Consider the following 144,179-nt stretch of genomic DNA (forward strand, 5'->3'; position numbering starts at 1 on the left):
AACACAGTCCTAATTTAAATATACTTAGCCTTTAGCAGTGATTTAAAATCACAGATGGCTAACTCACACTGAAACAGAGTAATCCAAAAGCACATGTCCTCTAGAATAAATGGACCTACTGACAACACAAAACACTACGTTCGAGACAAACATGAAAAAAGTGAGACAAAAATATGTAAATAGACTTGGTGCACATAAGTGTTCCATTTGCACAGCCAGAAATAAACCTTGGAGAGAGGGGAAACATGTTTTAGGGCAATTTAGAAAAAAACATGAAATGCACAAAACCAATTCTTTCAACATTTCTGAAAGAACAGGAATTCTTTGTGTGTATTAAATTGGAAATGAGATTCACACAAACAAATAAGCACTAGTCACGCCATTTTTGGGATTGCTGACTCAATTATAATCTCTATCTGCATGTTTTTGGTTTGACTGTCTACATGTGGGGTGGATGGGTTGACGTGAACTGTCCCACAGTCCCTCCCACTGGGTCTGGCATTCAGGTACAGCTCCCTCCCTCCCTCTATAAAGCCTCTCATGTTAGGAGTGTAAAACTTCAGACTTCAACTCATGGTAAACTCTTTACAGCATTCGAAACAACACTGCGACTCTTGGTAAATAGTATACAACATATTTGGATGTGCATCATAAATTCTCTACATCACAGTACAAGCTAGAGCCTGAGGTAAGTGACTTTTTGCACAATTTTACATTACGATTATGTTTTACAAGTTGGCTTTAGGATTCTACAGGCATTCAAGAATGTCAATTTATGTCCTGTCAAATTTGGGATTGGAATTTGGAGGACTACAAGTTGGCTAATAATTTAAATTTGTATGTGTGTGTACTGATGACTGGATGTTTCTTTAAAATCCCACCCTACAAACCCATTAACAATGATTTTAAATTGACAACTGTTCTCAACCATCCTGCTATAAAAGCAACTGAATTACCTATTAGATGTTGTTGTGGCAGCAGTTCAGAGCCAATTTCCTCAATGTAATTGTTTTATCTTTACCACTGACAGCTGCCAGCCAAAATGAGATTAGCCCTGCAAACTGTCATCTGCTGCTGTGTTTTCACCACTGTCCTGCCACTGGTGAAAGGTGCCACAGAGGATCTCAACACCGGCCTGAAAAAAAGGTGAGCTGCCTGATCAACAAGCACTGTGAGAACATTGTGTTCATTCTAAAGAAAAAGCTTCATTTTTCTGTCCCTCAGCACTAAAGCTCTCAATAACATAGGAGATATTTATATCAAGTAATGTCTGTTAGTAAAAGAGAAGAAATTAAGAAAATAATACAGTAAAGTCAGAAGATGACAGTTTTGCCATAGCTTGACAGATACCGGGTTTCTGTGACAGATGCTGGTAGATATTTGAAAATATAAAAAATCTGATCACGATATCAGCCAATGCCTAAAATCTTGGAAACCATGTTTGATAAGGAGCCCCAACTTCATCACTACAGAATAGTGACAAACACTGAAAACAAACTTGATGTCAGTGTTCTCTCCAGGACAAACTATTCTAAATGCTCTCAAACATGTCTTTGGCATTTTAGTGCTGCAATTTGTAACCAACATACACCTACATAATTATACCAACACAGCTTTAATAACCTGATATCGGGCTTTGAGTTGGCCTGGCCGATATCAATAAGGTCATTTTTGCAAGTCAAGAATCCAATAAAACTATACAATAAAACAAAACAAGTAAAGATCAGCCTTCCTTCATGATAATGCTACACGATCCAAGACAATTATTGAAACTTCTTGAGCTATGAATTCATTGCATATTTAGAAAGTGTGATTCTGCGTCATACTTTATGTGTGTACCCCACAATTTGTCTGAGTAAATTAGTTTCTGTTTCTGCTATTAAGACCTCTTTACTGTCCTTTGTGGCAGGTTTAGAGTATGGATGCAGAGCCGTATGAAGAAAGACCTGAGCAACAGCTTAGTGACAGCCAATGAGCAGCACCCTGACATCCCTGTCGGACAACACCAGGATGGGAATGAAAAAATTGTCGCACCTCTGTCAAGGTAACAAGCTGCACTCAAAAGCATTTTTCCTTCTTTTGATGGCTGACAGTGTGGAGATAGATGGGGAACATAGGGATTGAGATAAGGGTTGGAAAGGCAACAAAAGTCCGAACATGTCGCACCTCTTAAACATTGGGCAACCATGACACCCCACCAGCACTGCAGTTTATTGAGTGTTTAAAGGAGCCACAGATGCCATCTGAAACTCCCAACTGAAATGTCCACCATAAGAGAAGAGACAGATATTTTTGAGAGGATGGCTAAATGAGGGCTGTGAATGATCTATTCTCTAGTTAACTGAAACATTAACAAGAATTCAGTTAAATCTTGATGACACTTTGGATCTATTTGTTGCCAGGTCAAATTTGACAACCCTAGAAAAAACAAAAATAGAGCATAAAATATTTCTTCTCCTTTCCCAGCTTTGGACTAAATATCAGAGCCAAAAGGTCAACATCATCCAAATCATCTGGCTGTGCCCTGGTCACATGTGCATACCAGGACCTGCTGCACCGACTGAGCAAGTATAACAATAGGAACACAGAGACCAATGCCCCTGAGATCAAAATTAGTTCAAAAGGCTACGGACGCCGACGCCGCTCACTCCAGGATGTCATTCAACTTGTGCTCCGGACAGGAAGACAAAGACGGAGCACTGAAGCTGGTCAGCAACTCTGCAGTCACAAATGCCCAGGCACAGTGGCTTAAGGCAGGAATGGAAAGGCAAAGGAGGATCCTTGTTGGGTTATTTGCTCACCGCAGAAGAAGATAAGTCCCCTCAGAGGTTTGATTCCACAGATTTACAACTAGATATGCAGCAAGAACGACTGCTACATCTGTACCGTCCTTCAGAGGAAGACTTGCTCAGGTCACTCTGGATGAAAGCAAGATTCTAATAACAGATACTGTTTGTGCATGCTTAGGCGCAGGTTTCAGTTTGTCTGAACAAGTGTATGATTTATAGATGAATTCACGTCAGGCCTGAGCGACTTGTCAAGAATGTGTGTTTCTTCTTCAGCTTCCAAAGACAGTTTGGCAGCTGATATAGAAGACAATCCCTGAAGATCTTCTCTGACATACCCGTGAACTGACAAGGAACTGAGGCTGCGATGGAGGAGGATTTTTTTTCCTCCAAGAAATTGACATTACTGGAACCCCAAAACTGGGACAAGCCTGATCCTTTCACAAGTGAACCGAATGTAATGAACTGCTTGTGAAGTGCAATTTATACAATATTAAGATAGTTCAAAATATGTAACTATCAGCTTGTATATACGGATATATAAAGCTACCTTATATTTAAGCATATAACACAAGTATATTTTTATACAACAAAAATACATATAAAACATGTCTTTTCAACTTCAATGAAGTATATGTATCTTAACAGTGCAAGTAATTATCTTGTTGTGTATTATTGATGTTAATTAAGTCTCCTATGTCAGAGTAATGTGTTCTATCAATTGCTAAGACTTTATTGTGGTGATTATGCCTGATCAGAAAAAAATATCACATTATTAGATTTGGTGCAGACATTTATTGGACGGTGAAAATCACACATGGCAACTTAACTGCAAAGCAGTCATACAGTTTTTTGCAGGAGTTACGGAAAGTGATGGAGAGCATATTTTTGGTATGAAGTAGCAGGACGGATGTGCTCATAAAAGTGTTGTGCTGCCATCTAGCTTTACGTGAGGAGACATGTAACAAGTACAGGCCAAGTTGTTTCAAAAATGAAATGTAGCTTCAAGAAAGCACTTCCTGTTATGCCAAATGTTTAATCTTAAAAGCCTTTATCTGCTTCTTCATTTGAATGTAATAAATCTTATTCATAATTCAGCTGAAATTACTTGACATTGTTTTTGAATTAAATGAATTAATGCAAGAATAAAAAGAACTTGAAGCAACTTTGACGTTATTTGGTGTCCTAATAACAAATCTGCTTGTGCATGCGTGTGCGAATGTATGGAGGCTCATAAGACAAACAGTACACTGTATGTGCCTCATCAGGTTATAATGGTATGTGTTTGTTTCATTAAGTTCATAATGTGTGAACCAATAGTGCACATTCCATTCTAAAAATAGTATGAGATTTGTCAACCGCACGTATTCTGAAATAATTTTTTCCAGGGTCGACATGTTCCTAAATATTTCAACATTTCACTAAAATGAATGAGGCCTATCTTTTGGCAAAGACACACCAAGTTTTGATGAATGAAGGGAAAGAGGCAGTATGCACATTTTTAAACCAGGAACACTCAAATGAGGATTAAATAGAGATATTAATCACAATGGAATTTGACCTCCACCAAACATTGTGCAGAGTGGTCACACTGGTACAAACAATTTCACCATAAATCTGGTTGTTTTCATTAAAACATCAACATCTCCCCCATTATGATAAGTAGATAAGATGAAGTAGATTATAAAATCAATGGTTTAAGACTGGCAAATGTTTGTTATATTAAAAAAAAACTAAAGAAAGACTTCCTTACTTAAATCAGTTACTCTTTTTCATGTTTTTTTTTCAAATAAGGAGCAACAATAAATGTAAGCAGTTGTTTGTGTTTGAAATAAAATGTAGTTTTCTGTGATACTTTTCTCTCAGAAGACCCCTCCAAAATGCAATTTCAATGTCACTTTTTTAATTAAGTCCTGCACTGTGACTCAAACAAATTGAATGAAGCTCTCTTCAGAAGTATTTGGGCCCACTGAGCAATTCAACATATACATATATACATATACAAGGTACAATTTAATGCAGCAATATCTCATCAGTCATCAACAATTAGTTCTTTCTGTCAAGTGAGAAAATAGGAGCCCTCAGAAATTCCTGGCATCTTCCATTTATAATTAGATGCAGCCTAATAAACCGACCACATAAACCCATCCTACCTTGTTGCTAATCTGTTGGCTTAAGTGTACCAGTAATAAGAAACTAGTACAGAAATGCTAAGGTTACAGGTAATTCAGAATCTCTCTCCATTTTATAGTTTGTCCAACAGAGAGCACTGGCACATAAACTGTTCAGTTGGAAGGTTTGTATAATATTTTGCTTGTTTAAAGATGCTATTTGGAAGAGAAGTTGATTTTTGAGTCTCGTTCCAAACTCGGGGTGGGAGACTCAAAAATGATTTTATGTTGTTTGTTTTAAGTGAGCTGCTTGTTCTTTTGTGTGAACTTTTTCTGTTGCTTGTAAAAAAGATCATGAATCTCAATGGGAGTATTTCTGGCAAATTAAATGTTTGATAAACAAATTAGAATAAACACCTATATTAATACAATTAGCCAATATATCAAAATGTTTTTGTTTTTAAACTATCAAATATCTGTATGGCATTGGCCTCAAAAAGCCTATATCAGGATTACAGTCACACATTACACTCATAAATACAACTAAAAGTGAGACATACATATTTTCCTGCCTGCATGACTTGCACTCAACTCTCAGAGAAATTCCTGGTGATAAGAGTCTCTCCCTGTGTTGCTTCGCTTGCTGTTGTGAGTACGTTATATACACATTCACCTGCTGGCTTCTACCCTCATGAGCTGATCGCCTGCTCTCCACTGCCTGTTCCTATCGCCCTTGATCTTCTGAGCTGCAAGTGAGTGTGGACTAGTCTACTGCTCATCCAGCTATTATCCTGCCCAGTTCCGCCTGCCATATCAGCAGATCCACCAGAGACTTTGCAAAGGGATATTTTTGTGATTTTGCACATCGTTATCTCTTTTAATATTAAACACCCAAAGTCACAATTCCTGGTTTCCTTTTTGAAACATTTGGGTCCATACAGCATCTGTTACAGTAATATAACTTTTTTCTTATCATAAAGCAACACAAATCTTTACAAATGCAGTAACTTCAGAGTCACATCATTGTGATTTGATTTCACCAGTGTTTTTATTGAAATTTCATAAAATACTTTAATCTTGATCGCTATCTTTCCAGAATTACTGTTCCAATGAAAAGGTCTAGCCAAACAGAGGGAGGAATTTCCTTGACTGTCCAGATGGTGGTGGTCTAAGCCTTTCTCCACCACTCTAAAACCAACTCTAATCCCAGTATGCATAGTACCACTTATGTTCATTCACATTCATTACCTTGTCACAGCAACTTGGGCAAAATTAATTCTAGTTTAAAAGTTTTTTCTACGGATTCCATATCACCCCTGACATCTCTCTAATCTAATGCACTTCACTAGTTTACATTCTCTTGAGTTGTCAAGACTTCCATCTCTATTTAGACAGGTAGAGGACACTATAACCTGTTAAAGGAAAAAGGTTCCTCCTAGTATTTAAACAACCATCTTTCTGTAAGCGCAAGTATTTATGCAGTTGTTTGTGCAATCGTATACTCTAAAAGGTTAGACTATGCTTGCACAAGGAACTGCACATACATCCTGGACAATGAGGGGTGTGGCCAAAAAAAGACATGCTCTTTAACAGGGGCAAGTACTGATACAATACAACCCTTCTTCCAGCACTTCCTCTACGGCACTGTGCAACACTGATGCAGATCACTTCCTCAAACTTACTGAGCAGTAAACATCTTCAAGTTGCACAGACTGGCACTGAAAGGGTAAAACCGGTTGTACCTTTGCATGCCGGAAGAAGCTGCTCTGAAAAGAGTCCTGTCCTGTGACACCTAATAAGGGTCTCTACAGTCCCAAGAGGTGTTTACATTGTCCACCACCCAGCATACAGTAAGTACACTGCTGTTGCGATTCTTTGCACGTGAGTTTTTCCTCTTTGCTCTTCTTAGCTTCATAGCTCTTCTATATTTAGTCACGGCTTATCATTTTCATCACTCTTGCATTCTTTCTTGCACTTAACCTACTGTGTATGGCAGTATCTGCTAAGAGAATTACCACAGCTGTATTTTGCCCTGGAGGTTGTAAAGTAAAGATGCACATTCAGTTTTACAGATAAGAAAGTATCTACGCATATAAGAATAGAATCTGAATATTTTGTATCCGTTTCACTGCAGGGACTGTAATTTTCAAGAGATAGAGTTGTACTGTGGTAAACAAGGTTCAACTGTTCACACCTAAATTGTGGCCGTTTTTTTCCCCTCAGTTTTGTTTGTTCAGTAAAATCTACTCATGTTTGTGCAAGTGTATTCTTCTTGTGTTTACACACGCAAAAGATAAGCAACATCAGGTACATTAGAGACCAGGAATTTCCCACAGGTATGAATGTGATGTGATGAATATCGCATGTCCATGTATGGTGTGAAAAACAAGTCAGAGGTGCAGACAGTGTGTTGCAAAGATCTGGTGAAAATTACCATCCAAAAAGTAGAATTAAATGAAATTCACATCATTCATACATTCATTTCATTACGCTATAGGCCAACACTTAGGTATACCTAAATGCAATAACAGATAACTAAATGCATTTGATTAAGTAATGGTAAATGAGTGATTCATTACAAATATTTGTAACTTTTGTCTCAGACACTGGCTGGTGAATTCAAGCCAGAACTCGCTGTACAGTTGTTCCTGAAAAACAAGCCTAAGCATGTTCCCTGAGAAGCCCACTTGTTAGTATACATGAGAAAAGTGCCCTGCAAGTGGATGTATGCTCTTCTATAGATATTTGACTGCTGCTGTATTGACTGAAATTATCATAGAAACACATCATTAAGACTGCTTGCATCACCTGTATCTTTAAGTATCTACACTGTTGACCAAATGTATATGTGACATCTGATAAGCTACACTCAAGGCATGATGCAGATCTTGTAACTTATAAGCCAAAGTTGTATCCTTTGGTAAACTCACCAACCCCTCAAACAACAGCAGCTGCCACTGTTGCTTTGATGGTTTTACATCCAAACTTTGAATATCTAAATATAATCCTGTTCAACTGACGTTGTCAGTAAGCCAACAGATGCTTCAGACATGACACGCAAAAGAGCTGCATAACTCATTATATGTGTGGCTTTGTGTACATTCTTCAGACAGGGATCAAAAACAGGAAATTCCAAAACCAACACAATGTTACATGTGGAACTTTCTCAACCACCTGCCAGTCAGCCTGGGTTTCCTTTTCTACTTTTTCTTCTCTCAAAATTGTGTACTTAATCGGACAACTAACATCACACAATCCTTAGTCACACTAGAAGACCAGGGGTAAGAGTTCTTCAACCCAGACTTGATATCAACTTATAGACTGAAGATCTGAACCCGCATTGACTTTCATTCTCACTGGTGATCATCACAAGTGTCCGAGTGAGGCTGTTGTTACTCAACCTAAAAAAACCAACAAGGACAACCAGTGCTCTCTGCTACGTGCCAAATCTGATAAACTTGTTCTGTCCAGGCCAGCTCTTTCATCCTGATATTGCAGCTTTTTAAATGTTACAACGAAGGAAATTGTGAACAATCCCCTAAAGCAAACGATAATCTGCATCTTATTGTGCAGAAGAATAAAGAAAGCCCAACTTTTGGGGCCCTATTTGGAATGGGCTTTAGCCAAATATATCCACCTTTAAAATATATCCACCTTGTGTCTTAAAATAAAATTCTTCTTCTGGCTCAAAATATTTTATTGTTTTTGTATTATGTAGAAAGATCTGGCCTATGTTGACATAACTTGTTGTATCCAAAAATACATATAATTTTTTTTGTTTTTTTTGTTTTACATTTTCTAAGCATAAGGATATTAGCATGAAACAAACCTGTTCCTCACATTGTATAGGAATAATTATGAATACAAAAGGTTCCAACATGAATCACGAATTTAAACTGAATATAAGGATAAACAACTAAGATGGACAGATTTGAGTACTCAATACTGTGCAGAAAAAGTGCTTCTGCGGTTTACAGTATCGTGACTGAGAGAGGTGTACGTCTGTTTCGTGGAAGGACCTGAACTGCACTTTCATCCCCTAAACTCCGCTGACCCTTCAGCAGGTCTATCATTACAAACACATGTTGCGTGGGCAAGCCTCGGAATCAAGGCACTTATCTGAGCATTTTGGCAACTTAACACCACTGCAACACCAAACATTTCTCACTTGCACTTCCCACCTGCTCGGAATAAATCTGTTCTTTTAAAACACTTGGCTGCATTCAGCTCCTGCTTCGTATTCAATATTTATCTAAATTCTTTTGCAATTGGACTCTTCTCACAACTTTAGCACCAGCCAAACATTGCCTAAAAAATAAGGAGCTGAGAATTCACCTAATTTTTGATAGTGTCTTGTTCCATTGATGGTTTTTCTTTTCTTGTCTGAGAAGCTTAAATATGATACTAGGGTTTTCTGCCAGTATCCTATGTTTCTTGTTTAATCGACTGCACAAGTAGAGACTGTACCTCCGCCAAGCAACCTTAATAGCTTGATTTTCTATATCAGGATCCATGCTGTATTACCTGAAAAACAGTGAGGAAAATTCATGAACCTGTGCCTTTATCTGAATCAGCACCAATAAATGGGGTCTATTCTGGTCTGAGACCCATACTCCATCCAAGTTTTGGGGAAATTTGTTCGGTAGCGATTGTTTACTCCTACTGACAAAAAAAAACCAACTAACCCTAACCCTAACAACACAAAATAAAACGACTGCACATAACGTCTTTGGTGGATGGAAAAGGACAGAACAATTTTAGAACCACTTATTTACTACCTTACTTGTGTTCTGTTGATTTATAACTCTATCAGTTGCCTCAGAATTAATCTCTGGGTTACGTCTCCACCACTCATCAAACAGTGGATTATATATTTCATTGTTAATCAGTACTTTTTGTCTCTTGTGTCAGCGCAGATCAAAATGAAGAAACGGGACACACCCCTTAGTAAGCAGCAGTCCACACCCTGCCTTGGGAAAGGTGAGTAAATGATCCAGTGTATGAACACAGTTCACATATTATACACGGTACTAAAGAATTACATTTCAGGAAACAGCTGTAGGGAGTTTTAACTGATGAGAACAATGTAACAGTAAACCAAGAGGGAAATCTCTCCACAAACCCACATTATCCATCAAGGTCGAAAGTTGGACACAACTGTAACAAAAGCCTGGACAACCAGCTTTGTGGAAACATGGTTTTATGCCACCCACACATACAAGTTCAACTAGTTTTCACCTGAAATGTATTTTCTAATGAAAGGACAGGCACCACAAATGTGAGAGCATGCATTTTACAAACAAATACCTGACCGCTTTCAATAGAATTTTACTTTAAACTTCACATCACAAGTTACTCTGGATGGTGATACTCTTGCTATGGAGATTCTTTGCCATGTACAATCATTAATTAACCACATTAGAAAGATGGTTGAGCATTTCCTGCACCTGGCATCAACTGGGTTTCTCTTAATCCATACTTGACTCACACAAATAAACACCTACAGTTTCTTTCTCCACATTGATGGCTCCACACACACATTAACACATCACCAAAACATACTTCAGAACAGCTGCAGAAACTCTCATCCACACATTCATCACATCCAGACTGGATTACTACCCTCTATGGTACATCATCCAGAATACTCAAAAAACTTGACTATATCCAGAACTCTGCTGCTCGCCTGCTCATTCACTCATCGCTCCCTGTCCTCCAGAACATCCACTAGCTCCCTGTCCCTCAGCAAATCCACTTCAAACTTTTCCTCATGATCTACCCCCTCCACCGGTATACTCCGAGCTGCACCCTCTGGTCAGCTGACACTGATTCCCCCCCCCCCCCCCCCCCTTATTATACCTAACATGCTAGCTAAACCACAAAGCCTTGTTGGGGTTGTTTGCTTTGGGAAATAATAAATTGTTTACATTCAGTAAATGACCCCTCTGTCTTCAAATACATGGCCAGCTGCCAAAGCTAACATTGTCATTTGGGAATAATTATTCCCACGGCCTAAATATTAACTTAGAACCAGGTATTTCTTTCCCTCCTCATTGCTGCATCTCACGGATAGCGGCTCACATGTTAGCAGACAGTTGTGACATGCCAGCTTGGATTAGCAGCCCCCTTGTTGCTGTGACACTCTCAAAACCCTAAAATAGAGATAGAGAGGGACACTCTAGACAGCAACAACTAGCAGCTGCATCATACTTAAAGGCACCAGGCCACATAAACAGCAGAGCACATCCTGACTCAGGCAGTCGGGAGTGAAAAGCCAAGAAGAGACGCACCATAGATACTAGAAAGACAGAACCCAGACCAGACCACCTTGATAGTGTCAAGAGGATTTAGGGACACTTTAACATGTTCTGAGACACGACCAAAGTTGCCGACATAAGAAAATAGTGGAGCCACAAGCTCCTAAGTACTGGGGAGTCTTGAAGAGAAAGCAGACGCTTGAAAGCTGAAAGCCTTGACTCAACAGGCAGAGACTGAGCGAGTTAAACATGGCTAAAACCACAGGAGAAGGTAAGAGACAGATAGAGCTTCCTCTACAGAGTTGTGTATTGACACTGAGATACAATTTGAAGAGGTTCATTCAATGTCTACGGTCTAAGGTACTGAGACTCACTTCCTGATTTAAAGATGCCAGCATCCAGCTCTGACAACTAAACATTTTTCATTTTAAAATTCCATACTTTATCCAGACTCAAGTTTCCAGACTTATCAGAGGATCTTTCAAACCATATATGACATCTGGGGTACAAATAGCTTGATGTTTATTATGTTAATGTCATAAGTTGACATGTTACCATGCTACCTTATGACCATGCGATTATGTTGCCAAATAACTGCTCGAAGATTGTTGCTAGGTAATGCAGCTCATAAAAACTGATTAACACCAAACCATGGACACAGTCATTAACAGAGCCGTAAAGGTATGGTTTCCTTATATGCAAAAGATGTATTACTTTTTAACCACATCATTGCATAACTTAAATGTTCAGACAATATTAACATCTGGGTGTTACAGCACCAATCGCTATGAAAAATACACTGCTTGTATTACAGTTTAATTTGAGAAACTCTGAATTGTATATTTTAGAAAACAAACAGAGGCAATAGTCGATAAACTGGAATATTCTTCTCTACTCTTTTCTTTATTCCATACTTATCCAAACTTCGGTAAAATCAGCTTCCTAATTTCTCAATACTATGTGCCCTGTGAAACAAATAAACTATTAAAAGCAGGCATTGTGCATTACCAAAGTATTTTATTGATGCAAGAAGTTAGATAAAGACATATTCATCAAAATTGTATTACATTATGTTAAAAGACCCTACTGACATACCTAGAGAGTGACATGTATTTGTCAGGTTTCTATAATAGAGGGATGTAGGTCAAGGTCAACCTAGAAGCTTCTCAGCTGTTTCAGTAGGCAGATTGTACACACACTGAGAGTCTCGTCAGGAATGACAGCCTCGGCAACGTGCTAGCCGGGTAACAGGCAAAAAATTGTGCCGATGTGAGAGCAAATGTTAATGGTCTCATCTTTGAGGCACTCAGAGTTTTCAGACAGATAGAGTTGCATGATGGTGAGTCTGCAGCAGAGACGTTTGCTACCTGATCCAACAGTACTGCATATCCAGTCTTGTACTTGTTGATTCAAATACCTCCACAGGGATTGATGCTGGAACTGGCCTAGTGACCGACACCAGCTGCAACATAAATATTATTAGTAACAGTGATGACATGGTGATCTGAATAGCCAAACATCTCCACCACTGACGGTATGTTGGAAGCAACTCTATTTTTCACACCAGGGGATTAAGCAAGCTTGCAGAGCTAAAAACCTGATCAAAATATAAATTCACACAGTCTCAAGTTTAAAAATAGGACCCCAGTTCAACTCATGGGTATGCAAGAGAGGCGGGTCAATACAAATAAACATGACTGTTTTTCCAACCAAAAGGTCAAGGAAACCAAAATGATGGTATGCTAATAACTGCAGATATGACCACAAATGGGTCTGGGTCTTTCATTTTCCTTTTAAAGGAAAAGCCAGAGAAATCATAGTCATGTGAATTTAGCTGACTGTTCCCAAGTTTATCTGGTTTACAGTTTCTGCAAATACACTCACTTATAGACTGACTAACTTGAAAGGTTAAATATAGGACATTTACTGCCACTTGATATTACACTGGAGCACTGGCCTCTCAAACCAAAACAAATGTACGTGTGGTTTTCTAGCAAGGCTAGAATGGCTGAGAGAGTGTGACATCGTTCTCTGCTCATGCTGCTATATTCATGTTCAAAATTTCATATTTAACCTTTGAAAGAACTGCAGGGAAAAAGGCAGCAACAATGAAAAGCATCGATTTAAAACCTATAAACCATATCTGCCCGTAAAGCCATCATTAATGGAGATGGAGAATTACAAACTCATACTTTATATAGCACCTATAATCTGCATGAGCATGTCATGCTTTTGGATTTAAAGCAACTAGATTGACTTAAAAATCACTGCACTATTTTCCACATCAATAACCTAAGCATAGTGAGGCAAAACAGCCGACAGTGGACGCAATATGTTTTCTGTTTTCCCTGTGTTGCATTCCATTCCCAGTGCTGGTTTCCTAAAAAGGGTGACCCTTAGTCCCCCAGGGGATGAGAGGTCACACTGCCAGTCTTGGACACCTGGGACAGTGATTAACTGTGTTTACTGTAACTTGCCTGACACGCTGGCAGAACACGTAGCCAGCACTGAAACACAAGTCAGCCGCTCAAGACATGTTTACTGGTGTGAGTTAGGATGAGGCGTTGCAAAACATGCCAAGTTTATCCATTGACCCCATCATCCCAAACCTCAAAGTCATATTTGTAGGTCTCATGTTTGTCTTGCTGGTATTCATATTTACTGCCACCACTAATGTTATTTCTCTTAAGTGCTGCCACATTTCATCGCATCTATGTGATGAAATACAGCATGTTGACAAGTTGCTCATATTCTAAAGCTATGCCTCAAATCTGTAATCTCAGTTCCAAATCCACAAACCACATCAAATTTCAGTAACTGATTAATACATCCCTGTTATAAAATTTATTCCACACTTTCACAGTGGATAAAGCATGGATTTTCTGTTATTTTAATACAATAATGTGCATATAAATGCAGAACTATTAAATGTGCGTGCTTCAAAGAAAATGCAATGGACGCCCATTGCCAATAAACTTGTTTGCCTTTCTGTTAATAATTACTTGGTGTCACGTCCAGTGTCACAAATGTGCCACAAAACAGGTAACATAAGAAAGCATCATAGAGACCAGAGACAATGTTAGAGTATTTATTGTTTCATATCTTTTACTTGAGTCTCTCTTTCAAACTGCCATCTGAACCATATTCAGGCGTTGCTTGAATGGAGACGGATAGAAAAAGGATTTACACACCAAGGTCCTCAACCTGAGTACAGCACTGTGTCCTCTGAAAAGCCGCAACAATTAGTGTGTCCACCTGGGTGTCATATTTCCATCACAGCTGATCAGAACTGGAGCTGACAAATACGTGTGACTACTGCAGAGTCATTTGATCTGGCAATGAATACCGATCTTTACCCTTTCCTGTTGAAGACAAAAGCCAGACGCAAGTTGGTGTTTTTTGTCCAACGTGAAAGGGGTATGATTTAATCTTCGCCCAGTCCCAATGAAAGAGTTTGTCTATTTTGTTTCCATTGATTTCCCCACCAAACATTAAACTGTGTAAGGTGAACCAGAAGAAGAACTGACATTTTAAAAGAAAACTGGAAAAGACTGATAATCATAATTGTAATTGGCACGGCCAAGTATTCCCTGAAGGCCAACACAAAATGAAGCTCTCCTGAGAACCAGTCAATATCTTTGATCATTTCAATTAAAACTTCCACTTTCTTTCAAGACACATATTTAGGTTAAAACTTTCCTGGTTAGACAAGAAAACATTCACTAAACCATAAATCTTTCTCAACTCCCTCAGAAATGCCCCGGCTTTTCCAAAGAATGTCAATGAGTGAGGTGGATGAGAAGGTACGCCTGCTGGCAGAGAAGGTGTTTGCCTCTGCTATGAAAGAGGAAGACACCAAGGATGCTATTGCACTGTTCACTGTGCCAGAGGACTGTCCTATCGGTCTACATGAGGACAGGGAGAGGGCGCTGCAGAAGGAGATGGCTGAGCAGCTGTCCCAGGAGGGTGCGAAAAGGTAGGAAATTAAATCATGTTTGATAAAATATGTCTCATAAAAAGAAAATACTTGTGTGAGCGTTTACTCAGTCAGGAGGGTAATATTTGTCCTCTCTCATGTGTCACAAGGAAGAAGAATTTCATGTTGAAGCGTTCGCAGTCGGTATCTTTGCAGATACCCATCGGCAGTGACTGGGCCCAGGCTATGGGACCCTCAATGCCGCCCACACCTGAACCTTTCCTCCCAGAGGGTTTTCTAGACTTCCAGAGAGTAACCATCAGTGGAGATTACTGTGCAGGGGTAAACAGGATTAACAATCTAGCATGAACATGCAACACTGGCTTCACACATCATTCTGTTCTCAAAAATTGGTACCATTATTAAAACAAAACCAAGTGGCTATGCACAAATAACAAATACACAAGTAACAACCAGAGTAAACACAACTTAAAGTCTAAAGCCATGGAAAAGATGCAATGGTCATTTCACACCAGGAAACCAAATGGATGAGGTATTGTTAAATTTTTAGCTATACTGTAGGAAAAAACAGTATAGACAAAGAATGTCAAAGGAAAGGCCATGTTTTCACTTGCTTTAAAGGGTTTGTCATCCAGGTGAGAACCTCCAAGAGGGCTTCTAGTTGTTGCCTTAAAGGCTGAGGTAATGCTGCACCAGAAAGAGAAGACATAATTATTATAATTCTGAAAAGGGCATATAAGGACAGACTTTGTTTTGAAAGTAATTTCTTGGTTAGAAAAAAACCCTGAACATTTTCCCTGACTTTTTCAGATCACAGTTGAAGATTATGAGCAGGCAGCCAAAAGTCTCCTCGGGGCGCTGTTCATCAGAGAGAAATACTCTAGGTTGGCCTACCACCACTTCCCCAGGACCACTGCCAAGTTCCTCTGCAATGCCAAAGATGAGAAATGGAGGGAGGAGAATGAGATTCTTCCAGGTAGGAGAATTAAAAAAAAAATACTCCTGCTATTTCTGGTCAGGTATTTATTCTTACGTGCCCTGCAGAATGTGATAAGCCATTTTGGTAACCCCTGGTTTCTGAAGTAATATTTACATTTTTTTTCCCATACATAAATGTCAGTGGTACAACTTTAAGACATCTATTAAAGCTTGAGTAGACATCAGAGTTAAATCAGCTGAACAAGAGACTAGAAAAACTGCATTTGAAAATATCTGTTTTGATAAAAAGGTCAGGGATACAAGCCTTTTTACATAAAAAACTACAAGGTAGACATTAACTTTGACTCCCATGTGCAAGTACCTCAAAAGTGTACATACTGTACACTACTTGAGAAAATGAACTTAGTTGCTGTCCACCACTGGCTACTGATTAGCACTTCTGACTGGCCTCTTCTCAATGGCAGCAGCAGCCGCGGTGTATAGGTGTTGTAGTATTTGTGGCCCAATCCCACCAACATTGCACTGCTATTTGTGCAAGGACCAAAGACAGGGAGGATAGGTGGTTCCTGTTTGAAATGAGGAAAAACTGTCTGGGTCTTTAGATAAAAAGGACGAAATGTTGGTTTGCCAGTCAGCAAATCACAATTAGCTGACCGAATAAGGACAACATTCTGTGAGTGGATGGCACTCTCACATCAAAGACTAGCAAAATCATTTAGACTGAGAGCAGGAACGAGCAGATAGAACATGAGAGACTGAGAAAATATCTGTTTGTCACCACTTCACATTCACTACAACAGGTGTCCATAACAGAATAGTTGCATTTTTTAACTCAAATAAATTACTGCAACTGCATCTGATGTCCAGATGTCAATCTGCTGTTTCAGTGTTGTTAAAGCTATTTGACTATTGTACCAGCCTATTTTGAATGGCTGCATGTATGTGTATCAGAGTTAGTGCGAAGAGTGAGTGAGTCAAGGTCAGTCAAACTATTCCTGGCTGCAGATAAGGGACGAGCTTCCAGAGGCTTCTCCTGAGTGCAATCCAGCAAGCAAGAGAGGGAGAAACAGAATGTGTTGTTGATGAAATATGATTCATGGATATTATCAGAATGAACTCATATGTCCATCAAATGTGTGTGTTTATTAGTCAGAACTAGTTGTTGTTTTGTGCAATTATCAACCATATAATGTAATTGAGATTTTGGGTCAAATTTTAACAAACCTAGGAAAGTTTGTTTTAGATTAGGGTAAAGTTCAATCCTGTAGGAGCTAAAAAAAAAAAAGGGTGAGGTGAAATAGTTTATAAAGAACAATGCTTTTTGTCAGTGTGCAGCAAAAAACAACTACATTCTGAACAGAGAATGAAGAGGAACTTCTTCATTGCTCAACTCTCATCCTGTCTAGTAAAAACTGAAGCCACCGTAAGCGAAAGTTGTTTAAAGCAAACAGATGAAAGGATAGCTCAAATGTCAGCAACAGAAATAAAAAGAAATAAATAAAATCAATCTTCCCTCAGAGGCAAAGATGTCATCAAAATTTACAAAATAATGTCTCACAGATAAGGGACCCTAATAAACAATATAATTGTTTCTTTACACCCAAAGATAGTTTTAAATGCTGCTTGAGGAGTTTAAAGTGGCAAAATTTGTTTCATATAATATCACAATCCTGACTGAAATAGTGAATTCTGCTTACAGAGCATGTTGCCATCCATACTGCTCATTCCACAGTTTTTACCTTCACATCAAACTTCTAAGTCATGAAGTATGCAATGTCCTTGTGTAATACATAATGACTCGGTGCAAAACAGAATGACTTGTGCGCGTTAATCATCATTTTCAAGTGTTTATAAAGGCAAAACAGTATAATATACATTTACAATTATGATATTTCACATGATGTTACAATTGTTCTTGTTCATCTTACTAAACAGTAAGGCATTCTCTATATATTAAACGACTATGACTTTTTCTCATTTGCTGTTTTGTTTTTACTTCCATCATCTGTAGACACCTTGCCTCCCCCTCATGAAGGGGAGGATCCGTACTCCATGGAGGGTATTCCTGAGGACCTGAACTACGAGCTGCAGATGAAAGATGGTATAGTTCATGTTTACGACAATGCTGAGGCCTTGAAACAACAGCAGCCTCACAGTCTCCCTTACCCTGACATTGAGACCTTTGCCATAGACCTGAGTCATGTCCTTGCAATGATAGCCGATGGCCCAACGTGAGTATATTATTAACAATAAATCAAATATACATTTTACACAGTTTTGAACTAATATTTCACACACTTAGAATAAGTTTCCGTCCCTGAATTGTTGGGACAGTATGGCTGGTGGTGCTGAAAACTAGTTTCTAAAAATGGAATCTCTTATTTTCTTGCATCAAATGTTGTGCTAATCTTTCATTAATGCCTCACAGGAAAACCTACTGCCACAGACGGCTGAACTTCTTGGCCTCTAAATTCTACCTCCATGAAATGCTGAATGAAATGGCGGAGCTCAAAGAGCTAAAAAGTGTTTCACATAGAGACTTCTACAACGTTAGAAAGGTTGGTTGGTATTTCACTTCCATCTAGTTCACTATGCAGTTACTTATTGTAGAAATTCTGCATTAAAGGGACAGTTCATCCCAAAATCAAAAAATACTGGAGATTTCTTACCTGAAGTGCTATTAATCCATTTGGATGGTTTGGGTGTGTGCTGCTGAGTTCTGAAGACATAGGCCATAAAGAAAAGCAGGCAAAGCAAGCTGACTAAGATAACTACCCTAGCAAATGTAAGAGCTCAGCTGAGGAAGACGCCATTAACATTTACATCCTGTGCTGCCACGAGCCTCTTATCCATGATTAGACACACATTTCCTTCTGCACAGTGTAACGGACGGCGGGTTAAGTGTGGCAGAAAGTGAATAGTTCCTACGTGAAACTGCTTACAACAAGGTCTGTGGATTATCTTGAGTAACTTTGTCATGATTTCTGGGAAGAGATATTACTGTTGAAACCCCCCCCACATTTTTTTTTTTACGCTTTTAGCACCAGAAGACAATCCTATGTAGTTCCATTGTATTCAAAAGAAGGTAGACATCTCTACAGCTGATATGATAAACATATGCGTCAGTGCTTGGGCTGAAGTGCTGTCTCACTACAACAGAGGTTATTTTTAACTTAAGTGCTTTCAATCTAAATAAACTTTATGGATCTACTGGAACTTGCCCAATGAATTCTACTGGAACTTGCCCAATGAATTCATGCACATTGTCACTGTTTGCTTTCTGTCAAACACAGGTGGACACACATATACATGCTGCTGCTTGCATGAATCAAAAGCATCTGCTGAAATTTATAAAGGCCACGTACCAGACAGAGGCAGATCGCGTGGTCTTGGAGAAGGGCGGTAAGAAGATCACACTCAAGGAAGTCTTCAACAACCTCAGCATGGACCCCTATGACCTCACCGTAGACTCTTTGGACGTGCACGCTGTAAGAACAAATTCATAATTCATAATGACATACAGAGTAATTCCATGTGCCCTCTGAGTATCAATTTGTCATTTACAGAAAGTCACAGCTCATTTCGTTAACCTGTGCTTACTGACACAAGGATGCAATTATGGGTGTTTATACTTTTCATATGGTGTTATGCAATCATTTTCTATGCTCCATGCAAGTTCCTCTTAATGTGTAATCTGAAAATAATCAATACAGTCACTACGCTGGAATGAGAATGTGATCATCAGTACATACGATTCACTCTCTCACACGATTTACTCTCCTAGGGAAGACAAACATTTCATCGTTTTGACAAGTTCAACTCCAAGTACAACCCAGTGGGAGCCAGCGAACTGCGAGAGATTTTCTTAAAAACAGACAACTACATCAAAGGGGAATATTTTGCACGTCTCATCAAGGTGTGGTATGACTAAGCACTAATGTCACTTACACCGGACACCAGTTTTTTCAGTTCATCCGGTCTAATGAGATGAGTAGGATAAGTTGTCAAATCATGTTTGTTCTGTTGATCATAAAGTACACTTGCTTTGTTGGTACCTAGAAATTAAAAGGAAGTGAATTCGATCTGTTATCTGTCAAGACAGTTGCTTCTGCTTTATCAAGAAAAACTTCCTGTTTCAGGAAGTTGCCAAAGAGCTGGAGGAGAGCAAGTATCAGCATGCTGAGCCCCGTCTGTCGATTTACGGCCGCTCTGCCAGTGAGTGGGAGAACCTAGCAAACTGGTTCATCCAGCATAAGGTCCACTCACCCAACATGAGATGGATGATCCAGATTCCAAGGATCTAGTAAGTGCTCAGTGAAAGCAGAGGAAAACTATGACAGGCAGGCACATTACTTACAACAATACCAACACAGTTTCCTTGGCACTAAAGGTGCCTATAAAGAGTCTATTGAATTATACTTGGAAGAGAGACACATGGAAAAAAGAAATGTCACTGTTGTACAGTTATTGATAGTGAGCCCTAATAAAAGTTAATAATTCATCTTCAAAATTGTTATATAGTTTCCTCTTTCAATTAATGAGTAATGTAATACAGGTAGTTCATATAGAGTTACATTTTTGAATTAGAAATCCTGAATAAATAAATTATACTGCCAATGTTGCCAAAGCTTTGGCTCTGAACTTGTAAACTGCCAGCTCGCACTTGTGTTAGGAATAATTAAGTGACTCATAAGGTTGTTCTTCTGAACTGAATAAGCAAATAAATGCAAAAATGTTTGTGCCTTGTATGGGATGACATGCTGACTTGATTCCTTTCTGTCTTGCAGTGACATCTTCAGGTCAAAGAAATTAGTACCACACTATGCCAAGATGCTGGAGAATGTTTTCCTCCCCCTCTTTGAGGCTACAGTCAATCCACAAAAGCACAAAGCAATACACGTATTCTTGAAATACGTAAGTACTCTTTGGAAAAAAACTGAGCAGACACACAAACATCTTTTTGCACTGATGAATAAACATGCATTGTTCGTTGTGTAAAATGTATTTTGCAAATGTCCTGGAATTATCTCAACTGTCCTGTAGGTAACAGGATTTGACAGCGTGGATGACGAGTCCAAACACAGTGACCACATGTTCTCTTACAAAAGCCCAAAGCCTGAGGCGTGGACAACAGATGACAACCCTCCCTACACCTACTACCTGTTCTACATGTACGCCAACATCATGGTGCTCAACAACCTGCGCAAGTAAGTCCTGCGTCTTTATGCATGCAACGAGATTCCTGCGTGGATTTATGCCATTGAATGCTAATCCAGTTAACACCTTGGAGTCATATTACTTGCCAAGAAAGTATTAGCAATAATGTGCATGACTTTTGGGAGAAGAAACCAATCCATCATCTGTTGATTTCACAGGGAAAACTTATATTATATACACCAGTCTGATCTGTAAGAAAGCCTGAATGTAAACACCAGCCACTTTTTAAAAAAATGTGTTGTATTGATAAATGTAAAGGCAGATGGAAGGTGTCTGCCTAGGCTGCATTATTCCAGCAGTGCAGACACAACATTAGGGTATTACTGTTGCCCACCGCTAAATGTGAAGTAATTTAACTGTGGGCAACAGAGAGCCTTAAAGATTAAAACTGTTGCACACAAAATATTACTCAAAAGCTCTCCTAGAGATGGAAGTACCAATGACGATGCATCATGTACCCAGCACTACATTAGTTAGGCCTCCTGAGGCTATCCAGTTGATGGAAACAGACAGTAGTGCCCATTTACTCAAATTTGAGCAGCTTTAACCTTTTGAAATGCTACATGTTGTACTACTGGTATCACAGCATCCTTATTTGTCCTTCCACAGGGAGCGAGGACTGAACACCTTCCAGTTTCGTCCCCACTGTGGTGAGGCCGGCTCCATCACCCACTTGGTTACTGCCTTCCTCACGGCCGACAACATCTCCCATGGACTCAACCTTAAGAAGGTGCAGTCCTGAATTCATATTTGGGTTTGATACTCATCATCTTTTGAATGCTGATCCCGTAGATGATATTTTATTGCCAAAAACAAAGATACCAAGTGATAAATTGCTAAGCAACAAGGGATTGCTTTTTTAATCTTTACACTTCAACTAAGAAGCAACCACAGATTTGGAAGATGCTAGCTGATAACAAACAAACACAGAAAAAGAAGATCACTGTTTTCTAAATTCTGAGTTTAGAGAAAGTGGTTTTAATTCACAAACTTGCTTAAATGTGACATTCATTTCTGTAGGTGGCACTCTTTTCTGTTTTCATCCCCAGTGAAAAACACTGTTTGTGGTTCGGCTGTTCAATCAAAACAATCTGTGATTACTGCTGGTCGAAACCCTAAAATCTATCACCTGCAGTTGTCCATCAATCGTAAGAGCTGTCGTGAACTGGATATAGGTGAAACCATTGTGCTACTGATCACTTAGCAGTACCCCATGAGACATTTATATGTATGGAAAATATAAATTATTCCTTCAACCTAAGATAATTCATCTTCTCCAGTCACCACTCAAACTAATCCATAGCATTACTCATATTACTTTGGTGTCTACACCTCCTCCCCCTCCCCAGAGTCCAGTGTTGCAGTACTTGTACTACCTGGCCCAGGTCCCGATCGCCATGTCCCCACTGAGCAACAACAGCTTATTCCTGGAGTACTCCAAGAATCCTCTACGAGAGTTTCTGCAGAAAGGCCTGTGTGTGTCGCTGTCCACAGACGACCCCATGCAGTTCCACTACACCAAGGTCAAAAGAACAGGAATGGATCAGATATGATAATTAATGTTATCCCCAAGAAGTTCTTGATAATTCAACAGTCTCTGAACCCTTTCAGGAGGCCCTGATGGAGGAGTATGCCATTGCAGCACAGCTGTGGAAGCTGAGCACTTGTGATTTGTGTGAGATCGCCAGAAACAGTGTGTTGCAGAGTGGACTCTCGCATCAGGTAAGTCTTACCTTTCTCCTCCATTAGTAACATAACTGGCTTTTAGGAATAGAAAGAAGAAACTCTTAAGTGTTTTATGATAGGCAGCTGGAATTTAAGTACAATGCTGTACTGAGTTCCCTCCCCAGACAGCTCACTTAGCCCTCGCAACCCAGGCGAATGTCGGTTGGGTCAATGACCCACAAGTGGACCTAACAACTCTGAAGCTCAGAACTCACATGTGTCCTTGACGACTCTGTGAGGACACTCCCACACAGTTAGTTAGAACTGAAGAAGTCTCTTGGATGAAAGGTGAAACGTCTTTAAGAAACTGAAACAAGTCCAGTTGCCTACGATTACAGCACTTAGAATTACCTTTATGACTGAGAACCTTCATCAACAAAGATGACACTACGCCTACTGATTACATTACAGTCAGCTGACCTGACTAGCTTTTTAAAACTTTGCCGGCAGCCATCAAGCCACTTGGCCTTTAGATTCAACTACACTGAATACATTATAATGAGAAGCATTTCTTAAGTATATTTGCAGCCTCAATACTTACAAAAGTAAAAGAAATTACTGAAAATTATTCAGTCACACTGTAAGCTAACGAAGTGGTTGCACATCTTGTCCGCAAACAGAAAGATAAAAAAATTTAAATACACAATTGTTACCAACCGTGTCCCATGTTGGCTTACAAAGAGCTAGCGACACACTGCAAGGATTTACACATCTGTGCAATATGTGCTCTTCATCTTTCACCTTTTCACCCATAGGAAAAGAAACACTTCATTGGTTCCAACTACCTTCAGGACGGACCAGAAGGCAACGATATTCGGAGGACAAATGTGGCACAGATCCGCATGTCCTACCGCCACGAGACACTGTGCAATGAGCTCAGTTTTCTTGTGGATGCAGTGAAGGCAGACGTTGGCATTAGCCCATGTGAGTGATTGACCATGGCAGCACAAACTGGGCCTGAGCATGTTCTCAGTGATGAAGGGGCAAAGGTCAGATGCCACATGCAATTTTTATGCCAGATATTTGAAAAAGGGGCTCTTACTTGGTGCGTAAATCTGGCATGGTCAACCATGCAGCATGAGAAAAACTTGATTTTTTAACTGTATTTTAAGCTGTATCTATACATTTTCTATCACTGTGTGCCACATTTTATCGCGATAAAGGTTTATTTTCTTTTGAAGGGTGTGAAGTGTATTGGATATTTGAGTGGGCATCAGCCATAAAGCCTGATTTAGATTTGACACATTCACAAGTTCTTTGTAAAGGAACTGACTTTCCTGTCACTTGCACACATGCATGTTACAAAAGGACTATAGAACAGAAATGTACTGTAGAAAAAAGAAAAAGAAAGACCAATTTAATGCTAAGGTAAGATACTCCTATTCACACTATCAGACAAATACTCACCGACAGGTGTGACCAAGAATTAAAACTAGTTTTGTGAGAGTGTTATCAGTAGACACAAACTCACAACTGTGAAAAGACTGATTAGAATTATCTTCTTTTTTATGTTTTTCATTTTTCATATGTAAATAAAGGCTGCAGAACAGTCAATGCTTCTTGTTTTTCTTGCATATGTCCACGACGATACAGTTCACATAAATTTAGTCTGAAAGTGGGCAGAACTTTTGAAAATCTGGAAAAGGCTAGTAACGGACCCTCATACTTGGAAAATACCCACCTCAGCTTTAGTGAGTGGTTATCTGCTGGCAACATGCAAGAGGAAACATTTTTAACTTCACCCGCAAATTCAGATGTTAATTACAGTGCTAGGGCAGCAGCTAATGAACGTTTACCACTGATTATCTTGTTGACCATTTTCTAAATAAATCAATTAGTTGTTTGACAAAATGTCAGAAATGTTGTGTTTTCCAAAGCCCACCATGGTGCCTTCACATGTCCTGTGCTGTTCACAACCCAAATATATTCAGTTTTCTGTAATACAGGAAAGCAGAAACAAGAAAATATTCACATTTTAGAAGCTGAAATCAGATATTTACTGATAGCTTTTTAACAACTCCTTGATGAATCAATCATTGCAGCTGTACATGGTGCTAACAATTTTTTTTTACAAGCACCTTTTTTAAGCATCTCGAAAAGGCAATATATTATACTGTCTTTTATTAACTGCATTTTATATGGTATCCTATTCAGTGTTTTAAGGAACCTAGCAAGGGTTAAATGTTCATATATGTTCAATTGGTCCATTCGTGAAAGCATGAGAGATACAAAAGCTATTATAGCCAAGTTACATGAAGTGTGTACTTTGGTTTAAAAAGAACAAACAATGGTTAAATATTAATCATTTATACCTGATGTAAATGTTACTTGTATTCGATCTTTAACCACTCTAAAGTCAGGTTTATTTGAAATTGTAAACATGACACCTGTTCAGAAGGGTTTACTGTTCATTTCCAATGTTGAGGCTAGCTTTGAGCAGTTCTGAAAAGTTTCTGATAAGCCATGAACATATAAAACATATATAGTGAATAAAAAATAAAAAGTTGAACTTGAACTTGAAAAGTAAATTGTCAACCACAAGAGTTTCCCCTCACACATTTTAAAGCTAGCTAGCTTATTTGCTACTGCTGCCTGGCTATGAATATTTAAGCTAGCTAGTAACTGCCCCAGTCCAGGGAAAGCTACTCTGTAATGAAGATGAGGGCTTTTACTGCCAGGAAAATGTGAATTTGCAACATTTGCCAGTGGTTTGTAAGCAGTAAGCGATGGTTTAGCACTAATCCCAGACCGTTCAAGTAACCAATGAAGCATTCTCTTTTTGGGCTTTAAGTTTACCCTGGTGATTGACTACTGCTCTGTTAAGAATCACACTGTCAGTACTCATTAGTGTTGTTTTTTGTGAGTCTACAGATAGGCCAAGGTGTGAAAAATCCTCATGCTTTGAGCCTTTCAGTAACATTCACGAAATAAAAGTAACTGCAATGTTAGTTTGAATAGAGTTTATTCATTTTAGAGGTAATTTTAATAATTCATTTTTAAAATTGGTACAAGTGGATTTTAGTGTGTGTCTGGTTACTAGTTGAATGAGACACACCTGTTTTTATCGGATTTTGGTGGAATTTCTTTTTTTCACGAAAATCTTAGCGCTTACCCTCAATCATTGACTGAAGTCTGTTAAATGCCTCTAAGCTCAAGTCCAACTATGTGAAAAAGTGTCACGGAAAGTGGGTACCAATGGACTCCAAGCGACCCGAAACATGCTAAACACCTCCTCTGGGAACTTTTTAGGAAACTGAACATTTGACACAGTCAAATTTCACCTTTGATCCATCCCAGATAACCAAGACTGCACCTTCAAAATATCAACAACAAAATAAGCCAAGATTGTTCTATTTCTGACCAATACAACTAAATTACAATGACGAGTGCCTCATGCTGAGATACTTCTGATATCCTGAGAAATAAACAATATTCCTCACATCACGGTAGACAGAGTTAACAGGTAATCATTGCTCGATGCAATGCCATGCTGCCTTTGTGAGTCATAAGTAACGTTGTTTCTCTAAACCAATGCAGAGCGTACTGAAAACAAACTAATGTTATTACTGGCTGGTCACTTGAGAGACACTTTTGCAAACCAGTGGCCATAAAGTCAGAGCTAAACACCAGAATTAGCGTACAAGCTAACAGGCTAGATTTAGCAACAAGCTATGTAGTTCGACTGCAACATTGTAAGGCCATATGTGCTATTGTGAGTATACTTAACCACCGCCACCTCAGCCTTGTGGTTGAAACATAGAATGAAATATATATCAGGCAGGAGTCCTTACTTGTCCAGCAGAAAAGCAGCTCCCTCCACCTCTGAAATGACGCTGCGATATTTATCCTAGTTTTCCTTCTGGCTCAGTCCAATTCATTCTTTTTACACTACTTTTCTTCGTCAGTCTTATTTCTTTTCTTTGAGGTGGGAAATGGCGGGGCATTTTTCGGCTCTGTTGATTCCCCCTCATTGTTTACAGTTTAGGCTTGAATGTATCTGACCAGGTAAGAGCAGGCACTGCGCCTGTGCAGGGGAAGGGGCACTGCCCAGTATTCCCAGTTTGAGGGAGGGGGGCTGCCAGCAGTACATACACTGGAATGATTGACACTTCTCAGACACTCCCCTTGGCTCTGATTGGTTGTGTTGAGCAGGGAGCAGTGGATTCTTACAAATCAAATTAGAGCAGCTGGGTGGAGCCACAGACAGTGGATTTTTACACAGCTGACCTGTAACTTATTCTACTGTCAGAGCATAATGACAATTTTAGCAAATATAACAAACATTTTTTACAGATTACAACTTTAACTATATATATATATAGATATATATATATATCTATATATATATATACACATTTAGGATTTAAAAACAGAGTTTACAAAGTGCATATATATTACATATACTATACATATATAATTTATAATATATGTATATATTATATAGAATATACATATATATAATTTAAAAACAGAGTTTTGATAATAAAGCAAAAGCAGGAAGCTCAGGAAGACAATATCACAGGATAAACACTTAACAGTCAAGCCAAACTCAAACAAAAATTTAAAAGCACAAAGTCAACATTAGTCATTATAGGTAAAAGGAAAAAAAGTGATAAAACCGGCATTATCACGGAAAAAGAAAGAGAAAGAAAAAAAGTAATGCAAAAGTAAAAATAAATAGAATTATTAAAAGGCAATAGGAAGACGACATCACATCACAGGAATTAAGAACAAATTAAAACAAAATTATGGGCAGTAAAAAGAACACAGGACAATAAATAGATTGAAGATAAATAAAATCAGTAAAGGACGGTAGAAAAAGGACATTACAAGGGAGGATTTAAAAACACATAAATAGACTACGAGCAGTATGAAAGATGAAAAGATGAAAATTCAGTTTAAAAACATAAAGGCAAGTCTAAGTTCAATATGAAATGCTGTCTTCTTCATCCAGTGTAAACAAATAATTTGTTCTGTTGCCTAGCACCCGCTGGGTCAGAAATGGAAGCCAATAAAAAAACATTTGAAAACATTAAATGGAGTTACACATTAGGAATCAAACTACGTGTGCTATATTTATTTAATTGTTATTTCTTAGTGAGATATTTTAATCATAACATTCAGAAAGGGGTCAAGTCAGTATGAATGTATTGAAATGCAGAAATAAGGTACTGGGCTCAAATGATGTATGAAAATAAAATGTGAGAGACATTTGGAAATCAATCCAACATAAGACAAAGACATAAAGTGCAAAAAGTGAGTATCTCTTTATTAAGGATAATACATTAAGGGTCAATTATCTTTTATTACACCTCCTTCCATTCAGTACATTAACTTACAATGTGCATATGTAGGATCAGATGCTTTTATAGTAATATACCATGAGAAGTGGCCTTGAAACCAAATTGAACATTTTCCTCATTTTCTTTACATATTAAATATAATATATACATTTTGAATTCAGAATTTAATCTTTAGTTCAAAGTTAGTGATGACAGTTTCCTACTGCTGCAGCCAGAGGACTGCAGCCTCAAATAATATGTTCTACCACGGAAGTGGTTGTGGACAAACACCAAGAAAGCTACAGTGAAGTTTCAAAGTGCAATTCTTCAGCATCAAAAACCAAAAATTACCTTTGGTCAAATTAAAAATTCACATGTTTATGCTATAAAAATTGAACCTAAATCAAATGTCTATTCAGGAAATAAGGCTTACATAACTGTGGAGTCACTGTTGCAAATTTGGAAAAAACTATTCTGTGATCCAACACAAAACTGATTAACTTGCTCAAAGCCACAACACCCCATCCCCCAACCACCCCCACCCCCCCCGCTATATTAGCATTCCATATCGTTGAAACTTCAAATAATGCAATAGATTTCAGTAAATTAGAAATTTAACAGGCTAAAATCAATGCATTTTCACATTTTCTGAAATACTTCAGTAAGGATCTGGACCTCATAAATCACAACCACATCATCTTTAACTTAAAAGTGCTGCCTGTGATTCATGTGATCTGGAAACCTGACTAGAAATACTAAAAACAAACTAAATAAACTAAATCGTACAATCTACAAGAGTTAATTTGTATTCGAAAAGCTGCCTATCTAAATAACTCAGTTATTTGTAGTAATAGGCATGACAAAACAAAACAAAGCAAAGACATGACCGGCTGTTTTTGGAGTGTAAACTACAGTACTTACACAGCTATCAGATTAAAATAACCTCGTAAAATTATGGTGAACTAAAAAAATATCTATAAGTAAAAAGATGAGAACAGCATAGATTACAAATAGTGGTTACTTCCAACAGTGAAGAAGACACCGCATGAAGCCATGTCAATAAAATTATATAAAACTATTTAGTCCTGCCTCTACACCCAAAAGACGATCAGCCTCTATGTCAGGTTCTGAGCTGCATCAACATCAGTACTTAAAAAGGTTCACATAACACAGCTTATAAGGCATGTCATGTGGGATATTAACATGCAGGGTTACATTGCACAGTCTACAGAACAGCTTTACATATGGAAAATAAATTTGCTTTTAAAGTTTGACCAGAAACTCTGCGCACTTAAAGCAGAAGTCGACATTTTGGGACCCAAGCTTACAGTAGAAGCAGAGGGAATCGGCTAGCCTGTCTAAAAGTACCTTTAGAGCTCACGGATTGACATGTTACATCTCATTTGTCTGGACCATAGCAGATCCAATACATACAAATAAACATATAACATTAATTAGTGAACTTCAAAAGGGCGCTGGCAGGTTGATTTTTTGGAACACTAGGACAGAGCACCACAAGCCGTTTCCCCCCTGTTCCGGATCTTTGTGCTAAATTAAGCTAACCAGATGGTGGTTGTTGTCTTAGAGTTCACGAACAGATGTAGAAGCAGTATTGATGTTTTTATCCAACTCTCCCCCAGAAAGCAAATAATCTAAAATCCCAAAATGTCAAACTTAATTTTAATGTGTATGATTATGAATATATGAGATATATTCAACAACCTTCTCTGGATATGATTGTTGACCTCAGCTCGCCTCGTCTGTCTCTGCTCAGTCCCGGTCATATTAATATAAAAGGCAACTTTAACTTGGATCCTCTTCTCCCATGTTGATAAACTGGCCTGAAAATCACTGTACTTCTGGTTATTCTGTGTGTTAAATCAATATATTATAATTAGTTAGAACATAATACATATACTGAAGGTATAATCACACACAGTTCCCATAAAGCACCACATTTACAACACTTGGGTTACAAAGAGCATCCTGGGAATTTTTTGGGACTTGACAGAAACAAGGCTTCTTTTTTCAACCCTATCACTAAGACCCTAAGGAGCAGGACACCCTGCTGGTTTCTGCTGCAGTGTGAGCTTTGTAGGAATAAAGAAAAAATCTCCTCCTCAGTGAAAGTGACATTTTGTGTTGCAACATGTAAAGTCGACTTGGTACGGGTCGAATTCCCTTGCCGTCTAATTGGCTCAGTGTGCAGTGTGTTAAGGCCTGTGTGGGTGGCCCGCCTCGTCAGCCAAGTTGAGGATGTAGCCAGCTATGTCGTCCTCTGTGGGGATATCAGACAGTACCCACGATTCATTGGCAGCAGTCACCTGCAGGCGGCATATCGGACAGTTTCGGCTCTGCCCACTCCTGCGGAAACAGAAGGGAGCGTGTGATGATCATCAATCACTTTTTCGGTGACAAAAGAATTACTGGATTATTCAAGCTTGTGAGCCATCATCTCACCATTTATCAATGCATTTCTGACAGAAGCTGTGTGCACAGGGCAGAATGAGGTCAGACTTTCCGTCCATGCAGATACAACACTCCTCCTCGTCAGTCAGCTGCTTCACTCTGCACCGACACACAAACAGAGAACGGATAAGGTTTTACTTCTTTTCCTAAGGAAAAAAAGCACAGATTTAAAAGAAGGGGGAAAAAAAAGAAAAATCGTGTTTTGATTGAAATGCCTGATTTCGGAAGAGTCTTGATCGCTTGTAATAAAAAGATCTGCATGAGAAAAATATCATTCCGTCATATAGATGCATGAAAATCTTAAAATAATCCCCTCAGCTTCTCTTATGGATGAACATTCATGCAGGGGGATAAAAAGTCATTCCACTGCAAAATAAGATGCAAAATCCATCACTTACACAGCCTGTGAGATATTCAACAACTTATTCTCTAGTACAGACACAGGTGGTGAGCAGGAATGAAAACTAGCAGTGAGAGTGACATACATATTATCATCCATATTTGTAATGGAAAATGTGTTTCACTGTCAAGACTGCAGAAGACAACCAGCAACATTATCATAATTTATATGGAGAATGATTATGAGTCCTATATTCAATCAAGTCAGCAGTTTGATTCCCAGCTCCATCCGTCCACATCTCAAAGAGTAGATGCTTAATACTCCACTAAGTTCTCCCGCCAGACGTAAACTTTATCTGCTGTTTTGTGCTGAGCAGTTCGTCAGTTGCTGCTGTAAACAACCTGGATAAAATTAGTTAAAGCTAAGAGGCTAAGAGATATATTTTCACCACTATGAGCAACCTATTTCAAACTACAAAGGGTAATCTAATGAATAACAATCCTCAAAAAATACTTGTCCAGCTCCATTTGTTCACGCTGCTGCTGTCTGGCAAGCGATATATAGTGTCCACTGCTTACCATCAGACTACAGAGCAGCTTCTCTTCTCAGGCTGTAAGACTGCTTAACTCATCCTTCACACTCAATCACAAATAGTATTTATTTTTATGTCTTGTTATTTATTCAATCTTGTATGCAACTGTTTAAAAACTTACATTTTAACTAATAAATTCATTTTGTATCCTATATGGATGCTCATGACATTTCTCCTTTTTTACCTTTCAGGAGACAGCAGTAGTGTTTAAGTACAGTCGTGTGAAAGACAAGGGCTGAAGTATAATATATACACGAAGGGTCTTTTATGCGATACATTATATGTAATGTTCACCTACCTGCCCATCCACATGCTGGCCTGGCAGGAGTCAGTGGAGGGGAGCGGGGCAGACGGGCCCTCGGTGGCGCCCTCTGCAGCGAGAACCCCGGCAGCCTGGCTGGTGATGTCACGGTACAGCTGGATGAACTGGTACAGGTTCATGATGCGTGATGCTTCCACCATGCCGTTCTCTTTGTTGATCTGCGAGGAAGCAAAGGCAACCACATGACTTAAACTGGTATGGCAATCTGTGTCACGTTCAGTCACAATCCTACACAGTTTGAAAATAGTTGGGTTTAAGAAGTGAGTGTTTTTTAGCACAGGTGTCTGAATCTTTAAATTGGATGATTTTCATGTTGCAATGGAGATGGAGTGTACTGGAGAAAACAGTACACACAAACAGCAGAAGGAAAGGGGGAATAGGTGCCCAATGACATACTTTATACCAACAGTCTACATCCAGTGAGATCTCCAAAGGGATAAACTAGTGTAACCATAATAAAGAGAACCAAATGTACCCCATAATAACCCTTTCCACATTTTCCCTTTGCACATAAACACGAGATACAGGCTCATTTTCTCCATCTGCATTTATCTTTCTGTCACTCTCACACTCTAACACTAAATTAAAGCTGTGGGCAGATGCTCTTCTTGGCATGTGATGAGTGTGCAAAAGTTAGTCTCACCTTGGTACAGAGGATTCTGACAGCCACCTTCCACAAAGCTGAGGCGTCGGATCCTGGCTGCACCTCAAACAGCAGGTGCTTCTGCTGCCCAGCAGCTAGCTTGGCCGTACTGTGAGGGATCCAGCAGAAGAGAAAGAGACTCTGTTAAGCATTCTGCATCGTTTTTACTGCCGTGTACTAAAGCAGTATACAGTATAGCATATGAACAAGGCTACACATGCAAACACACACAAAGTATCTATGTCGAATGATGACCAAAACTGCCGTTTGTTGTTTTTAGTGCGCACTCTGCATTTTAGGTGCTGTTTATTAATCAGGATACTTTACTGTGATGTACAATCAAATAGCTGCATTGATTTGACATTGGATAATAGGAAATGTAAACATACAGTGCATAACCACTTACATTAAGCTGCATAAATTATTGCTCAACTTATTCAAATGACAGCTGCATTTGTACATAGATAAGGCTTCTACACTCATACTGTTTCACTTTATGATGTTATTCCAAATGTCTTTTGTCACAACTAGGAATACTTTAACCATGTCATCCTGCTTCTCAGTTACAGTCTCTGACAGCTAATGAGCTAGAATTAAATTGGCAGAGGCTAGGCCTAATGCCTGGGGAGTGAAATGGGCCAAATCTTACATGGTGGAAATAGTACTGAATACTGCGAGCTGTGCAGAGGTCTCAATTAGAAGTCTACACTGGAAGCCAAATCAGTTAAAAATACATAGAATTCAGTAGGGATGCAGAGATTGTGAAATCCTGGGCCGCTACCAACGCTATAAATAACAATTTGGCTGATAGCTAGAGATGCACTGATTGCAATTTTCTTGGCCGACTCAGATTTCAGATATATTAAAAGCCTGACCTGTTGATTCCAATTTTCTTTCTGTATAAGAACAAAAACTAACAGCATACACAAACATATTTGTGACCTTTTTTAATGGAAACCCCTAGTGTATGTTTGTAATAAAACATTAACTATGTAAAAATTAATCAAAATGAATACTGTAAGCTATTTTACTAACCTGTTGCTGAAATATCTTTTGAGTTTTAGCTCCCTCTTACAAGCATTTACAGTGTATACTGGTATATCAACAGCTCTTACAGTGAAAGGTGAGCAGAATAAAAAGTTTGCTGCTTTGGTACGGACAGTGGATCCTTATCATGTGGCATGTGTGTATATATGGCTGGCATAGAATTGGATATCTAATACTGACCAGCTGATCATGGCCAGTTGTGCTGAAAACTGGACGATTCTAGTCCCAGTCAACCAGTAGCTCACGAATGGGGCAGCAAAAATAGGATGTGACACAACAGATAAGCATCAACCACTGACTGTCATCTTGCCAATTTGCTGGTAGCAGTCAAAAAGTCGAATGTTGGCTAATGAATCGGTATGTCCATCGCATTCAAGAATTCTTTGGTAAGTAACATAAGTGAACATTCCTCAGAGCCAGTTGGTTCAATCTGTTTTGTTCCAGGGCAAACTGGTTAATTCTATTGCCCCTACACTACATTAAAGCAACTGGAAAAACAGCGGCATGTTTGCACAAATGAAAATCTATTGATGGAGAGTAATTTGTTCTTGAACAGCTACAGTATCTGTCATGAACAGACTTTGACTTACACATCGTTAAGTTCAGCCACTCTTGCCAGGAACTCTTCGTAGGTAAGGTAGCCGCTGTCGCGCACCAGTCCGGCGTGTTTCACCAGCTTCTCAGGCAGATGGTTCACCACCGCCTGACCTGAGAGCTGCTGGCCCATCCTGACAGCAGCAGCACTTACAAAACAGCAGTGGCAGAAGGCTCATTCAGTTCTGCAGAGCCTGGTGGGAAATAAACAGTTACAAGTCTCTCTTTAAAAATGTTTTTGTTTAAATGTGACAGCTGAAAGGTACGGATCAAAGCCAGAAGATAGTATCATAAACCTGACTGCTCCCTCAGCTGTGGTTTAGCCTAGACGCTGTCTCGGCCAGGCCAATAATCAGTCTATCTTTAGACACACTGAAAATCTTCAGGGCATCAGTAAGAATGTGGTGAAGGAGGCATGTTGTTTTTCTAGAGGCTACTGTGTTTGAGTAGCTGGTGTTCTGTTTTATTGTGATTTTTGGATATCATGTTTTATATGTTGTATTTAATTATGTTCGGATTTTGTGCAGCTGCCACCACACTTTGAAGCCACTTTGAACCACTGGGCTAAAATGCCACTGTGAAACCCAAAGTCAAGTCCCAGATGGAGCCCTAGGGTTCTTGCAAAACCTCTTACAGCCAGCATCAGACTAAGATACGTATATCATCTCAACTGAGATAACCCAGCGAAAGTGAAAGTTATCTAGCGTCTAAAAACACACATCCGGTCACATTTGCTAACGTTGACTAAACTAATACTTCCTGTTGCAGCGGACCATTGAGGCATCATATTTTAGAAAGAAAAAACGCAGCTATGCACCAAAATCTTCACGCACACACAGGATTGCTCCTCAACAGAATGAGCTAAATTAGCGTTATGTAATAACTGAAGCTAACAGTGCGGATGCTAGATGTTTTATCTGTCAGCGTCACAAATGGCAGCACCGTTCTAGTTTTGAAAACACTTCGGTGCTTCGTTTAAGACACCACCAGGTTAGGTCTAAGTCACCAATGAACCTAAATTCAAACACGATTCGCTAACGTTAATCTTAGCAACAGCGTCACTTCTTGACAGCAGTTTGCTAACGAGGAGCAGCATGAATTCACATTCCCATTCAACTAGCCACGGTTGAGAAAGACAAAACCGTTCGAAACATACCACAGGTAAATTTGATCCTTTATTGTGGCGTGAGAGAAGGAAGCTTATTTTCTTACCAGTCACTCAAATTGGGAGGCAGGAGTTGGGGTCCAAACTTCACCACAAGCTTCGCTGGACAGTTGTTTGTATTGACACATCACGGTCGCCGGTTGATGACGTCAAAGCGAGTCGCATATTTTCACTTTACAGTTTCTGGTGTGTCATGTGCTCATTTACAGTAAATAGGTTTTATTTTTCTATGAGACAAACGATCCTTTTTTCCATGTTGTTTGTTATTACTTATTGTATTCCTCCTGTTGCAGACTGTGTATTTTTTATGAATCAGTAATAAAGGAAGTTTAAGATTAAAAAATGGCACTCTACCTAGTGTGGAGGAATTTGCTGAAATTTTGTAAGGATTTAAAGAGGCCTAAATATTTAGGTGATTTTGGTTACAGCATACAAGATTTGGTTGCTTAGATCTTCCAACTAATAAGTACGATTGGGAGCGTTACTTTAAAAACACATTCTGAAACAGTTACTAATTGCCTGTTAAAAGGCAGTTAGTTATGTAATCCAAGTATGACACCTATCTCGATCACTTTCCTTTTATTTTGATTACCTCAATACCAAACATAAACAAAAAAGACCAGAAAAAAGAATATCAATAAGATGACTTTTATCTAATCTCAGTAACACATTTGTGTATTTGGTTTCACTCAAGACCAAGGTGAAGTGTGAGACTTGGGAAGGGTTGTCATGTGTGCACATGTAATATAACATTCTTTGTTTTGAAATTGTAATCCTGTTAGTTAATCCACTTTTTTTTACTTAATGTATCTGTCTTCTAATTATATGTTATTTTCTGGAATACAGTTACAGTTATTTACATAATCCTGTCACATCAGTTACTCCCCAAGTCTATGAGTAATAGAGGATATTTGATTATTACTGTATTAGGTTTATTTCTTTCACGTAAGTGAAATTTATGGACATGTTTTGTACAAAGTATACCATTAAAATAGGTCAAGATTGTCTGAAGAACCAGAATTTTACCATCTAACTGAGTACCAAGTCTCTGCAGTACTTTTTTTTTTAACTAAGTCCCTTTTTTATTTATCATACATTTAAACTTCAAATATTTTTCAACTTATTGTATTTTGTCACTTCCTGGAGCTGTATTTTGTATTCTCATAGGTACTCTTTTGTTTAAGTTCCTAAATGTTGTAGGTTACATTATTTTTGCTATCAAAGATCTTAATCCTAAATTCTGAAACAACAGTCATACCAGAGAGGCCAAATGAATTAAGGTTGTTTGAAATGAGAACATTATAGGATGGACATAACTTATATTTTCATTTATAATTAGATGACATTTGCCAAATAAAGTATAATTTCTCTTTATATGAGCACCAAAAGTCGAGTACAGTCTGTTTCATTGTTATGACAATCAACCAGTCAACACTGCAAGTTTATCTCAAGTCATTACAATGTTTTGGTACTCAGTCACTATGACCTTAGTCTTTGAAATAAAAACTGATAGAATTTTTCTTTTCAAGTGCGTTCAATTATCCAGCCATCTACTCTATGAACCAATAACAGAATCATATTAGTAGTTACTATTTAGGTCACTGCCTTTACCATAAAACAATAAGAGCAAAAATGATTGTCTCTCAAATATGATGGTTTTGTGATGGTTGGTTGGCATTGAGTTTAATATCTTTTGCCGGGGGAAGATAATAGGAGACCGATTCAGATTACATATGGCTGCTGGGGATTGAGGGGGCTTCAGGTGGTTAAAAATAAGCAAAAACAGGAGAAGGTAAAGAATATAATGAGGAGAGAAATAGCAGGTGAGAAATTGGATATGACTGGAGGGTAGGAGAGCAGAACAGGCCACATGGGGACACAAATAAGGAGGATAAAATATACAGTAAGACTGAGAAGGAGGGAAAGAGAAAGAAGCTCTGAAATGTGAAGAAAAATCCAAGAAAATGGCCCCCAAAAATAAGGCTCAGGGTGTTGATATGAGGATAAAAAACAAATTAACGTCTGATGCATCCAAATGAAATGTCACTGTAACAGAGTTAGAGAAGTTGAGTGAACTTGGTTGTCTGGCAGGAAGTCTATTTTTCACCCAAAAACTCATTTTGGGCTGGCTGGATCTGCAGCCAGACCATCTGTCTGAAACTGGCAACCAAAATACCTGAAGGGGACTCACGCAGAGAAGAGACTGCAGCACAAACGACACCTGTAACTCTCTGAGACCAGAGGAGTAGGACACAATCTTTCACAGATTCATTTTAATTAGTGACAAAATATTGTCGATTTGTTTCTCGTTATTTCTGTTTACTCTGCATACACATCTGTGGTGTGTCTGCTCATCAGAGAAGAAGACTCTATCCTCTGGTGCTCTTTCCCAGGTTTCTTCCCTTTTTATTTTTGTCATAGGTTTCATCTGAGGTTGGTCTCCTGATCAAGGGGTCTAAGAGGCTGTTCATTAAACCCTTCGATGCAGATTTGTGATTATAAACTATATCAATTAAACTGACTTTGCTCAAAAGCCAGATGGCTACTGAAGTACAGTAAATGTCACTGTGTGTTGTCATCCCAAAATGTAAATTCAAACATTATCTACTTAATTTCATGTCAATGGGAAGTTTGGTGAACTTTTGTAGTCAGCAAAACATTTCTGGAGCTTTACAGCAAAACAGTGTTGCAGCTTCTCCTAAACAGCTGAGTGAATGGTTTCATTCGTTTTTCTGATCGAGGGTTTGTCAAACTGTAAAACCGAGATCTTGAGCATTAAATCACATTCTCACAGTTCTTTTGGCTCAAAAGCTGATAAGCAGTCTCTTTTTGTTATTTCTTTGTGACATACCAGGAGATGGCAGCAGAGGACACCAAACAGATTCAGCAAGAAGCTGAAGTCAGAGACATGGATGGTTTGTGATAATTCTGCATATAAACAACTTAACACTTAATTGCATACATATATTCTGCTGCTTGATGACGGGCCAAGCTGCGAACTCCATGTGTTCCCTTCACATTTTATTGCAAAACTCATGGAATGAGGAATCAAGATATAAAATCAGTAGATTATTGCGTTTGACGGATAAACAAGTTACTTTACAAATTGGTTGATTTTCTTTCATTTGATTTAAGAAATTCATGATTATTTAAGTGCATTAAATGATTTCTTTTTGCACATTTTCACACTTTTATATAATCATCAGGTCCTCAGGCTTGCTCTTCTCCTAGCTGTACCTCAGCGACTCACAACTCCTGACAGAATATCACATCAAGACATCTAATGAAGCATTAAAACTTTTTTCCTTTCATTATTCTTTTCAGATCTTATTCGACTTGAAATGCAGGAAACAGCTCTTTGGTGCAGCACTGAACCCATCGTCATTCACTTTCACACTTAGAAATACTTCACGAAAGGCAACTGTTAATGGATTGATTCTGGTTGAATGACTTCCTGTAATTGTCACCCTGATAGTGAGACTGAATTACTGTTTCTTCTCTGTTTGTTATTCTATTTTACAACATTTTGGGGGCAGTAGGGCTGCAACTAGCAATTATTTTATTTCTTCAAATTTGGGACAAACTTCCACTTCAACTGAAGGATGATCTGATTAGATATTGGTGTTCAAAGGTCAAAGGTCAAGGTCACTGTGCCCTCACAAAACACATTTTTGGCCATTATGCAACAATTCATATAATAATTGCAATGAATTTTAACACAAATGTCTAATAGGATAAAATGATGAAGTGATGACATTTTATATCCAACAGGGTCAAAGGTCAACCTCACTGTGACATCATAATGTTCTGCTTTTATGGTCATTATTCATAGCCTGATTGGTTCACAAGGCAGTAATTATAGTTTTCATTATAGATTAATCTGACAATTACTCTTACGATTAATCAATTAATAGCACGGTGTATGAAACATAAAAAATCCTCGCATTTAAGAAGCCCGGACCAGCAAATGGTTTACATTGTTGCTTGAAAAATGACTGAAAGGATGGATCGATAATCAGGAGTTTGCTACTAATTTTGATTGATTAGTCAATCTTTGATTGACTAATCAATCTTTGATTGACTTTGATTGACTTTGATTGACTTTGATTGACTAATCACTAGCCCAGTATATAATGTTAGCAGTTAATGTTTCTTCAAACTACAGATACGTATAGGGTGACATTTGTAGTATTTGTGGCAAATCACGTTCACATAAAGCACTTTAGCTGACTTATACATCAGGAGGTGAAGATGATCAAACAAGAACCGACGAGGCTGTCAAACAGCCCACTGCAGTTTGAGTCACACCGCTGGATATTTCAAAGGACACCTGCAGTTATTTCCAGCCATTTCTGTGTGATCAAAACCGGTTATTTTTCACGTGAAGTCGGATCAACTCCATCCGTGATCGTGACAACCAAGACAGATATTTAAAGGCAAACTATGATGTTTTTCTAACCCTAACCAGGTGGTTTTTGTGCCTTAAACTAACCAGATCATAAGCACAGCGCTGTGACTAGAGAGAAACAGAAATTTCAACCAAAATAAATGTAGTATCACAACATAAAGAGATGTTTGGTTTGAACTCATTTTAACTTATTTTGCAGAAAAGCACTAACTAAAGCTAACATTCATTCTGGTGATTGGGTCACAAATCAATTATTATTTCAGCTTTAGTTGGCAGCTGTTTTAGACGTCTGTGACCAGGCATTAAAAATATTGTCTGAACTAAAGAAACTGAAGAACATTTTGAAGCGTGGATTCTGTAAAAATTGGCCCTTACGTGCTCTGACAAAAGAAAACAGGATAATAGTGGAGTTTCAACAGTTTTATATACAGATTTTCACTTTAGGAAAACAAGAATAAGTATAAAGGCTTCATACCGTACAGATAAGTCATTTTAATACATCACACTGAAAACAAACAGCAGATCTCTGAACAACCCAAGAAAATATGGATTGCTTTGAATCCCAGAAACACACATTTCTCAGGAGTAGTCCAAAATGAACTCATAGAAACTGCATCCAAATGTAATATTACACGCACAGATGATGACTTAAAAACTCTGACTGACAGGCTGCGTGGTCCATAAACTGATAGTCCTTATAATGACCCACTCTTTCTGATTGGCAGTGACGACTATTCTTACGCACTCGATGTCGAAGCCGATCTTGTGGTCCACGTTGGTAACTTCAATGCTGCCACCTTTAAACTCTCCTAACGTGATGTAGGATGAACACTGCCTCCCCTGCTTAGTGTCCACAGACTTCTGGCCTACTTCCAGTGCTCCATGATGAAGAATGTCATTTTGTCTGTCCTCTGTGCCCGTCACTATTTTAATTCTGCTGATTTTAGCTGATTTATTAAAGATAATGACAAAGAAATCTCCGGTGCACGGAGGCTTCCCCCAGAAATATTCATCAACGATACTGCTGTAAGCCTTTGTGGCGTCGTAGTTCTCAAAGACGTTAATGTTGGTGTAAAGGCTGGCAGGAGGGTTGTCAGGAATGTCTATGGAGTCTTCCTCAAAGTCGTCGTCCTTCAGCTTGTTCTCCGCTCCTTTGTAAGAAGAGTAGTAGCCCATGTGCTGGAACAGCGAGGGCTTGAAGCGGATCACGTCTTTCTGGGCCAGCAGGCCCCTGAAATGGATGAGGAGCCAGTCGCAGGGCATTTCCTGGTAGAACATGAGGAGGAAATGAGCCAGACGCGGCAGGTCTTTGGAGTGGTAAAGCTTCCCAATGTAGCCCAGCTTGGAGAACTCCAACATCACCCAGTAGGAACCTTCTCTGGAGGTGATCACCTTCTTCAGCGCCGTCAGGAAGTTCCTGGAGCAGCGCACATCGTCCTCTAACATCATGTAGAAGTGAGAGAGGTTTGTGCAGAAGTTTAGGAGGAAAGCGTAGTCCACATTCTGCTTAGAGCGGAAACGGACCCGATCCTCCGGGTCGTTATAGTTCCGTTTCAACCCATCCAGAGATGGATAGTACTCCTCTGGAGTGTGGATCACAAGGAGACGTCCGGCTATGATGTGGTGAGCAAACTTCCTGGTGATCTCCTGCACCAGGTTCTCACACCAGACCAGATCAAAGTCTGCAAGGTGGACCACAACCACAATCTCTTTGAGTTCCTCGTAACTGGACTGATCAAAGATGGATTTGATCGTCTCCAGGAGGTAATTCCCCTTTTTCCTCTTGACAGATGACAAACCAATGGTGAGATACTCTGTGAACAGAAATCACTTCAGTCACTTCGTGATGAAACAATATCTTAAAATGAGACCTACAGTATCGATTGTTTTGTATGCATCTTGAAAGTTAAAAAATTCCATACCAACAGAATCTCCTCTCTCCCAAAGAAAACACTACTTTCGTGAACACTTGCATTTAATTATGTAACTTTGTGACATCACGCTACGTGACCATGTCACACATTTGCATAGTTCATGCCTAGTGGCTGCTTACAGCTTATAAAGCTATTCTAGTAGGAACCCAAAATAAAATTATGAACCTGAAAATGAGCACATTATGTGTCCTTTAAAATATTTCTTGCTGTTGTGTGATTGAATAAGTTTCGCAAAAGTTCTATCACCTTGGTATACATACTTACTTTTACGTGGCAAAGGAATTCCTGCAAGGTAGCGGTACGTCACGTTAATAGTCCCGGAGAAATTAGACAGATCTCTGAATGTGTGGACGTATCTTTCAGAGTTTGCAGGATGCATCAGAGTCTCTCCCAGCTGTCTTTTTTCAGCCTCCTAAAAAAATCACAAAAAAAAGAACACTGAGTAAAAGCAAAATGCTACGATCAGTAATTGTTGTTTTGCCTCTTGCAGGTGAGCAAACGTACCAGCACATATCCATCATCCATATAGAGGTTGAAAAAGAGCAGGAAGGTGATGAGGAAGCCGAGGAAGGGGAACATGGATCGTTTCCTGAAACACCTCATCTTGTCCACGGACTTCCACATTAGCCTCAGGATCATGTCTCTCGCTGCAGGACGTCAAAGATAAAACAGAAACTTGGTCATTAAAATGTGAATAAATAAATCAGTCAATTTATTCTTTGTAGACATTTGGGTAATGACATGAATATCAAGGATGAGGTGAAGGCTTGGAATGACAAAGAGCTCATCACCTGATTTAATCCTAAATCATGACTCAGGATTGACTCATTAATCAGAGAAGAACTGATATTTTACTGAAACAGAGAGTGGTAAAAGAAGCGATGAAAGTACCATAGTACTGCTAATGAATCATTTAGTTAATTAGGAGAACAAATAACAACAAATTTGATAACAAACTTATTATTTATGTAATTTTATAACGTCGAACCGCTATAAAAATTCAGTACTTTCTAGTATCTCGGAGAAGAATTTGCAACTTGTTTTTTATATTGATGCAGCTGAATACTCTGGGTTTTGGCTGGTTTGGGGTGAGAAAGCAGGTTCAACATGCAACAAAAGGTTCAAAGCTGGAATTGAACTGAGGACTTTGTGGTGCAGTGTACGCCTTAACCAGTTTTCCACCAGAACATCCAAAATGTCATCCTGGCTCAGGGGCTCTGGGAAATTTTCTCTATTTTCTGGCATTTTAGAGGCAAATGTTTAACTGAATAAATAATAAATAATTTTCTGTAAGACTTCAGGACACGATATTGAGATACACTGAGACCCTTCGAGGACCATGCATTGAAATCGTTTACAGTTGAATGGTAAAAAAACAAATAGTGAGGCCTCTACCAGCCGTCGGCTATCTTTGCCTGTCTGTTGTGTGACGTACGGACAGGCTGCATTCAGTGGGTGTATCAGAGCTTTTTTTTTTGTGCTGGAAACAGGGCTGATCGAGCGGACCGACACAAAGCTGTGGTCCGTAAAACAAAAACAATGAGCTAAAAGATGCCAAAACGCCCCGCAGGGCTGAGAGAAGCTGCGGTGTCAAAAGATACTTCAACGATGGTTTGTCACTATGAGTCATTCCTTTCACATTACGCACTCGCATTATCCATTGTTGATATCGAAATACTGATACTAGTGTGGCTTTTATTATAGTACTCACCACTCACAGCCCTGAAGTATCAATCACAAAGCAAGACTGACGGATATTCATCTTTAATTGGGTTATGATGAGGTGCTCAGAAGGACAGATGTGACCAACAGCACTGACACAGAGATACAGAAGGCTGATTTCAAGGTTTATTATCGGATTATGCAAAATGGATCTAATAATGGATCATCTCGGCCGTTAATCTAACTGCTCCCGAGGGGAAACGTCAGTCATCTGTTCAGTTTGTGTGCAGCAGTCAAACGAGCCGGATGATGTTTCAAAACTCGGTAAACACCAGCGACATCTCTGGATAGAAAACAAATGCCTCCAGCCCCCTGGATGTTTACTCATAGTGCAGACAGTCTTTAAAGTAAAAAGAATAACCCTGGTCACTATCCGTCCTATTTGGCACCACATCTTAAAAAGCATCGATCCCGTGACGCCCTCCCTAATTCTGATGTTGCGTAACATGAAAACACAGCCTTCGGTTTGAGACGCCGTGAACTCCCTGGCGACGGTCACAATTTCGTCAGAGGCCCGTGCGTCTGCCGCTGGACCCGACCGCTCAATAAGCAACTCATTAGTCATTGTGTTATTCATTGCTCGAGTTCCATTTAGCAGAAAAAAGAATCTCCCGTCTGCCTGAGAAGTGAGACATTTTGCTTTTCTGTTACAAAAGAGCTGCACAGTGGCACCTGAGAGATGCAGCGGCAAGAGTAAGTGGGAACACAATGACAGCTGTGAGTCAATATTATGAAAGTCCTCACAAAAAGCCTCTCCTCCACACACACGCACACACACACGCGGCCCATTATGCGAGATAGCAGCCTGCAAAATCAGATATTGAGAAGATGCAAGAATACCTAACAAGGCGAAATAATGGCCACATGCTTTCTCTGCGAGTGCAAATACTGCTAAGAAATTAGATTTTTGTTTGCCTCTCTGACTAAATCTACACAACAAACAAGTCTCCCATAGGTCACATACATTTATATGGAAATGAAGGTACGTCTATGAATAAATAAGCACAGTTTGTTGGTTCTGTTTGCTTTTGTTTACAAAGCTGCCCTGCCAAATTCTGGGTTTTGTTTTTTTCTTTTACCTCTGCAAATTATCAGCACGGTTGCCCAGCGAGCTCATTTCTATGACTGAAGTCATTTTAGATTAGAGCCAGTAAAATAATAACAGGTAGAGGGGAATACCAATGGGTTTCAGCATAAAAAAAATGTTATGCGTCCCACTGGAGTGTTTTATCTTCACTAGTGCACATTAACGACTCTCTCCAGAACAGAAAATGAGAGGAGATTTGTCCCGTTCACTAATCTTTTGTTTTAAAAATGTAAATTCCACAGAAAAATGGGAAATTACAGCAGTACTTAGTATTGGTAAGAGCCCAGCTCTCCTGGATTACAGGTAAATCTTCTTGAAGAAAACTCAAGTATCTAAAGTCGAGATGAATTGTGATTCATACAAGCTTCAACAATAGCCCGAGGAAAAATTATGTTTATAGGTACAGGTTAAACTGTCCTACGATACTAGAGTACTGCAGTCATTCATTGACTAAATTAGGGGCTATTACTTACTTAAATTGCACATTAAGGCTACAGCTGAAAAGGTTTCGGATTTTTTTCTCCTTCCACGTCACAGAAACCTGATGTTTCTTGCAACTCTCGCCCAGTCCCTCACCAACCATACCTGACCCGTAGTTTATGGTTTTAAAAGTTTGCTTATGTTGGTCACGTAGAAGCATCAGCTAGTTCAAAGTTCCCTTCACTATGTTTAACTTCAGTATTGGAAAGCTTAAAATGTTCACCTGATCATGGTGCTAGATGGAAAGTTAGAGAAATGAATAGCAATGCAACCAAAAGTTGTTCAGTTTGGACCAGAGTGTTGGACACGGCGAGGGACGCCGATGTCCCTAGAGATGTCCTGCTAACGCTTATTTACCTACACACCACAGCCAAAAGAATCAAAAGTCACCCAGCAGTGGATTTAGGGAAATCTGAGAAATATTCCACTTCACGCAAATGTCTCTGGATGGATAACGCCCACAGCCTGACAACTTGTCTTACCAATCATGTTTGGTTAGATACCCTCATGATGAAACAGCACAGTAGTCGTTTTCTGCTTTACTCACCTCTATAAAAGCACTTAAAACTAAACACAGGAAAATCTAATCACTGCTATCAACAACTTGTGTTCTGCTGTTCTCTGTGATAAAATGTACAGTTAGCGTATCTAGGTCTGGACACTGGGAGTCTTCAGTAACTCCTTCAGAGCCACAAAGGAGATTTATAACTCTTCTCACAAGATGAGTAGTACTTCTCGTGATGAGTAAACTGATCTCCATGTGTTATATTCATGGAGTGCCTCTTTAAAGGCCTTAGACGTAATCCAGGGTATTACAGGGTAATCCAATATCGACATTTTCAATCCATTAAGATATAAACCTCACATCGAGGAAAGTTGTCTTGATGTGAGAGCAACAAGATGCAGAAGAGACTGAAACAACATCAGACGTGTTAGAAATGTCTTTTGCTGCTGTGATTCATGGATTTATTCCAACATCCCTGTCAGTGCGTATTAAAGACATTCTTAAATGAAGACTGACAGCTAAAAAATTCAGATTTTAACAGTAATTTTGAAAATTGACGTGCTGAAACCTCACTGAAAGTGAAAAGAGACAAGCTTGTGGCTGAAGGCTTTCAGAGTCAATAACTAGACACTGTGAAAGTCTGATTGTGGAAATTGAATGAGTAATGCATAAATACAAGAACTTCCATCAAGGTGTCCTTCGGCACAGCGCCTTAATCCCCATTTGCGTAAGTAATAGAAGAATTCTCCACCAGTAGGGAGACTACGGTGGTTGTACTGGGAGGCTCCCAGGTGGGAATGTGTGTAACTGTACAGAATGCTGGAAGATGATCTGCTCTCTCAGCAAAAACCTTCCCTGGATAAATTAAGACATAAAAAAGATGGATGGGAGACTTGTTGCTGCCGAGACAAAGTGTCATGAGACTCCACAGTGATGTATCTATCTGACAGCTGGCTCACATCTTTGACTCAATAAACTCAGAAGAATTCAGCGAGTCAATGAATTTACTTCTGGTTGACCATGTGTTGATTTTGCTCTGTGAAGAAGGAAGAGGTCAATCTGAGTACAAGAGAATGGCTTTAAATACTTGAGTATGGTGAGTATGCACCAAAACTTTTTTTTTTTTCTTTTTATCAGCGCCAACTCGATCTAAACTGATGTACAGTACCCACAATCTAGTTTGTATTCTAGTGGAAAACCAAATTCAAATAAAAAAGTGGTCTGTAGTTTGCTTATTGCACAAAATGTTTTCTGTAACTGTGTTACAGTGGCTTCTCTCACAATGTAAGCTGTGTGTCATGTGATGATGTTATTACTCGTCATATCCCTATAAGATCACTACACTGCCCCCATTGTTCATGTACGTACTGAATCTTGCATAGCATCAATTTCTGAGGATGTGCGCACTTCAAAACGGACACAGGATGTGCTTATGCAAATGTTTTGTTGAAAGCAGGTACATCTCCAGCCTAGGACCCCATCTTAAAATACAAAGCAGAAATAAACATGTTCGCCAAAAAAATAGTCTTGGTCTCAATAGTTGTAATTTGTTATCCTGCTCATGACAGCTATATTGGGGTTTTTTCATATTTATTTAAAGGAATAAGCTGAGAACCATACAGTTCTTAAAACTAACATATACGTATAAAGCATGTGCAGCAGTTACAGTCGGCAATTTGCAGGTAGGCTGGAAGTGTAAATATACAAGGCAGGTGTAAGAACGAGTGATGCTAATAAATCTATGAAAGGTACAGTGTCAACAGAAGTGTAAATGTAAATATAATCTCAGGACAGATATATAGATGGTGTACTGGTATGTAGGACGCATAAATAGTGCAGGTGAGAGTATCAATCAATCAATCATGGGATCAATTCACTGATTTTGTGTTTTTTCATGGGATTAATGACAATGAGAAAAATACAGAATATTACCAGATGTTTCGTTTATCATTTAAGACAAATGTGTCTCTTTATTTGTGCTTTTATGAGCTCATATGAATTGAATTTGTATTCCTTTTTTTCACACTTTAATCACATTTCTAAACGCTTCGCAGCTGTTTTTTCTTTTAATTCTGTATAGACACTGTTGAACTGAAAGCTCCTGTCTCAGTGTATCACCCTGTATGAATAAAAGCAGAAGTTTGAAGGGGAACTGAACTCATCCATTTTGAGTGATGTTCCTTTAGATTTCTTGAGAGTTCAAAGTCCACTGCAACTTGAACAAAAATATGATAATGCCTCCGCGGTAAGATGCTTTCAGTTCTTTTTCAGAGTCGTGAGATGTGCTGGGGAATCTCTGCCAAGGGCTTTTAATGGCTTTTTTTTAAAAAATCCCCTCTAGTTTATGAAGTTCACACAGTCTTGTGGAACTCGATGAATATAATTTAATATACAATGCGCGTCTTAGACACTATATCCAGCTATTATTCTCCATCTCCATCCTGCCTCAGCGGGCCTCGGGCAGAGAGCTAATGTGGGTCAAAGCACTGACTGCTGAGGAGAGCCCATCCTCATTACAGTCGCCACCACTGGGACTGTGAAAGCCTTTCATGTTCCGTCTTTGACCTGAAAGGTAAATACACTCCAGATGCAATTTACATGTACTGCAGGCCTGCTCCTCACGCGGTGCCACACTTCACAGGGAGAGAATTATGTCTGCTTCGGGCTAAAGCCTCCTTTAATCACAAGTAATGTGTTGCTGCAATTTGTAGGCAACTGGGATTATTGATTACAGTGGTCTGATTATTTTATAACACTGATGATGATAATATGAAAATATTTTCTGGGACTAAAGCAGCAGTAGATAAATGTATTTTAGTACATGGAAAACAAAGAGCCTGACTGATACACCTGGCTGACAGTATTGTTTTTTTACCGATTACATATTCATACTATCATTATATAAATATTCTATTCTATCAAGGACGTGTCTGCTGTGTGACCTCCCACACAACATTGTAAAAGCGAGATGGCAGTGAGCAGCATTCAACTGATGGCTTTCACATTCAATTGAAAGCATCAAACTGTCATTTTAGTTTGATGTTTTACTTGATGTTTTAGGTACATAGCGTTGTACCAGGGTTGCTGGCAAGCTAATGATTAAAGGTGATTTTTGAGTCTTATTCCCAACTTGTCAAGCGCTGGGTCTCCCAACTCGTCAAAAACTGATGCTTTGGGATGGTGGGACAAGTCAGCCACCATCCCAAAGTGTGCGTTTTTGATTAATTGTGAAACCCAGAGCATCGTTATCTGATGAGTTAGGAATTAGACTTTTCCTTCAAGCAGTCAGCAGGTCAAAGAAATAGCTCCTTACCAAGCTGAATGCATTACCAATGTACAGCGGGGATAAACAGCGTGTGGAGTCATAATATTCAAGTATAACTTAATTATTTCAACCAAAGTGGAGTTGGTCCTTGTTGGAACAGTGGAAAGATAAACCAGGATGGTTTTGGTGAGTTTTATTCTAGTGTTTCAAGATGATCTGCAAGGTAAAATTACTGCTTTTGTCAATGGAGTCTGGTGGCTTTGATGAGACCAATGGGTTGTCCCAAGACATCTATCTGCTAAATAATATTAAATATTACAGCACACTCATTTACATGTCAAATAATGTCCTTGAATAAGATCTACGGCTTCTATCCTTTTAAGATAATAATATCTTTGACGAGCGTGATCTCTGTTCTTTACCAGGTTTCTTCTCTTTTTTTCCCATCATGCTCGAAGATGGTGAACAAAACACAAAAACACAACAAAAAATCTCTCTTTTTTTCTTGTCTGCTGTGAAGCTGACTGTCACAGCCAGCAGATAAACATGATCCACAGGCTATTAGAGCATATACTGTGTACACTGTCGCACAGCTGCGGGGAAACAGTGAAAAGTGACAGTGAAGAGGAAACGCTTCAAACTTGCTCAGGGCAAATGAAGTTGGGCTTTACTGAATAAGAGCCTTGCAGTTCAGTTGACTTTTGACTTTTTATTGAAATTCGTATCTGGGTCATTTTTTTCAGTTCAGTTGGTTTGCAGTCAGATGTTTTGCTGAGTTCTTCATGGCTCATTTTTTATGCATTTCAGTGTTTTATCCGTGTGGCTGACTGAAGTACAAAGTCCAAAAATGAAAAGGAAAAACATAATAAGTAAAATAATAATTTTTCTAAGCTGTCCAGATTTTTTTATATGGTGAATAATTTAATACAAATGTGGTAAAGTAATGCTGTTCAAGTGGTCTCTAGTTAGTTTTAATTAGTTTTGAAGAGCGACATTTTTAAAAGCACTTTAGACATTCTTAATGACTATGGCTCTAGGGAGGGCAGATGGTCTTGCACTGTGTTTCATACTAGTTATCTGAAAAACTACAGAGTGAAAACATCGCTGGTGCCCAAAAGATGAATCTATACTGACTTACTAAACTTACTCACCTTAAAAAGGTTTTAACTTATTTGGTGGAACATCTTTTGGATATATTGCCATGAAATTTGGGACAGACGCTGCTCTCAGGATGAATGACACCTCCATCAGCCTCACCTGTGTGTTTTGTTTAGCTCAAACTACATATTACAACTAAACTGAGCTGGTGAACAGGGCAAACAAAATCATCACTACTCTATGTGATGAGTGCATGCACAGGCCAAAGAAGTTAGATCTGGACATAGTGTTGGAGGCCCATTCATACCTATGAAAGCTGCTCAGTGGCTCTTGGGTAAGAAAATACTCAAATCTCCCGTGTTGTGTGGCCCATATAGCATTCACACCAGAGACTTAACCTGACCTGAGCTTGCTGATTTCCGGTTTAACAATCAGCTATCTTCTATCGAAGCAAATTGCTCCAGTTATGACAGTAAAATGAGTCAAGCCTTTTTGAACCATGGAGCGTCACCTAACGATGTAATTGTCCGCCATCTTGGACAGCTACTGCAACACCACTTGGACAAACTACGTGCAGATCTGTGATGAAAACCGAATTTGGTAAGTTAGCTTATGAATCGAATTACATTTGCTAAAGAGTATATCAGACACCAGTGTGTGGGGGCCTGTCGTAGCATAGCTGTTTATTCTTTTTAGCATGTTTGGCGAAATTGTTCTCATACTTTCCATGTCAATTAAGCCCCTTTGAATTGAACTGAAAAGGCTCAGCATGCTCATGTTGGCATTTACGGTTAAGGGTTGTATTTTATACAGTATTGAATTGAATCTTATTAAGAGATGTGCAAAACAGCACTTGATTGGTGTAACACTTTTCACATAAATGTTCATACAAAGTTCATATGATGATTTGATGCTTTCTGAAGAAATGTTTCAAGAAAAAACTTTGTACCTCAACGTCTGCATAGTCAGAGTTTATACAAAAGGCAAATCAGGCCAGCAGTGTGAATGGGCAGTGGGAGATATACTGTTGGACGTTTCATTAATTTAGTAGAAAACACACTGAGCCTCTTTTTACATACAGAGCAGAAAAGCTTGTGTTTGAAATTCAGGAACGGTCTGCCCACAAACACAGCTCCGCCTTTGGCTCGTTTCCCAACCGTTTCTAAGCTTCCTGTAATATGAATATGTAGGGCTGTTATGGTCACAGCAAATCCATATGCAACGCAGAATAATAATGAAGAGAAAATGCTTTCAAAAATGCAATTAATCTCTTAGAAAATGGCTACTCAGGGCCTCTAATGAGATGCCATTTTAATAAGCCTGTGTGTGTTCAACAACAAAGCCATTTGGTAAACACCATTGTTCATTTGCCTGTTGACATCCAAGCAGTGTACAAACCCACATGGACTCTGCTGAGCAGGGGTGTCTTTGTGTGTGTGTGTGTGTGTGTGCGTGTGCGTGTGTGTGTTGCACATTACAACGTTTGTATGGCATTTCAATGCTTTTCAGCCATTTCATCTGAATGATGCTTTTAAGATATATCTAATTTTGCAGAAATGACCATGAAAAATATTAACACCTTTCAAGGATACATCCCCTCTGTAACCTTGCGTCTTTATTTTCAGTGGAGTCAGTTCTACACTGTTGTCACACATAGAGAGAGGTGGTAGTCATTGTGATCAAGTATTCAAGAGTGCCAGGCATTCAGGCCAATTCAACACAGTTACAGAAGGATGAACACGGCTCTGCCTCTGACGCTGTATACAGATCTGCCTTATACATTCATGGTTTTGATTTCCTTTCCTATATATGAGTGCATGTCATTACTCAAGGAGGACCCAAGATAAAACTGAATAAACCAACCCAATCGCTTGAACACTTGTTAGCCAGGTAGATTTCTGCTAAACCATAGATAAACTAAAACTGAACATTTTCTTTATGTTGAAACTTTGGTAGGTTTTTTATTTTTCTCTCGTCACAACAATGTGCTTATGCTGGTTTCTGCACAAATAAATTAATAAATTAACACTTGGTTAAGGTCAGTAAACCATCATGGTTTACTTAAAATACTTGTTCATATATAGTTTGTTTATTCAGTCACGGAAACAAAGAGTTTGTTTATTTAGTTTGTTTAGGCATAAAAAAATAGGTCAATGAAGATCTTTCTTTTCTGATTAAGATTTCTTCCTCAAAACTACAGAGTGCACCTTTAAGTAACCTGATATCACTGTTATGATGTTGTTGTTCCTGGAACATCACAGTTAATGTTGCCTGGGGACCATCACTGAAACTGGACTATCACGTTTTTGTAATCTCATAGCCTAGCGAATCGGGGAACAAGACTGGAAAAACACATGTATTGGACAAGTTATTATTCAAAACACCCGTTAAACATTATACAAGGGACCATTAAACCCGAAACATGAACCAAATAATAACTTTTTGTTACCCTTAAACTAAATACTGACATTAAGCTGAAAGGAAAATGGACAGTGTAATTACAAAGTGCTCCACATGAGATACCAAACCCAGTTTCCTGAATGAGAGTCCTGTACTGAACCCACTCAGCAACAATGACTGCACCAACACAGCGATATCAGATACACCACTGTGGCCTGTCTGTTAAGTGGATAAAACATGCACAGCCATGAGTTAATTTTTAAAACTTTGGTTTTGGAACAACCTTTGCAACAAGGGTGGGATGCCGCATCGACTTCACTCCCGTCTCTGCTGAGAGAGTCGCATCAGCTCTGCATGCCGACAACCAAACACGCAACGTGGGTGCATGAGTATTTGGCACAAGTGTTGCAGTCGAGCCTGTTCTCATTCATTTTTAATCAGGTTTGCCCCCCTTGTCCAACAGCAGGAAGAGGGTAACTGCTGGAGCCTGGAGTCTGAGAAACTAGCTGGCCCCCTCCACCTTGATGAATAAGTAAACACATCGAACGAGGCAGAGATGCAGTCGGTAAAACTCCCAGCTGGAAGCAAAAAGATTTGCTTTCTTCTGGAAGAAATGCTATTTACTCGCTGATGATTCCACAGCTCGCTCCCTCTGAACTCTATCAACCTTTTTCCACTGAGTCTGGATCCATGCATCATCTTTAATTCTGGTCGGGAGATTGCATTCCAGTGCCTCAATCAAACTCACAGCAACCCTTATTAAAATATTTAAAAAAATCTTGCCTCAGCCTTGATATGTGGCTGTTAACACTGTGGTTTTAAGATTTTACTTGACTGTCTTTTTTTCCTTCTACATGAAAATGTTTTGTTAAAAGACAGAGGAGCAGTGTATCACAGTGGTACTGCCAAAGCAGGAACAAAACTGGAGATTTTACGTGAGATTTCTGTGTTAGAGTTTAGTCTGTGCTTTTGGTGAGGCGCATCAACGATGAAAGTATCAGAATCTGATGGCGGTGGATTGTTATGTGGTCAAGGGTACAACAGGATGACGAGTTTATTCCCACCAATATAATATAGGCTATAACAGTAGCAGATTATGTTTTTCTGCAAACAACAGACGCGTTTAACAGGTATAATGTCCACCATCTTAGTTTGTCATAAGTAAACACAAAATACAGTTGAGGCTGATGAACTAGACGAAACTAATGCAAATTATGATGTGGTAAGATTTAGGCACAAAAACCACGTGGTTTTGGCTTTAAATACCTGTTTTTGGTCGGCGCAGCTGGAAATGTCACACTGCCTCATCAAAGGCACACGTTATTGTTATCACAAACACTGCCGCAGATGTCCTGACTCCCTTTCAAAAATATCAGTCGCCACAAACACGGCTATACTCTGTCCTGAAGTCTCCTTAAGCTTGTCTGGTGGAATCCTGCTTACAGATGTTGAAACACAGTCTTGGACTCCAGTCAAACTCCACCACCATCCCCTCCAGCACCAGATATGAATGTCATGTACTGAAGATGCAGTGTGAACGTGATATGACAATGTTTGGTAGAAAATGTCTGTTTGACCTGATGAAGATCAGTTAGCAGGTTTTTGGAAATTGTAATTCTAATTACAGCTAATGTCAAATCTGCATGGAACAAGTTACTTTCTTGCTATGAGTTCAGTGCAGCGCAGACTTTCTTGCAAATTCACCTTCTCCTGATCACTGAACACTGACAACAAGAAATGCAGACTTGACGTTGGTGAAATCAGTGAATGGAAATCAGTGAAAAGAGTAAAAAAAACTGTATCATGTGCAAATAAAAGAGGAATAGAAAAGTGATCTGTAGTTAACGAGTTCCAAAGACATCGGTCCGTTAACAGATGAAAGGAGCATTTTCCGTCTCATTAATGCTGTTAATATAAAACGGGAGAAAGCGGCAGTAAAGAGGAGAAAAAACAGAGTTAATTGAAGTTGTGAGTCTCTCAGTGACAGCAGTGATTTCTTTTGTTGCTGTGGGAAGACAAGGAATCGCAGCGGGGAGGCAGTGATGCAAGTTTCACTTCAAAAGTTTGATATCAGGAAAAGACGGCAATCAAAACAAGACTCGACAGCCCACACGACAAAAAAACCTTCAGCTGTAGGGGTCTCATTTGTATAAGTAAGTGGAAAATGGCATCATATTGACAGGAAACAGCGTGAAGTTTAGAAAGCACGATTTTTCAGCACAATTTACAGCCACAATCGTCGACAGCCATGTTGGCTCCTCCATCAAAACTGCGGTAAAGAGCCTTCAAAGGGTCAAGGTTGATCCAATGGGATGTGGCTGTGAATGGGAAGGAGAGCAGAATGTATTTACAGCTTGTTTGTTTTGCTTCCAGGTTTATGAGTGCCTAAAGTAATAATCTGCACCATTTTCCAGCTTCCAGTTGTTCGAGCTCCCGTGAAGTGATTTATGTAACCAAGCATCGATTCAATCTGCAGCTCGTGGAGATTTTCCATTTGCTGTTCTAAACATCAGAATATCTGTTCTGGGAAAATGGCGCAAAGAGGTGGGTACCTTTCATGGAGCATAATAACCACCACCGATAAAGAGCACCACCAAACCTGATCAACAGATAACCTGATTAAAAAGATGATCCACAGTCTTTCAAGTGTCTGAATGCAGACCATAAAATTACACTCTCATAGCTTTGTTTTACTATTTACTGTTCATCAAACCAGCAGATAACAGTGTGTGTGTGTGTGTGGCTCTGCAGAAGGTCTGCCCTGTAACTTCTTTATGTATGACTGCTGGATTGACTCACATCCTGTTCTTGAAATGTGTCTCGGCTAAGATTGAGGTTAACATTCAGTTTTCAGGCTGAGATGACCCTGGCTATTCTCCTCCAGTTAATTTGGTTCTTTGAAAGCAGTTTGATAGTTACTGCACAATACATCACCAGTTAATGTGGTGGGACTGCATGCTTTTTTAGGCAAAACATGACACTGACATCATACTGTAGGTGTAGTGCTGCTAGAGCGCATTACAGCATTACATTCTCAACATTATGAAGTAAGTCGTCAGAGTGGGTTATCCAGTGATCGGAAGGTTGCTAGCTTGATTCCCCAGCTCCTCCGGCTGCATGTTGAAGTGTCCTCGAGCAAGATAGTGAACCCCGAATTGCTCCTGATGAGCAGGTTGGCACCTCAGCATGGCAGCCTCTGTCATCAGTGTATAAATATGTTTGTGAATGAGTGATTATGACAAGTGTTGTAAATCGCTCAGAGCAGTCAGCAGACTGGAAGAAGCACAGTAAAACGTGCCACAGTAGGAACAGTGGTTGCTTCATCTTTGAAACGAGCCATAACGTCACATGTGCCTGTGCATGCACGGACGCATGTCTTCAGCGTGCCCCAGTTTTTAAACAATTAGCACGACACCCCTGATTGACTCGGTGGGTAAGAGCTTTGGTGTGATACCAGGTTGCAGGATTTGATGAAGCCTGTCTTTGGTGTCCAAATCTTTAAGACATGTGGACATTTCTCACAGAGCAGCTTAGGACCTCTTTTTTTTGGATCAATGATCAAAGATTTCACAAGGCTTCTTGCATGACTGTTCACTTTTGAATCTCAGAATACAGAGAGGAAGGATTGTGGTATTCCCCTCAGAACAACCAGTAAGCTCTCAACTTTCCTGTTGGTGAGTGAAGTACTGTCTGTTGAGCGGTGCTTAGTTTTGGCTCGTCTGGTTTCAAGCAGTTGCAGGCTGTTCACAAACACACTCGCATTATAATCTCTCTCTTGATCCGACTTCTATAACGCATGTTGAATCTGCTGTTTGAACAACAGCCCCAGACACAGCAAAAGTTTGGCGGTTCGGTAACGCTTGGTTGGCTTTTGCCAGCTAATCAGTGGGAAGCTCTGGGTGCAGGCAACATGGAAGGAAGTTTAACAAGTTTCCCTTTAAGAAGTGCTCCAAAACTTTGGTCGGGAGCACTTGTCAGTAGCTGATACATGCTCAACAGCATTGATCATCATTAGGATTAAATATTCATAGTTTATCTGGAAAGTGTTTACACCAGTGGTGTGAAGTTACTGGAAGCAGAGGTTGTCAGCGTCTGTTTCACACCACCGCGGGCTACAACACGTTTCACACTCATTATTTTTACATCATTATATTATAAATCAAAGAAATCATTTACAGAAACTTTGATTTGTTTCATCTGTTGCGAACAACCCCGCAAAACAACAGTGCTGCTCCTAAACCTGAAGCAAAACAAGGAGAATTTAGACAGTAGGAGAAAAGTTTTAAGATAAGCAATCAACACAACAGATATATCTGCTTTGATCGCTCATCAGCCGGCACAACATGGCTGACAATATTTAAAATTTAAGTGATGCAGAGAGGGCTTTCAGCAGAGAAGTGGAGAAAAAGAAATCTGTGCCGCTTCGAAGTTAGAGCAGAAATATATCTTTTTTTACATTATAGGTACTCACAAGCTTAAAATGTTCCTTTTTGAATGATGCAGGAAGTGGCTCGACTGTCGCAGGATTTGGCTCCGTGTGTCACTGTGGCTATTCAAGGCCGGGTTTAAACCTTTAGTCTCATCATTATATAGCGTTCAGGAACAGCGATGGGGCACGATGACTAACTCTGTCGGCTTTTTCTGTCCAGATGTGTGACGTCAAATCCGAGCCGAAGGGTGGAAAGTAGCTGATTTGGGCGAGGAGCGGTGGACAGGAGGTGGGCGGTGTTGTGTCGGTGAGGGGGACATTTTGTGAAAATGGTCACCTTGGAAACGTTAATAGCCTCAGATAATGATGACAACAGTTTTTTCTTGTGTTGATTAATGCATCTTTAGCCTTTGGACATTTAGCCTTGCTCAGAGGCACATCAGAACATTTCAATGCTGACAAAAGTGTCAGACAGGGAGAGGACGAGTTGTTTCTCTCTGGTGTTTCGGCTCTATTAAGTTTTACCGGTGCTGGTCTCACTTGGCGAGCTCTGACAGACACTAAAAGGTGGTTTATATGTCAGAGATCACTGAATGTGAGTGTAAGCTAGCAGTGGAGGAGGTAAATGGTCTGCATTTTTATAGTGCTTTGCCAGTCTAACGACAGCTCAAAGCACTGTACAATACATGCCACATTCACCCATTCACACACACATTCATACACTGATGACGGAGGCTGCCATGCAAGGCGCCAACTGCTCATCAGGAGCAATTTGGGGTTCAGTATCTTGCTCAAGGACACTTCGACATGCAACTAGGGGGAGCAAGGATTCGAACTGGTGACCTTCCGATCACTAGGCGACCCGCTCCTCTTTTTAGGAAGGATGTCCTGCACCAGTTTTGTTAGAGTGTCAAAAACAAATACACGTTTTATGTAGTTTTTTTAATAACATTAGAAAAGTTTAAACAGAGAAGACAAGAAAAAATAAATAGAATGAAATGACGAAGGAGACAAGCAGAACTGAAAAAGGGGAGGGTTATAGAAAACATGATGTTTTGTTTATCTCATATCAAATCAGGCAGTGTGAATGTAAATGTAAACTTAACAAATTAAACGTGGAAGTCTCCCTAAATACTCACCATTACTTTAAACTGCACTCAGAGGCAGCATTTGAGTATTAAAATCTGAGCAGGTAAACAATATCTCGTGGCTCAACATTACGCTCATATCTTCTCCTGATGGCTGCTGACCTATTCAGTTCAGCAGGTGTGGGCTCTCTGTGTTAGGTTCATGGACTGGAGCATTTATCAGTATATCACATTTCCACTGCTGCAGAGGGAGTCCTTATTACAGTAACAGTAAATCTGATCTTTTGGGTCCAACTCATACCCAGACCTGTGGCCATGTGAGACTGTCAGATTGGAGAGTTTTTGTTTTGTTTTATTTTTTTTTTTACATCTCTCTATATGAGATATATCACTGTGTAACTAAGTGCATTTACTCAAATACTGCACTTAAGTACAATTTTGAAGTATAGTATCTGTACTCTACTCCACTTCATGTTTGAGGCAAATATTGCACTTTTTACTCCACTACATTTATTTGATAGCTTTAGTCACTGGTTACTCTGCAGATTTCATGCTGCATCAGAGCAAAAGTAGCACATTTTTAATTTAGCAGTAATCAGATAGAGATAGCGATAGAGATAGAGATATACATTTGATTGTACTTTTGATACTTAAATCTATTGCCAGAAAATGACTTTTGGCACTGAAGTCCATTTAATCTGAGATACTTTAAAATTGATTGAATATAACTCCAATCTAATTCTGATTACCAAGCTACAAGTAGTTTATTTTTTTACCCCAAAATGCTGATTGTGAAATATTAATTAGTTAAGCCAATGAGGTTAATTTAAGAACACTAGTAGTTTGGAGAAACATCCTGTAAACCCAGAATTTCGGACATGGTCGACAAAACAGATGTTGGCACCACTTATGGCTTTGAATACCTCATACTTTGGCTTAAAATACCTGTTGTTTGGGTCACCCGGTCTTTTTAAAAATATTTAGTAGTTTTACACCTTGTCGTCTAGCTTTTCCATTGGCACTACATATCGCTTATGTGTAGGAATACGCACGTCGTACAGTTGAGGGAATGTAGTGCCAAAGGAAAAAGGCTGCAATGGCAAAGCACCAAAAAATGTAAAAACATAGCGTACAGTTAGGCAGATATATATATTTTAGGTGGGACTCATTTCAGGTGGCTAAAAATACGTCTTGTTGCTGGTACAGTCTCAGCAGTACAAAGCCCTGCTTCCTGCCGGCTCTGCACACTGCTTCTCCACACTGGCAGAGAGCAGACAGCCATCTACTGCAGGTAACACACTGACTAAGGACCTCATACAACCCCACATCAAAAGACCCAAACTATCCCTTTAACTCCACCACCTCCACCTCTTGATAAAAGGCAGGTCTTTACCATGTCATGAGAATCTACGGCAAGCACATATTTTACAGGAACACTGACTGCAAACATTTCATTCTGACTCGACTCTGCTGCTACTTTCAGACCGGCAGTAATTCAGTGAACATACATGTGCACGAAGGACTGACACGCTGCAGATCTACCTGGGTGGAAATTTGTTTGGGAGACCAGTTATGGAGGCACTCTGACTCATTAATCATTCATCGGGCAGAGGAGCGTCTGCTGAGAGCTGATTCTTGGCATTTAGACGAGAGGGAGACTACAGTAAACACATTTTCTGAGTGCTGCTCTGTGGTCCACATATAATCAATTCTCCTGTTATTGCGTTTCACTTGCTGTGGGGCAATAGGGCGAAGGGATATGATATCACCCAGCACTTGCCAATAATAAAATTCTATCAGCAAGAAAGCACCAGGGGGTTACTGGGAAGTGTCAAGCTAGTCTGAACCACATTTTCAATAACAAACAGCCCTCCTGTGAGAAGTCAACAATGCCCCAAGGTGAGATGCATGCTATTTGTCACTCTGGGCACATGACACTGTGCACGGCATAAATGCAAAATACGTGCTATCCGCCCGTGGGGGGTTGGGGGGGGGGGGGGGGGGGGGGGGGACTGAGATTTCACATCTAAAATGAAAACTGCCTGAGAGGGAAATACAGAAGTCATTAAGTATTCTCAAAGCCCATCACTTTCTCTCAGCTCTGCAGAAACTGGGGAAATCCGTGTTGTAGCAGATAGCAGCAAAAACCGGGTGCAGTCTAATCGCCACTAGTTTGGGAGTTTCATATATGGGAAACAGAGGGATTTTACTGTCGAGATGCAATGGGAAACGGGGGAGAAGATGTTGGTCTCCATGGCGACGAGTGTAGTGGAAACATCAGCGGTTGCTCTGTGGCAGAGCAGCATTGAGACATCCAGAATCTTTGTGGCTCTGAAACGATACTGCTCGCTGTAAAATCATCCCACAGCTCAGCTCCGCAGAGAGGAGGAGGAGGAGGAGGAGGAGGAGGAGGAGATGGAGAGGTGTCAGAGCGCACACAGCTCTGATCTGAGGCTCAATCAGCTGCTTTAAAATGTTCCCAATTTTTTTTCTAACACAACTTGATGATGATTCAGAGAGATGATAATAAGCCGCAGATTCACACTGCCGCTAAACGTGTCCCCGTTCCCCCTTATAAGTGTTGGAGAAAGACATGATTTAAGATGGCGTGACTATGTTAAGAGAAGAAGCATGTCGGCTACAGGTGACATGTAGATGATGATGAGAATTTCAATGCTTCAAAAGGAGGTTTAAAGGGTGAGTTAAGCCAACAACGAAAATGTAGTCGTTATCTACTCAAATCTTCACTGTAGCTGCTAAGCTAAAAGCATGAGCAAACGCCACGTCTGAAGTGGGTGCAGAAGCTAGATTGCGCGTTAGTAGATAATCTCTTATCAAATCAATTCAGGATTTTAGGCTGTCAGAGACCTGGATTGCGCCAGACGAGCTGTATTGAGGCAGCTGGAAGTGACTGCTATAACTTTCGTCCAGGTTTTAGGTTGAGAGCAGTGTAATGCGGAATAAACACGCTCCTCGGACGGTCCCCATTTCCTGAGATTGGAAGTCATTCATCCGACTTTGGTGTCCTCATGTCAGAATGTGGGAGAAACATAGACGTCTAATTTGTTTTGCATTGTATCACTCAGAGCGTTTAAACAACACGTTGACTGCTGTACAGTATTCGAGTGACATGGAAGCACAAAGGAAAATATACAATGACTATGCAATAAATAACCTTGGCAAAAGTTCCTTACCATCAACCCATTGTTTATTTTTGTTTGCCATGTTTCAGCGTCATGCGATGTCAACTCGGGAACTCGTCTACCAAAATTTTCTCTGAGGTGCTTCTCAGAATTTTCTTTCTAAGTTGCTCTTCCAGCTTGAAAGGGCTTTCACATGAATTTTCCCAGGAGGGAAAACTGTTTTTGCGATAATTCTGACAGCACAACAATGCACAGTTATTCTACTGTCGCTGCTTTCAAACCAGCTCAGGGAATGTGACAGGTAAGGAGATTTACTTCAGACATGAATAACTTATTAAGCTGCGGTGAACACAAATCAAAGACAGACTGAAAAACATGAATGCAAGGTGGATGGCAGCTGTAGTGAAACACATGGGCCAGCTTTTATAACCTGGGGGCCAAGATGAGGTTCCATGCAGCTAAGAGAATGTTACTCTACTGTTTTGCCAATATCTGATAAATGATTACAGCTGTGATAACTTCCTCAAGTTCCAAAATCCCGTCCACCATGCAGTACTTTGGTGTTTGATAAAACTAAACCAACACCGCGTCCGATTCACAGTGGTATCTCATATTTTGCCCACTACATGCAGTCTGTACTGTAGAGTTAATTCTCATTTCACTGTGTTACTCATCCGTCTTTCACTTGACATACGCTCATTTTGGTTATCGCCAGCTCTGGGAAAATTTGGCTGCAAGTGAAAGCGTGAAGGCATTTCTTACTCTCTGGACACTTCCTGACATTGCTGTCAGCTCATATTGATAGAAGATTATTTTGTTACACCCAAGCAGAGACGTGAATAGTGATCCAGAAAAACCGCACAGGAGCAGAGATTTGGAGGTGAGCCCGAAAAACCCATGTTGTGAATGTAGCGTAGAGAGCGCAGAGAAATAAAACCTTCATTACTCAGGTGCCTGCCAAGAGTGTACCAGGGAAGCTGCTACTATAAGATGAACATAATAGAATGCTAATAAATCCTCTGGAGATCACCCCGAGTTCAAAATGATGTTTCCCAGAATACTCATCAATCAGACAAGCGAGAGGCTGGCTCGCTCTTGGAAGACGTCCTGGTTCAGCAAAGCTTCGCTTCGTCTTCAACCCACACATGTTTTTCTCTAATATCTCAGTTTGATGTAAATAGTCGCGTTTGATGGCTGCTGTAACAATTCTTTAACCACTTCACTGTTGCTCAGCCTAGCAGAACTTCTGTCCCATTCTGCTTTGTCTGGTTGCGTCTGAGAAGTTTTGGTTTGTATATTCATTACTAGTCCCCAACATCGATAATGAGTCACATACTTGCAGTTTAAGAACAACATCATGTAGAACAGTTTCTGAAAATCCCAGGTCTGTAACAATTTGTCAGATGTAATCTAAGTACTTAATACTAGCAAAAATCATTTCATCATAACAATGACAGTGTTATGTGTTGACAGCTTGTATCTTGAAGTAAAAACATATCTATTGCTGTGATCCTACCCGGGAATTTTGCGCCAATGTTCCGCTTCGCCTCGCTGTCTGTGCGGAGGTTACAGAGGCGGAATGGGGGGACATTTTCATTCCACCTCTGATCTGCCACTGGAGGTAGTAACAGAGCAGCTACAGGGACGAGATTGACATCTGTGTGAAACAGCAAGCCGGCAGCATGGGAAAGGAGTGTGTTGGTCTGATGGTGACCGGAGTGCATCAACTAAACAGATCGTTCACTGATAAATGAAAAAAAAATGGCCCACACTTCACCCCACAAAGCAACGTCACAAGACAAACAACAGTAATGTGGTTGTAGGTGTCTTCAGCAATAATAGTGAAGGCGTTATTGAAGGTAAACAAGTTACATAATGTTGCTTTAGTGCAGTGGTTCTCAAATGGTGGGTGAGGTGTCAGGGGGGGTGTGAGAGGCAGGGCACGTCTCCGTCACGCTAGCGGAGCTGATAGGTTTCACTTTAGTCTATGTGTTAACTTCCACCAGGTCCGCTGCGCTGCGTGTATGCTCTGTCCAGCTCTGGTAGTCCGGCGGATGCCGGAGCTTGACGCAGCTGAATTTTGCACCGAGCAGACAGGAAGTAAAGCGCCTAAATAACAATATAACATCCGGTTACTTTTCAAAATAAAACACTCCATGTTGACACCAGCACACAAATCTCAAAAGAGACAAACACGAGCTCTTCTGCTAATCCTTCGGTCGGGAACTATGGAGCAGGAAATATGACGATGCCTACATAGACCTTGGGTTTACTGTGAACATGGTTGGAAATGAGGAAAGACCTGTTTGTGTTTTATGCCTAAAAACTCTGGCAGCGAACAGCATGAAACCATCTTGATAATCAGGTGATTGTATGCAGAATGCTGCAACTCATACAGTGGTTTATACAGATAGATAAATAAATAAATATCATCAGGTTCTCAATAGTGTTTCAATTTGGGGGGCGTGAAAACATTTCTGTCCTCTAGGGGGGGCATGACAAAAAATAATTGAGAACCACTGCTTTAGTGTAAGTTTTAGCCATTCTAGCACCATGGATATAAAAAGAGAAGGAAGTGATAATATAATAATAACAGTAACATTTCTAAACAACTATTGGATGGATTGCCATGACATTTGGTTATTGTATCAAATCATCTTTTGCTTGGCTTCACCTGTTATCATTTATCTTATCCTCAATAGCTGCCTGTTCTGTCCTCTTTTAGACCCCTTGTTTTTGGTTTGAGATTGTTTTGAGTTTAAAGCTGCAGTATATTGTTTTTAGTTTTGTTTTATTAAAACAAGTGTTAAATAGCTCTATATTCCAACAATATATACTGTTACAGAGTGTTTGGTCAGTACTCCAGGTCTCTTACTCTTTAAGACATTTTCTGGCACCCCTGCCCACTTCAATCCAATCAGGACAGTCTGTCTGGTTGTGAACACATGGAGATCCTCCCGTTTGCTGGGATAAATGATTTGTGTTCATGTGGTGACATCGAGCGGAGGGAGGGGATTGCTGACTGTAAAACAGACAGGAAGTTAGCTTGTATGATGACAACCTTTATGGCAGTTTAAAGAATGACCTTTCATGCTGATTTAATTTTTTTTACATTTGACTTGATAAAACCGTTATGTCTCATTGCATATTATATTTTTCTGTCTCTGTGTAGAAATAATGTCAGAGTCCATGTACCAGAGAGTTTGAGACTGTCACCATGAGGACTTTCTCATCATAATTACATGAAAATCATCAGTAAACACTCATCTGTTTATCTAAAATAGGTTTAAAATTAGACTACATAATGTGATTACTACTCAAAATATGCCTTTACATATTAAAAAATGTCACATGAAGTCTTTGAGCTATTTATAGACCGAATTGAATTGGATTAAATTATATTGGACAGAATTCAATTTAAACTGGATTAGATTGGACTAGAATAAACTAGGTTAAAATAGATTAGAAAAAAGAAAGAATATGACTTCAACCTAAAAGGAAAATCCGATTTAAGCAAAAAGGATAAAATGAAAAAACAAACAAACAAATAATAATAATCTGTTGTTTCCACTTTGGTCCTCAAAGACAAAAAAATATCCTGTATGGTTACACCAACACAATGAAAACAACCTAAACATATAAATGCAAGGCACTAGCTTTTGAATCAATAGCTGGATAATACTAAACACCATCAATCAATATATAACATATCAGGATGGAGATTGTATTTGATATCTGTAATGTACTGTATTAAAACTGTTTAGAGAAAAATTCTTATTCGTACAGTTTATCATATTACCTGTCTAATCTGGACAAGTGCCAATGATACCATTCAATACTTTCATCTACATCAAAATTTCATTTTTCTGGATGTGATTTTGTTTTTGTGCTCTTAAAAGGACCAACTGAAGACAGTGCTCAGTCCCACAGTTTATCTTTAAGCCTTTTAAGCGTAGATACGGATGTGCTGGAAAGGAACATTTTTACTTCTGTTTGTTGAATTTCTCTCTTGGCTGAGAGCGGCAGCAGATCTCTCCGTGACTGTTTTTCTTACAGAGAAGCTGTTTTGATGAGAGGAGACTTTGAGACTGGAGAAGGACCTCCACAGCAACCTCAGCTACATCAATTAAAATTTTTTAACTATCTGAAGTCACTTTCATTCCCAATCTGAGGACTGCACGGCTGCCTGGGAGAATAATGAGTGGCTGACTCTGCCATGGGTTTACTTCGACTACCAGCATAACAATCCACTGCAGGAAGTGTAAACAATCTTCCCTCTGCTCACCAGATCAATTGTAATTTTGTTCCTGAAGTCGATATGCTTCTCATATCCCCCTTTTTCTTCAGCTACTGTATTTATCGAACCCCTGCCTGCATGTAGAAGGTTAAATCAAATCTCATTTTCTGACTGAGATCATAATGTATGATGTACATTGTTTCATAAAAAACTTTTTTTTCCTTCCCTTGTGGGAGCCGACACGTTTCTCGTTCAAAGACTCTGTTGAGTTGACTCCTGATGCAGTTGATGATGGTCTGGTGCGCCACTGCGATACTATTTCTCTCAGAAGGAGAAAGCCTGAAGTCTCGTATAACATTCAAAAATCCCAGTAAACCACATTCTGAGTAGAAATGTCAAAAATAAACAACTAGAAAGGCACTCAGTAGAGCGCATACCTCCGCTAAGGCCCAACGGTCCCGTTATGCACTCAAATGTAGATACCAGCCACCCAAATAAACCAGATTTTTTTGTTTGCAGCGCTTAAAATATTTTAAATTTTAAGTATTTTAAACCAAAACAAGATCTGTTCCTAACCCTAACCAAATAGTTTTGTTGCCTTAACTTAGCAAGACTATAAGCACAGCACCATCACAAGTTGAATTAGAAAACTTAACAGAAGGAACTGTAAAAGATGCAACAAAAACAACATTATCTGTGGTAAGTGTACTTAGTAATTTGCCACATTTATTCTGTTGATTGAATTGGAAAGTATCATAATGTATTATGCAATATCTTCAGGTTAAATTAGTTGCTAAACAGGACCAACAATGAAGGACTCAGAAATATCTGCTGTTTCGTTCAGTGTCTGGTCTTGTTTTTGACTGGGATGGTAGAAAACAACACTCAGATGTTTTTTTTCGCATGTTGCTGCCTTCCAGGATGATCAAAAGGTTCTGTCAGGAAACTATGAAAATGGGTCCCCCAAAGGTGGGGACACCTGGCAAGCCTGCTGCCTTCAGAGGAGACAAGCTCAGCTTATTAAGACTTGAGGAGCTGTGTACTGAATATAGCTGCCTGCTGGGACATTTTAAGCACCATCATCTTAAACATAACTCAAAAGAGATTTCGAACAAAGCTCACAAAAAGTCGCTGAGAAATTGCCAAACCTACGGTCCCCGTCAATTTGAGTACAATCCACTTTATGTAATGCGTTCCTGCTAAAGCTGACAGATGGAAAATATCTGCTGCTGTAATATGTCTATTTGACAATGCACCACATAGTTGCTTTTTTGTTATACCTTCTTTTTGTACAGTTTTGTTGAGTTTTAGTTATTCAATGGAGAGGTCGCAAATCTAAAGTGTATTTAGTCAATTTTTAAGGCCGCTGGGAGGAATGTCCTCGCTGCACTGAAAGTGTACAGGGCAAAGTCAGTTTCCTTTTGAGACTCTAGCTGTGCACTAATTCCACAGAAGTACGTGGCCTTTGAAAGCTGTTTTATTCATGGAGCTTGAAGGCCAAATGAAACTTCCTCAGAGACAACAAACTAAAGTTACATTCAATCAATCGTTATAGACTTTAAAGACTTGTGATGCCTGAAGAGGCTGTTCTGGTTCAGGAACAACTGTTAAACAGTGTACAGGATAGAGACAGATATATAGTATATTGTACATAGATTACATATATCGATGTAACATCTACTGAATGACTGCATGAGTTGTTTCAGCCAAGTGTCACTAAACTACATATGTTACGGCTTATCACAGTGCACTAGGATTAGGGCTGAAAGCATTATTCGAAAATGCCTTAGCCCCAAGCTAAGAGAGCTTTCGAATGAGCCCTATCCCGTCCCAATTCTAAGTGAGATAACCCAAATTTAGCCTTGGGTTTGCTGGCCCTGCCCTGGAGCACTGTTGCCTCGAGTCTCTGGGGTTATCCCTTTAACATAGACAAAAAGCAGGGCCAAAAGGTCCCAGTGCGAAACAGAGATAATATAAATAATGGACTTTGAGTCATGCTCCTGTTGTCCAATCACATGACTTCTTCCACACGTCATTACAGTACACATTTGCTTTATGTTTACATTGTTGACCTTTTGCTATGATATACACAAAAAAGGACTCAAATGCATTCTTCTTCTTTTCGTGTCTTTGAAGCTGGTTGGTTATATGACAGTTTCCCATTTCTTTACACAGTCCTTTGCGTTTTTATTGAAGACTGCGAGATCCTTTAAGCTGCACTGGTTCGGTAGTAGGGGGCAGACAAGGCAGTGTTGCATTGTATGGTCCTCTTCTCCACATTCACAGGTTGTTTGGCCAGTTTCATAGCCCCATCTGGCCATGGCAGCTTTTGATCGCCCTGTTCCTTTTCTCAGGCGGTTGAGCGTCTTCCACTGGACCCATGGTGCTTCCTAGCCCGGAGAGAGGGCTTCAGAGGGAGGGATACCCATATCAGTAGGAGGGGGGTCGTCCTCAAGCCGTTTTGTCCATAGTTGGAGCCTGGTTTCTTCCCGTGATGTTGTTAGGGGCTGGACATGGCTGAGAAAGCTTCTCCTGGAGTTCAGCCATTGGGCCGGTGGTACATGTCCATAGAGGAGGTGGCGCTCATCACTGGTGACCTTGGTCATCTCTACTCGGCTGGCGACTCCCCGTCTCACATCAGCAGGGGCAATGCCAGCGAGGAGGTGCAAGTTGTTGATGTTGGTGGGCTTCAAGCAGCCAGTGATTGAGTGGCAGGTGTTACTCAGTGCTGGGTCTAGTTTCTTGGCATGAGATGATCTCTCCCAGACAGGACACGCATACTCCGCAGAGGAGTAGCACAGGGCCAGGGCAGTAGACCTTAATGTGTGTGCTGTGACTCCCCATTTGGAGTTGGTCAGCTTCCGGAGGATGTTATTTCGGGAGTTAACCTTCAATTTGGTGTTTTTGACGTGTTCTTTATAGGAGACTCAAATGCATGACTAACAGGCAGGTTTAAAAACCAAAAGCCAGCTTTATGAACTGACAAAGAGACAGGGAAAGACATAGACTTAAATAAACAAGGGAGGAAAGACTAATAAAACTTAGATAAAACTAATAGGGCAATCATAAAAGGTGGGAAGAAACAGTAAATGGAAAGTAACACATGTGACTAAAAATACCCAAATAAAACAGGAAACAACTGACCAAGAAACCCATGACACTTATTAAACAGATGCCGGCAACATTCAAATGACTTAGAACAATAATATTTCAGGAAATTACTTTAAAAAATCTAACTGATTGCAGGTGGAAACAGCATTGTTCCTATGTTTGTGGTCAGAAACTCCCATTCAAGACAAACTATATGGAACATTCAATAGAGGAAAGGTTTTCCACCAGTTGTAAGTGAAGCTTTTCGAGGCAGGTTTCAATAGGACACTTGACTCACAGAAAAGAAACTCAAAGAAAAGTTTAAAAAATGAAAGGAATGCAAAGAGGTCTAGGACAAGGATGCATCATATAGGGCGACAAGGATCACATGTCTGTTCTCCTGTATTATGGTCTCTATCATGGGGGGCAGGCCAAGTGTCAAGTCCTCAGACTCAACGAGCAAAGACTCCCTGACCATAGATAATGAAGAGCTGGGGAGAGAGCAGGAGGAAGCTGGAGATGAGTCAATTGCAGAGAAGGAAAGAATGGATGGTGTTACTAAAGGGGCCTCATCATCACAAGCTAAAAACAGTCAGGTAGATCAGATCACATACCGTACACGCACCACATCCATTCTGACTTCACAACACGTGCACAGGGAACTACACACACACAACTTTTGATCGATAGTTTAGCCTTGATGTTGAACTGAGACAGTCCATGTTGCCTCATCTTTTATTGATTAATATCTTTTTAATTTTCTATACTAAATAAATTATAGCTTATCTCTTGACGTAACTATAAAATGAGGGAGTATGAGTCACTTTTATTCAGAATTTGAATAACCATAAATGATTTTACATTCATATTTAAATGAAAAATCCTTGTCCAGACACTACACAAACAGGTCATTGACATTGTAGTGTAGGCGTAGAAAATGTATTTAAAAAAAACCCCACTAGTTTAGATCTAACCAGCCAAAAAGGAGCCACATTAAAAAGGGCACATTTCTGGTATTCATGTGTATATTTTTAATAATAGTAATTTAATTATTTTTTGTGTTTGGAAAGTAAAAATAGCAGCCATATCTGACAGTAAACTTCAAGGGTTAAACTGACATCAACCTAGTCTCTTTACTATCAAAACATGAAGTAGGTGGGAGTGCTTCCTTGACTCAAAATGAGATTTTATTTAGAGGTGCTCTTCGGATAGTGATTCATTTAGACATACAGTTCACAAGAAAGCTATGAGGCAGTCTATTTGAAACTTATCACAATGCATATATTGTCACAGCATGGTAATGTCAGATGGTCAGGGACTCCCCGACGAAGGCTTGATGCTGAAATGCATCAAACTTAGGTGAGTGCCTTTGGAGTATGCTTGCGCTTTTTATGTATCTTTACTGCTGAATGTGTTAAAAATGTCTTTCAAGAAGCATGTCAAAAAAGTTGACAAAGGCCTCTTAATAAAAAAAAAAAATGGCTTCATTTCAGGAAAATCTGAACATAATGCACATTTTTTTTAACTTTTAAATTAACTGTGTGAGGTTTATTGTTCTCATAGTTAACGTGCTGACAGAGTAGCACCATCTGACCTCAAAGAGCTTTATTTCCCTCTTAAATTAATTTTATTCGAAGAAATTGTGTGCAAAGGTGAACAAAATGCCATGGAGAAGTAAACAAAATCTAGCAATGTAGCATCTGCTACAAAAGAACAACTGACAATCACAATGGAGAACAAATATGGAAATCACACTTGTGTTCTTCTCAGTATTCCAGTGGAAAACAAAAGCATGATGACACTGAACCATAACCACAGCAGGAACAACACTGCTACAGCACAGCACGACTGCAGGGTAGAAATGGAAAAGAAGAAAATTTAATTTGAGAGCTCAAGAGCAGGCAGGCAGGAGTCTGTGATGAAATCTTCTTTGGGATTTGTAAAAAAAACAAGGTAGAAGCGAGCTCTGAATGTCAAATGCTTATCTGATCCAATCACTGACGGGCTTCAGTTTGTGTCAAAGACGAGGAGCGTATCCTCACTAATTAGTGAAATAATCCCTGATCTGAGTCACCGTCACATGCGCAGCACAGAGCATGTGTTGGGAATTGACTCGTGTGCTCTTCACGGTTCAGCAGGTTGCTGATATAAACGGAGGATTGATAAGCTCCCGTCTGATTGTCCTTCTGGCTCCAAATTGATGACACACTTAGTGATTACTGAACTGTTAAACAGCTGATTTGTTTATTGTTCATTATATACCATAATATTACTGCTTCTCGTGTATTTATACGACTTTGTGTTGGTATATTTTGACTGTTACATTGTTTTGTTGGGATTCTCTTCTGGCTGCTATGTTTGTCCTTTTTAATAATATGATGAGGATTACTATTATTACAGTACTGAATTGAGGTAAAGCATATAGTTTATTACACGGCTCTTCTTAATGCTGTAGAATGCTCTATTCACTTGGATGGGCCTTCCCAACATTCGGCGGTCAATTATTTTCGTATAGTTTGACCGTCATCAAGGAAAGTGGCCTTTTGCCTCTGATTCACGTATTTCGTAGCACTCCGCGCTCTTGAATCTTTGCTCCGGTCACTTATCACCCCAGCGTATTTGGTTACTATGCAATGTCAGCTAATCTGTAGTCTACTTCATATTGGAATAAACTATTCCTAGGCCGCTAGCATAGATGAGTTTCACATTAACTTTAATATTTTTGGAAGATACGGGGATTTCAAGTCTTGGCAAAAGGATGAGTTGTCGTCACCGGTCAAGAAAAGAAAAAGAGAGGAAAGCAGCGAAGAGGAAGAAGCGAAACGGCTTCGGTTTGGCGAACTATATTTCTATATTTCTGACACACTGTGTGAAGTTTTTTTTTGTGTTGGCAAGTAGCCGTGTAATAAGCGGGATAATGTATAGAACGGCGGTCATTAAATAAGTCCCTTGTCCGGACTTATTTTCCCGATAATGACCACAGTTCTATTCATTATCCCTTACATAGTACATTACAGTAAAGCATAGCATAGTATAGTGCAGTACGGTATACTACAGTACAGTATAGTACTGTACAGTCCTTCACGATAAGTACTCTTACTTACTTTTGGTACCATTTGCTTTTGCTGTCAATACTTATGTACTTTTACTTTAGCAATATTGTAATACAAGAGTTTTATTACAATATGATTGCAATTTATACTCTATAATTGCTCTAACTATTGCCAGTTGTCTTTCTGCCATTTCCAGCTCACAATAAACTCACAATTTAGACGATATGGAGAAGAAAATGACAACAGTGATAAATATGTTTTTATGCCTATACAAGGAGCTCAGTAGTTGCTTTTGTTCTTTGTTGCTGGGATTTCATACAAATAGATCATTAACAAATTATTGCAGAATATTGAAAAAATCCTCCATTAATCCTCCCTGTGCTTTTCACCACATCCTGTTTCAACGGCACCACAGTCAGGAGTCAGGATGCTCTAAACACTATCACACTGACATATACTGTCACTAATCTGAACAAAACAGTCACTTTTTGATCTGCTGCCCGTATCTCCACCTCAGTCAAATGGACGGTGTGTTTTCTCCTCGTCCACTCGTCTTCTTCCAGCCCCACATGACTTTGTAATAATTACTTTTGCCAACAGAGGTGAAAGTGGGTATTTGAATCATTGGACACGGACACTCAGCTCACCTCTTCTCATATCTGATATCATCATACATCATCATTTGATATCGTCTGGAAAAGTTAACCTTCAGTCTGAAGGTGGATCACACCGTGGAAATGACTGTTTTCTTCTGCTGTGAACTCATTCAACAGCACGACGAACAACAGGAAATATCAACTATGACAATATAATGACTGAAGATTATTATCATTACTTGATTATATCACAAAATTCTAAGTAGATTTCTCTTTGGGATGAGATTAGTGTCTAGTGCAAACACAAATGGCTGTTTTTTCTGTCTGCTAAGCAGCTTAGCTTTATGACATCTCTGTTAAAGGATAAAGTCGCTGTTTATCAAGCCAGACTTGTAGAAGTGATGTTTCCCCTGATTTATAATTCTGCAGAAAACGAGATTTTAAACCACTAAGCTGTAGCTCCTCACTGGGTTTGAACAATCAAATGTTGACTGTTGTTTATAAGGCTTTAAAAAACAGAAAAGACGTTGTTTTGCATGAAGCTGTAAGCACACGAATATCTATATGTTCTTGCCATTACAAGCAGGTTGCAAACCACATTTTCTATCAGGTTTTATTGACTTGACTATTCTTGGCTACACGTAATTCAGCGGCAGAAAAAACACACACAATAACTTGGCCTGATAGGGAGCATAGATCACTGTTCTTTTTCACTAGCAGACATAAAGACGTGTGATTGCACAGTGAGCTTCGCATTATTGAAAAGAGGCTTTTTTATCTGTTTTGCAGGCCTTATAATTGGCCCCGCTGGACTGCTATAACGGAGAAGTTGCAGCAGAGTTATTTTTTTTTGCTTTTAAAAAGGTATATGTGTCCTCAGCATTGACCATGTGTGATCATCTCTGCAAATGTGACAACTTCAGCAATATATCTCTTTTTAATTAAACTTTTTGGTATTGTGCTTTTTTTTAGTGTGCTTTTGTATTTCCTTCATTGTGTTATATAGGTTCATGTCTACAAGAGCTCCACTCCCCCACAGAAAAAAACAGCCGCTGAACTGCCTCATCAGTCGCCCCTCCCTTAATTCTGTGACTTTGTGACATCACGCGATGTCGCCATGTCACACATTTGCATAATCTATGCCTATTGCCTTGGTAGAAGTGAATACTGACTGGAAGATGAAAACAGAACAGAGCTGACCAGAGACACTCTGAGCAGTGTTGGATGAGGCACATGTGAGCTGACCAATCAGAGCGCACTGGGTTTTTGGGAGGGGGGGCCTTAAAGAGACAGGAGCTAATACAGAGTGGGAATACAGTTATGCAGCACTGGATAGTATGAGGAAAAAAAACTGATGCTATTTTTGAGCATTAAAGGGGCCCTATGTAGTTTGGAGATAAAATTCCTACTCAGAAATGTTTATTTCTTCCGTAACTGAATAAACAAGCTGTTCTCAGAAGTAAATAAGGTCTCCAGAACACTGTTGGGGCTAGAAAGTTGGCAGGGTCAACCACATATAAACAAAATAAAACAGTATGGAATTGTGTTGTCCTTTAAGGTCACTTTGTTTGTTCAGTTTATTCAGTCACTAAAATGTGAGTTTGTTTATATAATTTGCTTAGGCTGGAAAAAAATGAAGAACCTGAAAATGAGCAGAATATGTCTCCTTCAAGATTGAATAGAAAAGAAAAGGAGAAGAAACTGTGATGTTTCACTAGTGCAATAAACAAGGATGTTGGAATTGACTCAGTTATGACAAAAATATATCACACGCATAGTAATACTTAATTTCTGTCATGGTTTTGTCTTTTGAGCACTACCCTCTCATCTTGTACAACGCAAAGAGTTAAAATGTCCTTGAGCAAATATCCTAATAATAATTCGGACAACTTTCAGCAGTACTTCAAAAGACAGAGAGATAAAGTATATAAAAAGCGTATTTTCCAGAATGACTGTCTCTATGGACTATCCATGGAGAATATGACTATAGCTAAGTCAAACTGAAGAATAAACTTGGTTAATAAAAATGCAAGACGAAAATAGCAGCCTCAGAATTGTGGCGTTGAGACCCCGACTTATTTGATGAAAGATTTAATGTGATTCCCGCCTTCAGATATTTATTTACAGTAGTATGAGCCCTCCCATTGGGGACCAGGTCGGTCAGTGATGTCTTGCTCTTTCCATTGAGCTACACAGCACCGGCAGTTTTTTGGCTTGGAAAGGAGAAATCGAGAGGATTATGTGCTCCGCCTGCCAACACAGTCTTTTGATCAGAGGCCAGGTAATATCAGGCAATCTCCATTAATCCTACCATCTCTATCTCCTCTTAGTTCCCGTTCTCTTCTCAGCCTCCCATCTTACCAGGTTGTTATCAGTCTGAGGGATAATTAAGCCTTGTGGGATGGCTGAAGGCTCTCCTCCTCTAAGTTGTGAAAAGTTAGAGGGAGGCAGATCAAACGCCTTTGAAACACAAGAGATAATAAAAAAAACTAATCTACCAGAGACAACAAACATATTGCTGCAGATGCATTGCTCTCCTCTGACTCTCATCTTGTACTTCTAGATCAAAGTTCAGTCAAACTCTGGGCAGAGTTTGAGACCATGACAAACAAATTCACAACTAACAGGAAAACAAGTGAGAGTTTGATGTTAAAATTCGAAAATTTGTGCGAGTCATAGGCTGTGATAAAAATTCCACAATACATGTCACAGCACGGTCACATCACATTTAATGAACTGACTTTCATTTCAGGAGGCAGAGGGGATGGCGGTGAAGTTAAAGGTAATAAGGCTGTGAAACCTCAAGGAGAGTTGAGAGTCCAAGGGGCCGTCCAGATGGGCGAAAACAATCTTTTTTTTCTCCGTCTTCCTCAGCATCGTTTCAAGAATATTTGCGTCCACACGGATCCACTGAAAATGACCGAAAACGCTGTAGTTCATATTCCAAGCCTATAGGTGGCGCTTGACATTCACCAAAAACGGAGAAGAAGACACGGAGCATGCGCATTAAGCTTGGGCGCTGTAAACAGACAGTAGATGGAGAAACCAAATACAAAAAGAAGAAGATGAAAATGGCTAGTGCAAGGAAACCAGAATCGTTTGTGTGGACCGGTAATGAGGTCGAACTGCTGCTGCGACACACACTCAACTACAAGGCGACTAAGTTGCAAGAAAGGCTCAATATCTTCTGCGGCATGAACACGAGCATGTAGTCCACCATTGTTGTTGTTGTTGTTATGAGATGTCGCGGGGTGGGGCGATGGGGTCATCGTTTTGGAAAGTATGCGGATTCGCTGTCCACATGAGAACGGGAGGAGGGCTGCGTTTTCAGATTTCTCCACCCTGAGACCCGTTTTCAAAAAAGTGCGTTTTCAGGATCCGTGTGGACAGTCGGCCAAAACGATGCAATACATGTGCGTTTTCACAAAAGAGCGTTGTCGTCTGGACGGGGCCTAAGTTGTGGCATTTCCAGCAGTGTTTGTGGAGACCAAAACAAGTATTTAAAAGGCAAAACATAACCAAGTCAAAGGGTTTTTGTGCCTAAGCCCGAGCAGACCATTAGCACAGCATTGTGACAGAAGAGAAATGGAAAATTCAACTTATAAAAAAAATGTTGCAACAAAAAGAAAAATCCAGTTTGACCTAATGCAAACATTTATTCTGGCGATTGGGTCGATTTTTTCTACTCTATTCTCAAGTTATTAAGTCAAGTAAAGGTAGTTGCAATCCTTCATTCAGTACCCGTAAAATAAGGCTGACCCCATGAGTCAGCGTTTGGATTCACAGTATCAGACAAAACTTACATAATCAAGCAACACAGTATTTTTCCCCTCCGGTCTATTCAAGTTTACTTATGTGAAAAAACCTTTTCCCTCTATCATTGTGAAAATAGCCAGGGATGTTCATGAGAGAAGTAGATGTGATTTTTCCTGCTCAGTTTGGAACGTGAACACATGCTGCACTGAGCCAGGAGCAGCTGTCTAGATGAATCTTTAATGCGTATGTATGTTAGGGTCTCCACAGCCGATCAGAGCACCAAACCACGGAAAACTTTTTGACTGTTAAAGTTGCTGTCATCTAGAAAAAGCACATCCTTCTGAATAATTAATGTTGCGAACTCAACATAAGGGATTTGTCGAAAGAAAACAAACTCTTCGACTTCTGTTCTCTGTTACCTTCCTTTTAGAAAGTGATATGATGTTTTTAATGCAGGATCTCTGCTGCTTTTTCTTCAGTTATTCCGATGCCATCTGAATCACCATTTCACAAGGATGTTTTTAGATTTTGCATACAGTTAAAGCCGAGAACCGACACATTTAGATGAAATGATGATGCTACTGCTGTTCTGGTGATAGGAGTCACGCGTGTTCTAACATTCAAAAAGTGCGATCACCGAAAATTTGAAAACAATGTGAGAAAACGCCTTCCAATCTGAACACTGAAGCACTGTTGAAATAGGCCTGGAAAACAAACTATGATCTTTGACAATCCTTAATTCTTACCTGCCTGCCAGTGTGGTCAGGTTGTATGCTGTTTGTAGGAGGGTTCTGTGGACTGGCATGGATCCTTACTGATGAAATGAGACAGCCTGGAAAAGAAAAAGGCGTACAAAGAAAAGGAGAAAGGAATATGTGGTGAGGCATTTAGTTTTACAGCTCAAAAGACTGTAATGCATTTTCACCCACACACCCTCAAATGAACTGTCTGGCCATTTGATACAGAGGAGTGCGTTTTCAGTAAGACTTAAGTATTAGAGTCTGAGTGATGAAAGTGCTCTTTTCTGAAGACACTTTATCTGACTTTAGACACAAAAACAGCAGGCTCATTAGTGACCAACTCTATCACATGCTGTCAACTCCAAATTTGAGCTACTTTCTATCACCAGAAACATACATTCAGAATTTGACTGCCTTACAACTATTACAAGTTGTACACATTTCCTCCCAAAGTTCCCACAACTACCTCTCAAGGAACCGCATTAAGCATTACTCTGGCTCGTTACTGTGTACATTTTAAGTGTTGCGAAGATTGGGCAATTTAGTCCGCCGACATATGAAAAATGACCCGGACTTAATCATCAGTCCATCTGTTAAATACTACTATCTGTAAGTGTTGAGCCACAGTGAAAAAAGAAAAAAAAACGTACTGGTTTGTGGCTGCAGATAAATTATTATTTTTTTTTAAATGGGCGCTGAAAGAAAATGCTGGGAGTACACGAGTGATCAGAAAAGGTTCAGTGCTGCATGAGTCATCCCAAAAGTTGGTGTACTTTTGTAGAGTATAACACCCTGAGGAGGTACTTTTTGGACAATAAAATATGTCTCCTGAACGTTAGACCCTGGTCCATGTGAGGGAAAGCTCCACGGTGGAAAACTGTAAACACATACATTTCGTTTTTACATATGTCAAAATTGCATTGACGATCTAAACACCAGGCCAATCAGCAATGTTCTTATTCTGACTTAATTTACGTTCATTATATATTATAAGATTTTATAACTTCTATTCATTTACATCCATTGCTTTTGCTATTAATCTATTATTAATTATTTATTGCACACAAACCTTTTTGGCCTGTATTTCCACCCTGCATTTCACTGCACATATGTACATACATTTGACAATTGAAACTTAAAACTTTGACTTGATTTAGTTTGGTGCTGTCAATCATTCTCTTTTAAAAAAGTAAAGAATCTTTTAAACTCAATGGAGTTGCATGGACGGTTGATTTACAGGAGGAGATAACACTGAAACAGTGGAGTAGTGCATGTAAAGCAGCTCAAGCACGGACTGATAATACTGGTAATTCTGCAATACATACACTCTGAAAGAAAAACAAGTGCTGTTTCAAAAAGTGTGCGAACGATACATACAATACATAAATAACTATCATTGATCCCATTTAATGAATGAGCTCTGAGTAGGGCAACTATACCCACTTCATGATTGCAGTCACTCAACATACGAACTTGGAGGATTGGCTTACAGCAGTTGGATTGTCTATGATGAACTACAATTCTACTTTTTTTTTTTTTTTTTTAAATAACAAAGTTAAAGAAAATCTAAGAAATAAAAAGGAAATAACAGGTCGCTCAGGAAGAAAAGAAGCAACCTGCGTTAATCTCAGACTAATTTGCCAAATGCGGCATCTGTTTATGGCAGCGAAGCCACGCTTGGATTTCGACTTGGATAGGATGCACCTAACATGTTATGCTGTGTGTTCTGTTCGCTTTCAGTACAAGATGCTAAATTGCAGGAGTGAGAGAGAGAGTCTGGTTCTTGCGAGGCTGCAGGCTTGATTAAAAGTAAAATCCTGGTGCGAGCAGATGGTGGTGTAGACTTTGCTTGCTTTTTTTAAAAGTATGCAGTCCACCCACCTTCCATATTTTTCACAGTTTATTTTGTCCAAGGGAAAGCTGAAAAGGGGAGAGACCGTCGAAGGCCAAGAAAATAAGAAAACATTCTCTCCATTGTTCCAACGTAGATTAGACTTTTTTTTTTTTTTATGTGTGTGTGTTTTATAAGTGAATAGAAACGTCACTTACTAAAAGGTAGATAATGATTTTGCCAGATGGAAGGTAAATTTGTTGATTTTAAATGACTCAGACCTGAATCATGATTTGTCTGACTCTTGAGGTTTACTCACACAATGAATAACTGAACAACCCCGTCTCCTCAAGAATAAGAATAACAAGAAGAATATATCTTACTAATTTGTTTATGCTGCTGCCTGACATTTATTCACTGCCAGTGTTTTTTTTTTTTCAAATACAGAAGTGCAAACATTTGTCAGAACAGAGAGCTTTGGGACCCAGCAAGCAACGGATGTCATGTAGACGTCTCGGCCAGACGGAGCCCCAATTAAGCTGACTATCTGTAACCCACTTCCCAGCCAAAAGAATCTTAAAATTGTTTGGATTGCGTTTTTTGCTACTGTGGCTCGGAGCAGGTTATATTTATATCCTTTATGTTTACAGTGTAGATGACCATGAAAAAGCTTTGCTCAACGCACATACCTGTTACGATTCAGTGCCTTTTTGTTGTGTTTTATTTTACATCCTTGCCCTTTTTGTGTCTCTTCTGGCTTTTCAGTGTCTCCTCTGTGATTTTCCCTCTGTGCTTCCCTTCGTTACCTCATCTGTCCTTTTCCCCTCCTCTCTCACCTCACCTGTTCCGGATCCCCTCTTTAGTGTTCCTGTGTATTTAGTCATTGTTCTCCCTGCAGTCCTTGTCTGTTCGTTCCGTCATCCGTCAGCCTCTGTTCGTCTCTTCGTCATGTTCTGTAGTGTTTACTCCAGTCTCTCCTCCTGTGTCTCCCCCGGTGGTATGTTTCTTATTTTTGTGTCTGGTTTCCCCTGTTGATTTGTACTTTGCTTTTGGTTGTACTTTGCTTTAGCCTTAGTTGTTACTTTGTTTGGTCCTGGTGACTCCATTTTGGTTTTTGTACTATTTCAGCCTTTGAAGATTAAAGCTCGCTTTTTGTTTCCCCAATCCTGCCGCCCGTGTGTCTGCATTTGGGTCCTCCTCTAGTTTCCCCCCTCATTGTAACACATAAAGTGAATAAGAAAAGGCAAAAAAAAAGGTCTATACATGTATTTAATATCGATGTTCTCATGCAGAACTAGAGTTACAGCCAGGCAGCAACCACTGCTGTCAATTGATGTGTCGTTTTTATGCTACAGTTATGCGAATGGATCCATTTGTGTATAACTTTCACAGTATTATGACATCTTTATTTCTGCCTTTTATTACAAACAGGGGTAAGTGTATTGTAATAATATCGGTAGCAGATTTCAATACCTTTTTATTATAACGTTATTTAAGATTCCAGGGGAGGCGTGTTATGACATCCTATACTGCACCACTGAGCATGTAATGGCGTATTGTGAGATGATTCTGTAGCATTATTTGATAGGGGAAACTATCTGTGAGTATCAAAATCTGCTCCCCATATTTTCAAAGTACACTTAGCCCTGTCTGTGACAAAAAGAATAGATAGTAGAATAACAGAAGAAAAGAAGATAGTAGAATAATAGAAGAAAAGAAATGTCATAACACTGTGAGAGTTATACACAAATGCATCGATTTGTGTAATGGTAGCTTTTTTTCTTCACCAGGCAGCACAGATCGATAAAACACCTGGTTGGGTATCCATGCTCACAAAGTTCAGTGTTAAGGTAAGCAGAACACTTTGGTTAGGTGTGGAAAAGACTAGGATCATGCGAAAGATTGAAAAAGGAAACATGCTGCGACTTGCTGTTGAAGTCAGTTTTGAGAATTTTAATATTTAATATATGAGAGCAGCTTGACAGAGACTGCAAATCTCGTTTCTCGCCGACCTCCAGTGGTTCGATTTCTCACCTTGCTGCAGTGATGCACAACAAAGTGCACTGTTGGGTACTGATGTAAGCGAATAAAGGCGCAAGGTTTGAGAGTAGATAGGGACAGACCCAGACGCACAACACCGGTTTTGACAGCATAAAGCCGGACTTCTCGTCAAGATGCAGACTTGCGCCTTTAGGTTTGAGCAATTTGCACGACGACTTCTCCTGGTTGCCAAAGTTTCTGGGCTGTGGCGAAAGCAGTGCACATGAAACCAGGGCTGAGAGTTTAAAAATTGACCGTGTTCCAAAACAACTGTCCCTCCCTGCCATGCTCTTAAAGCTTTATTTCTCCAATTTAGTATTTGCGCTTGCTCAATAGTTATGTCGTAAAACAAAACGATGTTGATTTGTAAGTCTACCTGCCTCGGCGCAAGTTGTTAAATCTGTTTACAAGCTGGATTGCTTCGCCCTCGCATTGTTTCTGCCTGTTTATTGATCCTTGAGTCTGAGCTATTTCAGCCGGATACTGAAACTTGAATTTAAAAGAAGGTGGTTAAGGTTTTGAAAAGTCCAAGGCAATTCAATCAGTCAGAGCCAGAAAAACATCAGCGAACCTAATCTAAACATGTCAATGACGCTTTCTCTTTCCACAGAGAACAGGAACGAGGTCAGTCCAGGTAAGAGCCGTCTTTCTTTATTGATTCTCAGTATAAAGTCTATACCAATCACAACAGAGGGGCTGAAGTTAAAGAGAAGCAGACAAATCAATGAGAAAGATCTTTAAGCTACAGGATAACAGCGATGCAGAGAAAAGGGGCTGGAGATCGATATACGGGAGATGACCCTAATATTTTGTACATTCAATCAAAGCCCGTGTCGAGGACTACTTTGTGGGCCAGCCAACAAAGACAAAAATATCCTCTGGACTTGTCCTTTACAGAGAGAGAGAGTGATGGAGATCCTCGCTGACGGTAAATCCAGCCAGCAATAAATGTAATTTCTAATTTTAAGAGGTCCATTAATTCTTGTCCAGCACCTGTGCCAGTAGTAGTTTTGATGGGGGTCACGGGGAGAGCTAACATTAATAACAACTGCCATATTACAACTGGATGTGGCTGGCGACAGCGTCCTGTTTGACAGTGTCCTCCCGGATATAACATATGATACCATTAGGCGCCATTATAGGTCAAACCCCACGCAAACACAGCTGGGCTGATGGGGAGCAACAGTAAATCACTCTAATCCAACGGTGAGATGAAGGCAGGTTATTCCCACATCGCTGAGGGGACGGGGATTTGTGTCACAAGCTGAGCTGCAGTTTACCAGCTTGAGTCATGATGAAAGCTGTGATAGAGCTCAGCTGTCATTCAGGAGGGCTGAGCCACAAATCTGTGATCACCTGCCTTCTCTACACCTCCAAACACCACCGACTGCATGCTTCAGTCAGCGTGGACGTGACGGGATGCCCGGGGGGGAAAGATCCGGCTCCTAAGCCAATGTGGCAAACAGAATCCGGGATGCACACATTTTTATACAAGATGTGTTACGAAAGCAAAACACAACCAAAAAAAATATGCAGTGTACAATCTGACATGCAGCCAGGGCTTATTTGCGCAGGATTATCTTTTTTCTTTCTCAGCTCTCGAATAGATCGGGATGATCACCGCTGATGCTGTAACCCTCCTGGTCCCTCAAGCAGAGATTTGACTCATCTCCCTCTCATCCTCTTCCAACCCTCGGTCCCAGTGAGCCCGCCTGTCAATACACAGACACTAAACGCTGCTCAGACTGTCAGAGAGGAGCCGCAGCATGCCTCGCACACTTTACACAGTCCCACTGTACAGCCTGCATGAGCACAAACAATCCTTTGACTGCAAGGAGAAATTTAAAGAATGGAGCCTATCAGAGGGGGTGTACGGAGCGAAAGGAGAAGTAAAATTGAACAAGACAGAAACTCTGCGGAAGTTGTTCACTTTTCCTCACAGACAACAGAGATGAAAAAGCAGATAATAGGAGAAAACTGTGAAAATTAGACCCAGAGAGAGATGCAGAGTGAGCTTACCTGCCCACAGTGCAGACGCACACACAGGTCTGTGGCTTTCCACTGCTGCTCCGTGCCGCTCCACTCACCTAAATCACTTCCATGACTCACGCAGAGGGAAGATAACCGGCTCTCAGGAAAAGTGGAGTAAACACACGTTGCAAAGGCTGGCAGGGCGCTCGCTCTCGCTGCAGAGCCACTATCTCTCATCCTTGTTTCTCCTCCTCTGTCTCTTTCTTTGATCTCTCTCTCTCTCTCTCTCTCTCTCTCTCTCTCTCTCTCTCTCTCTCTATTCGGCAGTGCCCCCCTCTCTCTCCATCTCTGCCACCCCCTCACTCTCCACCACAAGGTGTCACAAACAGAGTGTGTCTGCACCCACTGCCTCTTATTGGCTCTCACTTCTCGCTCTTCCTCGCTCTACCCCAACACCCTCCCCACCACCTCTCCCTCTCCCTCACTCTCTCTCTGTTCGGATTGTCTGCCTTAAAGAGGCAAAGCATCGCACCACAGCTGCACGACCACAAGTATGTCTGCACTTGGAAAGCTAAATTTAAAAGTGTGCAGGACAACATCATTCGCAGCTTTCTGTAAAGATCTCTGTCCTCACTACACGCCCCCAAATAACAGAAAACCACTTAATGTGTTTTTCCTCTGCACGTCTCAGCTAAAAAGTAACAAAACTGTTGATCACATCGAACATCTGTATAAGAGTTGGACAGACACGAGTCCATTATTAACAGCTAAAACTCACAGTTTAGTTGTTATCTGTGGAAAACTTAGCAGTTTTTTTGGTTTTGTTTTTTCAGATCATTATGCTGAAAACAACACGGTTGTCGGATCTGATGTTTTGGTCGCCACAATCAGGGCATGGAAATTCCCCCGAGGTCTCCTTAAAATAAAACCGGTGGTGATATCACTTTTTCCCAAAGTCTGTTCATTTTGGGTGACGCCTCTGCATTAAGTGACTTGACTGCACCACTAGCTGATAAGACCCAAACTGTCCTTATGTTTGGGCGGAAACTTTTGTTCCGAGAATGGAACGCCTCCTCTGCACCGACATTAAATTTGTGGCACGCCTCTCTCGTTCAGCTGGTGGCCTTTGAATGATTATCATAAAGAGTGCTTGATAAGGTGGAGGAGTATCACTTGAAATGGGAACAGCAGCACTCATACATATCGAGCGGTTGATGGCGATTCCAGCTCGTAAAAACAGCTGTAAACGACGAATAGAAATGTGAATAAGTGATGGTTTTACTTGGTAAGAATATCACTATACTGTTATATTGTTCTCTCTGCATAGAGATGCATTCTTCTTTCTTTCTTTTCCTATTAACCTCTTTGTGTCCCATTGTATTGTATTTCTTAATTGCCCATAATTGTGTGTCTTGGATGTTTGTATTCAGTATTGTTTCATCTTACTTTGGTGCTCCATGTCAACTTGTTACAGTCAGTTGTTATTGAATGACAGCTTATGGTTTTACATAATTTTAAAAATGGATAAATAGGATTTTAAAAACAAAAAAATGCCCTTTTTGCGACATCTATTTTGGAAAATGAGTTGATGATGAACTGAGGAGTCTCACAGCCTGGAGAATGAAGCTGCTCTGTAGTCTGGTGGTGCAGCAGCACATACTTCTGGATCTTTTGCCGGGTGGCAGCAGGGTGAACAGACTGTAGCTGGGCTGGGTGTTGTCTTTTAGAATCCTTCGGGCTCTGTGCAGAAATGTCACTTCACCAGTGTCGCTGATGCTCTGTAGATGGTACAAGTGATTCTGGGCGATCACACACTGCACAGCCGTCCTGTCCTGGTCATGCACTAACTATGACAGTTTGTGATGTTTCTGCTGCTCTTCTGTAAAAGTTAACCTGAATCTGTCTCTGGAATTTAGCCTTCCCTAGTTTCTGTAGGAAATAGAGTCTTTTCTGTGCTTTTTTTTATATCAGGGTGGTGATTTGTGTTTTTTTTTTTTATCCATCATGAAAACAATAGTAATAATCATGAAAAAATATACAGTGGTTTCACACAAACGAATGTTGAAACACAGAGTCGAGCTGTAGTCACGGGCTTGGCCGCCTTTCGCTTGTAACGCACCACCATCTCCTCCTCCTCATCATATGAAATTCAGGTCATAAACATGTATTGACAGTAACATTTAATGTGTTTGTAGCCTATGACATGTGAAAAATTTGAACATATATGTCGTTTGCAGAAACTGTCATCATTTTATCCTGACTGGTCCAACAGGAACATCTATAATCGCAATCGAGTTTAGATGATACTGAGATATAGAGACGACGACACATTGACTAATTTGTTTCAAGCACACACTAGATTTAATTCTAACAGTAGTGAGAAGGATGAGGAGGAAGATTTAACCCTCAGACTTGTAGAGTGGCTCTTCTGGGGGGATTTGCAGGAAGCTATGAGAAAATAGCTTGCCAGAAACTCCACCAGTGGAATTCATTTAATTACATCTTTAAAACCTGACTTTATCTTATTTGTCAAATAACGGAAGGCGTAACAAATCATGTGATGATAGACAAACAATGAGTCCTGATTTATAAAGAGTCCTGTGACGACTCTATTGATGCAGGTAGGTTATTTAATGTTTTAGTCTCTCTTAAATTCAACTGACTCTTCTTTGACTCCTTTACCTACCTGACATATACTTCATATAAATACTGTCAGGGAACATCAACTCTTCCACTCTTTGCTGATACATTTTTTGTCGATTAACTCCATAACTTAATCTAATGGATGATTTATGTACATGGTTTCTGCGTAAGAGGCAGAAATCTAAATTAAAAAAAACAAGCAGAACATCAAACTGCCCAGAGTAAGAGGATCTGAGGACTGTGAATTTTTAGTGGATGTTGCCTTTAATGATCAGTTCAAACTGGGTCTGTGCCGAAAAAGGGCCAGGAGTCAAGTTGCCAATTTGCAATTATAATTAGCCTCCAAGCCCCTTAAAATGTAGATTGCATATATTCTCCATGCTGCCATGTCCTTGTATGATATTCGTCCTAATTCGGCATGAAAAAGAGATTAATAGCAAAATCACAGATGTGCCCATGTTGCGGGCGTGAAGAGCTCTCGGTGTTGTCGCGTTTGTGTATCTGAAGATACGCCGCAGCTGTTTTAAAATTCAAGCGTCCTAAATCATTCAGTTCACACCATGTAACACCACGCACCAACACAGAGTCCCCGCTGTTACAACACTCCTGTTAAGCATTAGCCTAATTCAAGTGCAGCAGCTTTCATGCAAACAGGAAATTAAAGAGGAATGCTGGAACATCTGTCCTGCTCTTATCGGGAACCAGATTCTCTGTGGTAATCAGGAGTCGTCTTATTGTCCTTCTTGTTAGTTTTTATTTGTGGGTTTTATATGAATCACTATCTGCAGGTCTGTTTCCTAGCCTCAAGAATATACAATTTACTTGGTTGAGATTTGGTGTGCAGATTTCCCTGGAGGACACACAGATTCAGATCTGGGATTTGTACCAATGCATATACGATATTTTTCAGTCTTGCGATGTAGTTATGCACCAGTGGGATGGTCCAATATGCAGAGCTCCATTCTCAGAGGCGAGGTCTTTATCAATGGGCTCCTTTTGGATGGAAAAAAAACAAAAACGCGGGGGACAGATATCAGACATCAAACAAATATTGACAGTGTTGAAGGAAACTGCTGCTCTTAGACATATCATTAAATAAAAAATTTTGACTTCTAGCAGATATTTTGAAAATTATTATGTGTGTTTTTAATCATCTTCTGAAGAGGGTTAGGCGCTTCAGGGGTGTTACATTGATCCGACTTAATATATCTATTCAAATACCAACGATCCAATATACTGATGCAAAGTAAAAGCATCCATCCATATAATCATCTTTAAGACATGACTTTATTTTGAAACTCCAGTGGCATGTTTTTATCACGTTTTCCTTACAGGCTACATTTTCAAGGAATAATGTAAAATTAGACATATTTATTTAGCTGGTATCAGAGTACAATTTGATGTGGAGCCAAATAAAAATCCAGATCTAGCAGATTTAAATATATTTAATTTGATAATGGATGAGACTTGATCGAATTAAAGGAGACTGTTCGGCCTTGAAGGAGGTAAGCGGTATTAACAGGGTTTTCCCTGACATCATACGGCTTAGGCGCGGCGCCCAAGCATTTTTGCCTTCCGCCTAAGCAGGGTTCTCCCCAGACGGTGGAACAGCGGCGCTGCGCCGCTATACCGCTAGGTCAGCGCCGCTATACTCCGCACGTGACGGTGACGAGCGTCCGTCCGTCCATCCGTCCCCCGGTTGACGGCTAGGAGCTCCCGGCCGAAGGCGATGAGCGTCCATCCGTTCCCCGGCTGACAGAGTTGATGACCGTCTGTCCGTCCGTGCCCCCCCCCCCCCCCCCGACTGACTTTGACGAGCGTTTGCACCAAATCGCTGTTTGAGTAACTGATATAATATCGCATCATGATGAAACTGCACTGTAAAAATCTGTAAGGTGAAAAAAAACAAAATCAAAATCAAGGAAACCAAATAAAGTAGACAAATAATTAAAAGTGGACTTTTGAGCTCATACAATTTAAATGTAATAATCTACTTTATTTGGTAATTCTGAGGTAATTGGTTTCCTGGCTTATTTCAAGCAAAGTCAACTTTAAAATTTCACAGATAGTTCCTGTAATTGATGAGCTCTTTAGGGAACTGAGGAAAGACATTTGTCTTGTTGCAACATTTGTCTCACCTGCATGCATTTACCTTTTCACCTGGAGGATACCTTTTCTTTTCATATTTATTTCCTATCTTCTAAGCAGCCACTCATTTATATCAATTCCCAACACTCAGTAGAATAACCTAATGACACTGTTGCTAGCTCTGCCCTATTCAAAGAAAGCTGCGATTCACTCAAGGACGCACCATCTAATATTTGAATCATCTGCAGAAACACATTGCATTCATGGGCCGTCGTGTTACAAAAATCCAACCAAGAAAATCAACAATGAGAAAAAGTAGACGCCGGGAAAAAACACAGGGTAAGTGCAGTCGTTTACTGCATTTAAATAATACTGGTTAGCAGCTGTCAACCCAAATCTTCGATGTCAAGACGTTCTTTAAGATGCCAACATGGAGAGATTCTAGACCGCTACACTATTATCCTGCAATCTTGTGTAGCTTTGACAAAAAGCTAAAGCTAAAAGAATAATGTATCTTAAGCACATTTAGGTCACCGGTACTTGATTTTCATACGATTGTGGACTGAGCTGAAACCAGTGATAAAAAACAATAAAATAAAAGTTTGTATGGAAAAACGTCAGCAGTAATGTGAAGTGAGTGCAATTTAATATAGTTGATGCGCTTCAATGTGCGAAACCTTTTTCAGGTCCTTTCAGGGTCTTTAAAGTTGAAATGCCAGAGGGATTTAAAAAATTTGACTTTGGTATGAAAAGATATACATTCTTTATTACAACACACAAGCCTGAACACTAAAACATTTTTAAACTGAGGTAAAAATTAAGAGTTATAAGTCTGATGGCCCCGAAAGCACATGATCATTATTCTTCTAACTTGTCCATGCCATCTGTCTGTTGCCTGGTCTGCCTTGCATAGTCTTGATGTGTGTGGGTGTATTTAACAGTACTTTACTATGAGCGTGGTATTATCATATTTTTGTATATTTGTGTCTTAAAACCAGTGCTAAAAGTACCCAAAAGTCATACATAGAGTCACATATAAGATATTACTTATGTAAAAGAAAAAGTCTTTAATAGGTTGACTCATAGTATATTGTATATACATACACGTACATACATATGTGCAATTTTCATGCTTAACTTCATTGCCAACAGGATCACTTTTAATACTAACATTAATTTCATATCATATATACAAATATCTTATACTTTAAGACTTTTACTCAAGTACAATTCATATGATAGACTTCCACTTCTACCAAAGTAATATTTTAACACAATATCTTTACAATACTGTACTCTATGTGGCTACATACTGTTTACCGAATGGTGGATGTTATTTTATATGTGCTTTGAGCGCTGTATCACTGTCCAGTGTTCGTTGGTTTCGGAACATTTTGCCAAAGGACTGGAGTTGAAAATATGCCAGCTAGCTAACACATGGCTCATTTATGGAAATGTTGATTAATGTGTGTTGTCCTCATTATCAAAGCAAATGACATATATTACTTCAGGGTAACTTTCCCCAAAAATATATTACATTTTAGGCTAAATTAATCTAAACTATGCAGCGGGAGTCAAGACGATTATTTTATCAGGAGTCGAGAGCCACTGTCAATGTTCAGTCCAGTCAAATAGAAAACAGGCTTCAGTGCCCAGCAGACCCGTCAATGCCTCGATATTCTCCACGCGCCTGATTAAAGACATTATTTGCAGTATTTTGTCCAGGGAACATAGCTGTTAATTCTAATTTCAACAATCTGCTCCAGGGAGCGACTTCATTAAAGGGAAAGTTCCTTGTCAGCTTCTCTAAGTTGCAAACAAGCTGGAACATTATCAGCCGTGATGATGAGCGACAGTCAGCTGACTACTGACACAACAAGGGAATGCAATTACACATCAGGGGCCTGGTGTGTACTTTAGATATTCATGTGTGCTTTGGAGACAAGCTAAGCTAATTCATGAATAGATGAATAAATCAATTAAAAATTGATGAGGCGATGCAAAGTCCTGCTCACAGACATCTACGGGTGACTGGTCTCTTGGCGTTGCGCTGCATGACCTTCTTCTCTGTGAAATATGAATATGGATTTCCTGCCAGAAAAATCAACGGCGAATGTGTCAGAACAAGTCTTCATTAACTGTTTTAAAAGTTCAAGTTGCTCTGAGAGCATTTGAGGTCGATAGATGACACTTTAGACCATCACAAATACAGGAACGGGGGCAGAGTGGTGAGAAAGAAAGTGATCGAATTTTCTCAGGCCAAGCTTGTCTTGTCTCGCTGATGGTAGATGCAAATGACTGTTTTCTCCATCTGGAACGCATTAAAGAGAAGATCTTATCATATTCAGCTGCCAAACAAAGTTATGACAACTTGGTGCATGGTAAACCTTGCAGCCAGATAGAGAATGAGTAACAGCCACAGTTACAGACACACAAGTGACAAAGGCTAACCTTGTTGTAATGTTTTCGTCTGATTCATGTCATCACTGAGTGGATTTTAGAGCTTCAAAATGTCTTTTCCAAGAACATTCTTCCAGTACACTCTCTTTCTTTCACATTTAAAAACAGCATCACTACTATATATTATACAGTAGTGATGCTATAATAATAGCTTGAAATGGAAATACTAAAGTGGTGGCTGTCACTTTGGGTGTCACTTTGATCTAGAAGTGGTTGGGATACAAGGGGTCAGATAAAAACAATATACAACAGCCCTGACTGCGCAAATAACCCCAAATAGACCAATGACTCATTCAAACCACAAGGTTTAAATATCGATATGTGAAAACAATTCAACTGCAGTAAGTACTATATTACTTGTGTATTTATCAATATTTATTTTAAAAACATTGAAATTATTTATTTTCTTTTTTGCTCTAAATCCACACATTTAACATGCTTAACTCTGTATAATGAAAAACCACAGCTGTCAATCTCAACATGAGGGGCTGCTGCGGGCTAATCAATCATAGACAAGAACAATAATTCACTTAACATTTGCTTTTAAATGAAGTAGCATAATTTAAATCAACCCAAACCGCATGATGTCCAAGAGGAAAAGGGGAGAAGACAGAAGAAACTATGCAATCTTATTATGTTCCATTAAATTGGACAAATAAGGTGCAGATGGCTTTTCAAACTAACATCAGCTAATTAGGTAATCAGTCCATCTAATGTAATACATTCTGATTTTACAACATATCACATCTATTATCTAATGAACAATGACAGTTTGGAGGTTAAGGTGGTGCAGACAAGACTCCAGTGTCCCCAGTGTAAATGACAAGTATGAGTATCACACACACAACACATTGTTAAAGAATAAACCAGTGACTGATAAATATTTTTGTCTTGTGACTGCTTACTGAAATACAGTGTCTGGTCAGGGTTTTTTGTCAAGTTTCTGATGTCTATGAATTGTAAGCGGCTTCGTCAAAGAGATATTTGCCACCTGTCTCTGGTTAGTTCATTTAAATATCTGTTAAATACGTTAAACTTTTCCACACCTCATAAAAAAAGCACAGAATAGACTATCTTCCAAAAAGTGAACATAGATTGGTGTGTTAGAATTAAGTTTATCTCTTCAGTCCGGTCAATCATCTCACCACCCGTCAGATTAATCTTGTGATCTTTGATGGGGGCTCGACCACCACTGACAGCCACTGTCCAAACTACAAAGCAGTTAAGACCAGCTCAGCCTTGACCGACTACAAGAGTGAATTTACTACTTACACATTGTTGCATCAGTATTAACAATCTACTAAAGAAGCAAAATAATACATAAGTTACACAGGCCAGTTTCTGCAGACTGAGTATGTCCTCTTTTCATACTTTAAGTACATTTAGCAGATAATACTTATGTACTTTTACTTGAGTAGGACTTTAAATGGAGGTCTTTTATTTGTAATAGAGCATTTTTACAGTGTGGTATTGGTTAAGTAAAGGCTTTGACTACCTCTCCCACCTCTGAAAATAGCATTAATTCCTGATGCGATGAATGATTAATACGGGACCTTGAGCTATGCAATGAGAGCGATGATTGTGCGAGGCAAAAAAAAAGTCAATACTTTCCCTCATCTCCCTCCATACATCATCAGATTTCCAATCACAGAGAGAATGTAGTGGATCATAGCCGCGGAGCTGAGAATTTTCCTTCATCTCTGGCGGCCGGCAGCACTTTACATCACCTCCGCGGCCCAACTTGAACTCCATCCATTAGCTTGTCAGAAACTTTGAATTGGAATTGATCCCCCTCGCCATAATTATTCATCTGTCTCTGTTATTTATTGTTGTGACAATGGAGTTGGTTGCTTTTGTTGAGGTTGTTTGGTTTGATTTTGGGTTGCAGAATTAGAATTCAGACAACGGTGTGTTAGCCCTTGAAACACTAAAAACAAATCTGTCTGGAGCAACAGCCAGTTAAGATGCTTTTACAACAGTTTTTATTTTTTTTTGCTGTGTCTGAGTTTACATTTCCCAAAACTGATTCACAACATTCTAAGTTTAATTAGACAGTTAGACAGCTAAAATAAAACAACGAGGATGTGACAGCTGGTTGCTCATGTGGGTAACAGTAGATTGACAGGGAATAAAAGGCGGTGCTGATTATGAAAACACCAAAAATGACTAAAGCACAGAAACAGGATGTAAACGATGATGGATTATGTCACTCGGGGGTAAGTATAATTGGCAGCAAATGGCTGCTTCTGAATGGAGAATAATGAGCTTTATTTTTTATGCTAAGAATGTAAAAAAAGTTGTAAACAAAGACACGGTGTCATGGAGGTGAACCAGCTGACACAGTTCAGCAGTGCTGCAGATGAGGAGGAAGAGGAGGAAGAGGATGAATGGTGTCTACAGACAATGCAAAAGTAGGTATTTGACATGTCTGCCTTATAACAAACTCACTGTGAGCCCTTGACTGAATGAATGAGTGGTTAAATGAATGAATGAGGCTGTGAACAGTTTACTTCTTGGATCCATGAGACGCTTCGGCTTGAAACCTCACTGCCTTAGTGAAAAGGCTGCACTGACAGTGGTGAAATAAAGCCGACCTAAAAAGAAAAAACCCTGTTGGAAGTCAGTGGCAGAAGCACATGAGCAATATTTTGGCTATTACAAGCCATGAGGAATCACACAAGACTAAATCTGAAGTTACTTCCAGATGTTTACCACGTTGTGAACTGGTGGCAATTGATCATGAAATCACTGGATACTTTCGAGGAGGAATGGCCGGGTTTTAACATTTGTAAAGCTGACATCACTGGTTACCTTTAGGTACACAATCATATTTGTCACAACAAAACCAGGTGTTTTTGTTGTGACAAAAACAGATATATTAAGCCAAAACATGATCCTTTCCGAAAACCCTTACCAAAGTGGGTTTAATGCGTAAGGCCTTACAGATCAGAAACACAGCGGTGTAACAAGATAAAACTGAGAACTGAACCTTAAAGTGAAACTCTCGCCAAAAAGCAACCGAGGCTTTATTTGGGATTGAATATGAGTCAAACCTTCGTGTGAAAGCATAATTACGACGAAAGAGGCACTTTTAAGATTTACCGTAGTTTCGGTTTTGGGCACGTTAATTTTGAACGGGAGTGCATGGGGCAAGACATGCTAGCTTCAAAATCGCTATTTTTAGAACACTAAGAAGGCTCAACACAACATGAAACTTTGCTCATAGCATCACTACTCATGAACAAGAGCATTGAGAACACTGGGCCTCATTCACTAATATCTTCTTAAGAATCTTCTTAGATTCTTTCTTAAGTTGTTCTTAAGAGGTTCCTTAAGAAAACCCTACGTCAGATTCACCAACTCGTTCGTAAGCCTCAGAATTGTTCGCAGCTGTGTTCTTACATTGATGAAAGCCACAGGAGCAATATACATGCCATTGTTTTGCGGGCCTTGGATGGAGAAATGCCACATATAAATAGGGTGGGGGGGTCACTAATTGATGGCATGTTTCCAATTTACTTGATTTATCTTAAATCATTGGCACATTTAATTTATTTTAGAATTTAAATTCTTTGTAAATTACCAAAAATATTAAATAAATAAATAAATGAATACATATGACAGAATTGTCACTGTAATATTGCATTTTATTGAACTACACAAGAGAAGAAAACACAACCATGCCAACATTTCGGCACTGAAATGTGCGTAAGAGTTCTCCTGAGTGTTCGTAGGATTTGTTCTTGCCTAAGAAAAAATCCTAGATAAGAAAAAATTCATGAATGCCACAATCTTCGTAAAGTCTTTGTAGGTGGGACTTAAGAACAAATTTGTTCGTAAGAACGGTTCATGAATGAGGCCCATTGTTTGTGTACACAGAGTTTATGAAAAAGAAGGTTTTTGAACTACTCACGTTAGCTGCTGCGCTCCTGCGCGTCGCCGTCATGCCAGACAAAAAGTGCTGAACCCCGAGTGCAACCTGACAGGCAAGGAGAGTAATGGTGAACCGCTCCTCAAGCGTGCCCCAGTGAGGCTACGAGCAAAGTTTCATGTTGTGTCGAGCCTTCTTAGTGTTCTGAAAATAGCGATTTTGAAGCTAGCATGTCTTGCCCCATGCACTCCCGTTCAAAATTAACGTGCCCAAAACCGAAACTACGGTAAATCTTAAAAGTGCCTCTTTCGTCGTAATTATGCTTTCACACGAAGGTTTGACTCATATTCAATCCCAAATAAAGCCTCGGTTGCTTTTTGGTGAGAGTTTCGCTTTAAGTAATGCAACATATCCTTTGTTTCCTGAAACATGCATTGCCAAAATGTAATCTTGTGACTGGATGGAATCTCCTATTGACACATTTTGCACTAACAACTCAAAACCACCTTAAATCTCCTATAAAGGCACAAAAGTTTGATTTTATTGTTTTGGTTTTCTCATGTTATATGTATCAAAAAATCTAATAATTTGAACAGTGGCAATACAATAAAGGTTTGGATATGCAATCTTTACGTTGGCGTGACGATTAAGTATGAGACGTGCGGAATGTCGGGGCGGCTGTAGCTCAGTGGGTAGAGCTGGTGGACCAATGATCGGAAGGTTGCTGGTTTGGATCCCCGGCTCCCCTGGGGTGGGACTGAGCTACATGTCGAAGTATCCTTGAGCAAGATACTGAACCCCAGAATTGCTCCTGATGTGCAGTTGGCACCTTGTGTGGCAGCCACTGCCATCAGTAAGGGTCCTGCAATGAGCTGGCGACTCATTCAGGGTGTACCCTGGCCTTTGCCCATCGAGTGAAACTGGATTTGGCCCCAGCAAGCCCCGCAACCCTTCAGGGGGATAAAAAGCAGCAACATCCCGCTACCCTCACGGAAAAAGCAGAAAAGAAAACGAATGAACGTGAGGAATGCTTGTTGAAGGGCCCCACTGGGAATTTTTGCCTTGTGCCCCAACAGCCTCTAAAACCCCCTCCCAAAACACATGTCCATTGCTGCTTTCTACGTAAGATCACTGTAATATGTACATTTATTGATGATCAGATCTCTTATGCACAAAATCAGTTTAATACACAGAGAAATATACATTAAAAGAGCCCATTTCAGGTTGTTGAGGAGGTTTTTTTCATATCAGATCCGTCTGTTTCCCCCTCCTGATGAAAATTATGGGCAGAAGATGTTAAAGAACACCTCAGATTACTCGTCAAACTAACCCAGGGATAATCTGACCGACTGTCACTGCCTGGATGAATAAATGAATATCCGGCAAAACAATTTCCATACTGTACTGCATGAGAGCAAATGAGGAATCACAAGAGGGACTAAAGTTCATTTAATAAAGCATTATGGCTCTTTCCATTAATGTCCTGATGTTTGACTGATACTGAAAAGAACATTAATGTAAAAAACACCCACAAGGTGTCGAACAAAATCACTCTAATGTTACATATTTCCATGTCTTGGTAGGCCTTTAAGAAACATCTCTTCCTCTTTGTTCTCTGCCCACACTATGAAGGCATTTTTTCACACCCTAAAATAAATGCAACAGATTGGATGGCGTCATTAACTTCCCACTACTTCGCCTGTGGGACTCATTATGCTGATATAATATTAAATATTTACATGAAATATGAACTTGAAATAAACGTAAAGATACATTTCCTTAATCACAATTTTTTAATATAAATATTCCAGGCACACACTGCAAAGAACTGACAGATTCAAAATATAGTTTGAGTGTGTCAACCTGCTCTGATGTTTACTTTAGCTGCTGTTTACTGACTGCCTGGCAGCATTTATGAGTCACTGTAAATAATCAAAGTGGAAGAACAAAATTGAGAGTTTGAATTAAAAAAGTACAGACAGAGGTGTAAAAAGTCCACACATTCTTTACTCGAGTAGAAGTACAGATACTTGTGCAAAAACAAACTGGTACTGATTCAACTCTTTACTCACTTTAAAGTAATAAAGTACAGGCTCTGAAATGTACTCAAAGTGTAAAAGTAAAAGGTATCCCTCGAAAGGACATTTCTACAAGCCATTTCTGTGTGAAGCTCATGTCATGTCAACATAATTCTAACACTATTAAACTCATTCCCAGGATGTCAAATACCCACATTTTGGGTTGGTAAAGCAAAAACTGAGGAAATAAAAAAATCCAGGCAGAGAGATGCAGGGTCTCTGCAGATACAAGAAACTAATACAGCTTTTCTCCCTTTCTGTCTACTTTTGTCTTTTTATGTCTTCTATGTCTTTTTACATCCGCTATACGAGAAATGCATTGATGTGTTTTGAAAATACAGAGTAGAAAGTACAGATATTTGCGTTAAAATGTAGGGAGTAAAAGTACAAAAAGTTGTCAAAAGATATTAAATACTCAAGCACAAATGCAATACAGTAAAAAAGTATTTGTGCTTCACACCCATGAGTATAAATGATGAGAAAGAAGAGGGAGGAAGAAGAGATGTGTCTGTCTCTGTATTGTCTTGGCGTTTCCAAAGATGAGCTGCAAACACTTGAGTGGACACGTGCCGTTTTTGGATTCTGTTGTAGTAAAGGAACCAATCTGCTGGTGGCTTTGTTTACACTAGAGTCACAAGATAAGTCTGAGGGATCAAGGGGAATTTACCAGGATGGGAAAACAAAAAAAAAATTGGCAAAGAATATATATTTCATTTTCATGTTTTTCTCCAATCTTTGCTTTGCTCCCTTGTGGTTTAATGAATAACTTTAACACTCAAGGCTCCTCACAACTAAAAATTAAACTGAATTCAGAAAAACAGGGAATAAAATCAGTTTTTAAAGGCAAAGTTTGTGAATCACTGTTTTTTACTATGATTATTCAGAGCAGGTTTTTTATGATCTGATCTTCTTGCAAAGGCTCTGACTTTTTAGAAAGATCCATTCCAGTTTCAAGGTTGTTAAAGATGTCTATATGTTAACTCTCAAGTCAAGTGCACTTGCTATGGGGGCTAAAGCAGGTTAGGAACATTTAAAAGAACTTTGTATTTACACTTCTAACTCTTCTTAAAATGTGGAAAATTAAACTGCTGTTCGCATGTTTAACTATAGATCGCTCAATCTTATTTTTATGTGTTAGCAGCTCTACTCATCTAAGATTTGCTTACCAGCTGGCAAAGGTGTTGCTCTGTGTACCTTTTTGAAATGCTTAATCCCCAGTAGTCCCTTTTAAAGACAAATATAATACATCAAAAATAGCATGAACTGATATTAAAACATCACAAATAACTCCATCTTGATTAAAAGGTCAGAAAGTGTCCTGTAATTTTCCATGTTATTTACATGTTTCTATTTTTATCACAGGTAATGGATGACAGTTCACAGGGTTACAATGCTCCCCTCTATAAACTGCTAATTGCTGTATTTTCTAAATGCCTGCACCATAATTACATGCTTAAAAAGGCATGCAGGGTATCCATTAATGTCAGCTTTGTCACTGTAAAAGGTGAACGCAGAGTGCCAGTGAGCTGAAGGGAAACTGTCACCCAATCAGCTATCGAATCTCCTGCTGTGCTCCTGCTGCGTCCCCACAGAGATGAGGTCTGAATATTTCATAACCGATCATTTGAAGGGTTGCAAGAGCTCCTAGTGTGACTAAATATTCAGTGAACCGCTACTCACATTTTAACCGGTGGAACAGGATGAAAGGCTGCATCGTGGACGAGACGTGAGCTGCTCCTTGGAGGACTGGCCAGAATTCCCTCTTGGCTGATTCTCCTGGTCAGATATTCTGAAACCAGATAAATTATTCAGCAATGGATTTAAAGCATCTTTAATAGATATCCAATACATTTATACAGGATGCAAAGTCAAACACATCTAACAAAAAATACAAATGCTGTTGTAGACCTTCTTAAAAACATTTTGAGTTCCTTTATATAGAACCATAGACTGTATAATAACTAGTGGATGGAGCCACCATGACATCACCCATAGGTTGGGGACAACCTTTCTGAAGCCTCAAGTCTGGCATTACGGCCATTGCCGTCCTGATTTTGGAGCCAGAAGTGAACATATTTGGGTGGGACAGGACATTAGTTTACAAAATGAGCATCATGCTGTGTCAAGGAAGACTCTAGACGAGTGATGGGACTAAAGTGCAGCTCTGCTTTTTTTTTTTTCAATCTGAACCAGACTGAGTCCAAAAGAGAATAACAGAGCGTGACCCAAACTCGGCAGGCATTCAGTTTTTTAATGTCAGAACTCAAATTGAGCCTGGCACAGTTAAAATTTCTGTTCAGACCAATGATTCCGCCAGTTTGCACCAACGTGACTAGAAGAGACAATGAAGAAGCCTATATCTATAAAAATCAATTACAATTAGGTAAAAACATTAAATATATTGTCACTGTACTATTTTCAATTGAGTACATGTCACAGACATCCCTGGCCATGCCGGCCTAGACCCTCAATAGTCTGTTTTCAGAACCAACAGATCCATAGAGTATGCAGTATCCACTGCCCTCCCCACAGTCTTCACACACCTTGACCTATGTTTCAGGTGTTTGTTGATTTCAGCTCAGCATTAAATACGATATCCCCCATGAAAACAATTGGAAAACTTTACACTCTGGGCTTGACTGTGCATCTGGATCTTGTACTTTCTCACAAACAGACCTCAGGCTGTTCAACCACCTCTCTCAGGACTACACTGGCTGGACAGTAAAGGTTATTTCATGCTCAACGTCAAGTATGAATACAGAAACAAATAGAGCCTTCTGAACTCTATGTTCATTTTGTCCTTTTCTGCACATTTTCTAAAAGCCGATGGATATGGACTTGCAGAGCAGTATCTCTAGTAGTCGTGAGAGGCAATGTGGTTAATAGTTCAAACAAGATATGACACAAGCCGTAACTATAGAACAACTGAGATTTGAATCCTAGTGTCGCCTTCTAGTGGTTGTGTAACTTCAGATTTAGGCCATAGTGAAAGACGCATGGAATATGTAAGCAGTGACAGTTATATGGTTTGAAAGCAACGCCTGCTTTCATACATAAAGGGACCATAAATAAGGACAATGTGCAGACAAACTACAAAAAATCGACAGGATTTTGAAAAGTTCTGGAGGACATGTCTACATGTTTCACAAGTGGCAATTGCACCTTTGCGGCGGCACCATTTTGTGGCTCACCTTTCACTCTGACCTTGGGCCAAACAAATATCAATAAAGTGTCAGATTATTATAACACAGGAACAGCAGCCTCATGGTTAGCACATTGGCTCTGCAGTAAAGAAACACCTGTGTTCTTGTTGCTGTCTTGGTGCAGTTTGCCTGTTGCACTCAGTCTGGCTTAGTGCATGCTTGAATGGGCTCCAGCATACTGTGACAGAAAAGCCTACTGGGAAAAACATGATAAAGTCAAGTCACATGACCAACAAAAATAATGTCCGCGTTTCATTGATGATCCAGTTCTGTATGCTGGACCTAACACACCAGAACCATATGTAAATGTAACAACCGTCTAACATCACACCTGACCTGAACCAATTTTAACCTCAGCTATTATTACATTCATCCTTACCTGTATGAGTTAACCATCAGACCTAACAAACAAGCTTCTTTCTTAACCACAGACTCTACGTTCGTTTTTTGGTCGTATGGTTTTTGCAGCATCCATTCATTCTGTAACCCTGACTAGGAATAGTAAATGAATAGAAGGCTGCATTGTATCTCTAAAGATACTTCATAATGCTTGTGGAGCATCTAGCTTAGTTCAGTTCCAGAGCATCTGACACTCCAGTCATACTTGACTCTTGTGTATTAACTTTAATCAAATAGAAAAATATTATGTTTTCCCACCATAATGCCAGCTTTCTCTTTGTTGAGTGAGTCATTTATTTGAGGCTTCCCTCATAAAATGAAAAGATGAGTGAATTTAGGCTCCCAATGTCCTATACTGTCACATCATAGACTGCCTTTATGCATGATTGCATATTGTTCCATTTTGTAGCTGAGCATGTTTTTGCCCTTCGACTACAAAACTGTGTAGTTTTAACATTAATGTTCACTCTTTTATCAGGCAGAGTGATGCTTTCAGACTTCTTTCCAGCAGACACTGGTTTCCATTCATTTTTGTATGGTGTTGAAATCAGCAACGGGTGTGACGCCTGCTGTTGTGTTTTTTTAACTATGTGATGTAGTTAATTATGTTATATTATGTGGATCAAATCAGCCTACATTTTCAACATCACCACTGCACTGTGCAAGGGCAGTGTTTTTGATTGTGTTAGCTCTACTGGCTCACTTGACTCAAGGCTTTCATGTCACTGGAAAGAAATAGTAGTAAGTGACTGTCTGAAAGGCAGGAAACATTTTCTGAAATGTCAACTATAACTACAACTATATGTTCCTCCATCGTTGCAGGTTGCAATGAGTGGATACTCAAAAGATACTAGTAAAATCAAATCATATTTTCAGACATTTCTGCAATCAAAATATGGCGATATTCCATATTTCTCTTCAGTCAACAGATGCTATGTAAATGCATCTGTCTGTCTCTCATTACTCTGACTTTGTTACCATGTCTGTGGCATTTAAACTCAATCATTCCAACTGAAGTCTTAAATCTCTAAAAATGGGTCACAGTTATATAGTTTTTAAAGCTAGAATAAAAGTAATAATAAAACATTCGTGGTAAGCAGGCTACAATATGAAACCTAAAATTACCAACTTGTGGTTTTATGCCTCTGCCACCTGGTCAACCTACTTTTCATAACACTGAGATCTGTGCTTCTAGGTCCAATTTGGTGTTTCCAGGCTTAGAATGGGAGCCATGTTGCTAATGCTGTTTTTGTGACAGTGCTGTTGAAAGGTATTACCACAGGAGAATGCAAGGAGGGTGGAGAGAGAAGTTGTCTATTTCTGCTTTAATAAAAAAGTTTTATGTGTACCTTATAGCGAATTGGAAGTGATCACTATATTGACATATGTGAAATCAGTCAATTATTTCCAGTGAGAAACATGCTGCCTTCACCTTAAGCCTTTTTTTTTTTACAGAGGACCAATTGAGCTTCATCACGTGGTGCAATGACAATCACCAGCTCTTGTTGAACTACAATGCTTAAAAAAAAAAAAACAATGTTGCTGCAAAAAAGCTACAATTCCCAAACGTGGCTGCTTCACAAATATCTCCAACCAGGCAGCACAGAAGATCTGGACAATCACCAAGGTTTCAAGGATGCCACGCAAGATTGGCATCACCAACTGATAAAACTAGTTGACTTAATGTGAGATATGGTCACAATCTCCTGTTCTGTTCCTGAGTCATCATTTTATCCTATTAGACATTTCTGTAAAATTGTATTCAGTTTAGGAATTCTTGAATTATGGCCGTGAAAGTGTTTTGTGAGGTCACGAGACCTTTGAACATCCTATTAGTTAATCCCTGAGTCCAAGTGGACACTTGTGCCAAATTTAAAGGAACTCCCTTGAGGCATTCCTGGGATATCGTATTCACAAGAATGGGACGGACCGATGAAGAACCAGAAAACATTACACATCCTGTTACGGCTGTCTCCGGCATGGATGCATTAAAAATGTTATAGCCATTGAAAGTCTCCTTGACACTCAAACTCTGTGGTCATCTTTCAAATGCAGCAGAAATCACATTATGGTTCAGCGGTGTTTGGCATTAACCCTAGCACCGCAACAGAAAATCAGAGGCTGCAGATAATGTGGTGTTGGGGAGAAGGTGATAATGATTTGTTAATGGGTCAGGGTATTTGTCCACGTTGAGGAAACTGCCAAACACAGAGGACATTTCACTTCAGGCCAACGCACTCACTGAGTTCTGTTCTGATCGAACCTTGAGGGTCCTCCAGATCCTTTCCACCGACATCCACCCACCCATCTGCCCACAGTATGATTCTGGAACAAAGCATTTGGCTCAACCTCTCATCTGGTAATCAATGTGGAGAGACCACTCAACATAATTGATATAGGATGTGATGATGTTTTTTTTTTTTTCTACACTCAAGCACACACACATACACAAAGCTGGAGCACCCAGCTAAGTGGAGACTGAAGAGGAGGGCGTTGTTGTAGAGGATACATTCTCATTTGCATATGAATAACAGAGAATAATGTATTCCTCCTGCTCGTTATTGTTCGATGTGAAGCAGTACATGTGTTCCCTCTTAAATTAAGCCATAATGAGCAATTCGGTGCTTGCTGCCATTGTTTGCGATGCATCACCATTGTACTACATTGACGGCCGATTGAACTACTTAATTAAAAAACATATAGACCTGTTGTCTAACTCAAAACATACATATGATATAAGTTCATACAAACGTAGTGATTATTGGGTTTTCTATTTGCATAAAAAACTGATGACAATAAATATTTGATGTATACTGTCAACATTTAAAGCAACAAATAAAATGAGAAAAAGAGAAGAAACAGGCAGCAAACCAAAAGCCAAATAAGAAAAACATCAGAGCTTGGGGACGTGAATGAAAATGTCCTACAATAAGAAACCCTAAGCTGAGAGAGAGCAGAACTCCCATAGGCCTGTATAACTCACTCATCTGAGCAAGTCAAACATAACAGAGCAGTGATGGACATGGCTTGAGTCTCACTGGGTTTCCCCAATGTACTCTCCTATGAATTATGGATGAAAAAGCGACCGTTCGAAAAAAAACAAAAAAACACCAACCTTTCAACACATACAACCAAGTGTTGACTTTTTCACCACATTTCCGTAGTGTAAAAGGCCACAGTGTGACCTAAACTAAGTGCTTGGCGAATCACAGTCTCATAATATCTGAAACCACCTGTCCAACAGTGGAGTGGGAGTGACTGTTTCCGACAGGTTTTGCATCTTTACTTATGTAATATGTAGGAACTCTGAATTGAGGTGTCTAAAGATAATGACATTAGTCACAAATTTTGTAGTGTCATGTACTGACATCAACAAAAACCACAAGATACTCAAGGTAAGGCTTTCTTTTCATGTGCACACCTGAGACTAAACCTAACTTGAATAAACCTTTCAAACACGTGCCTCACTAGCGTCATCAGCAGTGGTGGTTTTTGTCGTATTCACCACAAGTGAAGGGATTATTTATGTGTGATTGGGGTTACTCGCTCAGTCAAACCCTGCAAAATAAAAAGGTTACAGCTGATAGCGTGTTTACGTTCGTACCGTTTGCAAGCAAACAGAGTTAGAGTTAAAGCAAGTAGGTTGCCAGCTTGGAGGTTGTTGTTGATGTTTCACCAAGCAATGGGGACTCTGAGAACGGTACACACAAATAGAGGAAGAAATGGGGCAATTGGTGCCCAATGACAGGCTTTATACCAACTGTCTACATCTGTTAAGTCAGAATACTCAAGCAGTGTTTATCTACCCCAAGCACTCACCAGAGATTCTGCTTCGCTCTGTATTTTTCCCCTCTTCTCTTGGTAATGTTACATTCATGAACTGAGGTACATTTCCACTCCAGCTCCAGTCAGCAGTCAACATTACAATATAATAACAGCCACCAATGGGGGTCACCTCTGTGGATTGCAACTGCAGGGTTAGGTCGATAAAAACAGGAGTCAAGATAAATACACTTTGAATCCCAAAAGTTAAAAATCGATCTCTGAGCTTTCCTCTTGTCGGTCAATTGGCCCGGATCAGAGCAGAATCTGAGGTGTTTATTGCTCCAGAAGATCTGGCTCTGCAACCGACTCTCTCCTCCAGCACTGACCGACTCCCTCTGCTCCATCCCACCCTCCATGCAACACACTTTTGTTTTCATAGAGAGCCCCCTCTAGTAAGATTTGACATATTTTAAGTTGAATTTACGATCCCCTTTACACAACAATTAGCCAGGTGTGTGGATGTGAGGAGTAGGCAAGGTTTGAACTTCCCTCTCAAGCTTTTTTCATCCTTCATACACCTATTGCCACCATCCTTTGTGTCGACAAGTAAGTGCAACACTAGCTGTTTTCAGATAGAGCACCAAGCCGCCAATTTGCCCGTTTTAAAACCAAGAAACAGCTGATCACAGCAGTCAGTCCATCACTTCATCTGCGGACATGAAGATGAGCAACTGGACAGCCACTGAGATCCAGGAGATGCTAGTGTCTCCTTGGTCTCTGTAGCTGTTTGGTTGTGTTAGCTTGTTGTTGTGTCGGCAAGCTAAGAACAGTCGCTGCTTTCAAATTAAAAGCCCCCTGCTAAGAACCCAGTTCTAAACTCAAATAGGGTACATGTAAAGCTCTTTGAAGACAAATTTGTTGTGATATTTCACAGCCCAACTTCGAGCTTCACGTCACGTCACATGTTTACGCCTACCTCAGAGGCGGCTTTTGGAAAAGAAGGAATATTATGCCTCCGTTTTAGAAAGACAGGCCGGCACATTGCCGTCCTTACCTTGGAGCAAATGTGCCGCCTTTTCAATCTAAAAAGGGCTACTATGAATGCCTTCAGCTCGAGGATGTCTGAAAGTTTTCTGTTAGCTTGTGATAGCGTCAAATAAGCCCTCGGTGTTTCCTGCCTCTTCCTGCGCTATATATTATTGTCTATCCTTGTTATTTGTGTATATATATTTTATATTTCTAAACTGTGATCAATTAAATCTAAATTTTAATTTTAAGATAAATTCTATCTTGTCTCTCTCTATGATTCTCTATATTTTGTTTGGCCCGTTGTCAAGCTTGGCCATTTGGAATAGTTAGAAACACTTCCGTCCTAAAGGTGTATTCAGGATGAAAGCAAATCCAATCTTCTTGCATTATTCACACAGATTGGATCGCTGGACCACCTGTGTCCTCAGTGTGTATCCCCCACAAACACCCACTGTAGGATTACACAAGCAATACATGCACTGACCAAGTTCATGTTTGTGTTCAGCTCAGCCACCAAATGATCTCCGAAATCCAAAGGAACTCCAGTTCTTTCTGTCACTATCCTCCAGTCTCTGCTTTTCCATCTTGGAAACTCTGTATCTATAAAGTAGATTCTTAATGCCCAGGAGTTGTCACAAATTTTTCTGCTCAAGTTGAAACATTCTCAACTTGTGTGGATAGGTTGTCGTGGCCCGAGGCAGATTCTTGTCTGCATCTCCCTTTTTTTTTTTTTTTTTTTTTTTTTACTTTTTATGCAATCATGTCACATCTAAAATTCACCTCGCAGTGTGAATGGTTTGTTCCCTTTTGCACTTGTAGACTGTTGGTACACTTGAGATGTGGTCCAATTATGCATACCACTTCCCTTGCTCAGGTACACTTAAACTCAAAAGAGCCTGTGTTGTTCTTCAATGAGGTTAATGAAGCCTTGAGAAACGTGAAAAAGTGACCCAATATACCCGCCCAATAGCTCTCTCATTACAGAGGTACTCCACATTAAAATGTGTTTTTTTTACAGCGCTAAATTACGGTACATTACTGCCCTCTGATGAGACACATCAGTTCTGTTGTTATAGGAGTGAAATTTCTTACCAAAATATAAAAAAGGCATTTAATGGGTTGGCAATGGCTCAACACACCTTTTACTGTTGGCAGGTAAGCTCTGATTACTTGATGATCTTGCTACACTGAGTATTGGTCAGTCCATCACACACGTCCCTCTGGTCAGTGTGTTTTTACCCCCCGCGTCACACATTACAGTATCACACACCTGCAGTGGATGTCTTGTGCAGTAAAGCAACTGAAACAGGACAGAACGACTGATGAAAAGCCTGGAAATATGGTAAAGTTCCGCTTCTTGGAAATTCCTTGCATGTCTGAATCACATCTAACCAAACTGATTGCTTGGCTGCAGCCTCTCCTGAGGATTGACTTGGCTCATATTTGTAAAAAAGCCAGTGCATCCAAAGTTCACGTACCTTTGATTCAACATCGTGACCGCTGAGATGTGAAGAGACATTAAGAAATTTATGGCAGCATGCTGCCGCCTCCCCTCCACACACACGTCCCACCCCCACATTATGAGCCAATGTCACCTCTCTTCCATTCAGAGGAGGCGATTCAGACTGATGCTGTAATGAGCTGCTGTTTGTTTGGCTACAGGCTGTCTCAGATGACGCATGTTGCTGTCACTCAGATTTCAGCGGCACTGTTGGCACTGAATCACCATCTGAGTCTGTCACCGCCCCATGTTTGATCAAAGGCAAGTTCTCAAACAATTTCAGTGTTATCTTTGGCATAAAATATCCTTATCCAGGGTTTATTTCTTCTTTTTTTATTACTGTTGTTAAACCTTTTATTCATCCAGACAAGCCCAGAACATGTTCTTATTTACACCAATGACTAGGGAATTTAACTGTGGGGGAGGATGTGTTACACATCATTCATTTGCCAGTACCCTCATCACCAATCATTATGTGTTGTTGGCTGCTTTGCTGGAGCAGCAGGGGCTAAGTGCTAAGCTCAAGGGCACATAAAACACAGTTTTTGACACTGAACCCGACATACCGGAGCTGTACAGTCGTGGGTTTATGTGTTCAATTAAAAGATGAATACTCACAACTAGGAAAAATGCGCACTTATAAAGCAAGATAACTCAATAGTTTTGGGAAATACAGCAACCTGATTCGATTTTTTTTTTCGGTATAAACATGTTTTTGTGTCTTGTATATAATTAAGGAGTTTATTTCTCATTATCTCTACGTTCCTACAAAAATATTCTGGCAAAAGCTGAATTGTTTTGACATCTAATGTTTTAAATATCCACTCTGCTGCCCACACGGTTTATGCCCTAATTCATGATGACAGGGTGGCTCCGGAGGTACATAATTGTACCTTTCATTGCGTAAACACCTATGAGGTAAACAGCTCAAAATGTCAGTCTGAAAGGTAAAGCACAACACTGTTGTTAAAATGTATACTTAAAGCTTGGATGCATGAGTTTTTAACATTGATATAAGGTTTATCTCAAGTCCAACCTTTTGTCTCTCCCCTTTTTCATTAAGTAGAATCTAGGTTCAAAGGAGTATTCTGTCAACCACATCTCAAAGTCTCAACTGGCAAATGAGCAAAAATCCTTTAAATGGGACAATTTCTAAAGTAATGTATTATTAAAAGTGTGTCCAGCGGATTCAGACTGGTTTTGGTCAAGGCACGAAAACTGGGAATTGATTAGTCCGAGGGACAGGTTTTTACTAGCACAGTAGTTCATATGACATGCTCTCTGACCAGTCAGCAATGTTTATACCAGATCCAAACAGCCACAATCGAAGGCAGGGAGAAAACTGGCCATTACAGGAAGATATCGTTATCATTTAAAATGGGCAAAAGGCACATGTTTTAGATGATCTCTTGGTGTTGAACTCGGTTTTTCACATGAAAAATGACAGAGATATTTGTGTCACGAATGAAAAAAGTTCCAAGATCTGGCTTTCTCTCACCTTCAGAGACGTGGCCTATCACAGTGTGAAGTGGGTGTGAAAGTTGGACCATCTGTTTCTAAAAGTGGCAGAAATGGTTAACACAGAACCACAGGAGATGGTTTCCAAAGCTATATGACAGCCCCTAAAAGCAGTACTGAGGGAGCCCCTTTAGAGGCCTAAAGCTGGAGCATTTTGCAAAACTATCTTTATTTAATGTTCAAAATATTAGGACTGTTGACTCTTTGCTTTCCTTTAAGTAAATATTTTGGCAAAGGAATCTTAAATATTCCTCATTACTCTGCACTCATGTACGTGATATAGAGACCGAACAGCATCCAACTGAATTTGTTTACTCAGAAGTACTAACAGTCACGCAGATGATGTACTGTTGCCCTCCTGAACACTACCAGAGCCCTGGTATTTCAGTGGAAGGACACTACTGGTCTGTTGCAGTGTCTCAGTGTCCTTGAGAGAACCACTGTGCAATGAAGCAACAAAGTGCTTTATTAGATGTCCCCTGATAGATCTGGTCTGAGGTAGAATTCATGTCTCCAGTAAGAGGGATAATGTTTGGCTTCAAGTCAAGAGGGAGGGTCCACAGGGTATCTATCACTTGAGGTGACTGAGTGTCAAATAAAAAAGCAGTGCTGGGTAATTTTACAGGATGAAAGTCAATACAGTCAATACAGGCAATCATATAAGGGACGCCCCTCGCCTTTCTTCAAGCTACTCACCGGTACAGTGAGTACACTGATACAACAGCAGTGGGCCAAATGGTTTTAACCTGCTCCGAGGGGATTTGTACATGTAGAGTCAGATTGTAGTGAGAAAAAACAATTAAGTTAAAGTAGTTCAACATAAGAGTTTTTTAATCTACTTTTGTGGAGGAATGTTATGTTTTCATAATTTTTTTTACAAATACATTCACTTGCAGGGATATTAATAAATAAAGTAATTGAAGAAAACATCAGAAAAAATGCCAAATATGGTTCCACTGGTTGCCTACTTCCCATTTGTACGATATGCTAACTGAGTGCATATAAATATGACAGTGACATCAATCTTCTGATCTAACTCTCAGCAAGAAGTCAATTAAGTGCTTTTTTCCAAAATGTCGACCGATTCCTTTGAACTATTTGGACGAGATGCAACCTTTGCGTGTTCCTCCATCTAGAGCCTGATGCCACACAAGCGTGTTTTTTTTTTGGGATCATGTCACTTTCAAGTCATGTGACTGAAGAAATGCATTGTGAATCGTTCATGGACATTAGAGCACAGGCAGGCAATAATTCCCAGCTGAAAACAAAATGTTTAGTTTCTATCTGCTCCAGACTCAGAGGCTGAGAAATAAAGGATTCAGTGAATGTTTACAATTCTGTCAAGGTTATCAGAAAACCCTTGGGTTTTAGGAGGTGTTTTCAAATAACAGGGACCCTTGGTCTGGTTTACAAAATGTTTGTTTGAATGGACACGAACCATGTGGAGATTTTTATTCAAAACATTTTTCCTATCAAGGAGGGCTGCAATCTCTTTCGTTTTCAATAAATTGTCCAACTTAACATTTTAACCCCCCAAAGATTCAGTTTAATGAAACATTAGCAAATCCTGACTTATAATCCGTAATTCAGTTTGAAAATAACTCAAAATTATTATCAAAACTGTTGTTTTACTATTCATCTGTCTTGGGTAACTGATTAATAATTCATTAATAATAATAATGAATCAGCTTTAACGACATGAAAAAATATACATACATGAGAAGCTGAATATAAGGATTTTTTTTTCACATTTTGCCTGAAGAATGACTTCATTAATATCAATTAATGGATTATCAAATTGACTATTCAATTAAATATTGTGGCTACAGATCCAAGCAGCCTGTGAATCACATTTTCTTGTATGACCTCTGACGGACTGTAAACTTCCATTTTATCTTCTGAATTATGCAACTAATACATAATCATATCAAATGTTTTTCATATTTCTGTAATGTGTTGTCTGGAAACTCTGAAAACTCTGCTCTTATCAACCAGCATTGGTCTGAGTTTCTGCCTAAAAGATGACAGGGATAAGAAGCCAAGACTTACTTTCATGTCTCCAATTTTGAGTGTGCAAAACAGGAAGGAAATAGGAAGCAAACCAGCCTTTGATTTATATTCAAATGAGAAGTATACAGGGGAAATTGGATTTCTCTTTCATTTCAGAGAATGAATATCCTGGTGGCAGATCGTATTGTATCATCTTGTGGCGTTAATATCCAGCTCTGAGCGTCAGGAGCTTTTCTTCATTACAAAGACTCAGAGGAACTTTTACACTTCCTCACCGTGGAATGCAATGACAATTTCCATTTCTTTTCCAATGTTCAAACAATACCCCCCGAGGCCATTTAAGACATTTTTCACTCGTTTTAATTTACACATGAAAGGCAATAACATATCAAAGGAGTTCTTTAAAAAAAATAATAAAAGAAAGTCTTTGCATTATATCCCTTATGTCAACAAACTCTGCTAATTCTGTAGCTCAAAGCAAGCCAGCCGGAGGACGATCCTTTGGTAGGTGTAAGTGAATTCAGCATGTGGATACAGTGATGAAAAATTCAACAACGTACACAACCACTCTAATCAGACTGCACTGACTCCTGGGAGAAAACACCATCAACCACTGAACCCAGAGAAGAGCCACTATCCATTAGCAGTAAGCCCTTTCTGGGCAAAACCCTTTAGCACATAATTCTGAGTTTGATGCATACATGTTGTAATCCCAAAGCGATACACTCGACGCCCCCAGGCTTCTGTAATGTTACAACTGTCACAAACAAAGGACACACAGACTGGAACGAGGGGATTGTCAGGATAACGGAGTGCGATAAATCAATCAAGCACTGACCAAGCTGGTTTGTGTGCAAGTTCGGAGCTAGTGCCTATTCTCAAACCAGTTCTTTGCGTCTGGACAGCCAAAGAACCGGTTGACTGTCAGGAGAACTGGTTTGAGAGAGGCACCTATACTTTGCTGGTCTAAAATAGGGCTTTGACTCCGAACTCTGTTATTCGAATATAATTCGAATATTTACAAAAAGATATTCGAACGAATATTAGGCAGCCCTTAATATTCAAACCTGTTATGGGCATTATTTTGTGTAAATGTGTTTGCTTGTAAACGTTGTTTTCAATTTAGATTGCGAGGCTTTTTCACGCCTGGTGAAGTTGTGAATCGCGACCTCATTAGCAAGGCTATTATTGGTCATCTGGGCTCCTGTAGGTGACGTTAGCGTCCTGGTTAGCGCCTATTTTGTATACCAGAACAATGGCCACGCCAACACCTACAACAACTACGCCTAAGGAGTTCGAAATCTACACTCCAGACCATCTGAAAAGCAACATGTGGCGCTACTTTGGGTTCCCAAAGGAACAGGGAAAAATCAAGACAAGGTGATATGTAAAATATGTAGGACCAAACTCACATACCACGCGACGACCAGCAACTTGAGAGCCCACCTGTCAACACTACAACCCGACAAGCTGGAAGAGGAGGAGGAAAAAAACAGTTGTGTGTTTTTCTTCTGAAAACATCATTGCCTGCCTATTGACATTGACTGATACACTGCCCTCTGGTGGACAGAACATATACAACTTAAGTTTGATACCAATATAGGTCTTACTGAAGGTATTTAATGGTCAAAATACTATTAATAAATATTTGAATATTAATATTAATAAACAAACGAACTTCGAATAAGATTTTTGGCCAAAAGTTAAAAGCCCTAGTCTAAAATAAAGGATTCATTATGTCACGGGCAGCGGGTGGGATTATTGTGACAAAGGAACAATTTAAACCAAATGACTGATTTATCCACAGTGGCATATGTTTTCAAATGCTTGGAAAAACTCTGAACCAGCAACCAGCACCAGCCAAGAACTAACACATGGTTCAAGTTGGTGAAAAGGGGTAAAGGTGAATGCTTTGAGAACTGGCCGGACATATAAGATATAAGCCATACTATCAAAATGACCACATAAAAAAAATAGTTAAACATGCATTTGTGGCAATGATGAGACAGCTAGTGGTTGCTGATTTTCACAGTAACGTTGTGTGTTATCAATAAATCTGCTAATTACATTCTTGCTTACTTGCTTACAACTTCCCAGAGCCCAACGTGACGTCCTTAAAAATATTTTCTTTGTTTACGCAACAGCCCAAACTGAAACATGTAAAGGATAATTCCCGACGAGGTGTCCATAATCAGGAATTAATGGATGATGCAGAGGCCTAAGAACTCCTGATTATTGACACCTCGAAGGGCAATATCCCGCTTATACCATGGTCACTTGCCAAAGAAAAGAAATGAAGACCATTAATTTATATTTTCATGCGTTTTACAATCAAAATAAAGTTTTTCACAAGCCATAACTACGTTTTCCTGGTTACGCCTGAGGGTTTGACTAATACCTGGAACAATCATTACCGTCCCGTAATGTTCTTACGTAACGGAAACGTTGTTCACCCCTCCACTAAATAGGAAGGACCTAAGATTCGACTTGGCAATGGGAGTTTTTCTAGTCCACTCAGCGACGAGCCAGAAAGCTAACGCTCGCTATGCTAGCAAGACTCAAAGTCAATAACATTGCATACTTGACAAACAGTAAATATAATTTGACAGTATGTTTAACAACAAGACTAGCTAGCTATCCAGTCATGTTATTGTCCCAAAATCAATATCAAGATTTTCACAAACAAATGATCGTCCGTGTGTAACGTTACTGTGGCCGCAGCCTTAACCCTTTAGGCGCCAGAGTCGCAAATTTGCGACACACCGCGGTACTGAACAAAACAGCAGTTTTCTCCCAATAGAGTGTTACATGTCGTTCATACTCCCCACCACTAGTTGGCAGACATCCTATACTTAGACCTTAGCTCATAAAAACGTCTTGCTTCAATGCAAAATGTTCGAGGAAGTCCCATGCAAACTGTGGGGTGAGAGAGCGGAGACAGTGCGCCAGGAAGCCATTTTGCCGAAGGGGTATTGCTGGATTCAGAAGTTATTGAGACGAAATAAACGACAATGGCATGCAAAAAGTTGACTCTTAGGGAAGTGATTGAGCTCCTATTCGGTGATTCTGGTTCTGAAGTGGAAAATCTAGCTTTGGGAGATGACGGTCGGATGATTAGTGAGCTTGCTAGTCGCGGTGCGTCTTTGCATAGCAATGGCGGTGCCGCGCAGAGCGAGGAAAACGCACAAGCACTAACACACGATCCTTTGCCCAATAGGTGGGAATGGAAATGATACACGAACTCGTAGTATCAGTAGGGAAGCGAATGGATGCGGTAGAAGTAGCGGTGGTGGTGAGAATAGCGCTGGGTGTCAGCGTTAGTGTTCACTCTTTCCACCGCGACGGTCACGTAGCCTCCATCCGCGGCAGCGGTGCAGCTATGCGCCGCAGCAGTGTTCACGAAGCACAAAGCACACACGAGTCCAACTCTTCTCCCAACACTAGAGGAGAAAGCAGGGGGAGACGTGGGCAAAGTGTTCGTAGAAAGGCTGATGGGTGTCATAGGGGCAACAGGGGAAGGCAGAACAGGGCTGGAAATGATGATGATGATGATGGTAATGGTGGCTGGGCTTACTTGAGAGATGAAGTATATGGATAAAGCCCTTTGATGAGCAAATTGGATATCGTGGTGACAGAAAGCTAAGCAATGATTCAAGGTCTATAGTTTTTTTGTCCCTCTTTCTGACTGATGATTTCTGGTATCTTATAACAATGGAGACAATGCTCATCAGTATTTAGGCTGACATGAACTAATTCCAAGTTCACGGTTTCATGAATGGTATGATGTAAATGTAAATATATATATATATATATATATATATATATATATATATATATATATATATATATATATATATATATTTCTTATTGTTTCTATGCCTTCCACACTCTACAAATATTACAAACTTTTATCTGGATAGATGGGCACAGATAAGGCCTCTGCAGCTAAAAGACGCCTATATTATCATATAATAATAATAATAATAATAATAAAGAAGAAGAGAAGAGAAAACAAGAAAAAGGGAAGAAAAAAAAGTGTCCTCCAATTGGGGGGATGGTGGGTAAAAAAACCGCATACTGTTTACATGAGTTTTGTGGTGTACTAATAGTTCTAGTTTACGACTGTTGGCTTACAATTTACTTTTTCCCTGTTCATTTGATGTGTGGACAACATAACAAATGGATGGAGGGAATGAATCTGATGAAATAAGTTCAACTCTCTTTCAAAATACCAGGTATTTCATGGAAATTACATAATCCAATATGGCCGCCACCATATGACGTCATAATATGCAAATTAGATGGGAAAAATTACTCCCTTCATAAACTTTAGGTCATTCTCAATATTTGTCTCATTTACACTTTGTCTCTATCTAAAACTACATTCAAGCCAGAGCCTTCTGAAATTTAGATGTCAAAATCTAGTATTTTTTAAAATAAAACCCGGCGCCTAAAGGGTTAAGTAGAGAGTTAAACAGCAAACAGGATGTGAGATTATTCGCGGTAAGTTTAGAGGGGAAGTGTACTTTCTGCAGCTTGTTTGTTACAGTTGCTCTCAGAGCTTACAGAGCTCTCTTTAAGGAAAGGATTTGGCTAGTTGTTCGGCACTGATATACAATCATAGATGTTGTCAAGGTTCATTGATTTAAATCCAACAGTATTGGCCAGTTGTTAGGAAAATACAAGAAAAAAAATCCAACATAAGCCCCTTTCACCATGAGTTCCAGTTACAGTAAGTTTTAAACTGGACTGAGGTGAGATGGCTGCCACATCTTTCCATCTGGGAAAGGCTAGTCTTAAATGACATGTCTCAGCTAGTTTTCTATATCTAGATACATATTATTGTCAAACTGTTTAACCAGTGTGGTAATGCCTGTGTGAGGTGGTAAGGGTTGGAAGTGCAAGGGGAAAAAACATTTCCTGTGCACCTTGGTAACTACTATGACCTCTGGGATGAGGTGAAACTTTCTGAAGTTATGGTAGAGGCAGTCCAAAGAAAACAGGTTGGGCCAGTAGGTGGTTAGACTACTTTAGATGTTTACGGTTTGATTCCTCCTGTGTGAACAGCCCTAATGCCCAAGTATCCTTCAGCAAGACACTCAGTCCTAAATACTCTCTGAAACAGCTCTGCTCTGGGACTTTGTGTATCAAGATGCTACAGACTGTGTTGAATATTCTCTGGCGCCATCTAGTGAACATACACAAGCCCATACTGAAAAATGTTTGCTTTCTTAATTTTTATTGTCACACTGAAAACTGACCAATCATTAGTGTTTGTTCAGCAAATTGGAAGAGAACTCACACACGTTTTAAAATATCTGCCTCTGAGATTTTTGCTGCCACCAAATAAAATTAAAATGGATTTAATTTTCGAATGTAGTGCTCACAGTATGAAAAGGTATATTAACAACTCAGCATTTCTATAACCACTTGTATATGTTAACTGCTCACCAAGTGTTTTGAGGATAAAGTAACACCAAGGATTTTCAGTCATCCAGGTCATGGTAATTGTAAGGCAACTGGACTTGTTTCAGTTTCTTGAAGACAATAAACCTCTCACCGTGATTCGCACACCAAATACGACACTGTTGATTAATGTAATTCTTGTAGTGGAGGCAGAAATCGCAGAGACATATCAGTCAATACATGGACAATAAATTATCTACACAGACCTCCACATGCACTTTTTTGTTGTTGGCATTTGGGTGAACTGACCCTTTAAGCCTGAAGAGCATATGATACAGAAGCAAATATTCAACAGATAAAGCAATTAAGTTACTTGATCACTTTCCCTTACAGAGACCCAAGATATGACCATCTGTTTTTAAAGTGCCACTTTTTGTTTTCTCTGAGGACGTGCAAATCTTTGGTATGTGTGATGTTTGGCTATCAATGTGACAGGCTAAGTTAATGCTGCAGTGCAGTGACAACGTTGGCAACTTCATAGAACCTTTTCTTTCCATCTCTGCAAACATCTTCTATATAAATCGGGTATCAGTTTTTTTTTCTTCACTTTTATCGCTCTTTTGCATGCAAATAGTATTGACAAAACTGCTACAGCGAACAGATCCAAATAAATTAAAGTTCTTTCATCACAAAACTGAAGTTGAAAAGTTCATGAGAATATTCTGTCCACAAATGAGTTTCTTCTTTTACTTCCAAAGTACAGTACATCCAAGCTCCTTGTGTAATCCAAAAGCAATAATCCATCTTGATCCTCCCCGTCAGTCTTCTCCTCATAGTATCCCAAAGCGACACACCGATATTGTTTAGAAAATGAAAAGCTGTCAATCTGCAAACAAGCGAACGGTGGAAGGGATCTCCAAGCAGTGAGCAAGGCATATGGCATAATCACAAGCAACAAATATTTGTAATGTGAAGTGCAAGAATCCAAAACCAATTCGCTGCCAATTCTGGAGCAGCTCTAACCTCCAGAGGAGCAGGAAGGATTTTGAGACTTTTTATATCGCTCGCAGCCATCTGAGTCCTGCAACGAATCTGTAGACAGGTTTCTGAACATATGGAGTTCATTCTGACTCAATCAAAATAGTTTGTTCCACCCCTGCCTTTGGATTAGTAAGGAAGTTCTGTCGCTGGAAGATTGCCAGGTTGATTCCCTGCAGGGAAGGGATAAGTATTAATCTCTGGGCCCTCTACAGTTGGGGTACATTTGATCGCAACATTTTTTAAGTTGGCAACTGCTCCACTAGAGCAGCTCAGTGGCCAGCAGCAGAAGGTTTCAATTAAAATCAGGTGTGAATGTGTGTGCTGATTAAGAGCATGACTGTGCAGCCATTTCCTGTGTCAACTAAAAAGAATAAAAGGAACAGATCGCGACCCAGAGACCTGATTAGAGCAGTCTCACTCATTTACACCTTAGCTCTACCTCTAATACAAAACCAAGACGTTTTATAACCCCTATAAAGATTTAGTATCCCTACAGCTGGACAGACCTGCTCTTTCTGCTGGACAGAGGACTGGACTTGGATAAGAAGCAGCTCTGTTGACTTTAAAGTGGCTACTTGGTCGCAGATTCCCCATCAGGCCTCATGCTAAAGGGCTCCAGGCGCTCGCTCTCAGGCAGCATGTTGTTGAGTCGCTCCATCAGCGGCACTGTCTGGTCGATGCCCATCTGGATGCGTCTCAGGATCATGGACATCTCGTTGACCTTCTGGATCTGCTCGGCGTACTTAGCGTAGCGCTTCTGCCGCTCCTGCATTATGCTGAACAAGGTTTCTACTGACATGTCCATCTGGAAAGAAACAGGCACAAGAGACGAAAAGAGAGATTAAAGGAGAACTTCGGTCGATTTAAACATGCAGCTTCATTGCTCAAGCTACCCTTGACTTGCCAGTACCGAAGACGCGAACAAATTTGGTCCAGCCATTACAGAGCTCCGTGAACGAAGACGTAGCATTGAACGCTAACAGCATGGGGTCAGAACTTTAGACTGTGTTTTAAGCATCTTAACATGCTCCACATCTCACACCAAAAGTTATGCAACATCAGCAGACACCTTAGCACACAGCACTGTAGCGTGTATGACTCAAAATGAATAAAAAAGTAGTTAAAACAATGTGTTTGTGCAAGGAGCTACTTACCTGTTTGTTGACATCCGTGTGCTCCGGTAGCTAGACCAAACTAGCATATCCATCGAGTGTGCACTTAACAGGCTTAACAGGCTATTGTAAGGCTCATGGCTCATGACAGGCTGTAACATGGACATGTACATTATGAACATAAACACGAAAATGCTGGATTACGTTTCCGTCTCCGCCAGTGAGGGAATAAATGCACGCTCGATGGATCAGCTAGTTTAGTCTAGCTACCGGAAGACGCCGATGTCAACAAACAGGTAAGTAGCTCCTTGCACAAACACATTGTTTTAACTACTTTTTTATTCAGTTTGAGTCATACACGCTACAGTGCTGTGTGCTAAGGTGTCTGCTGATGTTGCATAACTTTTGGTGTGATATGTGGAGCATGTTAAGATGCTTAAAACACAGTGTAAAGTTCTGACCCCATGCTGTTAGCGTTCAATGCTACGTCCCCGTTCACGGAGCTCTGTAATGGCTGGACCAAATTTGTTCGCGTCTTCGGTACTGGCAAGTCAAGGGTAGCTTGAGCAATGAAGCTGCATGTTTAAATCGACCGAAGTTCTCCTTAAAGTGTTAAGTGACTTTTGATGACACCTTGAATCATCTCATAGTAAAACAGAAGCAAAACAGCTTGGAATAATTATCAAATTCTTCTTCACCACTCCAACATGGATATCATTTCAGTAGAGCATATATAAGCAGTGTACAGAAATCAAAAACAAATTTGCAAATAAAAATAAAACTGAAACATAAAAATACTGGACATTACCAACTGTCTGTTGTCAACGTGTAAAGTTTTGGCATAGCCTTTCCCAGGTAGATCTCTCTTTATCAAATAAGCCGAAACAAAGTTATTTTCACATGAATGCCGGCTAACTTGTGTGTATTAGCAAGGAGAAGCAGGTCATTATCGGTTGTCAGCATCATGTATTCCTAATTATTCTCAATGATTCAATCATTTTAATTTCATATGTAAAATGTCAAAAGTGCTAAAAACAAACAAATAAAATTGTAAAAATATTTGTTGATGGATTTTCTCTCAACCTCCTGGCAAAAATCATCTAAAATCATTAACTGTTAGCTGTTGAAACAAAAAGGTGCTTGTGCCAGTGCCAGTCGTTGGACACAATGTTTAATACTGGTGCTTGAGTGAAAAATAACAACCCCCTATATGCTAAATGTCTCATGCTGCACTATGGTCTTCTCACCTCTTTGATCCTCTTAACCAGGGCGTTCTGGTCAAAGGCCACGGCCTCAGCACACTGGTGTAAGTGGTCCTGGTATCGGACGCAGAGCTGCAGAACTTGGGCAGCATCCAGCCTTTCCAGACACACAGTGCTGGGTGACGTCTGGCCACTCAGCACTCCTGTGGAGAGTGAAGATCAAATGACTTACATGGACATGTTGGAGCAGTGTAACACTTGACAAGGACGTAGCACTTGATAATTATTGTAATTAGTTTTGCACAGGATCTGACAGAACCACCCCTCCTGCTATTTCAGGAGTGCGCCTACACAGGAATCTTGGCTCATTATACACCTTCCGACACAGTGCTAATGGGCTGCAGTGACATCAGCTTCCCTGCACAGAAGTTGAAAATGGACTTGTGGGGAACGGTTGAAAATGAGATGAAACTCAGTATCTTCATTTGAAAACTCACATTGTGTTAGGCTGACAAAAAGGAAGCACTTGGCATTAAATCTTATTTACGGAGCAACATTTAAATCTAAATGATTCGTCATACATTTTTTTTTTTTTTTTTAAATCTAAAATCTGTGGAAGATTTGATGAAGATGTGTGCGCCCTACACTCTGAAAACTAAAAAACTGAAATGACACCTATTTCATCTGGTGTCCCAAACAGGGGCGGTTCTGGGGGGGGGGGCCAACAGGGGCCAGTGCCCCCGTAACTCTGAGTCTGGACCCCCCTGTGGCCCCCCTGACAGGGAGTCTGCATTAATAATACAATGACAGATTTCTTGCAATAATTTTGTTCTGAAGGGAAAGGCAGAAATAAAGTGTCTCAGCAGTTTACTACCCAATCAATATTGCTGAAATTGTAAACACTGCTTTGCCTGAATGAGGGATTTATCCTTTATTCCGGGTTGTATGTGCCCCCGAACAAAAAAGCCGGCCCCAACCTGGCCCCCCTATTAAAACTGGTCTAGAACCGCCACTGGTCCCAAATCAGTGATGGTGGTTTTATACTTGATACACGTACAATTACCTGGATGTACCTGATGTTAGTCTTTATGAATGGTCCCTGAAAGACTTGAAACCACATCAGCAGGGAGACTTAAGAGTTACCTTTCAAAAGTGGCTGAAAGGTGGGTATTTCTTGAAGCTTTATCACATCTGGGTCGTTGTGGATATTTCGCATCGACTGGGTCCCCTGGGTAACAACCACAATATCGTCCATCTTTGCCTTCTGCTTCGCTGGAGAAGGCACAACTGCAATGACATCAGACAGTACTTAGCTGACACTATGTAAAAATCCAATCATAAGATGTGCAACCTTAAACGCTTTTATAAACTTTTCAAGGATTACTTTCATTTAGTGCTTTAAACTTGGTCTATTTGAATCATCATTTACTCATTACAAGCCACCTGGGCATTACATTACCAATACATTTACTCATGTACTGTGTTAAATCAAAATGTGAAGAATTCCCATTGTACTTTAAACATTATATAGCTTCATCAATTTCACTTCATTTCGGAGGGAATGATTATTGATTATTTTACGCAACAACAGATACAGGTAGATATAGATAGATCTCTGCAGACTGCTCGACCCAACACTATACGAAGTAGTTTAAATAACCTCCACCTCAACCCAGCTACAACTTTACATGTTGTCGTTGATCTTTAGGCATCAATAATAACTATGCCCCCAACCTAAATATATTTTACTGATAACATCATTACACTTAGGGAATTTGAGTGCAGAACTTGTACTGGTAATTTTTACTGAGTGGTATTGCTACTACTCCCTCAGGGAGGAAGTGAGTACTTCCACCACATCATTTGGAGAACAACGGCACTTACACTAACCGATAACCTCTGTAACACAAAACTGCTGATGTGACATTGAGTTACTGAATGAAAATGCTAACATACGAAATCAAAAATGAACAATGCAGGCAGTCTTACTCACCCGATGAACTGTAATCGGACTGTTTGTGCTCTGCATCTCCGCTTTGTTCTGCTCCCATGGTGCCAACGCTCGGTTAGCTAGCTGGCTAGCGGTTAGCTTTTGTCAACGCTTCCAGAGACTGCAGCCATAGACTTTAAAAAACGTTATCGGATAAAACCACCGAGACACTTCACATGACTTCCTAACACACCCAATCTGACAACCAGGCAGCCATGTCCACACCAAGGGAACTGAAAGTGAGTGCTAACGTCGTTAGCTTCACAATTTCAAACTAACGGCTAGCTAAGTTAGCCGAGTATCAATCGTTGCTGTTTGACAGTTCCTAGCTAACAGGCTATCAGTCGGCTGGCGTTAGGTTCCGAGTGCTATCTTGACAATGAGTGGTAGCGCTAAGTGCTAAGTTAGAAAGGATCAAGTATTTTAACATCTACATAGGACACTGCAGAAATGAGTCACTACTGAGACTTGAGTTCAATGAGGAACACTTCCGTAAATATTGATCACGGGGTTGTCCAGACGAGCGCATTACCGCCCCCCACTGCGCCCGAGGTCCAACACATGTATTTGTATTTGTACAGTCATGGTGAAAGGTTTACATACACTTGTAAATCGTGACAGTCTTGAGTTCAGTGATTCCTACAACCACATTTGTCTGTGCTGGAATGAGTGGAACACACATTAATGTCACAAAAAAATGAAATTTGGTTCTATAATGAATTTATTATTGGTCCTCTGACAATATGAACAAATCTGCTGAGTCAATTATATACATACAGCAACTTCGACCATCAATTGCGGTTATTAAAGAAAGGTGTGGTAATCAAATTTGCTTTGAAGCATGGTCTCTTAACTTCTTCTGACTGATATAATGAGATCAGCTGATGATTTTTCTTGGCCCATTTTAATCAGGCTTGTTTGATCACCATTAGACTCAGGCACAAACTACTCAAATGGGAAAGTGTACGGAGCTCAACATTGATCACTAGATCTCAACACTGCCATGATATACATGTTCTTTACAAGTGTATGTAAACTTTTCACCAAGACTCTATATATATGTATGAGCCCCATTACTAATTATTGTGAAAATGAATCAAAGTCTCCCAAGAAGTTTACAAATACAGGACTTTAAAAACAACACGACTGTGGAAATAATCATGTGGACACTCAAAATTTAAAATGGACTTAGGATGTGTGTGTCATGGCTTTTGGATGGGTAGAACTTCAAAACTTGTACTCAAATTGTGTCCTTGTTTGACCAACAGACACCTCTAGATATAATACATGCAATTAAAAAAAGCACCAAGTATCAGTTAAACTTAAACTTTAATGTTCAGGACAGAAGTCACGCTGAAAAGCATAACTTGAGTACAAAACAATATAATTAACAAATACAAACACTAACATTCATCACCTTCAAGAACATGGAACATTCTATGGAGATTAACAACAACCACATTTTAGAAACATCCACAGATTTCCATTTAAGAAGTAGTACGGCTGTGTTTAAGAACGTCTTTGTGGGGTAGACATAAGTGCAGTCAAATGCTAAAAACTTTTCCCCAAGAATCACAAAAATCTTTTTAGTAACGGCCTAAAATGGAACATAGAAAACCATAATTTGGTGTTTGAGGCAACTACTTTGCCTGCACACTTAAGTCAACAGATGAACACACTGAGAACCAAAGACATGGCCAATGAACACACATGTAAGAACCACACATGTAAGGGCTTCAGGCAGGTGATTCCAGGCTACTCGTGTCCTGTCTTATCTTTCTCCGCCTTTTTCTCTGTCCTCTTCAACCAGAGGGTAGGGCTGCAGGTCCAGGGTCAGAATGCGGCTGAACATGCATTCATCAAACTGTGAAGGAGAGAATACAGCAGTGACTGCACCGTCATAACACACAAAAATTAAGAGATTTTCTTCAATTTGCAACACAATATACATATACATATAACATTTATTACATCTGAGTAGACTCCCAGCAAAGCGTCAGACTTGGAGAAGAACTCCTCCTTCAGGGAGATGACAATGATCTGCATGTTCCCCTTGGACTCCTCCCTGAGGAAACTGGTCACCTGAATAAGAATGAAACACACAGTAGGTATGCACAAATATAATCCATAAAAATAGGATAACAGGTTAAACACGCACTAATCTTATAGATGGTATTTTAATCACAAACTATGTAACCAGAATTCCAAAGAATGCTAATGGCCTGAAGTCAAATTGTTTGATTACATTTAAAATTTTTTCAATCACAGTGGACAGGTTCAATATGTAAGAATTTTAGATGAAAACACTAAAAATTACATACATTGTCAAAAGAATGTGAACATTTTTATTATTATTATTATTTCTTTATTTGAACAGGGTCACTGCACAATAAAACATTAACGCTGTATATAACAAGGAGAGATGCATTGCACTGGGTTTTAGCAAGTTGCTATTTTCCACCCGTAGTCCCTGGGCAGGTAGATGGACCATACAATAAATTAATATAATTTAAGAATTATTTTAGTTCTGACTTTATGACATCTATGTTTTGTGTTACAGAGATATCTACTGAAGTTGCTAACTGGCTAGCTCTGCCCTGTCCTTGTGCAAACACCAACACTATCCCGGTGCTCTGAGGTCCCATTCCCAACTGCTAGCTGCACAGCTAACTGTGCAAACTAGCAGCTACTCTGTTGATATGCTGCCTCCCATTTGTGTTAAGTATGAATTGCCTTATTCTTACCTATTACTTTAATCTTACAATCTCTTAGTCTATAAAATGTCACAAAAAAGTTTAAAATGCCATCACAATTTTTGTCCAACCAACAGCTTAAAACCCAAAGATAATTCGTTTTCAATAATATACAACAGACAAAGAAGCACATTGAAGAGCATGGAATCAAATCATATTTGAGTGTTTGCTTAATGAATTGTCTCAGCAGTACCATAGATGTCAACTGTAGGCCATAAATCATACCTTGCCAATGTTAGTGTTGTCCAGGGCTGCATCCACCTCGTCCAAGATGAAGAAGGGAGCAGGGCGAAAGCTGAGAGAAATGACATGAACACCAGTGTGCAAAACAGTCCAGAAACTTCATGTCATGTCAACCATTAAAACTGATGCAAAAGATAATGGTTGATAATGTTGGACAATTGCTTAGGAAGGAATTAAGTATAAGTTAATAGAGGTGAAGAGGCTTTGATTTTATAGTTTGTTGTTAGGACAAAAGAAAATAAGTAAGAAGCAACGTTGATAGATGAGAGTCAATTGTCTCTTTAGAAAAGAGTTCCTCATGTAAAGTTGATGATTCCAAAAAACAAGAGGGTCAACAGGCTCTCCAAACTACATAACATATACTTTATTAGTCAATTCATCAGTTTAAAAACTGATCGTTACAAGATAAGTACCTCCAGCTACCTGTTTTTACCTCCAAAAAGAAATGGTAGTTTCTCAAAGACATCTTATGGTGTGACAACAGCTGTGCTATAACTACAAATCCTTTTTTATATTTTTATAGCTGTGGGTGGTAATGAACCAGCTGTCCAGCTATATTAACGTTTACCAAACACGGGTTCTTAAGAAATCGGATGGTTATTTTTTGGGTTGTATCTGTCATTAAAGATGCATTATTATCTTTAGTCTATTCCCTATCTGGTGCTATTACATTCATTACATGTCACTAACCTCTACTTTAACACTCCAATGTATTGTAATCTAATGTTATATAGTCTGTTTTAGGGTTTGAGCCCAGTGATACCTGTGGATGGCAAACAGCAGGGCCAGGGCAGCGATGGCCTTTTCTCCACCCGACAGGTTGTCCATGGACATGAAGCGTTTTCCCGGCGCCACACAGTTGTAGTTGATGCCACCAAGGTACGGCTCATCTGGATTCTCTGCACTCAGAATGGCCTGGGGCACATGTAAAAGTCTATTTTGATTTCATTTATTGGAGCTTGTCATTTAAGACACCTTTTCTTGTCTGAAGCACATTCTGTAATGCACAGTGCCAAAAATAATTACGTATAGTTTACATTGTTGATGAGGGAACGACAGTGGGTTAGTTAAATCAATACATACTGTATACCTACCAAAGTTAGCATTCTAACCAGCTCGCCCTGGCCCACACCAGTCCAATTTGTTTTGTGTATGAATTAGACAGGATGCCAAGTGCACCTAAGTAAGGCTTATGCTTAGATCATTTTTTATAAAACATTTCCGTGGATGAGTTAAATAAAATGACAAAAATGCAGATAAACACATAAACAATCGTGTTTGTGTTTCTGTGGATGAGGTTTTGTCGCTTCACCTGGGCACTGCTGTTCCTGCATATTCTTTTATAGATCTGATCGATTACGACTGACACATGTTCGAAGCACTGGCTGAAGAGATGGAAGCGTTGGGATTTGACTTGCTCGAACTCCTGACTGCATTTTCTGGCAGCTCTGGTGCTGGCATCAAATGCTGCAGAAGAGACAAAAGGCAAAATTGAATCAGCCATTCACGTACCTTAGTTATCACATAACGACTGTGTGGGGGCGACCGTGGCTCAGGTGGTAGAGCGGGTCGGCCTACGTTCGGAGGGTCGACGGCTCAATCCCCGCTCGGCCAACTGCATCATGGTCGCTGTGTCCTTGGGCAAGACACTTCACCCACCTTGCCTCGTGTGAATGTGTATGACTGCTGTATGTTTGAGGTGGTGGTCGGAGGGGCCGTAGGCCTTGAATGGCAGCCACGCTTCCGTCAGTCTGCTCCAGGGCAGCTGTGGCTACTATCATAGTTTACCACTACCAGTATGACTGTGTGTGAATCAGAGATGGACAGAGTACTCGACCCAAGTACTTGAGTAAGAGTACAAATACTACTGGACAAAACTTACTCCGTTACAAGTAAAAGTAGCTCAGTCGACATGTTACTCGAGTAAGAGTAAAAAAGTACTTGCTTTAAAGGTACTTAAGTATCCAAAAGTACATGCTTTTTAATTTACTTTAAGTAAAAGTAAGAGTAAGAGTACATTTCTTATTTTTCACATCAATGAATTACTATAATTTTTTCTAAATGAATTTAAGGACCTTTTTACTCTTGTTTCTGAGAATTAACTCTTTGAAACCACCTGCACTGATGTGCTTGCTTTTAGAACCACAATGTTATATAAAGCCTGCAGAAACACCTATAAAAACAAAAAATGAATGGGATCACAGGAGGACAGCAGATGTTGCAGATGCAGATGTTTATTAACAATCATTAAACTGTAACCAAATGAACATGCACCGTCCAACTAACTCTATCATTTAGCTAAGTTGGAAACTGGAACCCCTTCAAAGACCAATGCTGTTCCCAGACCACTGGTTGAGAATCACTGCTTTACAAAAAACTACATCTGATGCAGCCATTGTCACGGTTTTGTGTTGACAAACGCAGTCGAGAGCGTGGCTACTTTGGTGGTATCCTTATGGGGAGGGATGACGTATTTCCGCTTTTACGTAGATCCCAGTGGAGAGCGTGCACTGTGATAGGTTTCCTTCTTTGACAAACACAGCTTGTGTCCAATAGTATTTTAGAAAAAAAAAAAAAAAAAGAGCAGACCTGAAAGTAACGAGTACTTTTCAGCCTTCCTAGAAATTAACTCAAGTAAAAGTAAAAATATTTGTCTTGGAAATGTATTCAAGTAAGAGTAATAAGTACCAAAGAAATCTAATACTCAAGTAAAGTACAAATCCTCTGGATATGGACTTAAGTACAGTACTCAAGTGAATTTACTCCGTTATTGTCCACCACTGGTGTGAATGAATGAATGCCAGCGACTTTGGGTCATTGAAAAGAGCTATATAAATAAAATGAATAATAACAATAATAATAACAACTCAAATGTATTGCAACATGCAGTAGAAATCCCATGGTCACCTGAAGAAATTTTTAAACACTGACAGTTCAGAAAATGTATACAAATATTGTTAATAAGACATTAAATACACAGCAGATCAATTATACCTATGAAGAGTTTAATGTTGAAATTAAAAGCTTAGATAAAAATACCTTGTGTCACTCCGTGTAACTTGTCTTTCACCTCCCTCATCTTCTCCAGAGCTTTGAGGTTGGGGGCAGTGGTGCGATGCAGCACTTCCTCTACGGTGGACAGTGACTCCTTCAGCTTCTCCAAGTAGGCCTCCACCTCCTCCTCTTGCTGCAGACTCTGCATTCACACAAATAAACGTGTATAAATAAACTGCACTTAGAGAAAATTAGGGCAATCATGAGGCTCCATGTCTCACCCCGAGCTCTGCCTCCAGGCTGGAGTAGTCGATGACTAATTGTGCCTCTCTCTCGTAGATGTCAATGGTGGCTGAAGTGCTTTCAGATTCTGTGTCCAACTGCAAAGACAAATCAGTCATCATTCATTGGTAACCGACACCAAAACTGCTTCAAGTTCTTTAATTTCTTTAGTTTCTCAAAAATTCAGGAGGGGTTCTCAGTTGTCATTACTTTAATGTGAGTGTTTCTGCAGCTTCCTTTTATTATATTCTTTTTTTTGTTTCTAAATGTTCTAATTTGAGCTCAAATTAATATCCAGTACTTTCTAAAATTGTGCAGGACTGGTGTTAAAATGGCAATTCAGAAGGGACGAAGAACAATCTATTATCAAAAGAGACTTCTACATTTCTTTATGTCCTACCTGCACCTCACTGATTTCATTCAGGCTCCCTGACACCAGAATGATGGGCAGACTCTGGATCTTACAGGCCAGCAGTAAGTTGTGTCTGGCCAAACGTTTCTGCTCCAAGGCTGTCTCTGCACTCATCACCTCCCGCTGAAGCTTGACCAACTGTCTGAAAGAAAGACAGAGTGAAAAAAGTGCTTGTTTAAAGTTGGACTTTCCTCATATTGCAGAGACAAGAACCTACAGAAAGGTGGTTTTCTTGTGACTTCAAGGTCCTCAAAATATCATAACAGATCATCATTGAAAACAGTTTCCATTTAATGATTTTATTGATACTACGGATAAAAAACATAAATCAGAAAACAATTTTACCTTAGTTCTAGTTTTTATCTGATAAGAGACCTTTGAATCTATTTAGCAGCCATATTTAATCTTTCTATTTCCGGTGTGGACATTGCCACTTTGTTTATATCTAGATCACAGGTATATCTTTAAAAGTTTACAAAAAATCATAGGCAGTAAGACACACACTCCTGTTTTTACAGGAGAAACGTCAGCAGAAACTAGTAGCAGTGCCAGTTGAACTGGAGTATTAGTAATAAGGTTACTTGTTTATCTCTTGGACGGTCTGGGTTTTCTGGTCTAGCTCAGCTTTGGCAGTGACCACCTGGCTCTTCTTAGACAGTAGCTGGTTCTGCAGCTCCAACAGTTTGGTCTGACTCTCCTCCACAGCCACCAGCAGCGTCTCCTCATCCTGAGGGTGAATATAAAAATCAGGCCAAAAATAGGCTGCAATCTCTGAAAGTTTTATTTCACATAAGCCAGTGTGTCCAAAAATGGCTCTGAATACAGACTTATTCTGAAATGTAATTTGGAAGAATATGTATTCCAGGGGAAGGTGGTAAAAAACACTTGCCCTGTTCATAAGTAACTAAACCTGCCATTCTGGACACATTTCAGCCACATTGCAGGAGGCAGTGTGATCGTAGTAGACTGTGTCAGTATCACAGAGTAACTTTTTCAGATGGTTACCCTCCTGTACTCGGCCACATTCCTCTCCTCCTTGTCAATGTTTTCCTCTATTTTATGGAGCTTCTTCTTCTGCTGCTCCAGTTGGTTTTGTTCGTACTCCAGCTGTGCATACAGTTGAGTGCGCTGACTCTCAAACTCCAGCCTGAACAGAGCAACGTGTCACCGAGAAGTTGTGAACAAATACCATCATTGTAGTACAAACAAAATCATATTCTAATTACACAATGCAAATATTACATGAACAAACAATACAAGTATTTCAATGTAAGCAATAAATGTAATATTGGCCAACTTTTTAAACACTAGCAAAATAGAATTCATGTTCAGCCTAAACACTGTTAACCTTATACTTAAGCACCTCTCTGATTGTATCAAAAAAGCCACTTAGAATAATTTCTCATGTTTCTAGGTGGTCTAAAATTACTCACGTTTAGTACTTAATTGTGATATATTCATCACAGATTTTTCTGATCTATTTTAGCACATGTGACTGAAGATGTTGGTGTGTGATTGCTGTACCGCTTCTTGTCGAGCTCTGTTTGCTGTTTCAGATGCTCCTGCTCATACTCTCTAATGCTGTCCACACCAATCTCAGCACAGAAGTCAGAAAACACCAAGTCCTCGATCTAAATATACAGAGCATATACGTACATTGTTAAGAACATGTAACCAGCCAATCGACAGTGGCTGATTTGGCAATTAGGTCGGTCCACTAGTGGCTTTAGCAGGTGACAGTTTATATATTATTCAGTATGCATAGTTTGGCTTTTTTTTAACTCGCTAGCCACTTTGTTGTATGCTAAGGGTTATGGCCCAAAACCCCTGTACATGAAGTGATTTAAGACAAGCAATATTGCACTGAGAATAATGAAGATACATCAACCAGGTCATCAGCATGAGGGGCAACATTGTTGTCAGAACCATATGCTGAAACTGGAGGACGCAGTACAGACAGCAGTACCTGGTGGATCTGTTCTCTTATCCTTCTCATCTCTGCATCCTTTGCCTCCACACCCTCCTGCTGCATCTGGATCTGAGACTCCAGGTTTGCCGATTCACTCTCCATACGAGAAATCTCCTAACCATAATTAGCAGGACATGACCCATGGCGTTATGACCATGACAATACATCTCAGTGTGTCTAATCTCTCTATATAAGCAAGGAATCTCTGTCTGTGTGTGTGTGTGTGTGTGTGTGTTCCTCAAATATCTCTGCGGATCAGGATCAGACTGACCTGAGAGTTTTCACATGGCTGCTGTGTGGTTCAAGTGTGTGCAACGTCGCATTTGTTTGGACTGCAATGACACCGTTAATAATTTATTTCAGAAATGCTTTACGAATTCCGCTAGCATTGCTAACCATAGCCACAACAGTCATGTGCGCACCAGAGCCAATCACTGCAGAGCCCACCGCCACCCCCCACCATAAGAAACAAGCAGATTTATACCTGCAGCGGCGCGAGCTGGACCGGGATTTTGCTGGCGGTTCGGTCCGTTCTGTACATCTAAACTGACTGTTGTGGATTAATGAGACTAAACGAGTCCGGACCGAGTGTGTTCGGGTCTGAGTAGATCTGGAGACGCGCGGACAACAAAGTGGAATCGGAATCTGTGGATGTTCGTGTGTAGCAGCTGCTAGCCCAACCACAGGGCCCACCTCCCGAGGTGACGCATCGGCACGTCCAAAACTGTACCTAGGGTAAATAATGTCTGCCACGTTTTTTCATTGCCGTCATGTTTGCTTTGTGTCTGGTGCAGGAAGAAACGGTAAAAACGGTCTTTTATCACGAAAGTGTCCAAGCAGCAAGTTTGGTTGCTGAGGAACAGGAAGTTGTGTGAGGGACGCCGGCGGTGATACAGACAGCGACAGAGATAGCGAGTTTTGAGAGTTGAGAGATTTGTGACATATAGCGTGTTTGGAGTTTATAGTTAGTGTGTAATGTAGTGTTTGGTGTAGTGTGTTTAGTGTGTAGTGTAGTCGTTTTTGTTGTGTTGTGAGTCAAAACAAGGAGGAGAAGCTGAATGTGGAGCAGGCAGGAATGAGCTGAGGAGCCTGAGGCATTGCCTGCATTTAAATGTAAATAGTTACATCTAACTTTGTAAATTTCAAAAACTTATGCACAAATTTAGCAAACAACAATTTATATTTGCATTATAACTAATGATATAACTTCTCTGATTTTATGTTATTTTGTGATTTTAGGTCCACAGTGTTAATACAGTATGTCAAAATGAAAAAATAACTGTACAGTCACACATGTAAGGTTGTGCTGAAAATAATGACACCAAACAAGGCAAAGTAAATAGTTTTTAAGGTGAAATATAATGGTATAATCAAAAGTAGTCAAAAACAGCCAATTATATCCCTGACATCCCACCTTCAAACACAACCTCATTTGGCCATCCATGAAAAAGCTACTTGTCCACTAGTATGTATGGATTCAAATAACAGTGTCAAAGAACACAACCCCAATTCTAATACTACATTTAAGAAAGTCAAAAGTTCTGTGACCCTACCGCTTGGCACTTAAGGATGTTTTTCTTCCGAAGGTTTTCCAGCTCAGCTTTGGAGTATTTGAGGCGGGTCTTTGCACCCTGAGCCTGAGCAATGATCTGTTTCAGGTCAGACTCCTTCCGCTTCAACCTCATCAGATCCTGTCACAGGATCACAACAGTTCAACATAATTTAGAATTCATTATTCAATCTTAAATAATAATTTCAGAACACTTTGTGTCTCATCCTTGACATATTTCAGTAATACATATACAGTATGTAGATGATAAGGGCAACCAAAAACTTTGGTTGAGACCATTAAGTTCAGATTCTATGATCTTCAAAAATAGTTGACGTTTTCTGTGTTGACTCACTCGCAGCTCTGCTGCCAGCTGGTCCTTGCGTTCCTTCAGCTTCATCATGGTCTTCTGGTCCCAGCATTGAGCTTTGGTCCGCAGGCCACTGGAGCCTCCAGAGATCTGACCGGATTTTTCAAACAGTGTCCCATCCAGAGATACTGTCTACAGAAAAGACATCTAATTACATGTCAGTAAGCAAGTTCCAGGCTGAAGGTGGTAGTACTAAATTGACCTGTTAGGTCCACAAGATTTTTAGCGTTGACTTTTTTTAAGGCGACATTCTTGCTTGGATTTTTAAGCCCAAACATGCAAAATGATTTGAGTAAAAGCAGGCAGAATTTTTTTTTGCAAATGGTTGAAACAATGAACTTTACTGAATCATCTCCTATGTGTGGAGTCAATAGCTTAAGGGGACATTTTTGATGAAACAGATGGAGCCACACAAACAGTACTAATCAACTTTGTCATAAACAGACACTTCACTGATATGAAGCTGAAGTGAGCCGAAAAATATATTATGCTATTGTGGATTTAACTGACCCTAACTGCAAATCCACAGCCGAAGGCTAAGTTTACCTTATGGCGCTCCTGCCTATCAAAGGCCACGCTCCTTGCGTCTTTGATGGTTTCACACACTAAGGTATTGCCACAGACAAACTGCACAACTTTCTTCAGCTGGTTGGCACCTGTGGAAGCATTAATCTGTACGACATCGACCACCATTTTGGTACCAGGCACCTCCCTCAGTCGCTCACTCAGTGGTCTCACCTAGGCACATAGTAGTCAGGGTTATCCATGACACAACTTTACCTGCTGTTCTTGGCTTATATTAGTTGCAACTCACATCTAAGAAGTCGATGGGCAGGAAGGTCTCACGTTCAGCTCGCTCCTCCTTCATGAAAGTGATACAGTCACGGGCCACTTTCTCCGAGGCCACTACAATGGCATTGATGTACTGGCTGCACACTTTTGTGACAGCAAGTTGATACTTCTTATGGATGGGGCAGCATAAGTCAGACAGACGACCATACTGGGACAGGAAAAAATAAACATTTGAAAAGAAAAATAAAGAAAATGAATCATTCCTGCAAATCAAGTGAAAAGCTCCCAAAAAACATTCAAGTGAGAATTTTTTACCTTTCAAAAAAAACAAAATACATTCCTCTCTCAAGATGCAGCCAGGCGAGCTCCAAACTATGAATGACCAAGTACTGAAGTGGATATAGCTACAATATATTTTAATGATGCTTGAAGTAAAACATTTCTTTGGATTTGTAGAGATAACATGTGGTTTATTGTTATCTTCAAGAAAACTAAATTCAGCATAAAGGGTGGTTGCTCTCAAGAAGTTGAATATCACTCTGTCTTCTGCCTCTCAGTGCATTCTAACTAGGGCTGAACGATATATCGTTATCATATCTATATCTAGATATGAACATTCAAGATATTCATATCGAAAAAGCAAAGATATAAACGATACAGATTTCCCCCTGCTCGCCCTGCATGTACAGCTCTGGCAGTTACAACAAACTTCCTTTTTACGATTGCCCTTGAATGCAACGCTAAGGCCAGCCAATCACAAACCTTATTTCATGCTTGCTTTGGATCGACAGCTGAAGCCAACCAATGACAAACATACGAGGGCGGGAGTGAGGGAGATGGAGACTGAGACGCACACACACACTACATACTAGTGTTGCCAACTTGGCGACTTTCTCGCTAGATTTAGCGACTTTTCAGACCCTCTTAGCGACTTTATTTCTTAAAAGCGACTAGCGACAAATTTAGCGACTAATTCAGATCATCAGGGGAAAGGCGAGAAATATATTATATTGTAATTCACATGCTGCTCAGAGTCATTGCAGTCCACGGCTCCTCTGCAGCAGCGCCGGGGTCTCTCCCCTCTCACGCGGCTGCGCAGGCAGCAGGCTGGTGTGTGTGTGGGGGGCTAGCTGGGGCAGCCGCTCGCTCTGTGGATTTGAGCCCGGATAGCTGCCATTTACTCTGTTTTGATCTGTTAATTCTCTGAGTTCATAGTCTTTCTAGATTCCACTGGTACTTTACCGGCGATAACCTGAAGCTGCTGAGTCTAGATCAGAGTCCTGCACGGGTCTTATTTTGCAAACCCGCACCCGCCTGTACCCGTCGTACTTAAAACCGCATCCGACCCGTTTCCCGACAGTAGCACAAATTACATTCCGCACCCGAGCCGACCCGCTATAAATTGATACCGACGCCCGACCCGCACCCGAAGCAAAATTAGACTGACGCAATTTTTAAAAATGAAAGTAAGCCAGCGTGGGGAATGGGAGTTCTGGGAGGGCGCAAGCACGCATGTATGAGCTCATATGAAATATACCGTACTGACCCGAATATAGGACGACCCTGATTATAAGACGACCCCTCTTTTCAAGACTTCAGAAAAAGACTCCGATAACCAAAATTCGTTTCTCAATAACAAACTGACATACCCTCCTGTCAGTCTCTTGGAAGCGGCCACTCAGAGGACCACGATAAGCTTTTCTCTTACTGTTAGTGTTTTCAGACGATCTTTTTGGACCCGCCATCTTCAGACGTTACACTCCGTAACTCCATATTTCTTGGCTGGCTGACAGTTGTTTGGCGCCTCCGCTGCACTGATCGCCATTCTCTTAAAATCAGCGTCATAGCTCCGCCTCAGATGTCTGTTAACTCGCCACACTTGATCCACTTTGCTCCGTAAAATTAACCGCGTCTCTCCATTTTTCATCTCCTGTCACTTCTTCTCCGCTGTGATTGACAGATAACCCCAGCCACAGTGTCAGTGACGTCTCCACAATAAGCTGGCGCCCTCTGCTGTTGCGGTCGTGTAGCGACCCAGACAACTATCAGCATGTGTCAACGGTTAGACCAATTATGTGGAAAGACGACCCCACTTTTTCCACATAATTTTCATCAAAAAAAACCCCGTCCTATATTCGAGTCAATACGGTACATGCTTATCATTTTGAAATGCAGGCATTTTTTTGTAGATGTGTCGCTAATGATTATTTTTGTTTTTGCCCATGATGCCATTAAAATGACAATCGCAAAACCCGACCTGCGCTCTCTAGGCGTCCGACCCGATCCGCACCCGCGTCCGAGACAGGACATTATTTTTCACCCGTTTCATCCAAATTGTGCGGGTCACCCGTCGGGTACCCGCGGGTACCCGAACCCGTGCAGGACTCCGGTCTAGATCTTCACTCTCACTCTTTCTCTCCAGATTAGGATGTCATCGTCATCTTGTAAAAATGCACATAGTTCGTTTGATCTTCTCCCTCCCTTCACTGTTGTTACTTCATATATATTTGTCTCTGCAGTGAGTTTGTGATTATTTGGCAAAGACTTCTCTATCAACCATTTGTATATGGCTTGACATAATCTCTTTATTTTTTGAAAAATGCTTGGTTCTTACCGAACTCGTAGTCATATCGTATCGTATCGATATCAAGATATCTGGCATGAATATCGAGATATGAAATTTTGTCCATATCGTTCAGCCCTAATTCTAACAGTGATCCCTTCTCATTGTCTCTCACCACACTTTCAGGGTAGAGTCTGCGGAGCTTCTCTAGCAGCTCTTTGCGCTGCATCTGGCATCTGTTTTCCTGGCTGTGTAGACGGGCGTTCCCCAGCTCCTCCAGCACCTGGCCCAGCTCCTGGTTCACCTCCTCGGTGCGCTGACGGCCCCGCTCTAGCTCTGCACTCAGACTCTCCTCCTGCTGGCGGTACTCTTCAAGGTTCGAGCTGGAATGTACAGCAACTCTATAAAGTATGCTTAGGTTCCTTACGTGATGTTACATCCAGATTTAAAAATATATAATTTGTCACTGATAGATAGCAGTTAAATCAACACCTCCCAGACAGCTATTTCTGCTGGCTGGCATTACACTACAGCCATGTGGAATACGGTGTGCCCATGACATACCTGCAGGTCTTTGTGTACTGCTCCAGCTTCTCTACTCTGCTTGTCAAATCTTCAAGCTGAGTCTGGTTGTTCCTGATGGCAGCCTACAAAATATAGTTTTCCAAGAGCAGTAACTATATGTAATAATATATTATATTCTTATAATAACAATGCATCTAATGACAACTTTTTTCACTCTCATAGGGCCTCTGTACACCACCTGGTCAGCACAAAAATGTAGACAGACACAGAGTGTCTAGCTGGTGAACACAGTAAAGCAATTAGCTGCCAAAGAGCCAGATCTTTGAGCCAGAGTTGCTTGTGATCAAAAACAAAGTTTAAAGAGAGTAAATATTGGATTTAAACTCATCCGGGTACCGGGGAAATGACTCGAAATCCATCCTAATGTTGCTCTGTAACTCCTGAAAAAGTTTAGTATATCATCCTCAAAGGTGATGATATGCCATTGTTTGTGGCCACAACTTGTTTCGACTGCCTCCAAGTGGCAAAAGAAATCAGTTATTGCAGGATTAAGGAATTGCCAACAAGAAATTCAGTAGTGTGTCACTGACAGTACCTCCACTTCCTTCTTTCTGCGCTGGTCAAAAGCCATCTTCTCGTAGTCTGCTTTGACCTCCCAGTGCAGCTTCTCTGCCTGCTGGCTGAAGACAGCGCCCTGCTTTCGAGCGATCTCCTTCAGCTCTTTATATCGCTCTAGCTGTAGCAGAAACACAAGGAAAATACACAGAGGGTGTGATGGTGTCCCCTATTGGTCCCTTGTGATTCCTCAAATGTCTTGTTTTATTCACAACTCAAAGATATTGACTTTACTGTCATAGAGGAGTAAAGAAACCAGAAAATATTCACATTTGAGTACCCAGAATCAAAACATATTGACTTTAATAGCTGACAACTAATAGATTAATCGATTGTGGACAATGTTTATGTGTTGAGTATTGTATATCCTCACATACAGTTAACTGGGTTTGTTATTATGTTTGGAATATGTATTGCACTGAAAAAAAAAACATCTAGCAAAGCCTTCAACCTCCCAGCAGCTGTAATTTAAATCATGTTTAACTGACTTTTGATTTGAAACACACTCACCTGATCCTCATCAAGCTCGATGTCTCTCCCCCTGGAGGCTCCCTTCTCCTGTACCTGCTTCTCATAGTTCCTCCATGCTCCCTCTAGCTCAGTGATTTCTTGCTGATTCTCTGCCAGCTCCTGCTCTTTAATCACCATCAACCTCTGACTCTTCCTCAGGGCATCACGGCGCTCCTCAGCCTTCTTCACGTGATGGGAGGTGTTTACCCTGGCCTTGATGTACTGGGACCGGCACTGGGAATGGATTTGCTCTTGGGTGCTTATTGACAGAAAGAGAGGAGATTCATTCTACTTAAAGTTAATGTTATATGCCAATTCCATTAGAGCTAAATAGATCCTATCATCTGGCTTGACATTTAAATATCCCTACAGGGAGAAACTAAATAGCTGGTGAGAGATAAATTAAATACTTCTTTACAACTCCATTAGCTATACTTGAGTGATCTTTAAAAAAATATATTGGTAAATACTTGCTCAATATATTTTTTCAGTTATTATTTTCAAATCATGCTCAAATTTTCTTCCCAGAGGTTAAAAACTAAACACAGACACACACCGGATCTCCTTCTCTACATGCTGCTGCTCTCTGGTGAGGCGTCCATGTTCCTTTTTGTGGGTTTTGACCGTCTGCTCTGCTTTCACCAGTTTATTGGTCATGGCAGCTGCAGCCTGCTGTTTCTCCCTTAGGGTGTCGCTGAGGGCGTTCATGCCCTTCTCATTATGGTAGAGCTCAGCCAGGCTGAGCTGCAGGCGGTTTTGGTCAAGGTCGTCCACAAGCGCCTGGTACTTCTGGGCCTGGTAAAGCGGGAGGTGTGATGACCGGTCAATCGGTGGACAAGAAGGCTCAAGAGAAAGTAAGGCAATTAAACTACGGTCTAGTTGATGCTTACTAGCTCATGATGCCATTACTGTTTGCATTCATACATCACTCATTTAGGAAATTCACAAACTTAATTTTGCCCGTCTCTCCTATACCAACATACACAGAGACAGAATGGCCTGCAGCCCAGAATATAGGCAGTATAAAGCCCTACCAGAGGAAGAAAACTCAAATTTACCAAAGTTTACCAAGTTCTTCACATAGACTGAGTGTAACAGTCACAACACTGGATAAATCATGATTTTGTGGCCCAAGCCATATGAGGCTATATGAACAAGAACTTAATTTCACCACAATGTTAAATATACACTACATAGTACTTATACCATGGTCTGGGGGAATACTCGATTCTGATTGGCTGCAGGGTGTCCATTAACCCCTGATATATGGACACCTACTAAGTAGTTCCAGTCAAATTGACTGTTTACCGCTGTAAAATTAATGCGCTACCTGGCATATCAAATCTGAATATTATATTTCCAGCACTGAGTGCAGTCCGTCAGTCCTTCAGTGTCTTATCCTCTGAACACCACAGGGTGGCGACTGTAACACACAAGCTGCAGAAAGTTCACTTCCCCTCTAAATTTACTGATACGCGAATAATCTCACATCCCGTTCGCTGTTCAGCTCTCTGCTTCAGGCTGCGGCCACAGTAACAATACACACGGCCGGTCATTTGTTCGTGAAAATCTTGCTATTGATTTGGGGACAATGACATGACTGGTTAGCTAGCTAGTCTTGTTAGCTAGCATACTGTCAAATTATATTTACTGTTTGTCATCCGTGCGCAATGTTATTGACTTTGAATCTTGCTAGCATAGCGTTAGCTTGCTGGCTCATCGCTGAGCGGACTAGAATATCTCCCGTTGCCAAGTCGTATTTATGGTCCGTCCTATTTACTGGAAGAGTGAACAACGTCTCCGTTGCATAAGAATCTTACGGGAGAGTAATGATTGTTCCAGGTCTTAGTCAAACCCTCAGGCGTTACCAGGGAAACGAAGTTATGGCTTGTGAAAAACTTTATATTTTGATTGTAAAACGCATGAAAATGTAAATTAATGGTCCGAATTTCTTTTCTTTGGCAAGTGACCATGGTATAAGCGGGATAATGCCCTTCGAGGTGTCCATAAACAGGAGTTAATGGACTTCGCGGAGGCAACTGTCCGACGCGCAGCGGAGGCAACTGTCCGACGCGCAGCGGAGGACGGTTCTTAGGCCTCCGCGTCGTCCATTAACTCCTGTTTATGGACACCTCGTCGGGCATTATCCCTTACTTAATGAACATTACAGCTGTATGCTATATATAGGAGTCGGATTACCTTCCTATATTTGTGTGTATTTATGTGAAGGGATGTAACGGTTACCGGTGTCACGGTAAACCATAGTAAAATTCCCTACAGTGAAGGTTACTGTTTAAGTTTTAATTACCAAGGTAACCGCCGCGGTCGATAACCACAGTGTGGAAAACTCGCGAGATACTTCCTAAGTCTCCCTACGCATGCGTAGCGCACAACGTGCGCTTGTTATGTAGTGAAGAAGACATGGCAGAGGGAGGATGTGATAGTAGCGGCCCTCAAGGCATTTTTCCGCCTTCAAAGAGAACCAAATCTGCAGTCTGGGGGTATTCTGGTTATAATAAGAATGCTCAGGGACAGCTGGTCGAGAATGGCAGCCCTGTCTGCAGGAGCTGCAAGAAGAAAGTTGCTGCGAGGGGCGGCAACACATCCAATTGCTTACTCATTTGCGCGACAATCATGTATGTTGAGTTTTCTCTGTCTAATTTGCTGTTGTCACTAATGTCAACTGACCAGATAGTGGTATAACTATACAAAGTTGATCCGTGATTTGGCACCTGAACCTCTTATTAATTATTTCACTTTTTAAAGTCAACCTAATAATTCCCCAAATACTGATGCAGAGCTGCAGTGAGGAGGAATTTGAGACAAATACGTACTGGGTGGACTGAGTTAGTGAACACAAACTGACTGAGATGACTGACTTTCACCTCAGCTCCGTTTACCGGAGCAGCGTCTACCTGTGGCTCAGCAGCCATTTGACCAATCAGATTGACCGAGTGCATTGACAACAGACGAGCATGTTGCTAGAGACACTGCAAGAAATGGCAGAGCAGAAAACCAATCCAATGTGGCAGCATTTCACAGAGCACTGTTCTACCTCACCTGTTTTTAATATTTGTTAAATATTGTTTACTTGTTCTTGTTCTACCTCACCTTTTTTAATTTCAATAAATGTTCCTTTTTTAAAAAAATTGAGACTCGTAACATTTTTTATCATCATTGTGTAATTTTATGATGTAAATTGAGGGAGCAAAAGTAATTTCGGCTCCAAATGTCTGCTCAAGAAAATCGGCAGTCCGTATCGGTCATCAGCCCTAAAAAATCCATATCGGTCGATCCCTAATATATATATATATACACACACACACACACACACACATATATATATATATACATATATATGTATATATATATATATATATATGTGTGTTATATCAGAAATATAAAATACTTATGGATTATTTGTAGAATAGACTATATGTAAGAATAATATACAATGGTGAATATAACACCATCTAGATAGAGATAAGAGCCAAAATAAAGTATTGACAATTAATTGAACAATAATCCTGTTTCTCACAAAAGTGATGTGATCAAAAGTGATTGTGAGTTTTGTGACCTGTTGGTTGCACCCTTAGTATTAAGTAACAATGACAGTAATAATTAATAATGACATGTTATATTCATTTTTTTCACAGAGAGGATCTGCCGGCCAATCGAGCTCTACTGCCAATACATCTCATTCTACTGTATTTAAGGTTTATTTTGCACAGTTTTGATACATTCTTTTATACTTATTTAATGTTGAGTTTGCAGTGTTTTGTTAAGGTTTTGGATTTGGACTATTTTAATATATACTAAATCTATTAAAATATAAATCTTGGTGAAATTATTTCAATTTATCAGTGATTTTTCAACATTTTGAAGACATTTTAAAAACATTTAAACATTTTGAAGACATTTTAAAAATAATTGTGGTCACTATATATATATATATATATATATATATATATATATATATATATATATATATATATACATACAAAATGGATATCTGCCATTTCTTGCAGTGTCTCTAGCAACATGCTCGTCTGTTGTCAATGCACTCGGTCAATCTGATTGGTCAAATGGCTGCTGAGCCACAGGTAGACGCTGCTCCGGTAAACGGAGCTGAGGTGAAAGTCAGTCATCTCAGTCAGTTTGTGTTCACTAACTCAGTCCACCCAGTACGTATTTGTCTCAAATTGCCCTTAAAGGGCTATATATATAATTGATTTTTATTTATATTATTATTTGTTCTACAATGACAATAAAGACTATTCTATTCTATTCTATTCTTTTACCGCAGTGTGATATTTTCATACCATTACATCCCTATTTGTGTGACTTTACCTCTACTTTTTCCAGTGACACTTGTTTCTTCTCAGCAGTAGCAGATTTCTTCTTGTTGAAGTGAAACTGAGAGTCCTCTTTGGCCTTCAGCAGGGCCTCCTTCATCTTATCATACTTTTCAGCGTACTCTTTCGATTGACAGATGATCTCAAACATCTTGGTCCTCTCCTTTGGATCCTTCAAAGCTATGGACTCCACTGCCCCCTTGTGAGGAGCACAATAAGTTTGTAAGGCAATAACACTAGCAGCCATTGAAATGGCTCAACGGTGCGCTGCAGGACAGTTTTTAAAGTCAGACCCTACATAAGGACCCCACAGCAACTTCATCATGTATATGTGTTTTGCTCTCCTGCATCCTGTTCTGAAATCTCTCTTCAATGTGTTTGAACGTTTTAGTGTTTACAGCATGATTTCATGTCTATCTACACTAACTTTTAGGACAGTCTTTACCTGAAAAACCAGACAGTTTCTGGCTTTGGTCACAATGCCAATCTTCTCCAGCGCCTCCAAATATTTGGCCAAAGTGACTTGTGAACCATTGATGCGATACACAGAGGAGTCACCTAAAAAACACAATGAACGACAGTAGCTAATAGCTCGAAACTTTAAGACAATAAAAATGATTAGTGGGCTTGTTTCCAGGGACACCTGGGAAAATAGTTTTTTCTTTCTCTGGAGATTGCAAAGGTCAGACAACTTATTTGCAGACTACTAACACTCCGCAAATCACCATCTGTGTCACCTACTTACTATGAATACATTATCATGATTAAGGATATTAATGTCACCAGTCAGGGCCACAACAACAACAAGCAGTCTAAGACTTAAAACAGGGTGACGTTACAGGAAGATTTTTAAAGACAACTTTACTTCCCTTAACTTGCCTTTAAACATTGTATTGACTATAAACCTATAAAAAACATGTAACAGACAGGGAAAGCGAACCCCATTATATTGACCTGAGACGCTCCGGCAGAAGACGGTCTCTTGTTCTTCATCGTCGCAATAGTGCAAGCTGACGCGGGCAGTGTCGGACACCGGCCGGCCGATGTGGGCTCCGTGAACCAGGTCCCTGAGGTGCCTCACCCGGAGCGAGGCAGTCCGCTCCCCCATGGCAAAGCTAAGGGCGTCCATGACGTTGGACTTGCCTAGTGTGGTTTAGTGTGGCACAGCAACACATTTTAGGCTTAGCTTTTAGCGTTTAAGGAAGCTGTTAAATCTAACCCAGCTAAATTTAAGGCTTATCCATATTAAAGTCTGCAGACGTATATGTTTAACACATTCCCTGATACATGCTCTATTGTTTATAAGGATGTATAATAGTTCGTCTTCTTAGAAAGAGGGACATGCAAAACGAAACCGACCTAGCATAACTTTGAAAGCTAGCTAGCCTAATATTCATTCAACTTAATTACAACTTAAGCTAGCGCTGACAGCTAACGTTAGCTAGCTCGATAGAGAGTTTTGAAAGTGTCCATAAAAAGTTAACTTACCAGAACCGTTTGTGCCAATTATGCAATTAAATCGCATGAAAGGACCGATAACTTGCTTCCCTCGCCATGACTTGAAGTTTTCTACCTCAATTTGTTTCAAATACCCCATTTTATTCGGTCTCGCTATGCTGAGTGAAGCGGCTACCTTGTGCTACACATATGAAGTAAACTAATGGAGGCAGGCATCAGGGCGTCTACAGGCGGGAAAACAGGACAAGTTCTCCCTTCTTCTTTAACCAAACACATACCTTTCATTTATTTTCTTGTTTCAATATTAACACGGTAACAACAGTGTAGGGTCGATGATTGTGTCAAACTACGGCATGTCCTGAAAAACGATGTAACAGAATTAGAGCCTTTTCTCCTATGAGAGAAGAAGATGGAGGATTTTGTCAGCCATTTTTGTTAAAGTGAGAACATTTAATGGGCTGCAGCTTCAAATCTTGGTCCTGACCAGGTGTGGAAGAGTTAGCTTAAAAATGCAGTATATCACCTATTACTAGTTACCTTCATTTTAAAGTGATATATTGCATATAATATTATTGTCTGTGTAGAGTGATTTATTACTTTTAAAATGTTTAATTGTAGGCTTATTCATATAAAACACAGTTGACCTATTCCTTCTATAATGTAGTTTATAATGACATGACAACACAGAAATCTCTTTTCTATGTCTTTTTTATTTTAGTCCACAGAACAAGGAATGCATTGGCATATGATAATTAAAATGCACTCAGAATATTATGCTTCATCATTGAGCCTTCAAAATAGGCTCATTTCAGTTACACAGGGACTCAACAAATAATTTATACTCAGCTGTATGAAACACATGCATAGCCTATATCAATATGGTCCTGCTTGCTGTGGATACTCTTCACTTCACTCAGTAATGTGAATTGTCACGCTTTACATGACAGAACTGTTGTAACATATTCCTGAAACATCATTAGTACCGCATTATATGACTCCATTACAGCTAAACCAAATATATTACTGTAACGCGTGTACTTTTTCAAATGTGTTACCCCCAACACTGGTCCTGACTATTTGACAAACTATGGTTTTGAGTTATGTGGCTAAATACTAGGCCTTAAAAAACACAAGTAAGGCTATTTTTATAGAAGGGGGAACAAGGAAATGTTTGTATCCATATCTAAAGTCAACTCCTGAATCTAAATGTGGAAGGCTAGTCTAATTTAAGGCCAGGTCCAATTAAGTATCAAGTCAGAATAAACTGTAGAAACCCCAAATAAGGTCCTTCAATTCTAGATCTGGTTCTACCAAGGTCAGGTAAACTGACTAAACTAAATAAAATTAAAGGTGCTAAGCAATACAACCCAATTCAAATGTTGGATTTAGTATTTCTATACATTTCTATGAGCCTAAAGTAAATAAAACTTTAGCTGGCGTCAGAAGGTTGAAGTGTAGGATTAAGTGGCATCTAGTAAGGTTACAGATTGCAACAAGCTGAATACACCTGCCCTCCAAATCCCAACCCAGAAGTGTGTAGCCAAACTTGGGCAAAAAGCAAGCACATATTGTATTGTTTTGACTGAATAAAAAATGGAACTATGACTTAAAAATGAGTAACAATTAGGAATCCTACATATGTAAATGCTTGTAGCTAAAAAAAAAAAAAAATGTACAGGTGGATGAATTGTTTGGCAATAGACATTGTAAAGTTGACTGTTTTGTGTAAGCCAACAGTACAGAGAAAACAAAAAGAAGCGCTGAAACATAGATAGACAGGTTTTGTATTGGTTTATTGGACTTTGGTCAAGTCAGATGTCGTCAGCATAGAGTGAATGCTTTAAAAATATTCCCTCCTTTCGCTGTTTCGATGATCAATAAGGATGGTCACGGACGTACTCCATTAAGTGTTTCAGAGCCAGCCAGGTCTCGGAGGCTGTGGGGATGATCTGATTGGATGGCAGAATGAAGCCATAGCGACCAGTGTCCCTCAGCTCGAAGGCATAGGAGTACTTGATGCCAATGTTGTAAGACCAGTCAATGCTGCCGCCACTGGCTTGATCTGAGAGAAGGAGGATGAGATAGGAAGGAAGGACTTTCATTTTCAGTTTACTTATCGATATATTGTGCACACTACTTCTATTTGAGTCGTCATATTTAAATCACAGCAGATTTTTGTCAATTTGAATTTGAATGTAGGGTGCAGTGAAGTTGCCTGGGAAAACAAGGGGAAAAAAGCTACTCACAGATGATGTTACAGATGCTTCCAACCTTGTATCTGGTACCATAAAGGGAAGTGAGTTTCTGCACTGCAGCTCTGCCAACAGAGTCCTATAGGGAGCAATCAGAGAGGGAAACAGACCCAAAGTTAGATACATTGCACAGGTAATAGTGGTACAGAAAGGGACATGGAGAACAAAAATGCTAAGTGCCATCATTAAATTGAAAATAACTTGAGAGGAGAGGTGAATAATGAAGCAATGTTCAAGGTCCTGCACATCCTATATGGAGTTTACAAGTCAGCCAATTTTGTTTATATAGCCCAAAACCATGAATTTATCTCAGAGGACTTTGTTAAATCTTGGTAACCACATGACTGTTGGTCCATTCGGCAGCTTGTCAGTGGATAAAATGCACATTCTCACAAAACAATACTTGAGTCTGTCATCTTCCTGATTATACAATATCAGACATATACCGACATTTATTAAGAGAGAATTCAGCTTCCTCTCTGATTTGTCTCTCCTGTGTGAGAACTATTGCATCATCTCAGTTTCATGAGAATGTAGAAAAAGCTGTCAGATTTTATCTTATGTGTCATTTAAAAGTTGACCAGATTTTTTCCTTCCTTACCAGCTCAGGCTGATCGGGCACTTTCTCGCAGGAATAGCCGTAGGGGTACATGAGCAGCTGGGAGTAGGCGTGTACGGAGATGAAGGACTTGAAGTTCCCGTGACCCTGGATCAGGTTCACCACATTCCTCACCTCGATCTCAGAGTGAGCCGAGGGGCCGTGGTAGGAGTCAGAGCAGGGGTTCCTACTGGCACCGGGGCCTGGAGGGAGAAAGTATATTGAGTACATGTGTGTGAGACAATGGACATCATAAAAACAATGCATACTTACATATAGCGCAGTGGAAGAGGGCTCACATACGTAGCTTAAGTAAATTTTTTT

The 144,179-nt window shown here is 39.9% G+C and overlaps 7 protein-coding genes and 1 long non-coding RNA gene across 17 annotated transcripts in view; 3 read left to right on the forward strand and 5 right to left on the reverse strand.

Annotated features, from left to right (window-relative positions):
* The first annotated feature begins 547 nt into the window (after nt 1-547).
* Nucleotides 548-3,943, forward strand: admb (adrenomedullin b). 2 transcript variants are annotated; one of them, XR_003984935.1, is made up of 5 exons: nt 548-688; nt 1,031-1,146; nt 1,910-2,044; nt 2,467-2,828; nt 3,063-3,943. XR_003984935.1 is itself a non-coding variant. In XM_030426403.1 (4 exons), the coding sequence occupies exons 2-4, from the start codon at nt 1,043-1,045 to the stop codon at nt 2,750-2,752; spliced, it is 525 nt and encodes a 174-aa protein (XP_030282263.1). In that variant the 5' UTR covers nt 548-688; nt 1,031-1,042; the 3' UTR covers nt 2,753-3,943. The 2 variants fall into 2 exon arrangements, 1 of the variants encoding a protein (XP_030282263.1); XM_030426403.1 differs by having other exon boundaries at nt 2,467-3,943.
* A 2,586-nt stretch (nt 3,944-6,529) lies between these two features.
* ampd3b (adenosine monophosphate deaminase 3b) lies at nt 6,530-24,526 on the forward strand. Of its 3 annotated transcripts, none has more exons than XM_030426889.1 (16): nt 6,530-6,747; nt 9,814-9,877; nt 14,908-15,130; nt 15,241-15,412; nt 15,902-16,067; nt 18,042-18,261; nt 18,459-18,588; nt 19,324-19,518; nt 19,815-19,946; nt 20,170-20,333; nt 20,818-20,944; nt 21,074-21,237; nt 21,857-21,977; nt 22,597-22,770; nt 22,859-22,969; nt 23,728-24,526. In XM_030426889.1, exons 2-16 carry the CDS (start codon nt 9,820-9,822, stop codon nt 23,902-23,904), a joined length of 2,334 nt encoding a protein of 777 aa, XP_030282749.1. In that variant the 5' UTR covers nt 6,530-6,747; nt 9,814-9,819; the 3' UTR covers nt 23,905-24,526. The 3 variants fall into 3 exon arrangements, with proteins under 3 accessions (XP_030282749.1, XP_030282750.1, XP_030282751.1); XM_030426890.1 differs by having other exon boundaries at nt 6,531-6,747; nt 9,809-9,877; XM_030426891.1 differs by lacking the exons at nt 6,530-6,747; nt 9,814-9,877 and adding an exon at nt 11,101-11,425.
* A 3,689-nt stretch (nt 24,527-28,215) lies between these two features.
* rnf141 (ring finger protein 141) lies at nt 28,216-35,604 on the reverse strand. Its single transcript, XM_030426753.1, has 6 exons — nt 35,474-35,604; nt 34,258-34,455; nt 32,621-32,729; nt 31,954-32,135; nt 30,715-30,822; nt 28,216-30,618 (listed from the first exon to the last, which is right to left on the reverse strand). The coding sequence occupies exons 2-6, from the start codon at nt 34,392-34,394 to the stop codon at nt 30,468-30,470; spliced, it is 687 nt and encodes a 228-aa protein (XP_030282613.1). The 5' UTR covers nt 34,395-34,455; nt 35,474-35,604; the 3' UTR covers nt 28,216-30,467.
* A 4,635-nt stretch (nt 35,605-40,239) lies between these two features.
* LOC115586852 (alpha-1,3-mannosyl-glycoprotein 4-beta-N-acetylglucosaminyltransferase C-like) lies at nt 40,240-97,223 on the reverse strand. Of its 5 annotated transcripts, none has more exons than XM_030426257.1 (5): nt 97,120-97,223; nt 76,468-76,549; nt 42,273-42,415; nt 42,033-42,180; nt 40,240-41,648 (listed from the first exon to the last, which is right to left on the reverse strand). In XM_030426257.1, the coding sequence occupies exons 2-5, from the start codon at nt 76,520-76,522 to the stop codon at nt 40,483-40,485; spliced, it is 1,512 nt and encodes a 503-aa protein (XP_030282117.1). In that variant the 5' UTR covers nt 76,523-76,549; nt 97,120-97,223; the 3' UTR covers nt 40,240-40,482. The 5 variants fall into 5 exon arrangements, with proteins under 5 accessions (XP_030282117.1, XP_030282119.1, XP_030282116.1 ...); XM_030426259.1 differs by having other exon boundaries at nt 76,464-76,549; nt 97,120-97,163; XM_030426256.1 differs by lacking the exon at nt 97,120-97,223 and adding an exon at nt 82,416-82,717.
* A 16,859-nt stretch (nt 97,224-114,082) lies between these two features.
* Nucleotides 114,083-120,163, reverse strand: borcs5 (BLOC-1 related complex subunit 5). 2 transcript variants are annotated; one of them, XR_003984919.1, is made up of 5 exons: nt 119,619-120,163; nt 118,769-118,912; nt 117,671-117,828; nt 115,818-116,116; nt 114,083-115,481 (listed from the first exon to the last, which is right to left on the reverse strand). XR_003984919.1 is itself a non-coding variant. In XM_030426260.1 (4 exons), exons 1-4 carry the CDS (start codon nt 119,674-119,676, stop codon nt 115,883-115,885), a joined length of 594 nt encoding a protein of 197 aa, XP_030282120.1. In that variant the 5' UTR covers nt 119,677-120,163; the 3' UTR covers nt 114,087-115,882. The 2 variants fall into 2 exon arrangements, 1 of the variants encoding a protein (XP_030282120.1); XM_030426260.1 differs by having other exon boundaries at nt 114,087-116,116.
* Nucleotides 120,164-120,925: 762 nt separating this feature from the next.
* On the reverse strand, nt 120,926-141,232 carry smc1b (structural maintenance of chromosomes 1B). Its single transcript, XM_030424814.1, has 25 exons — nt 141,036-141,232; nt 140,502-140,690; nt 139,993-140,105; nt 139,543-139,746; nt 135,749-135,987; nt 135,193-135,451; nt 134,663-134,803; nt 134,107-134,189; nt 133,718-133,925; nt 131,002-131,187; nt 130,734-130,925; nt 130,173-130,319; nt 129,822-129,959; nt 128,266-128,382; nt 127,824-127,930; nt 127,305-127,446; nt 126,881-127,026; nt 126,288-126,441; nt 125,887-125,985; nt 125,651-125,807; nt 123,924-124,078; nt 123,375-123,526; nt 122,594-122,663; nt 121,587-121,697; nt 120,926-121,479 (listed from the first exon to the last, which is right to left on the reverse strand). Exons 1-25 carry the CDS (start codon nt 141,142-141,144, stop codon nt 121,387-121,389), a joined length of 3,711 nt encoding a protein of 1,236 aa, XP_030280674.1. The 5' UTR covers nt 141,145-141,232; the 3' UTR covers nt 120,926-121,386.
* Nucleotides 121,402-123,591, forward strand: LOC115586054 (uncharacterized). 2 transcript variants are annotated; one of them, XR_003984800.1, is made up of 3 exons: nt 121,402-121,723; nt 122,176-122,337; nt 123,346-123,591. It is a non-coding gene; the product is annotated as an uncharacterized LOC115586054 (long non-coding RNA). The 2 variants fall into 2 exon arrangements; XR_003984801.1 differs by having other exon boundaries at nt 121,402-121,719.
* Nucleotides 141,233-142,777: 1,545 nt separating the features above from the next.
* cpa4 (carboxypeptidase A4) overlaps nt 142,778-144,179 on the reverse strand; it is a 5,872-nt gene continuing 4,470 nt past the window's right edge. The window contains exons 9-11 of the mRNA XM_030424696.1: nt 143,859-144,058; nt 143,252-143,336; nt 142,778-143,067 (exon numbers count right to left, since the gene is read on the reverse strand). Coding sequence (XP_030280556.1) covers nt 142,880-143,067; nt 143,252-143,336; nt 143,859-144,058 — 473 coding nt within the window. The 3' untranslated portion in view covers nt 142,778-142,879. The remainder of the gene's footprint in view (nt 143,068-143,251; nt 143,337-143,858; nt 144,059-144,179) is intronic.

The sequence above is a fragment of the Sparus aurata genome, chromosome 8 (genome assembly GCF_900880675.1).
Source record: "Sparus aurata chromosome 8, fSpaAur1.1, whole genome shotgun sequence".
Taxonomy (NCBI): domain Eukaryota; kingdom Metazoa; phylum Chordata; class Actinopteri; order Spariformes; family Sparidae; genus Sparus; species Sparus aurata.

What these genes read in the sequence shown, in the direction of transcription:
- admb (XM_030426403.1), top strand. Translation starts at nt 1,043, where the DNA reads ATGAGATTAGCCCTGCAAACTGTCATCTGCTGCTGTGTTTTCACCACT. An exon ending in AACACCGGCCTGAAAAAAAG is followed by an intron (nt 1,147 to 1,909) that starts GTGAGCTGCCTG and finishes CCTTTGTGGCAG; the next exon opens with GTTTAGAGTATGGATGCAGA. An exon ending in ATTGTCGCACCTCTGTCAAG is followed by an intron (nt 2,045 to 2,466) that starts GTAACAAGCTGC and finishes CTCCTTTCCCAG; the next exon opens with CTTTGGACTAAATATCAGAG.
- ampd3b (XM_030426889.1), top strand. Translation starts at nt 9,820, where the DNA reads ATGAAGAAACGGGACACACCCCTTAGTAAGCAGCAGTCCACACCCTGC. An exon ending in ACTTCTACAACGTTAGAAAG is followed by an intron (nt 18,589 to 19,323) that starts GTTGGTTGGTAT and finishes TGTCAAACACAG; the next exon opens with GTGGACACACATATACATGC. An exon ending in ATGGACTCAACCTTAAGAAG is followed by an intron (nt 21,978 to 22,596) that starts GTGCAGTCCTGA and finishes CCCCCTCCCCAG; the next exon opens with AGTCCAGTGTTGCAGTACTT.
- rnf141 (XM_030426753.1), bottom strand. Translation starts at nt 34,394, where the DNA reads ATGGGCCAGCAGCTCTCAGGTCAGGCGGTGGTGAACCATCTGCCTGAG. An exon ending in GTGGCTGAACTTAACGATGT is followed by an intron (nt 32,730 to 34,257) that starts GTAAGTCAAAGT and finishes GATCCCTCACAG; the next exon opens with TACGGCCAAGCTAGCTGCTG. An exon ending in TCAGAATCCTCTGTACCAAG is followed by an intron (nt 32,136 to 32,620) that starts GTGAGACTAACT and finishes GCTTCCTCGCAG; the next exon opens with ATCAACAAAGAGAACGGCAT.
- LOC115586852 (XM_030426257.1), bottom strand. Translation starts at nt 76,522, where the DNA reads ATGCCAGTCCACAGAACCCTCCTACAAACAGCATACAACCTGACCACA. An exon ending in CAACCTGACCACACTGGCAG is followed by an intron (nt 42,416 to 76,467) that starts GCAGGTAAGAAT and finishes GACGTCCTGCAG; the next exon opens with CGAGAGACATGATCCTGAGG. An exon ending in AATTCCTTTGCCACGTAAAA is followed by an intron (nt 41,649 to 42,032) that starts GTAAGTATGTAT and finishes TTCTGTTCACAG; the next exon opens with AGTATCTCACCATTGGTTTG.
- borcs5 (XM_030426260.1), bottom strand. Translation starts at nt 119,676, where the DNA reads ATGGGAGCAGAACAAAGCGGAGATGCAGAGCACAAACAGTCCGATTAC. An exon ending in CTTTCAGCCACTTTTGAAAG is followed by an intron (nt 117,829 to 118,768) that starts GTAACTCTTAAG and finishes CACTCTCCACAG; the next exon opens with GAGTGCTGAGTGGCCAGACG. An exon ending in TGGTTAAGAGGATCAAAGAG is followed by an intron (nt 116,117 to 117,670) that starts GTGAGAAGACCA and finishes GTTTCTTTCCAG; the next exon opens with ATGGACATGTCAGTAGAAAC.
- smc1b (XM_030424814.1), bottom strand. Translation starts at nt 141,144, where the DNA reads ATGGGGTATTTGAAACAAATTGAGGTAGAAAACTTCAAGTCATGGCGA. An exon ending in CTTCTGCCGGAGCGTCTCAG is followed by an intron (nt 140,106 to 140,501) that starts GTCAATATAATG and finishes TGTGTTTTTTAG; the next exon opens with GTGACTCCTCTGTGTATCGC. An exon ending in ACAACACTAACATTGGCAAG is followed by an intron (nt 121,698 to 122,593) that starts GTATGATTTATG and finishes ATTCTTATTCAG; the next exon opens with GTGACCAGTTTCCTCAGGGA.